Here is a 144,179-nt window from a genome sequence, read left to right as displayed (position 1 = left end):
GATGGTCAATGCCAAACATAAAGAAAAACAATTCCAGGAGGGCATACAATCCATCATATAGTTTTTACATTGTTAGCTTGCTGTTTACTGTTACCAGCAAAAACAGTAAGAGTAAGCTAGCCATAGGTATAGGTCTTACTGTCAAGTCATTGTAAATGTATTCCTTCAATATTTAAAGAGTAGGCAAATACCTACCTACAATACATTTTTCTACAGTTTCATATCAAGGACCCAAACATCCAAACATCCATCCAATTAATCACCACATTTAAGCCTGAAACCCCACTAACTTAATGTTCTGACATTGAGATACAATGAGTAGTGCAATTCCCTGCCTGGTTCAAGAACCTGTCTTCGTGAGACTCAATCTCTCCAAAATGTTGCTTTTATTTCAACTTTCAGAAACTCCTCGCAGTCAGCATTGAATTTAGGTCAGTCGTAGTCCTGTAAATCTCTTTCAGTCTGACCCCAGCTGTGCACTCCTGTCATCTGCACCAGTTAACATACAGTTTAACAGTTTAACATACAGAAATATTTATCAAGCAAAGGTAATGTAGCGGGAGAACAAAAGCTGGGAGAGAGGAGGAGCGAGGGGCAGGAGCAGGGGACAGAAAGAGAGGCCAATCAAGAGGTGTGAAGTCAGGATAGGTGAAGAGAAGTGTGAAATGAAATCTACAATGAATAGGGAGAATTTAGAAGAAAAGTAGTCTGTCGTTAAGAGAAGGGGGAAGGTGTGATCCTAGTTGCAGGATAATTCTTGTTTTTGTAGTCTGATGTATGAGTTCGGAAAACCGTCTTTGAGAACACAGACGGAAAGATTAGAGTGGTCATGGCCGTCAGAGGCGAAATGAGAAACAATGGGCTTGGAGAGATCTTTAATCTTCACAGCCCTAACATGTTCCCTGAAGTGGTCTCCGAGTCACCTTCCTGTTTCTCCAATGTAGATGGCTGGGCATTTACTGTAAGAGATACAGTAAATAAGGTTGCTGGAGGTTCAAGATACTCTCTGGGTGGTCCGGAATTGTCCTGAGGGGCCTTGAATGAGTGTGGTGTTAGATGTATACTTGCAGGTGATACAGTGAGCTCTGTTGCAAGGGAAAGTGCCTGGTGTTGATGGTGGCTGAGGGCGGTCAAGAGAGTTGTGAACAAGAAGGTTACGCAGATTAGGTGGTCGGCGATATGAGATGATGGGGCGGTCAGAAAAGAGGGCCCCAATGGAGGGATCATCCTGTAGGATGGAAAAGTTGTCGTTAATGGGGATAGGAAGTGTGATGGGGTGGTAGGGAAGCACCAAAGGAATGCGGTTGTTACAGTGGGAGTTCCTGATTGAGTTGATGGTCCGAGGGGTGTTTTTGACTCGGGAAAGGGCCCTGTCAATAACACTGCTGGGGTATCCTCTGTTGATGAAAAAGGAGTACATTTTGAGGGCTTTGAGGGAAAACGTTTTTGAGGGAAAAAACGTTGTGTTTTCTTTCTTCTCTTTTCAGCATGGAATAAACCTATTGCTTGTTCCTTAGCAGCCTACGCATGCTGATGCAGCTACCCACCTGAATTATCAGACAGGCACCTGTAAGGCACTGAAATTGCAGCACTACAAGCAGAGTAGTTTCTAATGAAACCACAGTATGCAACATACTGTAAATACGGTATGTGTTCAATATTAAAGGTCCTAGAAGAAAATTCTGAGTTCATCATTAGATTTAAATCCTTCAAGATTTAGAAATTGGCTCCTTTTAGTCAAACAAGAGCCAAACCATTAAAGGGAAGTACCATTTCATATTAACTCCATATGAAAGTATGTATTACTTCACATGGACACACTGTAAAGTGTTACTGATAATTGCTATTTCATATGCTGGGTGTAATCATTCACTCAATGGAAAGCCTGGCACAGAACAAGATCCATGCTGAAGAGGAGCTAATTTTCAAAGATGATAACACTTGTTTCTTTTGTGGGAGTGCATTTGAGACCGACATGCAGAAAACAACAAATATGTCAATTTAAACTTATACTCTACATAAAAGGTTATCTTCAGTTAATTTTAAATTAGATAGCTGGAACAGATAAAAAAGACATTAAAAGAATTGTGCCAAATTATTTTCTAACTAGTTATATTCATGTTTATATGCTTAGATCATACACAAAGAACTTAAAAATAGATTTCTTAACATGTTAAATAGTTAAATAATCATGCTTTTGCTTTTGAAACACATTGACAAAAGCATGTTTTAGAGATGTTAAACATAAAAGTGTTGATTTAAAATCACAATATACAGCCAGTACTTCAGTCATGTTATTGAAAGTGAATGTAAGCACTGTATTCCTGAAAGGCAAGTTTACTGAAACTTGCGGGAACCTTTCTTTTTTAGTCTGTTTAGGCCTGCGTGGTTTCCTGAATTTGTTAATTCTCTTTATTAAAGGGTATGCTGATCTAGTGTGCTATGTGTTGAGTAACCACATCACAAAACATAGATTATGAGCCAATTCAATGGTAATTTGATATAATTTCCACATTTTGTGGACTGCTGACTTGCAATATATTCTGTCTTATATGTGGTCAGTGACTCCATATTCAAGCAGGTCTGAAGGAAAAGATTCATAAGCCATTTGGTTTATGTTACCAATGTGACTAATGAGACTAAACCTGGTTGAAATGTCAAATTCAAGCAAGTCTAGGCATGAGTAATAAACATGATCTTGGAACATCTGCTGTTTTCAAAGTCATAAGATCATATCTGTGAGTATGCAAGCTGCTTGTTTTTATGTTGTGTGAACTGAGTTTCAATGCTATACGACTTGCCTTCCCAAGATGGAACATATTGCATGAAGCTGAGAGTTTTTATTTGTTTCTTTTTGAATTTTTCCATCATCATAGTACAAAAAGAGCATTAATAATGTGTCGGAACATCTTTTCAACAAAAGATCAATGGGTTTTCCATTCTCTTTGACTGTATTTACAGTAACATTGAGATACTGAGAAAAATGTATAAATTATTAGTGAAATACCAAAGTGAAATAACTAACATTTCTACAAAGTGTTTCAAATCAAGCCTTATGTATAATCATACAGTAAGGTTTTATTTTGCACAGATATACTGTATGTTTGTATTTCAGTCACCAAACAAGGCAATTGGCAACAAAGCAAACTGTAATTGGATGGATGGAGGGATTCATGTATTTCCTTTTTTTATGTCATTTTTAAAATATAAATATGGGTAATACAGTAATCAAAACAGCATTTATGATCAAAATTAGTTTCATGGTTAAAATATGTTGCTGTCAAATAAAAATGCTTAAATTAAATGTGGGAAACATTTAAACAACTTAAGCAAGTTACGAAAATGAATTTTTTCACACTTACCGCACAAACTTTTGAATGGGGTTGTTGTGTTGAAAACTTGTTTTAAATGTTGAGAATATTGTAGTGATATTGGGTTCTATCATCTGAATTTTATCATTGCCTAAGAGAAACAAAGTTATTTGTATCTAACAAGTCTTTTTTCTTAAATAAGATTATTACAGATTTGTTTTTCTTAATTATTCAGATGAGTGTTTGAATGTTTCAGTCAATGTTTCAAATAATTTTAAATTATTTGAAACTCATACACCCATTTCTAGAAAAAGGCAATGGTACCAGCTTCAGCAACATAGATGAGTAGTTGATTCCATAATTGCGTACTTTATGACTAGTACAAACTAGTTGTTTTCAAAATACCAAAAAAGAGGATTACAAAGCACCACAGAAGCTGCAAAAGAAATTAATGACTTTGGCAAGATTCCACAAATCCATTGTGAAAAAACCTAGCAAATGACATTTAATGCATGCACTGTAGACTATTGCAGAAAGAAATCAAACTAAAAACAATAAATGGGAATCAATGAGCTCAAAAGAAGTCATGAAACATTCTTACAGTATGTATTTGTTATGAACACACATCCTACAATGGGAAGAAACAATAAAAAGACAAATACAATGTTAGGATATACTGTATAGAGTAGAATTTAATTTACTGTTGTAGTTTTAGTATTTCAGGCTGATCACAAAACTTGTGTGTAAACATTGTGGACAATACATAGACCTAGAATAAAATCTGTTATCCGTGATAAACAACTATCCATTAAAAAAAAAATTGGACTGCTTTTCAACAGTAATAGGGCTGTAATCCTTCTGCCAATTTAATAATAATTAACTTGAATTGAAGCATTCCTCTTGATGTGAGCAGCTCAGACAGGAAAGTACTTCTTATTTTTCCTTTGATGATGAAGTTGGAAAGGTGAGCATCATCCATTAGGGTGCACAGTGCCTATTTTCATGTTCTGTGACGTAGGTCTTTTAACTGCTTTTTTCTTTCTAAGCTTTTAAAAGTTCTTTACTCACCCAGGATTTAGAACAGATTGAATTTAAAAGTTAACTAAGCTGCAGTCCTTGTTACATAAAAATCAAAACTGTGAAGAAAGAGAACGTTTAGCACACAACTAATATTAATTAATCTACTCAATTAAACATGGTAAAACCTTTAACTTATTTTTGTGTCGCACTGACCGCTTTACTTGTGTCAGAAGCTGTAACAATATCCTTGGCTAACTTCAGAAAACAGAGGAATATTGACATAACAGGACCAGGTAAGATTGCATTGCATTTGATAATCATGTTACAAAATGTTTCATCCAATGGGAGACTAGTATTTCATTTAGCAGTTGCATGAAAATCACAACTTTTGTATATAAATATTATCTTAATATTCTATTTTTACCTGTGCATTATTAACAAAAAAAGGTTATTGTTAGAACTTAACAATTTGTTACAGTAATGTTGTCATATTACATTTTAAAAAATCTCAATAAAATTACTTAAGAGTCTTATATTAACTATTAAAATAATGTACCTTGTTTGTTTTTTATTATTGTTTAAAAATAGTAATTCCTCTCACCATATAAAAAATGATTAACACATTTAGATCTTCATGTGATGGCATATATCTTGTAACAGTACAGATAGTATGGTATTATCTAAAATTCCAGTTTTCAATCTATTTACTTACTATGTACAATACTTTGCATTTTTGTACAATGTGTGTGGAATTACTCCTCAGTATTGTATTTTGTAAAACTGACCAGTGTTTTCACAATGAATTGTTAATTGTAATTATAATACTTTTTACCACTGAAAATTAAAATTGTAATGATTTAGATGCTAAAGTGGACTTTTAGCAGTCTATGCAGCTTCAAAGAAGCAGCACTAAAAGGGTAGCAGGCAGGTAATTTTTCATCAGAACAGGTTTGGATTTGGGGTTTAGTAATACAGTATGTGTGTTCTGTTATTTTTAAATATTTGCATTTAAATGTTAAAAAAATAAAATGTATAATTTTACTGTGTACTCCAGTTTGCAGAAATGGAGATTGGTTGGTTATCATCGAAGGTATTCCAGAGTGTGGTAAGTACTCTGTATCTTTGTTAAATACTGTGAACATTAAAAAATTAAATATGTTAGTGAGAGTCAACCATACCACTAGGTACTGTACAATATGTCTTTTGAAGGCATTTTTACAATAGTTGGAACATTTTGGGTCTTGTCTATTACTTTTTAATGATGTCATTAATAAGGAAAGTGTGTCAATCTTAATATTTAAAGATTATTAATACTGGGATAAAGATGTGTACATATAAAACATATATATATATAGTGGAATTCATTTTGCTTCATTTTCCTTTTTACATTACCATGTTTTTTTTTTTAATTCTGTCAAGCAGTTGCATTTATGAGTAAATAGTTCTGGGGATTGGAATTATTGATATCTGACTGTTCAATAGAAATTGACATTTGAAAATTAGAGCTTTTAACAATGTAAAAATAGCAAGGCATAATGTTTTTAATGTTTTCTTCTGAATACTTCAAGATAATTGCTCATAATGTTAAGAATTTAGCAGTGCTCAAATGCAGCTATTAACCAATTAAATGCCCCAAATATCTTGCCAAGATCAGAAATTGTTCAATTTTTTGATGCCATAGTGAGTTTCTGATACCATGTTTCAGGCCATTTACATTCACTGGTTGCAATGTCAACTACTGGTTAGCTTCTAATGCTATGGTCTCATTTTCAGGGTTAGAGATCACGACTTGGTGATTAATATTAAAATATGAATAGAGAACTAGATGACCATGATTAGACTTAATGTATTTAAGGTCTTTTGAGGAAATTTCAGTGTGGAATCCTCTGTGCTTGTGTGGCCAGAATGTTCTAATAACCAGTATGAAAGTGGGAAGTACTTGTCACCAAGACAGTCCACCAGGGTCCCTGTGAGGAGGCAGAGAAAAAAAGTTAAATGAAATAGAGAAAGAAAACATTACCATACTAAAGTGCAAGATTCAGCTCATGACAGTCTGGGGAGAGGGTAATAATAATTAATAATTGCTTGCATTTGTACAGCACTTTTCATCTGAAATGATACCAAAGCTTAAACAATATATACCATCCACAACTGAAGTACAGCACCCACCTGACAGCCATTGTGCCCCAGGAGACCTAATACAAAGCAAATCAATTGAACAAGAGAGAAATGATTTTCCTACAGTAGTTTGATTATTAAAGTGGGAATCTGGAAGACCAAGTTATTAAAGCCCAAGGCAGAAATTAGCCAGGAGACCAGGGTCAACAGCTCTATCTATATGAAGAGAATCATAGGATCTTTAATGATCAAGCAGTCATGGCATTACTTTAATATCTTATCTAAAGGATAACACCTTCTCCATTTGATCCAGTTTGGAATTTTAGTTACAGTATCAGTACCCCCACCTACTAGTCCGATATGTCAGCATCAATGCCGTTGGGCACTTCTCCAAATGTCAGATCAATTGCAGTGAGCAGAGGACCCAATGGAAATCAAGATGGAGAAATAGCCCATTTATGAGCAGCATTCAGTTTTGGCGAGAAGCAGATCTTACAGTTTTGTCTTCACCTATTGGGAAGCCAAAATAGATGCCTACTACATCCCCCGTTCACACAGTATACTATCCCCAGCAAATCTATGGAAGTTCACAATATTGTGAAATGTGTTTGAATGTATTGCATCCAATTCTTGTTGATGGTGACATTTAGGTGGAAATAAACATAATATGGGTAGTGGCATGCATCTGCATCAGACTACCATAGCTGATTGTATTTCTAGAATCACATCTATCAATTACAACTGATGCAAGTGGGGAGCCTAATAAGTTACCTGTTAGTTACAAGTTAAAGTGATGTTAAATCACTTTAGAAGAAAATGATGGAGGAGATCTACCTTGTAACTGATGCTGGAAAGAAGATGGCTAAAAGTCAGGGCTTGGGGAAAAACACCAGAACACAAATTCTTGTTGTCCCACATCCATGATCCATGATACTTGGACATGACTTTTTAGGACAGAAGCAAAGCTGACAATGGGAACCATGAAGTTTTTCAGAGAATTTACTATTTTGCTGGTGAAGAGAGAGGAACTGAAGAAGTCAGGCAGTCAGAGTAGCAGAATATCAGTACAACCTCAAAGGCAGTGTCCGAAGTGTCTAGCACACTTCCAACCTAGGAAACCCAACTTGATGGCAATCCCTGGTCAGGCAAGGCCCATTTAAGGACAGAAGATAGTGACCCTGGGACACAGATCATTCACTTTTCTGGGAAACTAGGCTGTCTGTGTTCCCAACAGGTATGGGGGAATAACATCACCATTCTACTGTACAGTGTGAAAACACTGCACACTGCAACTCTTCATTTCAGATGAAGAGCCTCACACCTGAAGAAGGCTCCACGGCCGAAACGTTGTGTTCTCTTTCTTCTTTTTTTCAGCATGGAATAAACCTATTACTTGTTCCTTTGCAGCCTACGCATGCTGACGCAGATACCCACCTGAACTACATTTCATACTTTATATGTACTGTAAGCATGACTGCATAAAACTTTGAAATATCCTTTTGTCAAATTTGTAATCCTACTTTTCTTTGTTTCTATCAATTAAATCTGAATTAAATTTGGATATACAGTACTTCTTTCAATTTATACTGTAATTTAATCTTAAAGGCTCTTACGATTCAGTTTAGAGATAATTTTCTTCATCCAGTACAGAATTTCAGTCATTTTTCACATGTCAGATTTCAGTGTCCACTACACTCCAGATAAAGTGGGGTTAACTAAACTAGCAGAATAAATTAAAGTTGAACAGACCAGTTTAGACCTAAATTGATATTAAAGCAGAGAATCATGGCTAGTGCCTACAGTACATTCTTTCCGAAACTATCTTTGCATCTTTAATTACCTCACTTGTATTTTTTTCATCCACTTAGTGACCCAACACTATGTTGCTTAGCTGTAGATAGCTGACAAGTTCAGGATTCAGTGGTACAAGTGGTAGATTTCTTGTACATCAGGTTCTATTGAGCACTATATTTAAACTGTTGTCTTAAATATACGACACCTGAGCAGCAGGGCACAAAAATCACCACACCTGCTATACAAAAAGACTGTTCTTCTGATACAGGGAGTTTTAACACTCTTAAAACTTCAGGCAAGTGACTTCGTATTTTTTGTACAGTACCATTCTTATAAAAATCATTGTTTGCTATTCTTCTCAAATCCACATCAATGGAAAGTAGGCAATAGAACATCTATGAACTATGCATTCATATATCTACCAATTCACTATACTCCAAATAGAATTTAAATCCCTATCTCAGTCATACATTTGAATGTGAAATCTACAGTATAAAACCCCCAAAATTAAAATCCCACTATGCAAAGTAATCTCTGCCAGTGGGAATACATTTAACAGTTCCAGTCTTCCACGCCTCCTCCACTTTGGCATTGTACCAACTCCTGTACCAGCTTGAGAGATGTGTACACAATATACTTAACTTTCTCCTGCATGTCATCCCCCTTTTTTACAAGTAAGTCCTCCAAAGCCTTCAGCAGAGTTAGAACTAAGCTTTTGCTGACTACACATTCCAGGAACCCAGAAAGACTGTTACATGATACAGAGCTCAGCACAAAATTGGAAAACCCAAAGGCATTTGATAGACTTTGTGCCACCACTTTTCAATTCACAGTAGGCAAGAAATACTGTAGCCCAGGCTTAAACATTGTGAAATGTGAACTCAAGAGTTCAACCTTCATTTCAAATAAGTATTTGCTAATCCATCCTTTTACAAGCACCGTGTGCCTTACTGTTATGAATAAGGATACATAAATATTAAATACTGACTTACTCATTGTTCATACAAATGCTCTTTTCCAGAAACTATACGATAGAAAATGACTTGAAATAAATGATTAATTTTCATGCTGTATAAATGACAGGAGAATCTCCTGGATTTTATTTTTGTGTTTCTATTTTATATGCTGCTTTTTTTCTAGCTTTTCAGTTTATCTGCAATATTGATAAAAGTCAAACTGGCTTTCTTAAAAAGAAAATTATCTGTAAAATAGCAGATTATGTTTAACACATATCAAACTCTTTAAAGTTAATTGAAAGATACAGCACATACTCCCAATCTTATAACATCTTCCAATCGATTTTTAGTTTATGATACCACAGCTCTTTCAATAGAGCTAAATTAAAATGTTTTAAGCAAATAATTGAGAATGTAACAAGTAGATAAATGGGCCAGTATTCATACAACAATTTGTACAGGAAAGTGATTTTCTAATTCTTCATATGTCAGAAAACATTTCTAGGTGCATCTGTCATGGTGGCCAAATAACTCTAATCCATCCCTGTGGGAGCTCTCTGTGAATGATTATTTCTACCAGTCTGCAAATTCTATGACCTCCATTGCCCATAGCCATATGGGGTATGCATCTGTTACTTAAAAGTGCTGTTTTGTGTTCAAGGCTGCCATCACTTCAAAAAGGAAAATGGGGAAAGGGGTTCCAGTTGGCAGCTAATCAGCATATTGGTAGACTTTTAACTGAAGAAACTTGAGTGAGGGCTGTTGAGTGAGGCAGGATGATATATGACACATTTCATGATAATATTCAAAATGGATCTTATACTGTTTGTCTCAGAATAGTAATGTTTCTTGCAAAATCTAAAATTCCCCTTTTTTACTTGTGTGTTAATGCTGATAAAAGCAAATTCTGATGTGTCCTAATTTATAATCTTTATGATGTTTTTAAAAACTGGATTATTTTAGTAAAAGTCCTAAATAGTTGTGAGAAAATAAAATAATAAAATAAGCATAATGAAAAGAAAAACATCGACAAGAAAATAAATCTGTGATTGCTCATCAATAAATATAGAATAAATTATCAGGCAAATTCTATATAGAGTAGGATTTTTTTATATAGAATCACCAGTTATTTTTGTTATTTCCTTCTAATTTGGAATTGTGTGTGGATGCAGACTTCTTCAACCAGCAAATTGTATACCACTTCTAGGGGAATCTCGATCACAATAGATAGTAACATGACCCAGGATCAAACCATTGGTTTGATTAATGTTACATATAAATCTCACACTTCTTGTGAACTAGCTTGCTTCATTTTTCACATCCTTTCCTCCATTCATGGAGAAAATACGAGTTTAAAATGTTTTAAAAACAGAAGTACTGATGGGCTTGTTGTACTCTTCAGCCAGGTGAGGTACCCTAATGAGGCTTACTTTTTGAATTATGCCTCTTGTCTGCCTTAAATACGCTTCAAACAAATTACTGCAAAAGCTTTCTTTAGACCTTTATAGGAATCATGTCAAAATTTGTGTAGTGATATAGATGTACAGAATTATCAATACTACCTAAAATATGTGTTGGATTTTCTACTGTATATGTAGTACTTATGATCTCAACTAAAAATAAGATGGTTGTATGTCAAGGGAGTATTTTGAGAAATTAAGCCAAATCCCCTGCTACTATTTATTTATGAATATATAAAAATGAGACTTTCCGGAACTGAGAACTATGGAGTTACAGTGTATTTTCAATCATTTTAATGATGAGGGTGGATGATACCCTAATCAGAGAGTCTGCTGGAAGTATTGTGATACGCCATTCTGACGCACATCTCAAACATTGTTACTTTATATACTGTACATTAATGACTACAGGTTTTGTTTAATATTTTAAGAAAATAAAATCTTTTTTTGGTTCAGATTTTGTGTTGCAAATATTGGGGCAGCATAGAGATTTACGGCCTGTATAGTATTTATAGACAGGTACCCAGGCTGGAACCCCGAAGCTGTGAGGCGTTTGTAAGTTCTCCTTGTGTTTGCACTGTTTGTTTGTGGGTACTGTAATTCCATCACATCCCCTAAAGGCATGCACAACTGAATTGATTAGATATATTTATATTGTCTCTACCAAAGTTGATTCCCCGAATCCATTAAGGAAGAAGTCTGAGTGCCCCACTTCTTCACTGTTTTTCTCTCATGTCTTCTACTGCCCTAAATTTAAGAGAGATCCAGCTCGGAATCTAACAAGATTAATGATAGAATTTCATTTATTTACTTATTTCATGTATTAATTCCAAGGAAATGTACATTCTTACCTGTTTGTGTGCTGTGTGTTTTAAATTAAGAGTGAAATATCTCACTCAAAGGCACACTGGGCCTAGAGCTCACAATCTTCTAGTTACAAGTGCAAAGCCCTTTCCTCTGTTTTAAATATACTTAGATACAGTGCTAAATAAATATAATCGTAAATAAACTCAAAAGGTTTATTTATTACATGTTTTCATAATAAACAAATTCATATGCTTATGCTTCATTTTTTACATCAATGTTAAAGTTCTTGTATATTTTAGAAAAGTAGGTACTAGTTACTAGTAGTATTCTATGAATGAACTGTGTATTTCTAATAATGCAAATATATGCAAATGTATGTATTTATGGAGATATTCAACATATAATCAATGCGTTTATTTCTTCAAATTATGACTAAAATAAACAAAAGCTTTAAGACATTTTTTTGTATTGCTACTGCTATAAGCGTACCACAGTCTATAACCAGAGACAATCGCATTTACCAAGCTCTGCAGTTTAAGTATGCCTTAAGCATGCACAGCCTGACAATATGACAGATGAATCTCACATTCTTATGTAGAACAAGATTACAGCTGCCACAGTTTTATCAAAGAAGGAATTTCCCACAATTCTCTTCTCTGAAAATGGAAAGATCAAGCAATGGTTTCAGTGTTACCACTAGGGGCAAGATAGAACCATTCAACAATAAAGTCATGTAGCATACCTAGATAATCTTAAACTCTCAGGAGTCACATTCCATATCACCTCTTGACTCCTCAATTGTTTATCAGAGAATTATGTCAGCAGTACTGGATATAGGTTTTCTAGAGATGTTTGCACCCTACCATTCAACAACAGACTATATGCTTTATTAAGTTCTTTGGTCACATTTCTAACAAGCAGAGATGACATATCTTCATTTTAATCTGCAGTGCTGTCCCTTAATAACCATTTTAGATATTAATCCTGAATGAACCAGACCACAGAGTGAACAAAATTCTATTCCCAGGGTTCAGATGTTTATTATGAGGCACTTGTGTTATAGTGTTATAGTACAATAAAGTTCAAGTTCAAGTTCAAGTGGTATAAATTAGAACAGACCCTATAGGGTTTACATCTAATACTAAAGAGGGTTTACATTTAATACTGGAGAAAAACCCAGTTTAGATTTATTGTTTATTAGATTTGTACAAAATGTACAAATGCAGAATTTGTGAGACACATTTAGTTTAAGTTTTAAGAGCTGTGTGAAGGAGGTAATAAACAATGAAAGCTAATAAGAAACAAGCATCAGTAAATCTGAACATTTTAATAGATACAGTTTAGGAGCCAGAAGGTATCTCTGTCATGCATTTCCACAGTTTGGGAAGAAATTTAAAGGTTGCATTTTAATTATGTCATGTTATTCATGGTAATCTATTATACATTTTATTTCACATGCATGTACAGTGGTATCAGATTAAACATGTTGTTATGACCTGTTGTAAACATTATATGACCATCTTGTCATATAATGCAGACACATGCATTTGACACTTTTGGTTTGCACCACAAATCACACACATACAGTACCCACCAAAAATACTGGATCATGAAAATCAAAATTAATATTTTTGCTTTATAGTAAAACATTTACCCAAAATAAAACATATATCATATATGAATATTCACACATACTGTATTTCAATATTCATACATTTGTCATATTTATCTCATGATTACAAGTACAAAATACCTGACTTAAAGCAAAAATGATTTTTGACTTTTCTGTTTCAACTATGAGAAAATGTTTCTTTCAGTAGGTACTACATTATATCCATAATCCATCGTATCCATAATCCAATGCTGTTAGATTGTGAAACTCTGAAAGTGACCCAGTGAATTTGATGTTTTCACTACTGGCTTTCACTATTCTTGGATATTACTCTGCCTATATATCTGTTCAGCAAACTGGACATTAGAATATCATGGGTAATATTGTCTGCTTTCCTGTCATTATTTATGTCACAAAGAAATGTAATAATAATAATAAACTTTATTTTATATATCACCTTTAAAGGTGGCTTCTCAAAGCGCTTTACAGAATGACCACAACAATAAATAGAAAGAATACACAAGATAAAACACAATTACAATATACAGAGGAGACCATGGATGGTGGTAATAAGAAATGCAGAGGGGTGAAGAATGGAACCAGTTAAGTAAAAGTTCTTCTAAAGAATGGATTTGAAGGAGTTTAGAGAATGTGGCTCTCTGATATCCTGGGGCAGAGAGTTCCAGAGTTTGGGGGCATAACAGGAGAAGGCCCTGTCACCCATTACAATGTAGACGGGCTTCAGTCATTTGACCAATTTGAAAAAGACAATTGGTCAGTTGATGATTGTAAGACAACAGGAAACAGACGCTTTCAGTTGGTTATGTTACAGTGACAACCTGCCCTCTCTGTTTCCCTTTTTTGTAAAATAAATTTCTTTCTGTTAATTTGTCTAGATAAACAGCTGGTTAGTATCCTGTAAAAGTAACAGTAGCTTGAATAAGTAATGTAATTTAATTTACATCTTCCAAGTCTTCTTAAAATCAGTAGCCTTAATTACAAAGCCTAGTTCATTTTATGTTAAAGAATGAGTAGAACTTATATTTACATATCTCTCAATAGCTACCTATCTCCGTAATCACTTTGCCATAAAGTCATACAAATTACTAAAATAGTTGTGCCAGTTATTGAACGTATCCATGGCACTTCTGAACATTCTGCAGATGGGCTTCTTGCACTATTTATTACTTTTAAGTGTCTTGTATGTTCTTGATCCACAGTTCGTCCTTTATGGAACACAAAGTTTGACCACAGCCACTGCAAGAGGGTGGTTGATGGCTGGGTGACGTGTGCATGTAGCCCAGGGTACCAGCTGGCAGCTGTGGAGAATGGAATGGACACATGTGTGAACACAGGTACTAGACCAATTTTCTTAATTTAAAATAATATCCAGTACAAGTTAAACTAGCACTTTGGGGAATGAATGGTACTGTATAATTACATGGTTCTCAGATGGTAATTTTTGCTTGAAATGTGTGTAAACTCCTCGGCAGATGGGTTACATACATTAAGCATTGACAAGACCAAGATCAGATGAAAATTGGCACAGATCAATAGATTTAGCACTCTACGAAGGGCCCCGTTGTGTATAAGATCTATCAAAAGTTGAACCAAATAGAGAATTCATAATTAAATAGTATTGAGAGAAATCCAGCAGTATTTCAGTGAAGCAAATAAAACTGATGACAAATCATCAGGACATAAACTGAAATAAAAAGCATTTTTAAAAACTGCTAAACATTCCTTCTCCATTACCCATTATATACAGAACAGAAGGTTAACAATTATAGTGCTATTGTAATGCAGCTGCACTAACCTGATACATCCTAAAAGCACAAAGGACTATCTACAAGGCACAATCAAGGAAGCAAGCCAGGTTCAGAAGCATCAACGCAGGCCAGGTCTTAACAAGAGAGAATGCATGCAACCCACAGAGAGTGATCCAGAGATATACTGTAGTCAGAACAAAGTGTAGAATGAGAACGTAGAACACAATCAAGGCAGCTCAAGAGAAAGGACCTCTGAAACTAAATAATTAATTCTATGACTGAGTGAAGAGGTACTGTCGAGGGCAGTCTTAAAGTAAATACCCTGCTTATTAAAGGTAAGCAATGGATTAATTGCACACAGGTGGAATTGATCTCTGCCAATGTTGTATTATCACAGAAACCAGCTGATTGACAGCTTGACCAGTTGCAATAGTGTCTCAGTCATGCAATCCGGTGTTCCCACAGGAGTGGATATGACAGCTATAGAATTAAAGTACTGTACCTCATGTTTTAGAATAGGAATTACAATCATATTTAGTTTATTAAATCTGAGAATATCCTGTTAAAAATGAGATTGCTGTATCTATGATAAAGACTTTGAACCACTCTATAATAGAGGAAGTAAAAAATGAGGAAAGTATCACCTAATTACAAGACCCAGTGCATATCCACGCTTTCACTGCAAAATGGCACAGGAAGAGAGAGATGTACTGTAACATCATCTGGAAAAGCAAAAAGGATCATGTTGACTGAGCCTCCTAGCAGGTTCTCTGGACAGTACTGTAAGTCCGGCAAATTTGGTCCTGACGTCAGAGAAACTTTGCATATGGCTGCCATTGGTTGCAAAGAATCCAGAAAGAAACTGAGATGATGACTATCATCTTCTATTACTGTATGTAGAATTGTTGACCTATACAGTGAAAAAGTGTGAAAAGTACCATATAGGGTTTCACTCTTCCTAAGAGCTGCCGGAAATACCATCAGATCTGTTAATCTCAACTAAAGTTGATAAAAAAGAGATGAAACCAAGAATCCAGTATGGAAGCTTTTGCAAATAGTGGGAAGGACTATTACCTCTGAGCCCCACAGGCAACCCTACAAGTTGGATTTATACTTACATTAGCAACATAATTTATTGGAAGAAAAATTGGAAAATGTAGTATATCTAGCTTTTTTTGAGTAACAGAACTGGTTATCTTTATATATTGCTAAGGTACATTGTGTTATATTTTTATTTTCAGTTGTGTGTTTTACTTTCTGCTAAAATTTTTTTTAGATAATTGTGAGTTAAATTTTCCAAAAAGGGAAAGAAACCACTTTGAAAAATGCTATTTAAAACCTGATTTATGTGACTATTTACAGTTAATTTGATTATGGGTCAACAAATTGATTATGGCATGTTTAATATAAATCACCTAAAGACTAAAATTTCAAGATCAAAACATGTTTAAAAAATGCTTTGTGATCCATCCTTACTTGGCTCTTTTGAAAAGTGTGCTACAAAACATCTGAAATTACAAAAAAATACATATATTCTGTTTCTTTCTTTATTATATGTAATAACAGTTTTCCTAATGAAGGGTTATAGTCGCTATGTATTTTTACATTAACGATGGTATTTCACATTGTTATTGGAATGATATTTGCTTTATTTTCTGTTACCTTTTTCTTGGAAAGATGTCATCCATGAAAGTGGTTACTGCAGCCTTAAACCCTGCCCTGAAGGATATGAGTGTAGAGATATTGAACATTACAGATTTGACTGCATAAAGGGAAAGCTTACAGTTCCAAACTGGGTAAGCAGACACCAAAGGTAAAATGTGTACATTAAGCTACAGTGTCTTTAGTATTTGAATGTGCAAACTGGGTTTCTGAGGTACAGAATTACATAGGTTTATATCTCTACAATTACATCTCTTGACAGCAGTTTACCATGTATGGAGATATTGCAGTAATAATAATGATTGACTGTGTTATTCAAAATGATGGGTGTGTAATAATGAGTGAGGAGTGAGGAGGAGTCACCTTTAAACCAAGAGTGTCTTTGGTGAAGTTTAAGGACAGTCTTACTGCTTGGTGGTGCATTTACAAACACTTTGATCAAAAACTTTTTCCATTTCTACAAGACAAATGGAAATATCCTAAAAAAGATATGTTAGACTGCTTCATAAAATTATTTATTCGAGGTAACAAAGGGAAATAAAGGTCATGTATTTATGATTGTAAATAAGAAGCACTTCTGCATCCAAAGAATATTGGATATTGGATATCTTAAGTAAAATAAGCAAGATGGACCCTTGTTGGTATAATTCTGAATATGCTCTTAAATTCTTCCAATTTCTATAATGCTAAATGAGAACTTACTGTACAGTTTTTAGTGCTTTTTATGCCTCTTTTTAGACACTTTATCTTTTCTCAGTTATATTGGAATATTCAAAATTGTTTTGTATACACATTTTAAGTCTGTGTATCATATCATATACAGTAACTTAATATAAATGCTGCTAGCTGTATTTTCTCTGACCACTAAATAGAATGCAACTTCTCCAGATTTGGATATGATTGTCATTAAAGTTAATTTTATATTATGTTTAGATTATTCTGGCTTAATTCAATAGAGAGAAAAGTTGCAAAATCTTATTTCCAAAATGGCATGAATCTCTTGCATAACCAGGAACATGGAAGATTTAATTAGATTAAAACATTACACATTTTATGGATTTGTATAGTCATATAGTGCAGTATCAGGATTTTGCAGTAAAAATATTAAGTGCTCTCATTTAAATTTTACAATGATTCATTGCCATGAGGATGATGAACAATTGCATATGAAATGCCTATGGAACTGTAACATTTATGCTTGTAGGGAAACAAAATGACACTTCATGTTTTTTTAACAGTAACTGTGGTGTCTTATTCTATTGCAAAAATAAATGTGAGTATATTCAAAGAATAATATAATTTTATTATGCACATAACGTTTTATATCAAAGACATACATATCAATTTAACATTTAAAATGTATAATTTAGCAATTAATAAATATTATTTCTTTATATAATGTTTTTATGTATACACTGTTCACTTTGAGAACCTGTGCTAATAGTGCTTTGTAAAACTATATAATGCAACCTAGAATTCTTCTAAATGCCCACAACTGTTGAAAAATCTCATCGGAGAACTATCATGGATAGAGCATAAAAAATAAACTCACATTCATTTTTCCAGTTAACACCTTTATGAGTCTTCTTGAAGACCTTAGTCATACATAAGAACATACAATCGCAAAAGTCCTTGAGATAACTTTCATTGCAGCTAGTAAGAACAAAAGTTAAAGTGCACTTAGCACTAGTCGACATTTTACTTGTAATGGACTAGGTATGAGCACAGATTAAACGTTGCGTAGAGAATGGATATTTTATGAACACATTGAACACATTAAAACTGTTGTGTCTTTTTTTTTAAATTAGCACCAAGGGATTTGTAATATAATAAATAATGTATTGTAGAATATTTTAACACTTAATCTGCATTCTAATGAAACTTTCCTCTGAATTATCTGTACATATATGTGGGCTCCTTTGCATCATTACAACTATACCACATCATAATTATACTTTTTTTCTGCAGTATGCACCAATCAGCAGCATGAACCGCAAATGAAATTGAAATAACCATCAGAATGGATTCCAGAACTCAGCTGACTTCAATCTCCTCATCATTTCTGTGTACTGCTTTAATTATACTGTAGTTCTTTATTATTATAGACCCTACATGGATTTTTAGTTTTTTATCTTCATGGCCTTTTAATTAATTCTCAAGGCATGTCCGTTTTGTTCTGAGCTCACATGTGAGTTGTTTTATATTTAAGCGATTTCATGTTTACTTCTGCTATCACCAGGGTTATAGTTAAATGTATTGTTAATTATATGCTTGCTATCTAGTTTATTGCTATGATCAAAAATATGCTGAAATCCATATAGTACTGTATATACAGTACAGTGCATCTGTAATCTATTCAGTGTATGTACTGTATACACATACAGTATAAAAATATGAAAGTGATTGATTAGAAAAAAGGCAGATGCCAATAAAAACTAAATTTACTATACTACTTACATGTACAGTATGTCTTTAATTTTCAGTATCTACTGTCTTTCTATAAGTGTATTTTTCTGAATTGACTTGTACATTTTGAGTACATAACCAAACAGATCCTATCCTTTCTAAGATGACCCTCACATCCATCTTTATTGAAATGGTAGGAATTTAATATATAGTGATAAACAGTTTATAGTCTTCCTGTACAGAAACAGTGGAGTGGAGAGCAACAGAGGTTAGCATGTGAATGTGTAAGGAATATGTCCTTACAGAATCAGGTGAGTTTTTGTTCAGTCTATTAGAATAACCAAGGCATTAAAAACAATATATCTGAAAAATAAATATTAAGTAATAAGTGTGTTATAGAATAAATATCTTAATATTCATTTTAAACTATTATTATCAAAATGTTTTAGTAGACATATTATTTTTTTTACTAATTGGACACATTCATCATACTGATGAACATATGGTGAAAGACAGGTTATTTATGTATGGATTTGTTTGAAAGTGATGCAATATGTACTGATGGAAAAAAGAAATGCAACACCTCCTCCTCCACACTCTGGCCCTCCCGTCAACGTGGAACAGGCTGAAGAGTGACTCATCCGTGAAGAGGACCTGATGCCACTGCTGACGAGTCCATCACAGCCTCTGTCTGTCTAGGGAGGTGTGAACGCAGGGCCTGTGACAGGTGCTCTAAGGCCAGCAGCATGGAGCCTCACTGTCCTGTCACTGATGCAGGCATTGTGTCTGCCGGCAGTTTCAGCAGCAGTATGGGTGGCAGATCTGAAACGATCTCTTGGATGGACCAGTCTGATGTGTCGGTCCTGCTCTGGTGTGGTTAATGGAGGGCGACTGGATCTTGGACGGTCATCTGTCTTGCCGGTCTGCTGAAACCTTCTCTGCAGTCGGGACACAGTGGAGCAGCTTACTCCATAGTGTCTGGAAACGCTGGCACATAACATGCCTGCCAGCAGCATGCCAATGGCCCTCTCCCTTGCTCCTGGTGACATTCGAAGCATTATGGAATGCAGAGAAAACTGACTAAGTGTGGCCTTTTTCTTGCAGTGACCTAAGCTTTGAATTAAGGCCTTTTTAAAGGTGACCTGATCAGGCATTGTTCCACCTGGTCCTCATTGGGTAAAAGTGCACCTAATGAGCTTCGTGTGATTGGCAAGTTGCAATGCCTCACTGCACAAGCTGTATTGCTGGTCAGAGGGCTTAAAATAAATTGAAAACTTTTTGTTCATAAGTACATACAGTAAGCTATAACTATAGTATTCTCATTCCAGAAAATGTTGCATTTCTTTTTTCCATCAGTATATATATGAGATCAAATGTAATAATCCTAAGAAAGACATATTTTATAACCCTCACTTAAGAACTAAACAGACCCACAATAAGCTCTTTCACAGAAAACATTTTTGACCAATTATGAATATCAAGTTAGTCATTCTACCTCTACTACAAGTGAACCTTGTTACATTCAGATCAAATAATAGTCCAGTAGTGAACTTAGGTAAGTAAACTGGACTGATGAACTCTAGCTGCCTGCTGTGGGTTTCAGTTCTGCTCAAAGCTCTTTGGTATTTATTGTAACCGAGACAAGGCATAAAGTAGTTCAAGTAGGTCGCTGCGTCAGCATGCGCAGGCTGCAAAGGAACAAGTAAAGGTTTATTCCATGCTGAAAAGATAAGAAAGGCATGAAGGCATGAATATTTGCCTTTAAATCATGAGCAGGCATAGATTCTTAAATAATCCAATATCTGGATATTGCGGATGCATATTATTTGATTATAATATATGCACATCTTCTACCAGCCCATGTTTTAGACACCCAGGCTACACATGATAATCACACTGAAGGTCAATAGGTGCAAAGTAAAAAGCACATATGGTTTTGGCTTTTAACGCTTGGTTATATAATTGCTAGGCCATTGACAGGAATGAACTGCATTTCGGTCACAGTGTGAAACATTTTGAATTTCTTTGGAAACTGAATATACTGTTTATATATAACAAATATATAACATGTTAAATCTGTGGATCACTGGATGGATATATTGTTGATAAGCGGTAAATCGTAGTGCAAGTTATCTACCCATCTCTTCATTGTCCATCCTTTATCAGAAAACAGTTTATTCTTGGCAAGGTTCGTGGGAAGCCAGAGTCTATCCAGGAAGAATGAGTCAGAAGTACACCCTGCATGGAAGGTCGTCCATCACAGTACTTTCTGAAAATTGTCTAAATAGGCTAACAGAAATCCAGATATTAAATCATCCTGACTATGTAAACAGTGATGAACTGTGTCATTTAAGAAATTTAGGAGAACTGGGAGAACAATGGGAGATGTGCTTCCAGCATCACAAACCCTTACTCAATTGATTCCGAAACCTGGGTAACATCTTTCAGGGCTCAACAGTCTCTCCCTTAAACCATTAGCTGATTTTTTTATTTGGCAAGCTAACTTGTGACATACAGTACTGTGTGTATGTGATATCCACACATCCTGTTTGTATAACTAAATAATAATAACAATGTAAGTAGCAACATAGATGGCTTATATAGGACATAGCTTAGCTAGCTGAACATTTCTTATTATTCTGCTAGCATTATTATATTACCAGCATTGCAAAACTTTTTTTTTTGTTGAGTCCCACCATAATAAAATACTATTTCTATTTTTTAAATTAAAATAGTAACTTAATTTCCTAGTTGATATTAAGTAACAGTAATATAGTGAAATACAACAGTAAAACCAATATACATACATATTTTATCTAATTTGCCTTGTACAAGGGCCTTAACAGTGTCAATCCAACAGACTGGTTTAGTGTAAAAGGTGAACTAGAGATTAAAGTTAAAGCAAAGACCAAACTTTACATTCAAACATACTACAATTATTAATATATTAAGAATTGTTCAACACACGCGAAGAACAAGATTGCAGCAACTTGCTGAAATAATGTGCTAATTCTTTTTTAAAAGCTTTGTGTAATAGTAAAAGGTTTTTTATAAGTCATAACCATGGTGTTTTATGAGAAAACCTGATATTAATTGGTTAATGCTCTTAAGGAAGACAAGCAATTATACTTGTATACAAGTCAGCCTGTTGCTCCCTAGGTAAGGAAAACCTTTTATTATTATTGGTAATTATGAAACCTGCCAAATTCAGAGAGTGGTAGGGTACATTTTACAATTTAAAATGCAATATGTACTTTGCTGAAGAGTATTACTGTATGTACTGTACATTTCCATCAAGATTGTAGAATGTACTGTATATATACTTAAGCACACAACAAATGATTATTAGAAATAATAGCATGTGTTGAGTTTTTACTGTCTTACATTTCATAAATGTATAGGAACACACATTCAGTACTCAAGTAAATTACATTCAAAATACAAAGCGGTCATATTTCACTGCCAGAAAAAAAATCTAAACATCATGCTTCTTGTACCATTAATTCCCCTGTTCCTATGACATTACAGCACCACACATTTTTCATCAGGGGTAAAGGGCAACTTGTATTAGATATGACTATAGGGAAAAAGAGAACTTAGTCCCACATGTCAGTTGTTCTAAGGAACCTTGAACTGGAGATCAATTTCATTGATTTAATGAGTTCATTGTTTGCTTAACCATATGTGAACTAAAAGCAAGAGTTTAAAAGATTTTTCACTTTAAGATAAAATGTAAAATGTAGTTATTTTTTAAATCTGGAAACTAGTAATGAATAATTTTGTAATTGAAAATAACATTGAAAAAATAAAAAAGATATTAAATCAACACATTTGGAAACATTTTCTGTTGTATATTTCTCTGGACAATGTACTGCAGAAAATCTTTAATACATTTCTGATCCATAAAATAACTTTTATATTTAAATTCCTGTTACTGGGTATATCCTGTGTTTTAAGCCAATGCTTACAGAATTTATTGTTACAGTTGAAAAACATCTAGTAAATAGCATTTTAAGCACAAACATATATTAATCAAGAAAGAACAAGGGTTGAATTATTTCCAGTTGTTAAGGGTCTCCATTTTGTTAAATTGCTTAATTTAGAATGGCCTCAGATTCAATGGCATAAGACTGATTGAAGGGGAAATGTCTCAGCCTGCACCACCACATCAAGAGAAGAAAGTTATCATTACAGACGGACATGACATGATGGGAGAGGCTCCTTCTGGAAAAGTTACTGTTGGTTTCCGTAATCAGAGGTTTGAGGCTACTGATCTTCACATTTTTTAGAATTCCCAGGCCATGAGTGCATCTTATTTTGGCAGAAAATAGTGTTTTTATGGCAGTTGTTATTGCATGCACATGAGATCAGGCAATTTCCACATTCATGTCAACGAGGTGAAACATTCAGATGACGGGGGTGCACAAATCTGATTTTTAGAAAGCAGGATTTTGTCAAGTGTGGCTGCTCCCATAACAGTATAATTTATCCAAATATTGATATACATGATTCATAAACTAAATCAGAAAACTTGGACAATCATCTTAGTTTGTAATGGGATTAAATAAAAAAATATTTTTTTCACTTGAATTGTTTTTAAATTCATGATGATAACAAGCCCACATGTACATATACATCAAATTACCCATTTAATTCGGAAATCTTGCCAATGCACAGTAGTAGAAAGAATTAAACGTAAGGTACCGTAAGTCTTAAATTTGATCATGTTGCATAATTAAGCTAATTAGTAAAATGTTTGTCGGCTGTAATGTTTACGTATCTCTTAGTTATGTTGATAAGTAACCCCCAAGAATGACAATTTAAACAAATCTGCTTTTTTAAAATATTTTTTAAGAAGTATGAAGAGAAGTTTTCATTGAGCTCTAGTTTGTTCATAAGTTTCTCATACATTACTCAGGAGAGGGCAAATTCAATACAGATGATGTAGCAGAGATGTAGCAATCCAATACAGACCCCATAATACGCTAATTTGCTCTGTAAACATATTTAAATAAATTTGGTGTAATAAATCAAAATGTCCATTGAAACATAAACTATACAATGCAGAAGACTTTGTTATTGATATATTATTTCTGTTTTAGTGGAATGGAAACATTACTTCTCCAGATACAAAAATATTGCTTGTTTTAGCATTTTCAATCACAAGTATATAAAATACCAGTACATTTTTTTAGATAGGACAAAATGAGCCACAAAATGGAGAAATTGAAATTGACACTGTCAAAAATATTTTTTTGTCGGCTGGGTAGAAGAACGCTTCTTCGCCTCCTACACTGGCTATGTCCCTGACCTCTACAAACGATATATTGATGACTGCGTCGGTGCCGCCACATGCTCCAACGATCAGCTTGAGTTCTTCCTGCACCATTTCACCAACTTCCACCCGTCCCTCAAATATATGGTTAACAAATCTTCCACCACTCTTCCGTTTCTAGACATCCACTTGTCTATCAACTACCCCCGACTGTCCACCTCAGTTTATTACAAACCCACGGATTCACACAGCTACCTGCTGTACAGCTCATTTCACCCCAACCACACTAAAAACTCTCTTCCTTTTTCACAGTTCCTTAGGTTACGACGACTATGCAGCGACGACATCGACTTCGAGAACCAAGCCCTCGAAATGTACTCATTTTTTATCAACAGAGGATATCCCAGCAGTGTGATTGACAGGGCCCTTGCCCGAGCCAAAAACACCCCCCGGACCATCAACCCGATCAGGAACTCCCGCCGTAACAACCGCATTCCCTTGGTGCTTCCTTACCACCCTAACACACTTCCTATCCCCAGGACCATTAACCAGAACTTTTCCATCCTACAGGATGATCCCTCCATTGGGGCCCTCTTTTCTGATCGCCCTATCATCTCATATCGCCAACCACCTAATCTGCATAACCTCCTTGTTCACAGCTCCCTTGACCGCCCTCAACAACCATCCACACCAGGCACTTTCCCTTGCAACAGAGCTCGCTGTATCACCTGCAAGTACACAGCCACCACCAAACTCATTCAAGGCCTCTCAGGACAATTCTGGATCACCCAGACAGCATCTTGTACCTCCAGCAACCTTATTTACTGTATCTCTTGCAGTAAATGCCCAGCCATCTACATTGGAGAAACAGGAAGGAGACTCGGAGACCGCTTCAGAGAACACGTCAGGGCTGTGAAGATTAAAGATCTCTCCAAGCCCATTGTTTCTCATTTCACCTCTGACGGCCACGACCACACTAATCTCTCCGTCTGTGTTCTCAAAGACGGTTTTCCGAACTCATACATCAGAAAGACCACCGAAACTAAAATTATTCTGCAGTTAGGATCACACATTCTCCCTTCCCTTAACGACAGATTACTGTTCTTTTAAATTTTCTCCATTCATTGGAAGTTTCATTTCACACCTCTCTGCACCCATTCTGACTTCACACCTCTTGATTGGCCTCTCTTTCTGTCCCCTGCTCCCGCCTCTCACTCCTCCTCCCTCCCAACCTTTGTTCTCCCGCTACTTTACCTTTGCCTACTGCCCTGTCTCTCTCACACATGAAGAAGGCTCCACGGCGGAAACGTTGTGTTCTCTTTCTTCTTTTTTTCAGCATGGAATAAACCTATTACTTGTTCCTTAACTGTCAAAAATACGTTTATCTTTTGTTTCCAGGAATATAGCACCAAATGTTTGGCAGCACTTTCCCTATTGTTGTAAAAGAAAAAAATAAAATATTGTAATTATTTACAGTAATGTAATTTATTTACAGTAAATTACAGTAATGTAAATTAATTACAATCTTTTCAGTTTTGAGCTTTCTCATATTTTGAGTTAAACAGTTATGACTGGGTGTCACAATGGTGCAGTGCTTAACATTGCTGCCATGCAGCACTGCAGTCCTGGGTTCAATTCCTGGGCTGTTATGTGTCTAGACTTTTATGTTCTACCTGTGTTAATAAACATTTTCTCCAGGTTCTCTGGTCTCACACTCCAAAGACATACTGGTGGGTTAATTGGCTTCTGAGAAAATTGGCCCCCGGTGTGAGTGTGTGTGTCTGTGGTAGTACTGTACAGTATGTGCCCTGCAATGGACTTACATAATGTCCAGGGTTCATCCTGCCTCCTTCATGTTGCTTGTCCATCTCTGGCTTACTCACATCCCCATATTGGATAAAGCAGATAGATGGATATATTGATAAATGAGTTTGTTGCTCAATTAAATCATTATCTGTACCATATTCTATCAAATACTGTATAAATCTAATCTAAAAGCTTACTGTATTTACTCAATGCCATATATTATACTATACAGTAGTTTCACCAAAAGTGAATGGCTGTAATTACACATGCATTGAATGTATTACCAATGAAGACTACATTGAGCTGTCCCTTGTGAGTAAATTATTATGCAATTAGTTACAGACTTACAGTATCAAATTGACTCTCATAATCCAATTTTGTGAAACTACGTTTCACAAATATGGCATCTTTACAATTCATTTGCTAAATGAGTAGTATTGTTTGGCAAAATAAATATTTAAATTGGAAAACTACAAAATGTGATTTTTTTGGCAGGGTATTCTGCACACATAATGATTTACACTTTCTCCACACAAACCATTCCTTCTTCCATTAATGAGCAAAATCACTTCCACAAATAAACATATTTATAAAGTTTATAATAGGGACAGGATTATGTTCAACAAGTAAACATCATTGTCAAGGAGAAAGTTGAAGTGCAAATTTGTGCAGGGCATGTGGGGTTGTTCTAGTATGTGCTGTAAATGCTGTGATACATCTGGGAAGGAGGAGACTACTTACTGTATAGTGGTTTCTACAGGAATGAGGCACAAGGGTACTAAGAAAACAACAGGAAATAGGCATGTGTGTTTGGCTCACCACTGGGCCTGGAACTTTCATGAAGCAGTAACTCATTTGTGGTACTTGAGGCAAGTAAAGTACTATATGCAGGTAGAAAGAACATTCATTTTAAATATATGATGGGAGGCATAGATCATGGAGAAGCTATATGTTTACTTTAAGTGTTTATCTTGACTTGAAAGTGTCCACAACTAGGAAATATTGTAACCTATGAAAAAGGCAAAGGTAGACAGGTTAAATTAACTGAAAGGATAGGTGCAGGATTATGAGATAAACACACAGTATCTTGCAAAAGTATCAAGACACTGTGGTTTCCACATTTTTTGCTTTAAAGCTTACAGCAATGACACTTTGAAGTAGCAATGAATATTTTTATATGCACAGCCTACTCCAAACATTTATAACAAAGTAAATAATACATTTGCACATAGATAATTGATTAATTTAAATGAAAAATGAAAAACTCATGAAGGCTTAAGCATTCAAACTGTTTTCTGTGGTAACCCTAAATTAATTTAGGTGCACAAAATTACCTTAAATTAAGTATTACACAATTAATTATCATAATAGTGGTTCTCATGACAGATAAAAACACTTGTCTATTTGAGATTCCTTGATCAGGTAATGAATTTCAAACAAAGACTCAACCATGAAGATAATGGAGCTTTCAAAGCAAGTCAGAAATTAAAGTAATTGAAAAGCATACATGTAGATCAGAAGTCTCTGATTATCCCTGGGAGCATGGTCTACTAAGTCATCAAAAAATGGAAGGCCCATCATACCACCCGGACACTGTCTAGATCTTCTACTCAGCAAGCTACTGGAAAGCTTGTTAGGACTGAAGAAAATTTGGACAGAGCACAGTATTGGTAAATACTACAGGGAAAACCTTTTTTCAGTCTGCTACAGACTTAGAAGCTAAAATTCACAAAAGGTGAAAGCTACATTGTAATGGCTTAAGAATAAGAACGTGAATGTCCTTAAGTGGGCCAGTCAAAGTCCTAACATGAATGTGATTAAGAAACTGTAGAAATACTTGATAGACACATACAGTAGCTACTGTTAGAGTGTTGCAGTTCCAGCATCCTGCCACCAGAGGGCACCCCAACCTTTGGTGCCTACTTCATCTGTGCAGCAGAGGCACAGATCAAGCAGATGACAGTAACCAATCCCTGCTTGCAGTGTCACTACCTCACCATGCCTCCCCTCCCCAAACCTGTTTAAACCCTGCTCTTTGTTCAAGCTGTGCTCAGTATTGTTTTCAGCTCTTTGAGCCCTTGATCTAGCCTTTGCTGAATTCTTCCTGGACTCCTTGCCTGACTTTTGGATTTTGGCCAATTTCCTGACCTTAGCTTTTACATTGTGTTGATACTAAATTTGTCTTCCGGCTTTGGACTTTCGCTCGCCTCTTGACGCTGGCCTTGGATTTCCCTAATTTACTGTTATAGGATTTTTGTGACCTTGAAACCCGCGTAGTGTCCATTCCTTGTTTTCTAAACTCTGGATCATTTTAACATAGAGGTGCTATCCCACCCCTGACACCAGAGGTTATAGATCCCCCTGGATGGTGGCCAAGCATGGGGGAAATCTGTCACATTAGCCCCCATTTAAATTGTTTTAAAGTTGTTGTACAGTATTTTAACCACTTTAATGTTCACACGATCGTTTGACTGGACAAAGTTAAACTTTTTGTACCTTATGATTGAATAGCATTGGAATTCATCTTAATCCAGTGAATTCCATCTGGCTAGTTTCGACCCTTTCCTTCTCCTTACCGGTGAGCTGACACAGAAACAACCAAGACTATTACTCCTTGAGAGCTTTCCTGCTCTCATAATCAACTTTAACCATATACAGTGCCTTGTGAAAGTATTCGGCCCCCTTGAACTTTTCAACCTTTTGCCACATTTCAGGCTTCAAACATAAAGATATAAATTTTTTATTTTATGTGAAGAATCACCAAAAAGTGAGACACAATTGTGAAGTGGAACGAAATCTATTGGATTTTTGAAACTTTTTTAACTAATAAAAAAATGAAAAGTGGGGCGTGCAAAATTATTCGGCCCCCTTGCGTTAATACTTTGTAGAGCCACCTTTTGCTGCGATTACAGCTGCAAGTCGCTTGGGGTATGTCTCTATCAGTTTTGCACATAGAGAGACTGAAATTCTTGCCCATTCTTCCTTGCAAAACAGCTCGAGCTCAGTGAGGTTGGATGGAGAGCGTTTGTGAACAGCAGTTTTCAGCTCTTTCCAAAGATTCTCGATTGGATTCAGGTCTGGACTTTGACTTGGCCATTCAAACACCTGGATACGTTTATTTGTGAACCATTCCTTTGTAGATTTTGCTGTATGTTTGGGATCATTGTCTTGTTGGAAGATAAATCTCCGTCCCAGTTTCAGGTCTTTTGCAGACTCCAACAGGTTTTCATCCAGAATGGTCCTGTATTTGGCTGCATCCATCTTCCCCTCAATTTTAACCATCTTCCCTGTCCCTGCTGAAGAAAAGCAGGCCCAAACCATGATGCTGCCACCACCATGTTTGACAGTGGGGATGGTGTGTTGAGGGTGATGAGCTGTGTTGCTTTTACGCCAAACATATCGTTTTGCATTGTGGCCAAAAAGTTCGATTTTGGTTTCATCTGACCAGAGCACCTTCTTCCACATGTTTGGGGTGTCTCCCAGGTGGCTTGTGGCAAACTTTAGACGAGACTTTTTATGGATATCTTTGAGAAATGGCTTTCTTCTTGCCACTCTTCCATAAAGGCCAGATTTGTGCAGTGTAAGACTGATTGTTGTCCTATGGACAGACTCTCCCACCTCAGCTGTAGTTCTCTGCAGTTCATCCAGAGTGATCATGGGCCTCTTGGCTGCATCTCTGATCAGTCTTCTCCTTGTCTGAGCTGAAAGTTTAGAGGGACGGCCAGGTCTTGGTAGGTTTGCAGTGGTCTGATACTCCTTCCATTTCAAGATGATCGCTTGCACAGTGCTCCTTGGGATGTTTGAAGCTTGGGAAATCTTTTTGTATCCAAATCCGGCTTTAAACTTCTCCACAACAGTATTACGGACCTGCCTGGTGTGTTCCTTGGTCTTCATGATGCTCTCTGCGCTTTCAACAGAACCTTGAGACTATCACAGAGCAGGTGCATTTATACAGAGACTTGATTACACACAGGTGGATTCTATTTATCACCATCAGTCATTTAGGACAACATTGGATCATTCAGAGATCCTCGCTGAACTTCTGGAGTGAGTTTGCTGCACTGAAAGTAAAGGGGCCGAATAATTTTGCACGCCCCACTTTTCATTTTTTTATTAGTTAAAAAAGTTTCAAAAATCCAATAGATTTCGTTCCACTTCACAATTGTGTCCCACTTGTTGGTGATTCTTCACATAAAATAAAAAAATTATATCTTTATGTTTGAAGCCTGAAATGTGGCAGATATTGTTGGCAATTTTCACCAGGTGAGGCCTGCCCATCATGAATTCTAGTATCCAACTGCAGATGGAGTTACAGTACATGAACCCAGATTCCTGAGTTTTGGTAACGATTATGTTAAAGGCCAAGGTGAAGTCTATAAACAGCATCCTAACAAGGATTTACAGCATGTGTAAATGTTCTAGGGAAGTATGTAGTGCTAGAGATATGGCATCATCAGCTGACCAATTTGAGCAGTAAGCGAACTGAGCGGGTCAAGGGAGACTGGGATAGTGCAAAGGAATTTTATATAACATTATGCTAGGCTTTCCAGGCACTTCATGACCGCTGAAGTGGGTGCCACTGGGTGATAATCAGTCAAACCAGTTACCTTATTACTTCTTGGGCAGTGGCACGACTGCAGTTTTCTTGAAGCACTCTGGTATAACTGACAGAGACAGAGAGAGGTTAAAAATATCTGTACTGTATATACAAGAGATACTGTAGCTGGCCTTTACATGTTTTAAGGATACGAGGGGAGTGTGGACTGACTGCTTTCTGGGTTTTCACTCTCTTAAAAGCTGAACACACTTCGTGATTAGATCTGTAACACAAAGTCTCCTGGTTACAGAGCCTTGATAATGGGCTTGGTGTTCTCAAAGCAGATGTACAGTATAAGGTGTTCAGCTCATCTCAGAAGGAAATACTGCTGGTATTGCCTTTATAATTCATGACAGGCTGCAAGCCCTGCCACATGTGCCTTAAGTCACCCACAAGCTGTTTTTCTAATTTGTCCTTGTATTGCTGTTTTGCCAGTTTGAAAGCCACGATAGAGACAGCTTCCGGATGCGTTTTTTTGTGTTTACAGATGACGCCATACAGCTGGCCGATTGCCACTTCAACATAGTATGCAGGTGAATGCATATACAGGTCATTATAACAGCCCAAAATTTCCTCGGTAGGTACAAAGGGGTGACATTATATAGTGATTCCAGATTAGATTAGCAAGATCTGTAGAGAATTTATATGTCAGTGCACCTAAAGCTACTAATAATACTAATCATATAATCATTTTAATCATCATTTACAGTTTCAGAGAAGACTGAAGACTGGCTGTGATATTCTTTTCCTCAACTGTTTAGTGACAGCCTTGGCCATATTGCAGGATGTCGATATATTTTTGCTCCTACACAGAGCTGTTATATTCATTAGCTTCAGAACTGAAGACTGGCCATTATATTTTTCCCTCAACTGTTTACACATTGGACTAGCCACTGGAACATTGACACAACCACGACTGTCCTACAGCTACCCACACTGCCTCTGCTACACCCTATGCTGCCTTGAAAAAATCAACTACCCCACCTGTATACTACAACAGAAGTCATATGCTATAAATATCAGCTAATGAATTACTGTTTCACCTTAAATCTTACAGTATGTGTAGGGTGTCACAATATAAATAATATAAAGAAATTGAATATCCTTAGTATTTAACTGGAACTTCATACAAGTATTGAAAAACCTGGAGGATAATGACAACACTGACTCAGAGGATGTCTTAAAAATTACCTTTTAGAAAATAATCAGTGGACCCAAGTTAAAATTAAGTGGATTTGCAAATCAGGGCAGAAAATAAGGCATTTTATCATAAAGTGAAATGGAGGTATCTTGAAAAAGCTGCATGAGATCAAATGATCAATCAGTTATATTTAACCAAATAATTTGGGCCAAATTACTTTTTCCTGTTTGAAACCTTATTATCTTCTTATGCTGTATGATTTCTAATTTAGTACTATTTGCTATTTGGGCAATAATATGAAACTAACTTTGAAGTTGTGTTAAAGATGAAAAAAATAAAAGTCCTCTTGGGGTCACAAAGCTGGTGAAGTACCCCTTATATTTTTACGATAAAATAAGGATATGGAAGGAGATTTTAAAAACTGAGTAGCAGTCAGTTCCAAAGGGAAATGATGTGACACATTATACACTCATGATATATTCTAATTCAGGGAGGCTTGCTTGAAAATAATTGTTAAAATCTGCTTAATATTAGTGGAACCACAACAGGATTTTCTAGACTTATGCAGTAAATTTGTTGGGAATTTCTGCCAGGGTTTACATTAGATCAAAATAATTAATTTAGACAGACATCTGGACCTTACAAATGAGTAAGCCTTCCAGTCTACATTTATAGTATTGAATCATACTGCAACCAGTATCGTTCCATTTACAACAGGATTTTATTGCAAAAACAGTTAATTGTGTGAGACATGCATATAAAGAAACACCTTAACTCCATATTTCATTGTCTATATTGCTCAGTATGTATATCAACTTCTTCAGAACCAACAGTGAACCGAAGAGCATTTAAAACAGATAACAGGAGGCACTTCATTACATAAAGGGTTTGGGGATTCTGGAACAAGTTATCATGTTACTGTATGTTGTTGAAGGCATTATCATTGCTTCTTCCAGGAAAATAGATACATGAGATCCTTGGATTACATTGCTGCTAAAAAGTAAAAGAACTAGATGGGACAAATATTGTTCTCTCATTTCCAGATTGTTAATATTGATCTATTTTGGTTTCTTTGTGTAGTGTGTGGTATGCATATATAATTATCCTAGTCCAACATTAGAAAGGAGGAGTCACTTGATGTCAAAGTGGTTTGGGACTGATGGACTTAACTCACTTTGGCATGGTTCCCGTAGCACAATTATTCACTTAGTCATGGTCAGTTCCTCCAATGAAGACAGCTTTATATTGTACTAGTTGCAAATATAGTTGGACATTTTTAAAACATATATGTATATTTTCTACAGCAGCAGTTAGTACAGTAGAATAAAGCTAGTAAATCCTGAAAAAGTTAAAGTTTAATAGACTAAAGCTACTTGTGCTGCTGAAGTTGGTTGACTAATGAAAGTTATTTTCTAGTATGGGTTTTCCAAACATTATAATATTTTTAGATATTGCTTCAGTTTTAAGAGGACTGTTATTCAATGTGTTCTGATTATTTAATCATTTAAGTTACAGTAAATAAAGGGTTCTCGGTCATATACTGTAAATCTTTAAAAAGTGTGTAAGAACACAAAAAACAAATTCACATACTAAGAGAAAAATACACTTCAAACTAAAAAATAAATGTGATTTTTTTCAGTACCAGTTATAGTAGGTACTTGGTATAATTGAGTGGGATAACCAAATCTTTTCTGATCAGCGAAGATGTAGATTTAATGCAAGGTTTTAAAAAATTAATTAAATGTACTGTTGAACAATGTACCCAGTTCTGAATACTTAAGTGTATACAACACACTACAATACAATAAGTAGCAGTGTATTAGGTTATTTGCTGTAAAGAACAGTTTATTTTATAGATATATGCTAATAAAGAAATTAAGGAAGGCATGTATTATATGTGATATTATGCAATACATGTTAAGCAAAAATGAAATATGTTTAGGTTAACATTAATTAACATAATACATCTGTCAAAATGAATTATGAATTGTTTAATACTTCATGCAGTATGGCTTAATATTATACAGTTTATTTTATTAGCCATTACTAAGAGCATTTGTAGATTTTTCAAGTCAGGTTTTCTATATAATTAAATCTCTGTTGAGTGGAATGAATTAAGAATTTAACTTTGTGTGTGTCCAGATGCTCCCAGTTTTTTCACCGTGCCTCCTGACATCAGAGTATGAATAATATTTCAGCACCCTCCCCTTTTCTATGGTAAAAAATAAGCCAACACAATCCAGATGGCCATTCAGAGTGTTAAATAGAACCGTTTTTGGATCACTTTCTGCTATTCAAACATTTTCTTTACAGCCCAGAAACAATTGATTTCACGGTTCATGCTGTAAGGGTATAGGTTTACCAAGTTTCTTCATGGAATGTTTGCCTCGAGAACATTTAAGATTTTTTTTTTTCCTAAAATATATTTGTACTGTAATGGTGACAGATACCATATTAATATGATTACATTCGATGTTAGAAAGCATATAATTAATTATTTAATTATTACTGTATATGAAAGGAGCCTTGAAGATGTTTAAATTATTGTTAGTTGTAGCTGTAATTCATAGTCATACACTAATGTATTTTATTCATTTTAGTAGAATGACTTAAAACTTATTTTCAATGACTTTGATAGGTCAACATGTAATAAACTGCATTTTGTTACTTTATTGCATTAATACCAAGAGTGGCTTGGTGCTGCTTTGAAGTTGGTGAATTGGCCACAGTGAAACATTTATCATTGCTCATGCAACAGCTTCAATAACCCCAACTTGCCACCTTCATGAACTCTAAACATGTAGTTCTCAAACTGCCTGCAGGGAAATGTAAGTGACCTGATATGGGAATTTCATCGTATAAAATCTACTAGAGTCATTTTCTTTAAACTTTAAAGTTTAGGCATGTTCCACAAGCTTAAACTTTAAAGACTTATTCAATCACACATTTGCACAAGCTAAGGATGGTAGATTCTGCATGTTATGTTTTATTTTTCCTTCTGTTTTTCTTTCTCTTTACTTATATGTTGTATTTTGCTCTTATTTCTGATTATTTCTAATTAATTTACACTGTGTTCCTCAAGAAAAGAATATAATTTTATTAATAGAATATTTTAGAATAACATTTTTAGTAATATTGTAAAACAAAAGTTATTGTATTTTATTATGGTATCACTCAACAAAAACACGTTTTACAATGCTGGTAATGTTTAATGCTAGTAGAATAACAAAAAAAGAATCAACTATTTAAGCTGTGTCCTAAATAAGCCATGAATGTTGCTACTTACATTATTATTATTATTCCTGTTTGAATTATGCTAAGGAGAACTCAATTTCATGCTGTAGGCGCTTAATCCACATTAAACCAGAGCCTTGTCTTAGTGAGTCATGAGTTCCTAAACTTACTATATCTTAATGATTAATCTTTAGAAAAATTCAACTAGCTCTGAAATCACTGAAAAAAACCATAAAACAATAGATGGATTGTAAGCAATCAACAAGTGAATCCAGTTAATTTCAAACTGAGTTCAGAGATTTCCCTTCTCTTAAAAAAAACTGTATTTACATTAAAGATAGAAAACAAAAGCACTTTATTAAGTTTCTCAACAAGACGTTTCAACAGAATAAATCTTTAGTGCATAATCACAGAAAATGTATCTATGACATTATTTCTTTTGTTTTTTTTATGAATACTCATAGTGCGTGGAGGATATCATTATGTCTTATACAGCTTTTTTTAAATGTAATGTACCTATTTGCCTGGCAAACTGAAAATTACTTATCACATATAGTGTATACTGTAAATCGTGTAAGATCTCTTACGAGATTGGAATTGTTTATTTCCTATTTATGTTAAGCAGTGTAGAAGCACATATTATATTTATAAGTTAAGATGTATACAGTATGTAAAATATTTGAGACTTGAATTACGAGTCACTGTTTAACTATGCATAAAAGCTCTCTCCAATTATGTATGTATTACATCTATTAACTGTTGGTTTGTTTTACCTGTTAAGACATTTTAATTGTCCATAAACAGGCTTTATTGAATAATAGACAATTTCTTGTAATATAAATTTAAACAGTCAGTGTAGGAAATATTCTTGTTAAGTATCCACTCTTACTGTGGGGAACAGAACATTGCTAAATGGCTAACATAATCTATGAAAGTAAAAAACAATACAGTTCTAAATGCAACTCAGACATATAACGTACAGTTTATCACTCTGTCTCTTGTATATATCCATCACACATCCAGTATAAAAAACAGAATGTTTGAGATCTTATTTTTATTGTTTTTCTTACAGTTTGAATTAATCTAAATATAGATAACCTTATCTAAACAAAATAATGCACAATATTAAAAGCAAAACAGTGTTGATTTTTAAACAAGAAAAACAATGATAGTTCAAGGTGAATATTTTGTTATTCAAGATAATCCTTTTAACTGTTTTACGATTTTCAACCTTGTTTCTTCTGAAGGTGAGATGGACGCAGCATCTCATGACAGCATTCCCTAAAAAAACCTTATAAAAGTTTGTGAAACGTGCAGCCAGCTGACGTTGATCCACATGTTCAGTTCATACAGTAGTATGCATGATAGCTAACACATTTCGCATTCTTTTTAGAAAGATTTAATGTACATATGATCCTAGATCTATGTTCTTTTGTGATGTAGTCCTTGCCTTTGCCTAAGATATGAATATCAGTTTTGTACCTTTCACTTTTATTACACAGATCAAGTACAAATAACAATAAACAGTAGACAACAGAAAGTTGGCAAGACAGATCAACATTAAATTCCTTTGGCAAAATATACATCACGGTATTTAAGAGGGTTGTAAAAAAGAAAAACAATTTCCTAAAAGAAAGGCATTAATATATCATTTCAAAACAAAATTAATAGGAACAGTTCAGGAACATAGTGAATGAACATAATAGTTTGCTTAAAAGATTTATTCAAATCTGTAAAAGAAAACTGATGAGTTCAGAACAATTATAATACAAGATTAATGCTCTGTTTAAGTACTGTATAATAATGTACCACAAAGCAGGACATTGATGGGTTCTATAAAATACATAGACATATTTGACTGAAAAGGGATGTTTTCCAGAACATTAAGACACTATGTGTTCAGAACTTGAACTTTCTTCAGAAGAAATGTATGCAAGCAGTCTGCGACCGGTGTTGCCAACATAACACCAATGCAGCTGAGCTCTTCATAGAGTTGTTTTCACCAGATTATCCAGTGATTGAAAACTACTGAAAGGCTTTCATTGACACAATATGGCAAACAAGGAGCAACTCCTTCTTTCCAGTTTATGTAGTCTTTTTATTTAAATGGATCTTACACAATGCCCAGGCTCTTCACAGCATCAAGACTCAACCAGAAGTTCAAAATCCAATTATGATGTACACCAGATCACTGGAATTACAACACCCCATTCTGTAGTTATCCATGATGCTGACCTTGAGACATAGCGAATCCTGGCATTCCTTTCTGATCTCTTTAAAGATATTCTTGGGCTTTGAGGCAAGTACACTGGTGCTCTCTTTTATCCATCTGAATCACTTTTGCACATGCAGTCACATTCTTCATGATGTTCCAAGAGTACGTCTGTCATTGATTTTTGCCATCCTCTTCCCCCACTTCTATGTCTTAGTTGGAGAACCTAAAAGAGAACTTCAGCATTTAATCTATGTTTTATTTTTAAATCAATGACTACATTGATTTATTATGATGTAGCACATACATAAAATGAATTCTATAATCTAAAATGAGGAAATAAAAATTTGGTCATGGGAATCCAAAATCTCTGCCCAACATACAACAATCACATTGAAATACAATGATAAGTGACTAATAATTGCTCTAACTGTATTTAATTAGGAGAAAAGTTTCAAATTTAATATTGTACTTACTATTATATTGCTAGAATTTCTGTCAGTTTAATGGTGATTTGCTTTATTTAAATGAGGAAAATAATGTACACCCTATATTTTTTATATTTTCTTATTATGATGTGGTTAAATGTGACTTGCCCAATAAACCATGCATCAGTTTATTTCTAAAAATATATATTTCAATACTTCTGTCACTGTGCTTTAAAATCAAATGCTGATTTAATGATTTTTTTCAGCTCAGTAGATAAGGACTTATGAACTATTTTATTAATTGTTTGCAGCAATCTCCTCAGCATGCTTGCAAATACACCACAACCAATTCTCAATTGCCAGACCTTTTGGTAACAGGATGCAAATATCCCCTGCTTTTTCTGAGTAATCTATGTTTGAAAAGTAGCTGACTAAGATTTGTGCTGACTAAGAAACTTTGAGACATGTTAATTAACATAAACAAGTAACCGTCCATCCATCTACTTTCTGATTGCTTCATCTAGTTCAGGGTCATGGGAGAGCTGAACCCTGTAGCACAAGCATCAAGCACAAGGCAGAATACATCCCGGTCAGAACTACAGCCCATCACAGGGCACACACAGACACAAGACAGACAGGCACACATTCATAGCAGGGCCAGTTTTTACAGAAGCCAATTAGCGTATCAATATTTCTCTGGATTGTGGGAGGAAACCAGAACAGGCAGCAATGTTAACTTCTGGGCCACTGTGCCACCCAGCAAGTAACTACTTCATCTAAATAAATAATAATTCAAGGGGAACAGAAAATTATAATAAATCCTCTTGATTTAGGTTCAGAATTATGCTTGATCAGATCTTGAAAAAAATCAATCAAAGAGTACCTCATGGTATTTCTTGATGACCTTGGTGGGAACACACTGACATTCAAAGCAGTTCTGGGCACAGCAGGCACAGTTCCCACCACATCGCTTGACCAGAAGACAGTTTGGCCAGAAGATGGTGTCAGTTCGCTTCAGTTCCTCACGGAGAGACACAGAAAAGTTGCGTGGGGTGCAGCTGTACAGTCTCACTTCTTCCCTCAATAGGTTAAGATCCACCACTGGAGACAAAGGTCAAAAATATTAAGACAGGAGGCTTTTGTTTCTTTATCTCTTCCTGGCAAAAGTGTTGCATGTATTTATTTCAGATTTTAACATGAACATCATAACATGTCTACTGTAAAGTATCTCACATGATAAGATAAACTAAGCCAAGCCAGGTGTGCAGTAAGGAGATAATAAAGTAATTCATTTAGCTTTGACAGGTGTTTGTTTAAAATGTACAGAATTACACTGGTATGGAAATGGTTTGGGGTTAATTTTAAAAGTTTTGAAACCATAGAATAAAAAGTAAAACCCGCTGTATACATTAACCAAAAGCATCTCATTTTGAGAACTGTTTATATGAAAAACGAAAATATTTATGTCTTTATGAGGCATAGATAGACTATCTTTATCAGCCATTTCTTCTTTGAAATGTTATTGTAGGGCCTCCCCTTAAGTAAAGAACTTTCAAAAGGCTTTGGAGTTTCTTAAAAGTTGTGCCAAATCCCAGTTCTTTTCCATGAAGTTAGACAAGACATACACAGGCCTTTTTCAAGTTTCTTGAACAAAGAGTTCTTATCATCCATCAATTTTCTAACTGCTTTATCCAATAAAGGGTAGCAGAGGGAGCTGGAGCCTAACTTGGCAACCAACAGGTGCAAAGGCAGGATACACCCTGCATGGGATGCCAGTCCATTGCAGGACACACACACAAAAAAACACTCACACACTCACACCATTTTCTCAGAAGTTAATTAACCTTCCAGTATGTCTTTGTACTTAGGGAGGAAACCAGAGCACCTGGAGTACACCCAAATGAAGAAGGGGAGAACATACAAACTCCACGCATACAGTACCCCAGGAACTGAACCCAGTGCCCCAGCAATGCTAACCACGGTGCCACCAAGCCGCCCCCAAGGACCAGTGTTCTGTTCAATGAACCATTACTTACTTAATTGATCAATTGCTTAAACATGCTTTTCTAATTTTTAAATAAGTGATTTAGGGTGACCTATAAGAATAACTGGATCAGGGATGTCCAGGACCAGTGTTGGAGACTTTGATGATAGCCAAATCAGCTGATTTAATATGGACACATCTACAATATTGGACCACATCTCCACATAGTAAGTTTACATTTTGCTTCTTGAATGCTTAGTTTACAGTTTTTGTAGTCATTCTAATCTTGCCACCACTGATCCACTTTTCAATAACAAAATAAAAGTACAACATGATCACTTTATTTATCCCACAGATGTCTCCAATTATTAAAATTGATTTGAATATTTAATAAGCACATAATTTGGAGAGGAATAATGACAATGGATCACTAGTAACAGAATACACAAGCAAAGACAATCCTGGCTAAAGCATACAATATGAACAAATTAATTTTTTAACTGAAACCAATTGATCTATAAAAATATATGAATTTAAAGATACAATTTCTTAAATGAACAGAAAAAAAACATACTATACAAATTGTATCTGTTAATGGAACCTTCAAGATTTATACTGAGAGGAAGCCTTGTACCTCAACCCAGCATCATTTTGACTGCCTTTTAATACACCTTAATCCTATATTTCTAAGTGCCTGGTCTTGAACCAGAAACTTTCTAGGAGTAAGTCCTCCACCTTAAACCCTTGGATTGTTAAACCACATACTTTTAGTTATTTTTAAGAATAAGTTTAAAGGTGCATAATAGAATAGAAAATTAGAATATTGCATTTTCTTATTTTTATTCATAGTATTTTATCATTTTCAAACAATGATGGAGTAGTGATGCTAAAATGTTTGGGGTGTGTTAATGTTTTAAAGTAAAAATGTGCCTAAACTGTATTTCTCACCATCTTTGGAACAGTGGTAGTTCTGTTGTTTTACTTCCTGATCTGAGCTAAACTCTACTGGGGAGGTCTTCCTGTAAACAGGATAATTTATCATCTTCATGGAAAATGACAGGAAAGAACTGATAGGCTCATGAACAGAATAATGGCTGTGTGTAGAGCTCCAAGTTTATGTCATCTTTGCCTGCAATTAAAAGTTTCATACATTGAAGCATTAAATGGAAAATCAAAATCACAGCATTTCTGGGTTTACTAGTGCTGGATATTGTTTTGAAAATGGAAACAGAGAAACAAACTCCCTTATTCCAATTTCAGTTACTAGCAAAGTGACCATCTGCTATAGTAACACACAGTAATACAGATGAAGTAAAAAATAATAATTATTTTATAGAAAATAGTATATATAGAATGTAAATTATACAGATCTTAATTACTAATGTATTTTTATCCTGATCTGGATTTCTTGCTTTGGATTAAAATGCTACCTGAAGTTTTAGAAATTCATCAGACTTTTGGATACGAATATAAACACTGATGTGTTTCTGTAAGATTAATGTGAATTATGTCAATTTGTGCATTTTAATAGTATCTGTAAAGTGGATGGTGTAGAGATTCAAAGAGTCTAACACAGGGCTCCCCAACCCTAATCCAGGAGACCACCAATCTACTGTATCAGCCACCTCTAGGACAGGAGTTGAAGACCTCTGGTCCACACCTTATCGCTGACTCAAAAACACTGAAAAGAAGCATAACTCATGTTAAGTGTTACCAAAACTTGACAGAAAAAAACAATAAATTTAACACCTAAAACCATTTTACTATAATTACAAAATTAATCTTCCTGTCAAGAACCTACAGTATAAGTTCTACAAGAACCCCCTTAGTTTTATTCAACATGCAAGAATTAGCATTGACTTCCTAATGCTTATTTTAAAATCCATGAACATAAGAAGGTTAACCATAGGCCTCTGTGATCCTGTGAGAATTGTTGAATGTTTGTCAAACTATTTAAATTTGTATGGCACAAATTTAATATTCGTGTTTATAGCATTACAAAATGAGCTCTAGAAGCTAAATATATTCAATAATCCCACAATGATATAACAGAGAGCTCCATAATACTGTAACACTATTCTAAACTAAAAAATACTGACTATGAAGGTAAACATTTACAATATACTGTATGCTGTGACCCTTATTACTAGACTGAAAATAATTAGTTTTCATGATTGTAAGATATAGAACATGTACAGTAGATAGATCACAGGCCCAAAATAAATACAGTTAAATTGGGCAGCAAGAGTATTAGGACCGACCATGAAAAAAAATTACATTCAGAGAGGAAACAAAAGTTCCACGTCCAGTGTGTAACACTAAAGCAGCAGCTGTTGTCAATAAACTTTTCATTGTTTCACTGCAGTTCCAAGAGTAATCTTTCAACTGCATTTGGCACATCAAACATATGGGAGTGTTCACTTTAGATTTTCAGATAACGTATTCCTAGCTGATGAAAATAATTATACACCAGGGATAAGCCTTTGCTCAACTACAGTTCATTAAGGCAGGATGATCTGGGAAGAAAAGGACTGAACCTGTTGGCAAGATGGTGTATCTAACTTTCTGGCTGCCTGAAGGATAAGCTATTGATTAGTATAGAAAACTTTAAAAATTAAGGTAAGAGGTCTCTCTTATTGTGAAATGAAACTTTTACAATTACTATGTGCTCTCATGACTATGGTCGTAGTATCCGATAGTGAGGGTAAGCACTGGGCAGCAACATTAATAGGATAATTTGCTTTGCTTCTGATCTGATCTTCTTTGCATGGTTATCTTCTTCTCTGACTCTCTCACGATACATAAGCAAAAGACTGTTCACCCATGCACTTTTAGTGTCAGCAGATAACAGAAAAGTTACAGTACTTTCTTCTAGCTGATGAAGGAAAGACTGCTCAGTCTCAAAACTGGTGTAAACTGGTCTGACATAAGAGAAGAGATTACTTTTCAGCAAGTTCCTAATACAAACAAGCCCCTCACCAATCATCAGTATTCCTAGGGAGTCTTTACAAGAAATTAGATTTAAGTGGCATGTTATCTTAAAGGTCACAGACTTTTTTTACCAAGATCTGTTCAATTTCATATAACATTAACTCTTCGAAGTGTTCGCAGTGCCAACTAATGTGCTGAATAAAATAATGTTTGTTTGGCCACTGCTACTGTAAACTACAGTACAATGAATGGAATGTCTTGTACCTGTGGTCAGATCTTGGACTGAAACCACTGCACCTACTACTGGCACTACACGTGGTGTATACTGTAGCTCAAATGACAAGCAAAACCCTACTGAAACTAGTTCCTTGTAGTGGTGGGTTTAAATGTTCTTGAGGTATCTTGGGAATTATGTTGCCATAGGAATCTCACTGTATACTTTGAGATCTGACACATCAACTTCATTGACTGATGGGCATCATTTAATTGATCCAGGTCATCGCATCAATGTAATGTATACCATTGGACCCCTCAAATTTCATGGTCAGAGGTACAATGCCAAGCACACAATCTGCACGGGCCATAAAAGCATCAACACAGAATGTAGGGATACAACACACTTGAATGACCAGTGTTAATACAGTATGTGGATGTAAACTTAGCATATACACGTATGTTAGTTGGGTGACATGGATGGAGTCTAAGTAGCTGGCAGTCACACCCAAACTACTTAAATAAATAGTAAATAGTACCATGCCACCAACAGTCTCATGACAGTTGCCAATAAGAAAAATGAAAGAAAGCATCGAAAGTTCATTGCAGGGCAAACGGAAAAACAGACATTTACTTCTTAACCTACTTTACCTATTAATTTGCCAATTAATGTAGCAGAAAGTCTTTGGATTGCGTTAGGAAACTAAAGCACCCAGAGGAAATCCAAGTGGACATGGGGGGAACATGTAGAGTAAACGCAACACAGATACCACCCCAGTCCAGAACTGAGGTAGGAATGCTAACCATTGTGTCACCATGCCACCCATTATATATATTTTATTAATATTCATAACAAATATGTTTAACATCATCTTCCGTAATTGGTTTATTATAACAGAGATTCACTGTATTAATTTTTATTTTAAAAACATTCAATATATTGTTTCATCCTCTTTTTTTTTGCTTATTTGGAGTACCCAATTCCAACGTCTCCTTCGGACAAATCTTGTATTTTTTTTATGACTGCCAGATTCATTTCTCTTTGACCCAGCTATCTTAACTTGTTCAAATTCAAATTAGAGAGTGGCGGTCAATGTTCTTTTTTATATGTTCAAGCTGTTTTATACCTAGAATTTATGCAGAAGATAAGCGTCAGTCCTGGAAGAAAGGTGATCAATTAGGAACACCAGGACTTGATGTGACACTGTTCAAAACTAATGGCCAATTTGAAATCCACTGCAAAATACAACACTTTAGCACAGGTTACCACTGGGTACCCTCCAGGAAGGTCTATCATGCATCGTAAAAGGAAGCTGTAAGAAACACTTTACCTCTGGATTTCCTGGGATGGATGAATGACTTGCCAAGTATGTGCCATGTTGGCTTATACAAGTCGTCCAAATCCAGCTGCCATCTTTCAGGATCCAAGTATTTCATAACCTCCTCCACTGTACTTAACCCAGAAACTGCTTCAATTAACATGTCCATAGTCTGCAGAGAGGGTGGCAGCACTGCAGGGGATTCTGGTACAGGTAGGCTCTAAATTTAAAATTTTAAACAAAAAAACATATTTAGAAAACAAAATGACAAAACATCTGGATAAAAGTACACTGTACACCTGTTGGACGGATTGGTGGCACTGTGGTTAAGGATCTGCACCTGTGGCTGGAAGGTTGCTGGTTTAAATCCCACAACTGGCAGAGAAATCGTACATTGTTGGGGCCCTGAGCAAGGCCCTTAACCACAGCTACTATAAGGGTGCCATATAAATATATGGCTGACCCTGCGCTCTGACCCCAAGCTTCTCTCTCCCTGTCTGTGTGTCTCCTGGAGAGCAAGTTGGGGTATGTGTACGGACAAATTCCTAATGCAAGAAATTGTATATGGCCTATAAATTAGCAATTACAGTATATTACCTAACTTGTTATTAATCTAACAATTATGTTCTATATAGTATACAGTATGTACTTATTAAATATTTTTGTTTGTTTACCAAAGACTACTTGACATATTAACCTGCATTAAACTGCCATGTAATTATCTAATTCAGAGAATAGCTCTTATTTTTGCTTTTTAGATCTTGACATTCTATTCAAGATTTTTCATTTACTAGTACTGTATCTCAAAATGGAAAGGACATCGTACAGTATATGTCACACCGTCCAAATTTGGCCTGATGAGTTGTAACTAACATTGCTGTCTGAAAGATGGTAGAAACCTTTTAAAGTAACTATTTTTGCTAAAATAGTGATGATTTTATTAAAAATGACTTTGGTGAAAAAGAACAAATCAAGAAGAGTTCCAAATGTGATAAATAATTGAGATTTTAACTGAAACATCTTTGGTTGTAGTTATCTGAAGCCCGTTTGGAATTTTAATGAGAAATGTCAATCAACAGAAGCTTGGACCATCTTGGACATGTCAGAATATAGCTTTCAGTCACTAGCAGTAAAGTTCAGAATATAGTTTTCAGCTATTAGTAATATATGTAACACAGGCATCATAACACTGACTGTATAAATGCTGTGTCCATTCCTCAACAAGAAAGCCTATGCCTGTGTGGTGGTGAATGATATTGCAGTTGTAATCAATGACTAGCTGTGATCTACTGACAGCACATGAGTGACAAGGTTGGCATGGAAAGACCTTGAAACACCTTGAACAATGTGATACTGGAATGCATGTGGAACACTTGAAAAACAGCTCTGGTTAAAAAAAATCACTGAGTGAGGTCTATGTACTGTTTATACTGTATGTGTTCTCTGAAGACCTGCATAGGTGTCCAATGAGAGGAGGATATACTGTCTCATATTCACACAGCTCCTCCACCCATCTTCCTTCAGACATAAGGTAAGGGACAGAATGCTTCCTAACTATATGTCATATTTCAAGTGGTTGCACATGTTACATAGATTAACCTCTTTATTCAAAACACTGTAAAAGAAAGAATGCCACAGAGACATATACAGTACATACCACTCAAACAAACTATTTATTCATAATGGGCTTTTATTGCCTTTAAAGTGATTTTGGAACTGTGGAAAAATCAGATAAGATATAATTAGACACAGCTGTGGTATGCCAAAGGAGCAAATCCATGTAATCAATTTCCTTCAGCCTAACCTGTTGACATTGTGCACTCAGCATTTTCAATACCTGTTGGCAGTCTTCACATCTTGATCTTTACATTGAAGCTTATACAACTGAACATTCATGATAAAAAGTGCTTTTATAGTTAATATGGGTAGTGATCTCCAAGTATAATTGGTGGATCATGCTGTTAACACATGAAACCAGGATGTCTGTAATAATATTGAATATTCTACATTGAGCTTTACAACATACATTTTAAATCTATTCCTAGTTTTGATGTGAAAGTGAACTGTGTTTAAGACAGTATACAGCTAAGGAAAAGTTATTTTTGTGGAGGCCTAAACAAGTCATTACATCAGAACATATTAAAAAGCAGAAATGGGAAAAGGCCATCTGGCTCATCTAAAGCCTTCTGGCTAAAAGTAGCTAGGTAATCTGGATCTCATCCATGTGTTTCTTGCAAAAAGCTTAAGTATTGACTTCAACACCATGGCTTGGTAGCCTGTTCCTCTTCTTTTCAAAAAGGTTTGTAAATGGCCTATGAATAGCATCTCACTTCCTTCAGTATAATTTGTAGAATAACTTCAGACTGAAGAGACTTGTACTCTACTTATACTTCCTTACATTCTTCAGGTACCAATAACATTTCTGTCTCTGGCTATGCTAAGCATTTTGTAATTTTAGTGTGTCATGCAGTTTTGCTCTCTCCCTCTTGCCTTTGCAATATCCTTTTTACCCAAGCTTGCAATTCAATCTGTTAATTTTCCATTGTTTTTTTTAATTGATTGATTACATCATTTGGACAATTTTCTAGATTTTGATATACTTGCTCTTGCTCCTAAATATGTCCTAGTCTCTTTACAGTGTTTCCATCCATTCTAATATTTTCATATCCACCTTCTACTCTCTAAGCTTTCGTTCAAAAAGCTTTCCTAAAATTATAAACCTTTTGGAAGGTTCCTTTGAAATTTATACCATATTTTGACAGTCCTCAAATGCTTCTCTTGATTTTTGGATGACCACATTGATTTTGAGTATGGTGCAGGGCTGTACCCCCTCTTTCACCTCCCCTGTCTCTTTGGACAAGTGTGTTGTATTCATGTTGTATTCATCACCATCACTCTCCATCAATCATGTTTAGTATGATAGTACTAATTAAGGTAACACAAGTGTTGCTTCACATATTCTTTATTTACTTCAGTTTCTGTCTTAATTGTATGAGCATATAATTTTCCATTAAATGTGATGCAGTTGCATTATTGTGTATTATTGCATAACATCATTTTCCATACAAATTGACTGTTTTACAAAGTAATGATTATGAAACATGGGTTATGACCAGTCTATGACTGAATTCTACTGATGTGGTTTTTTATCATCCAAATTAAAATATCACAAAGTAAACATTGTAGAATGTTCCTCATTATAGATTAAATACAGTTCTAATTGCATCCACTAAATTAACCTACAAACATTCTATTTAAAAAGAAGAAATATTAGAAAGAAAAAACTGCTTGTTTACATACTGTATGTCTCTCAGACATAATGGATCTTTTGCTCATCAGATGAACTTATTTTTTGATGATACTGTGGGAAACTCTAATAATTGTAGGACCTAAGACATACAGTAGGACACTAACATTTTATATAAAGTATATAAAGTATCCAACAACTGTGAGTTCTTTTTCTCTGACTTTTCAAAATTCTAAGAAAGACTGGGTTTTATGGGTTCCCATTACATGCAAGTAAAATAAATTTGGTTATGAATTGGGTATAAACCAGCTAGACAAATCTGACTGTATGACTGTAATCAGAAAAAACAAATTGATCAACAATACATCAGTGTAGGTGGATAAATAGTGAATTTAAGTTATTTTTGTAAGCTTGACAATTGGATATGCAAGCTCCTGTGGCTAAAAGAGTATTCACTCTTCCACCATTTAAGGTCCTTGTTTTTACCTACTGCTCTTTCATCACTTCTCCCCCTCATACAGTACATCCAGTCCCTCATCTATTCCATACCACTTTTCAATTTCTTTATTCATCTTCTGCTTGCTGCTTTGTTTTCCTTTTTTTCACTTTCCTCCTTCATGGGCTGCTAATATTTTTACACTGAATTTCTGTGGTGGAACCAGATACCATGAAAAATCAGGACTGCAACATCTTGGACCACCTTAAGTAAACAATTAGAAATGTAAACCCTTCAGCTCAACACATGGATAAGGCCATAATGTGCGGAAGAAGGCTTCAGCTTTCTGGGCCAATGGAAACCAGGACATCAGTACAGATGAGATGATCACCAGCAGTCTTGACACAAGAATCATCTAAACTAGAAAGGAAGGCAGAAGAAGCCAAAGATAGTTGAAAAGGAAGTTACACAGGGAAAAAAGACCAAATGAGAATCAAAGGGAAAGATAAAGTAAATGATCATCTAAATGCATGCTAATATCTAATTTCTAGGAGTATGAAAACAGATGAGACAGCAGCCAAATCAGAAGAGACAGAGACAGAAGTTAGCAGGCAATTATATTGTTACTGGAATCACAGAAACTAACTAACCAAAAATGGTGGAGAGCAATGTAACATTAGTAAATATACCACATAAACAAAATAAGAGGTAACTTTTTATGAGAGACTTCAACTTTTGTGAGAAAGACCTATAGGAATATCAGCAGCAGAAACTGAAATGGTACAGTAAGCAGGGTTAAACGACAGCTTTCTTAAAAGCTTGTTAAAGCACCTACAAGAGGAAATGCTCGTATACACATGCAGGCATTGAAAATGCACAAGGTGTTAGTTGGTATACAGCAATAACTGCTGCTTTATGGTGAATACCACCACATAATATCATTATATTTTTTCAAATAATCTAATGCAGGACTGGACTACAATATAAAACTGCCACGTGAATCCTTAATGTATTGCAGTTGTGTGTGCCTGTCAATCTTATTTCAATAACTCATACTACAGTACAACATGACCTGTCTTACTGAATTTCTAACAATATCAAATGCCTCTTTTTTCACATTTGTCTGTCGCTTCCCTCCTTCAGCTACCACTTTGTAACTTCTCATTCTACAGGGGATCCCAGCCTCCTCATCCTCAAAGATGGAAAGGGAGAGGAGGGAGATTCAAGGGAGATCCAAACACATACTGTATTTTGCTTGGTTACATAACATCACTAATCTTCAATGTGTATTGTTTATTAATGTCAATTAATGCTGGTGGTATGTCTATAGGGGAATATAAGGGTTATGAATGAGAAATAGGAATTAGTGGAGTACTACAGGGATCTTCTTAATTTATATTAATGATCTAGATTCCGGAATGGTTTGTAAACCACTCACGTTTGCAGATGTTACCAATATTTAGGATGACTAAACACTGTAAATGAAATTCAACAATATTTAGCTACAATCCTCAAATTCTCATTCTACAGATGATATTTAAGACAGACAAGTGTAGGGTATTTATTGAAAACAAGAATTAGGAACGTCAATTATAAATGCATAAAGGGTAACACTGAAATAGAAGAATCAGTTCCTATTAATTTGCCTTAATCTTTACATAGGTTCTAGCATTGATACATTTAGGTGCACATTTAATAGTTTTCAATTAAACTATTTAAGTAAAATAGTTTTTATTGAAAAACGATTTCTGTTGAGAGATCTTTTCATTCTCTTAATGAATATATCATAATTCATTTTGCAAGGCTCTGTTGAAGAATATTTCAAGTACTAAAAATGAATTATTGGCAATACCAGCAAGTTAATTTCTACTTAAATTTATGGACATGTTTGAAAATTGTCTTCAGATTACAGGAAACTATTTCATCTTAACAGCTTAACTTACAAATAATGAAGAAGACTCCATTATCCTTCCTTAGGTCAGCTCATAGGAATTTAAATTTGACTTGCTCCTGAAGTTACTATATGAATCATTGTCATTCACCATATATCTTAACATTAAAAGGGCTTCATTTTAGAAATATTCAAATATAGGACTTATTATATTTAAGTATATACTTATTATATATATATATTAGTATTATACTTATTATACTTAGGTACTGTGATGCTGCATGGGGTGGTTCACACAGGGACACAGGTTCTCAGGCAGGTCTCTGTCACAGACACACTCCAACACTCACTCACTGAAGCCCAAAGTGAGTTTAATACAGTGCAAGTAATTATCTGCTTCATTACAGGAAATGGACCACAGCTCAATAGCAAATAATTAGCTCTTAATAAGTTATCAAATCATTATTAATAGACACAGGAGGGATTGACAATATATAAAACACTCCTAAAATGAGCTTTTATCTGTGTTCAACACACATTTTTAAGAGCTGAAGCCAATTGTAATATACTGTATCATACCAAACATATCTTAAATAGAAAAACAAAATAAATTATGCTATGTTTAAGAAAAAACACATGAGGGGACCAAGTTTGGCAAACAGAACCTCAGAAAGTTCCTGTTTGAAGTAGAAAATTATTTTTAGAGCAAGTAAATTAAAAGATTGAAGGCAGTAACCCAAACTGAAGCAGAGCCGTGCCCATCCATATAAAAGTGTGATAGAACTGAAACAAGTATTTATTCTTTAGATTAATAGGTTTTACTTCAGTTACAGTATGTGTCAATTTATAAAAAAACAGTAATTATAACTGTACAGTACCTAATTAATTATAACTATATCTATAACTATACAGTACCTTGCAAAAGTATTCAGACCCTTTCTATGGTGACCCATTTTGTGAAATTACAAAATTATGATTACACATTTGTTTAAACCTCATATGTTATTAAAAACCTAACAGTCCGAAGACGTCTAAGGGTAAGTACAGTAAATATCAGTAAACAGAGAAAATGAAATAGAAAAATAGAAATAGAAATTAAACATGTTGATTGTAGAAGCATACAGACCTATAAACTCTATCTTTAAACAAAGCACCTCTGGAGGCAATTACAGGTGCAGGTTTTATGGGTAAGATTCTGCTAACTTTGTACTCTGACTTGGTGAAGTGTTTGTCTATTCTTTTTGGAACTTTTTGGAACTTTTTCTTAACCTCTCTCAAGTTGTTTGGGGATCTCTTATGGACAGCAGTTTTCAATTCTTGACACCAACAGGGCAACTCATGGATATTTGCTTCTTATTCTTAGGTGTGGCCTTGTGTTTGGATTGTTTTACTGCTAAAAGGTGAATTTTGATGCTGTCTGAGTGATGCACTATGTTGGTTCTGCATCAGAGCTTTGTAAGCTTTTATACCTTTGTTACCACTCCCATGTAGTTAAGTCACTACATTTAAATGTAAAATGTTAGCTTTTCAGTTCAGCAATTTTTGGTAAATCTGTTCTTTCCCTGTGTTTCAAATCAACATATTTGATATTAATGTTTTCATATATGTTACATTGATATAACCTTTAACTTGACCTGGTCTCATAGGGAGAATTAGAAAATTGTGTATAGTATCCTCCAAAGGTCTTAAACAAAAGTCACACAAGAATATATTATATTGTATTCCACTGCTTTGACTAAAAAGTGTTTCAAATTGGCTGCAGGCTGTGTCAATCTTCTATTGGGAAAATGGCTTAGAATGCAGTCATGGGCATGTAAGCAAGTATGCTTGCCAGGAACAACTGACAATAGGAACTGTGTAGGCATGAATCTGGAAAAAAAGCTAAATGAAGAGCCAGACAGAAGAGATTTCTGTGGATCTTCTCTGGTCTTTCACAGAGAAAAAAAGAAGTACAGTACAAAGAAGTAAAGTATACCTAAATCTTAAAAGTACAAAAAAAAACAATTGTAATTTCATCCATTTAAATAATTGAAATATAATTACAATAATAAATAAAGAGCCCACCTAATAGCAAATAATTCAAATTGAAGTTAACTGGTAGGGAAATTTCTAAGCAAAGGTATTCGTGATAAACTATGGAATACACAATATATATCAGATGTATGTGGTTGGTTTTAGAATGATATAAATCAATTTTTAACTTCTATGAACATACGTTTGGGAGACAATTAATGCTAATTGAATTTTCTACATGTCATTAATAGCAATGCTAGCTTTGGAAATAACAAATTTCACTAAAGAAATTTCACATTTAAAAAAACAGTGCTCAGTATTCTTGCCTTTACTTTGAGCTCTAGTTCTAGCCTTCTGTGCATTCTTCCCTGATCCCTGCCTTTGTCTCCTTCTCCTTTTTTCTACCCTTATCATTGTTCCTGATTTTTTCTGCTTGTAGCTTCCTCGATTGGTTTCCTTCATTTAAGTGTTCTCAGCCCCTGATCTTTTGTTTTCCTGGACTTCTAACCTGGTTTTTGGATTTTGGCCTGTTTCTTGACTCTGTTTATTGAACTGTGTTCCTGGACCTGGATTCTTGACTTGTCCTTCTGGTTTGGACTCGCATTTAGACCCTGGCCTTGGATTTCCCTTATTCACTGTTTGGGATCTTTGTGACCTTGGAACCCACATAGGGTCCATTCCCTGTTTACGAGCTGTGGACCAGCCTTACAGAATACTGAGCCGCCTACATGGACTCTGAAATTCATGCAGTGCTGGCTCAGCATTTGCTCTCCCTGACTCGGCTCCAGACTATGATCCAGCAACTCTCTAATCATTTATCACAATTAGCAGTAACCTTTACACCTCCAGTTCCTTAGCCTCCCATGCCTCCTCTTGCTGCACACTGGTCACCACCTCTAATTACCCTGGAGAGGTTTGATGGCACCCCGTCCAAATGTTGTGGCTTTTTGGCAGAGTGTTCACTGGTTTTTAAACTGCACCCTGCGGATTATCCTACACCACAAGAGAAGATAGCTTTCATTATCACCCTGTCATCTGGACACGCCCTTGAGTGGGTCACTGCCCTTCTGGAGAGAAATGCCCCTGAAGCCTCAAACTTTGAACTTATTCACGAACGTCTCCAGACAGTTTTTAATCATCTTGTCCTGGTCAAGATGCAGCTCTTCATCTCAGAACTCAGAACTCAGAACTGCTATTGGGTTTCGCACTCTGGTGGCGGAGGCTACAAGGAATGATGAAGCACTTATTGCTATCTTTCGTCAAGGGCTTTTTCAGAGGAAATAAAGGACCATCTCATAGTTGTCACGCCCTCTGCAGCCAGAGGGCGCTCCTTCTCTGTCCTTTCCCTAGTTTCCGGTCTGCTGTCCTTCCTGTCCCTCTCTTTCCCTTGGGCTATATATTTCCGGGTCTTGCACTCTGTCCGCACTCAGCATTGATGTTCGGATGTCCTGAGACCCGCCTAGCACCAGGGCGCCCCACGTCCGCTCCCTGAGGGCATAGGTTTCTATACGGCATTCCTGAACTCTTTGCACTATGAGCCCGGGCCTTTTTCCCCATCTCGCCGCTACGCATCTGGGTCTTTTTCCGCTCTCCTGCTCCCCACGGTTAGTCCCTTTGAACGTTCGTGACAATAGTACATCCTTTGAAGGGCAAATTGATGAGGTTATCAATCTTGTATTTGATGTTGACAATAGAATCAGAGAATGACACAAAGAACGTACCCAGAGTTCTCCCCCCAACCTATCTCTTCTGGGTAGACCCAGCAAATCCTCTCCTTTACCCCCTGAGGAACCCATGCAACTTGGGCACACGTGGCTATCTGCCGGGAAAAAGACAACAAAGAGAGGACTGCTGCCTCTGCTGTGGTACCCAAGGACACTTTTGTGATCATTTCCCAGTGAAACATCAAAGACACCCATGCTCACCAGCAAGAGAGTAGTCACTAGTGAATGGTACCCCTTTCTACAGTAAATCTACTAAGGGTCTCTTTGTTCCAGCCACTATATCTTGGGGTAATATTAAACTTCCTCATCTTGCCTTCGTTGACTCAGGTGCTGCAGGAAATTTCATTGACTCCACTCTAGCATGTTCCTGGAATATTCCCTTTAACCTGTGAATCCTCCTCTCCATGTCCAAGCTCTAGACAGATCCCTTATAGCCACAGGCTTTATTAACTAGCATACTATTCTCCTCACCCTTCAGGTTGGAGCTATCCACACAGAGAACGTTTACTTCTACTGGATACACCATCTCATCCCCTTTTACTTTGTTTTCCATGGCTGTGTCAAGATGACCCACATATTTCCTGGGCACAAGGAGAGCTACTCGCTTGAGGATCTCAATGTCAATCTACTTGTGGTCACCTCCCATTAAAATGTGTCCAAACTTCTACCACAAACTGTTCACCCTCAGATTCCACCACAACATTCCTATTTAGCAGGAGCATTCAATGAACTGCCTCCACGTAAGACTTTGGCTCATATGACTGTGCATCAACCTCCTCCCCGGAACTCTACCAACCAAGGGTCGGGTCTATCCACTCTCTTGTCCAGAGTCTGAAGCCATGTAACAATACATTCAACAATTTCTCAAAGCTGGAACTATTCATCCACCTACTTCTCCTGCATGTGCTGGCTTCTTTTTCATTGAAAAGAAGGACAGAGGTCTTTGTCTTTGTATAGATTATCGAGGGTTAAACAAAATCACCATCAAGAATCGCTATCCTCCTAGCAGCCTTGGAATCTATGCATGGAGAAACTATATTCACCAAAGCGGACCTCTGAGGTACTTATAATTTGATCCGAATTCGTGAAGAATGAAAGAAGGCTTTCATGAATACTGACAGCACTATAAATACCTCATGATGCCCTTTGGTCTCATCAATGCAAATGGTTTTTCAGGCTTTTGTCAGTGACATTTTTAGGGACATGATTCAGAGATCTGTGCTGGTATACCTTGATGACATTTTCATTTACTCCTCTTCTCTGCAGGAACATATCTCTCACATCTGAAAAGTTCTTGAACATCTCATAGAGCACCATCTCTATGTTAAATTAGAAAAATGTGTTTTTCATGTCTCAAGTGCACTACCTCGGTTACATTCTTTTCAGAGGGACCATTCCACTACACTCCATTCCATACTCACACTCTTCTTGACATCTTCGACAACAGTGGTTTGTGCAGGAGTCAAGATCTGTCTCCACTCAACCTTTGTCTGAACGGGACCATAGCGCACTGCTTTACTTTCCTACAGAATGGCAAATCTATCTCTATATGACTTTCCTCTCTCAACTGAAGCGAGTGACTTCAGATAAAGATAAAGCACTAGAAAAGATGGTCATTTTGATTGGAGATGCAGTCTAGAATAATCATCTTTCTCTATAAATATAGTACACAATTACACAAACCAGAGATCACAAGTGTAAACTTGAAGTGAGGGTGCATTTACATCCGAGAACAGAAGACACTTCTTTATACAAAGGGATGTGATAGTATGCAACATAAAATATGCTAACTACTGTATGTTGTTTGAGCAATGTTATGGCTTCTTTTAACAATAACTGGGTGAGATTATCATTTCAATAATCTACTAGTAACAAAATAACCATACAGACCAATTAACAATTACCCTAATTCTGAGTAGTTAAGAGCTGTGAAACTGCTGAGCAATTTGTAATACACTCTTTCCCTTTTAATTTTTCTGTGCTTGTTTTACTCCACTTCAGACAACAAGCAAAACCCTCCTGTGGTACTGATGACCTGAGCTGGAAACTAGCAACAGCTATACTGCACAGCATGTCATTAGTCTAAAAGCTCCGGTAATCAGAACGCCTACGTAGAAGTACCAGCAGCAACCCTGTAATACAGAGATATAAGAGACAGTCTGTAACTTATCCCACTCTGTCATATACCCTTAGTTATCCAGTGAGAAGAAACGTTATGCTAACTCTGAGGAAATAAAAGCAGTTTTCTTGTTTTGGTCCCTGGCATTCTGCCAATTCATTTTAGAAAAAGAAACAGTAAATACAACTTTGGGATGTTGAATGTTTTTTTTAATATTCCTGACAACTTGAAAAACATGTTTTCAACTGAGGGAGACTTCTGAGGGCGGTACATTTGCATAGTGATTAGTGCTGCTGCCTCAGAGCTCTTGGGTCCCAGGTTCGATGTTAGCCATGCAGCCTTCTGGAGTGAGTTTTTTAGAAAAATGGCATTATTTATTTCAGATCATTCTAATCAATCTAAAATATTATTGAAAATAATGCACTGATATAGTAATGTGGTATATATTTCTTAGAAATCAAGACATTTCCAAACAGAAAATAGCCTTGTCTTGTGCCCTAAATCAACAGAATAGGTATCAGATTTCCTTACCAGTCACAAGCAACTTTATGATAATGTATGGACAGAATACACCCAATGAGCAATGCCGGGAAACACATTTATACAGTATATAACTCTGCCTCACAAAATTACAAGACAATCTTGTGACCTCTAAATACTTTATTTCTCCCTCCCAGATTTAATATACTTAATTTTAAGGAACGAGTAATAGGTTTATTCCATCCATTCCATCCAGCAGCCATATCACCCTGCAACTCACAACTGGCAACCCACTGAAGCTAAGCAGGTGTGAGCCTGGGCAGTACCTGGATGGGAGACCTCCTGGGAAAAACTAAGGTTGCTGCTGGAAGAGGTGTTAGTGGGGCCAGCAGGGGGCGCTCACCCTGTGGTCCATGTGGGTCCTAATGCCACAGTATAGTGATGGGGACACTGTACTGTAAACAGGCGCTGTCCTTCGGATTAAACGTAACAAACTGAGGTCCTGACTCTCTGTTGTCATTAATAATCTCAGGGTGTTTCTCAAAAAGAGTAGGGGTGTAACCCCAGTGTCCTAGCCAAATTTCCAACTGGCCCTTGCCAATCATGGCCTCCAAATAATCCCCATCTATGAATTGGCTTCATTACTCTGCACCCCACTGTGTGCACTGGCGCACTATGGCTGCTGTCGCATCATCCAGGTGGATGCTGCACATTGGTGGTGGTGGAGGGGAGTTCCCATTACAGGTAATGGAAATTCCCATTACCTGTAAAGTGCTTTGAGTGGAGTGTCCAGAAAAGCACTATATAAGTGTAAGCAATTATTATTATTATCCTGAAAACAAAATGTTTCGGCTGTGGAAGCTTCGGGTGTGAGCCCGATCATACCGATCATCTCTGTCTGCGTTCTCACAGAGGGTTTTGGAACTCCTATTGTGGAAAGACATCTGAAACCAAAATTATCCTGAAACTAGAATCACACCTTCCCCTTTCTCTCAATGACAAACTTGTTTCCTTCTAATCCTCTCTATTCGTTTGCATATTTTGACTTCACACCTCTCTTCTTCACACCACCCAAGTGTCAATACTGCTTCTCTCCTGTTCCTGCCTCCTCTCCACTTCCGGCTTTTGTTCTCCCATGCCTTTTCAACTGCTGGTTTTCTTCTCTTCCTTACATCCGAAGAAGGCTTCACGGCCGAAACATTGTATCTCTTTTCTTTTCAGCACGGAACAAACCGTTACTTGTTCCATGGGTTGAAAATGTTCAAACAACAGTAAAGGCAAAATCTAGGAAGCTGATTAATTCATAAGTCAGAGCACTACAACAACAAGATTTCTGAGGCAATATATAAATTCATAATTGCACCATAATTGATGCAGACCAAGGCTGTGGACACACCCATAAATAACACCTGTAAATAAAAAATAATGTTTTAAGTTACTTACAGTATTTGTTTATTTAGTGACACAAGAATCTAACTAAAGCTCTATACTATAGTACTTGTTTGACAGGTTCCCATTATTTTAGTAATAACACAAGTCCAGAGCTTTGACCTTGATGTGCAAAACAGAAATCTCTCATGCTTTAAAATGACTCTTTTACAATGATAAGACTCCCATTTACAATATTCTCCCAACAAAAATCAAACTACATCAGGCTAACCAAACACTAAATGGACTGCAGACAGCGATATTCCTTATAAACTCTAATCAATATTTGACTGAGAAAGTGAATATTTCCAACCTTTTAACATTTTATGCTTTATATCCTTATTTTATTTATGACAGCTTCCCATTTTCTAAGTTTTCTGACGAGACTTAATATACATTAACACACCCAGCATTCCTTAGAAAAAAGACTGCAAATCACAGCTTGTCTTTTCTTGCGGGCAGAAGCCAAATAACAGGACTTAAAATTATACAATGCAAACTATTTCAGACAATTTCATTTCACAGTGCCTAAACAGAACATTCTTAACAACATTCATCTGAGAAATTGTCATACATTAAACATCTGTTCCATCATACAGATGACCATTACAGTAGAAAGCAACTGCAACTAGAAACATGCCTATTGAATAAAATTCAATATGGTTTAATCTCAAAGCATTCCATTGAAGTAAGTTGATCTGATACACTTCACTGCTTAAACATACAAATGTGTAGTTCCAAAAGCTCTTATCAGAACACCAGAGAATATATAAGCCAATTATGAAAACAAGAACTCAAATGAAACATGCATAGCATAATTTATTGAAGAGAAAAGCTGTGAAATTGAGTGCAAAGCAATTTTTATGATTGTTTTTTGTCTCTAAATACATCATTTTCAGAGGAATTTTAAGAACTGTCTATATAAACTTGCTGAATTATAAATGAATTAAATAAAGATATCTAGTTACATAAATCAGGGTAAATAATCATTGTGCAACATAGTAATTTTTTTGCCACCTTACAAAATCTTGCTGAATATGCATTCTTTTTACTTAAGAAAGCATGGGCTTCTATTCTGTTCCAAACAATAAAGAGCTAAGTGTTTATTCTTTAGAAATAAAACTTGACTATAAACTTACTAAAATTACATGTAATCAGCATCTTTCTGCTCTTGTTCAAAATTGTTACCATTAATAATAACATTTAAATTTAATTATATCTTTCAAGATAGTAGCAACCAATCTTGTCTGGATAATAAATCACATACATGTTTTATTTTACACATTTTATTGTATTTTATTGTATTATATTTGTATTTTATGTTTCTTTGTAATTTACTTATTCCTGAACAGGAGTGGCCTACATAACACAAATTATCCACTTAATTAATATCTATCATTTATGGAGCTATCAGATTAAAAAATGCTTGCAATTTAGTTGTATATTAACAATAGCTTAAACACAACAAAATAGTAAACGGTTTTATACTAAGAGCATGAATGCTGTGCATTAAATATACAGATATATTGCCCCATTAAAGAATTCATAAAGCTATTCAAAACCTGGTCTAGGTTATCAGAAGGTCATTTTATACCACTCTGATTTAAGGCATTACGGACTACTCATTGAGGAAAAACCTAGCTACAGTAGGTTTGGATACCAGAGGATGATCATCATTAGTATGTATGACAACATCTTTTTCCTGGCATCATCTTAATATTTAATGGAAGTTGTACACAGAAAAGCATACCTTTGTGCTGTGTTTTATGGGCCTCCACATGCTCAGGTTCCATTCTTGGAATAAGACCAAAAGATGGAAACTGAAAGGAAGGATGGACTCTGTATGACAGAGCAGCAAAACACACTTCATTCCATCTTTCTTTGTGATGTTGCATGTGGTGGGGTCCTGAGAAACAGATGCATAAAGGCAGTGATTCAGTGTTTTAATATACTATGGAGAGGAAATAAATATGAGAACAAATAGCATCACTGAGCTCTTCACTAAACTGAATATCTCCAGTTTCTAGCTGCTATCTGTTCTGCATCTAAGGTTACCAACTTCAAAACAAAATACATAGTCGCTGTCCACATTGCAATCTAAAATGTTTCCTTAAATTTTGCTCTCTCCTCTAAGGAAGCAGATTTTTGTAGATTGCTCAGAAGCCTCCACTTGGTGATTTTATACCATCACCTTATCACTTGCCTTCATCAAACTTGTCAGGTGATGACATTCTGCAGGTCAGCAACAGTCACTTGAAGGTCATCTCTCCATTCAAGTGGGCGGAACAAACTGGGAGCTTGTCATCCTCCAGTGAGGTCCCTGTCATTCACCCATTTCTCCAGTGCAATGAACTAGGGCACAATTTCTTCCTCTTTCCCAGTTGCAAAGTGCAATGGCCTCTCTCTGGGGCTATGTGTCATGAGATCAAGGCCCCACAATCAAAGATGCTCTTCCACCCGGGTCAATTTAATAAGGCACAATTAATTAACCAATCTCCAGCTTCCACTCTTTACCACACCTCCCCAGGATCATAACACTCAAACACTTAACTCTACTTAAACACTCTACACTAGGTTTCCAGTGCTCAGTATTGGGTTTCCCAGGAAGAGCATTGTTCCTACGTCCTCTGTAAACTACCTTTTTTCACTATCGTTCCCCGACTTGGATATTGACTCAACAACAACTCCTGATCACAGATTTCGGCTTTGGTTGTTTCTCCTGTTTCCTGCCTATGCATTACCGCTATTTATGTCCTTTCCTTCTAAGCCTGAAAACTACCACATAGGGTCTATGGTCAAACATCACCAATATCCACAGTGTCAGAGGAGTAGCTGGGGATTAAAATACAGCTAATCCCCAGCTACTCCTCTGACGCTGTGGATATTGGTGATGTTTGACCATCCCTCACTGACTCAAAGGATGTTCCCCTACTGACCAGTCAGGCGGCACTCCCCGCAGATATGATTATCCTTTTCTTCTGGCTTGTGTCAGGTCAGTAGTGACAGCTTGTTCCCTTCCTCAGGCAAGGGCTACGGCAGCAGCAGCATGTCTTTCTCATCATCATATCCCTCTATGAACATGAGGCCTTGGCAACAGCAACATCTAGTCATTATCTTCATTCTCTTCAGCCTCTGAGATCTTTTTGTGTTCTGGCGGTCCTTTTGGATGATCCTCATACCCCCACCACACTCACAAACACGTACTCACAATCAATGCTGGATCACAATCAATCCTGTGAACTTCAGTCTTCACAACCTTCAGGTTCTTAGAGGTCCTACAATTCAGCTTTTGGATCACCTCTAACCTTTATGGCCTTCGAGAGACCAGTGTATCTTCTTTAAAAGGCCTCCTTCTGGAATTTTGCATTTTTTCACAGAAATTCCATAACATTTTGCTGCATTCCTTGGGATGTTGTCTGCTGCCAGAGTGGTGCCCTAGGGTCGCTTATCATAGTTTTCCTAATTTTCTGGCTTTTGCCACATTTTTTATTGATGTTCCAAAAAAAAAATCTTACTTTTACTGTTGGCTATCATAGTGTGTTGTTCTGAAGAAACAACCTACAGCCCATATTCTTTACAATCACATCAAAACTGAATGAAATAATTTGTTTTGTTGCAAAGCAAACAGTTTTTAGTCAAGTCATATCCATTGAAAACACTGGGAAGATTATGATAGCTAATTTTGTAAACTACTGGCAGTATGTAGAATGAAACAAGCAGAGGTTAATTCCATGCTGGAAATTAAAAAAGAACAAAAAAGTAACATTTCAGCTCTGGTGCCTTCTTCAGGTATGGGAAGAAGAAATATGAGATTTAGTGTGGTAGGAAAGACAAAAGAAAGAGAATGTGAGAACAAGCATGGGGAAGTAAAATGAGGGTTAAAGACACGGAAATCTGATAGGCAAATGTGAAATGCAGCAATCTGTAAATGAACAGAGAAATTCTCTCTCCTCCACAAGCCAGAAGAAATCTCTGTAGCTAGAATGTTATTTTTGTCTTTCTTTTTTACTTTTCAGCATGAAAATAACCTCTACATGCTTACATGCTAATGCAGCTTAACAGCATCTGCAGTTACAGCTCTCGGAGTTATCCCACCTTAATAAGATTTTTTTTTCTGTATCTTTGTAAACAAATTAAAATAAAAGCACATTTGCCATTTTGACAATTTACAGAGCATATTAAATATAGAAAAGGAACAAGTAATAGGTTTATTCCATGCTGAAAAGAGAAGAAAGAAAACACAACATTTCTGCCATGAAGCCTTCTTCAGGCCTTCCTCACACCAGAAGGCTCAAAGGGTGAAACGTTGTGTTTTCTTTCTTCTCTTTTCAGCATGGAATAAACCATGCTCCTTTGCAGCCTACGCAAGCTGATGCAGCTACCCACCTTAAATACAGTAGTTCACTTAAGTATAAAATCTAATTTGATTTGTTATTAACATTTTGGAGACATTTCATACTGTTTGAGGATACAGTAGATCTACCATCAATAGTCTGATTTTGCATTCAGAAAAAAAGTACAATCTCCCTCAATGCAGCTGATTTTTTTGTTGTTGTGTTTCAGATCACATGAGGGAAATGAGAGTCCTGCATAACATAAAGCTGTTCAGATGTTTTCTTAGTTGTCGGTGATCTTTTTGTATTCTTCCTCTTGAGGAAATCTAAGAAAGCACTGTATTAAAAAAAACATATCTTACATAAATATTCTTCTAGGTTGTGGGCATAATAACTACTAACAATCTGAAGTGGGACTTTGTATTGCTCCATCTTAATCTGAACCGCTCTATCAGAATGATAATCTCTCTGAAAAAATAATTGGAAGGAAATTGGTTTCCCTTACTATGGAAGCTGCAATGAACTAGAAGTAAAAGTGTCAATTTTACCATGGTCATCCTCTGACTCAGAGGTCCCCACAATATGCTGCCAGAAACTACAATTTTTTATTTCAATATTTTCACAACCTGAATTGAAATTACTTGACTACTTTTTTCCCTAAGTTTCCCCCTCGGCACTTAAACCACTGTGGAGTAATAATGTCTGAACACAATGGTTCTAAGTATGGGGGGAAATCAAGGCCAGCTTTGAGAGGTTTCTAAGAACAGGCTCCTGAAGACTGAAGTTTTAAAGACAATTTAATTTCAGTGTTTTCAAGTCAATCTTTCTTCTGTGAGCAGTGTTTTAACAACCTTTTGCTTGGCCTTACAGTTTCCAAAATCTCTTCCTAAAAAACACAGCTGGCATTATTTTTTCCTTTCATGGAAGTGGGAAAAGGGAATTATTGAAGTTTAAATATAAACTAACTGCTGCCCTATGGCTGAAGGTTCCAGTAGTTTTGGTTTACCACAGGGAAACAGAGGGCTGCTGTTTGCATGAGCCTCTAGAATGAAGGAATGCACGCACACACACATACACACGCAAAAACAGGCATAGCTTTAGAAATTTGGTTTCTCTCTTTTGTGCATACCAGCAGTGACCATAGGCAAGCTGCCCAAAAAAGAGTGACTTGCTGGTTTACTTCTTCTAATTATATTCACCCACATACATAAAGAAAAGTAACCTCAACACTTGTGTATACTTCACCTACAGTGACTCTGTCTACCAACCTTACAAGTTACAAATCAATAATTAAACCAATAATTCAGCTGAACTAAAGTCTCTTTAGTTAACTGAAAAGAAGACTCTAAAATTGCAATTATATTGTCATGTCATGAGGAAGCTTTTCAACAGGTACTGTAATAGTAATTTAAAAGCAAATAAAATGAATAAATATGACAGATCTATTGCTAAATTAACAGAAAATATATTTTATTCAGCAAGCAATTACATAATAATAGGCTAAAAATTATGTGTATTTTAACCTCATTTGTACCACATTTCTGGAGCAATAAAGGATAGGTAGGAGAAAAATTTAAATGCAGTATGTGGTGCCTGAATTAAAATTGTGCACGTTACGAATGCTATGTGGTTTGCAAATCTTAAAAAAATGTATACTGATGTCAGAAATGTGCCAAGAAGCTTTAAAAATGTCCCTACTGCAGTTAATGTTAATTGTTTTGTTTTAGCTCTGCAAATTTGCTCATCTATTGTTGCTTATTTTTAGATTTGTGTGAGTGAAAATGCTGTTCTAAGACAACTGATTAATTTGGTTATTTTTAGTTGTTTTCCCAAAGATCATAGTGACATACAGTCTAAGAATTAAGCTTAGTTTAGAAAGAAGCTGAGACGTAAATTATTCAGTGGGATTAGTGCACACATGTTACAGTATAAATTCTGCTGTTTACCAAAGCTAGTTAATTAATTTTTACAAAAAAATAATGTAAATGATGACCTTGCAGCACAATACAGAGATATATTAAACAAACATTAAAGAAAATATTATCTGCTAAAACTACTGAAACTATTGTTTGTACAAAATAGCCCTAGAAAAGTTACAACTGAGAGGAGGCCATTTATCTCATTTGGCTGATGGTTGTAACTTCATTTGATTAGAGGAACTCACACAGATGATTCTTGAAAGAAGCTGGCAAGTTTGGGTAACTTAGTCTAGACTCTCATAATCCTATGTGTTAAAAAGTGCCTCATGTAGATTGCATTTCAATGTTTTTATTAACTTTTAAATATATACTGTATATCAGATTGAAACTACAGAATATCAGAAAATTAAAGAAAAAACAACTACCCTGAACATTGCTCTTCACTAAATATAATCTTGCCATAATCCTGTAAATAGATTTTTCCTGATGGTCTATTTCAGAAAAAACAAAGGTTGCCTCAGTAAAGACAGCTGGTAACTCAAACAGTTATCTTTTTGCCAACTGGCTGGAATGTTGCACAGTTTCAGGAAAAAACACTGATTAAGAGCCAAGGTAAATGAAAAGAATAAAACCATCTAAACATCACTAATCAGTCAGGCTGTTTAAAATTAAATCAAACCCCCTTGTTGATGCATTTATTTTCCAATAATGCTTTAGTTTTTAATGAAAAAAAATCCCTATTCACAACAGACATCACATTTTAGTCATGATGGAAAACAAATAAAAAGCAGCAACAAACAAATATATTTCAATGGAATCTATTTAATTGGTATTGGCAGGACAATATAGCTTTCACAGCTGTGAATGTATAGTGTTAGTACATTATTTTGATGTACACACTTTAGACTAGCATGGAAATGCACCTTCTTAAGAATCTTGGAATCTAAAAAAACTGGTTAAATCACAGCCCTGCCATACAAAATTGGTCATTTGTTTAGTCATTTCTCAATACAGTTGAGGCTACCAATAGACTAAAATAAATCCATAGATCTAAGTGCCGAAAATATAAACAACTGAGTTTAGAATCATCTTAATAAAATAACCTCAATGTCCACTCACATCTGAAACACCACTGTGCTTTAATGCAGGTAGGGTTTCTAAACATTCCATTTACTCGTGCAGGAAATAGATTCTAACCACCAGATATTGTGGTTTTCAGTACCTTAAATGTGTGGAATGATAAACCTACAATAATAAATATAATGTGGATCAAAGATTACTGAAATACAAAATCAGAGCAAAATTACACAATAATCAGTGTCTCTTAAACTTTCATATTGCTTTACTTCAGCTCCCTGATGTCCTAGCCTGCATTTTAACAAGATGTGTCTAAAAAATCTTGGTAATCATCATCATCATAATAATGTGTGAACAGACAAAAATAAATGTAGTTTTCTTATGGTAAATGTGGAGATGGGAAACTTTTCTAACATGACCAAATGCTCATACATGTCTAAAATTAAACATAATTTAATGCACATGAATATTGCTTAATGAAAGCCTAAAGGGAAAAAAAAACTAAAACCCAGTGGCCTTCATAGACTGGAGCATTTCACCTCTTGTTTGAAGGCAAAAAAATAAAAGCACACGTACAGGCCAATAACAGGCACTTTAGGGCTAAAAATCCCTATTTTCAAAGTGTACACACTACACTTTACTTTGTACAATGAAGGTAAGTGATGGCACCTCAATAATTTATTTAATGAGAACTGAGGTGAATGTGCTTACATACATTAAAGTAAAAACTAATGAATTGGGATTTTAATAAATTAATTTAATACATGATACATGATGTGGCCAAGCTATACTTTTAAAGTGCACTCCTGTATAGCAAAGACTTGAGCAAAAGGGAGAAAAGAAACAACACAATTTTCTGTAGATTTTTGGTTATACTATATAAAGTATAACATTAATCCTACACCATCATTCAGTCAAAGCTTACTTTGGGTTGTTTCCCAAATTGAATATGTTGTAAAAATCTATATTAGCTCCAAAGCAGATTTACGTACAATTTTTCTCACGTATTTTAGCCCACAGTGTTTGTTTTTGTTAAGTCCTTTACATAATGTTCTAGGAAATCCAACTGTTTTTAAAGAGACGTATTATAAATTCCTGTGTGTAATAAAAAGCATAAACTATAGTCTTCTTCCGCTACAAAATGTAGGCAAATTTAAAAAAGAAGATGTGTTCAGTCATGCATGACCTCTGTATAAGCTCCACCAGAGAAAAAAGGCTTTTAAGTTAAGCATTAAATATCAAAGGCAAGAACATCCATTAAACCTTTTTCAGTGATATAATAAGAAAAGCTTCTCTCAATTATTTAGTAGGATACAGATTAGAAGAAAATGATGGGAAATTTGTTAGACTAATCATTGGTTATATAGTCCATTTGAGAAAGCTAACATTAATTAAACAAATGTAAAGCATTATTCTAACTTGCTGGAAAAAAGGAACATGAAGTAAAAGGGCGGTAGGTGGAGACGAGATGGAGATCCTTTTCTAGATCTTATTCCCCAGACGGAACCTGACCAAATGGTGGAAAACAATTGGTCGGGTAACATTTAAAACCAGGAAACTGAACTAGTAAAGCTACAAAGATAGTAGATACTCTGTTATTTTCAGAGGGAAAAGAGGTCTAATGAAGTGGGCGACCAATCAACTAGGCTAGGGACATGAAGCATGGTTTGTGTAGAGTCTTGGAGACTTGTTTTGAAGCCGGTAAACATCTTACTTATACAACTGTCTAATTAGAAACTCAAAGAAGAGCCTTGTTTTTTTTTCTCGTGGTGTGTGTTATTATTTTAGGGAGTGAAGGGGAGGAGAAAGCAAAGAAGTCCATTCCCTGAGATATTTTGGATTGGGGACATGAACAAACTTCCCTAGAGCTACAGGAATAGCAGGAGCAGAAGAATCAAAATGAGCTGCTGTTCTGCCATATACAGTAGTACTGCTAGAGGGGGTTGGTTAAAGATACCCTCAGATCATTACCCTCTGGACTTACAGCCAGAGAGAAAGTAAGCAGAATGCTGAGTTGAAGAAACTGCTTCAAGAGTGCATCAAATATATTTGTGTGTTGAGTGATAAAAGAAAGACTCAGAAAGACTGAAGAGCTAAGGATGTCCCAGGGCAACAGCAGCTGCCTCAAGACAGAACTGAAAATTGGCAAGCAAGAGACAACTTCCCTTGCCAAGCTTCGGTTCAAAACAGAAGCAAAAGTGAAGGACATGAGGGCAAAGGTGGACACTTTTCAGTCCCAGCTCAGTCGGGACATCAATAGACAGCCAAAGGAAAAAATTCTTCCTACAAAGGTTGTGCTGGTGGACAGTTAGACGGAGGAAAAGGGAAGAGAACCAAGTTTTAAAACTTGAGAATCATAATCTCCAACTGAAAGAAGAAATTAAAACATTAAAATGCATGATCTAAGTGAAATAAATTGAAGCACTGTCATCCACTAAAGAAACATGTGCAGAGAAATCTGCTGATAATGTGAAGGAAGTTCCAGTGAAGCGGCTAAGATGGTGGCAGATAGAAAGATGGAAGACTCTTCAAATATTTTCCCTGAGATGCTCATACTGTTAGGCTGTCATTTTAGAAAGAAGCAACAGACCTGCCAGATCATACAATTTAGAAGAAGAACAGACATAGTTTCATTTGACTGTAGAAAACCTGTATCAGATTGACTGTATCAGACAGACTGCCTTACTTCTGACAGTGAAAGAAAAGGGGTTTGAGAGAGTTTGACTATCCTCAGATAGAGGAAGAAGAGGTTAAATAGGAAAATGGGGTTCTGCTATATACTGTAGCTACAATACATAGCTCTCATTTTCTCCCTCTCCCTCTTTCACTCACAAATCTTTATTTTTACATACAAATTCTCTCATAATGCCCCAAAATGTCACATAAGTTCATTCTGCTTGCTTGTATATACAGTATGTATGTTACAAATGAGTTTAAAATGGCAATATATAAACTTGTAATAACCAGGCAAAGTATGTGGAAATAATTTGTACAATTGTTATGTTCTGATACATGGGATAGGCGAGGCCTTTAAAGGCACCGATATTTTCCTTTGTTAATGAATAAAATGGAAACATGTAGTATGTACTGTAGGGTTTGATTTTGAAAATGGAGATATCTGTTCTGAAAAGTAGGTATAATACAGTAGCTATTATACTTTTCAGTACCTTGAGCTGTACCCAGAAGTTGCCAGAGTGTGCTGGGCTTCATGCAAAGTTGTATCTCTTTGAAAACATTGAGCTTTTCCTGAAACTGCTGCTGTAATGACCATTAAATAGCCACTCCCTAGCCCAGTATTATAAATAGATAACATTTTGCATAACCCTGCTACTTACAGAACTCAAGCACTGATATTTTCAATTAAATCTCCAAAAAAACAACAAGGTTTTTCCACTGAATTTTTTTTTCCTGTAGTTATTATTTTTTCTATTTATACTGCTTGGCACAAATTGAATGAACATGCATTTTTATTCAGTTGCTACAATACTGAAGTTTGTAAGACAGCCAACACAAAGTGGACAGCTTCCCACCTCATGCAAAACCCTTTTTATAGAAAGATAATTTACAGAGAAAAAGTAAAAAGTTCAAAGTGGAAAAGAAATTAGAAACATCCCCTTTATATTATGTTCATATTTCTTTAAATATCCTGCATAATAATTACAGTGATATTACAAAGTAGTAAAAACTAGCACAGGACTAATGTGACAGGAGTTGGACTTTATAACACTATACTATACAATAAATAAATTCTAAATGATAATATAAATAGTTAAATATAAATAGTTTAAGCAGGTAGCTGCGTCAGCATGCGTAGGCTGCAAAGGAACAGGTAGATTTTTTCTATGCTGAAAAGAAAAGAAAGAAAACACAACGTTTCGGCTCTGGACACACATCTTTACATAACACATAACATATCTTCCACCACTCTTCCGATTCTAGACATATAATTATCTATTAACCATCAATGACTCTCTACCTAGGTCTAGAACACAAACCCACAGAATCACACAGCTATCTCCTGTACAGCTCTTTTCACCCCGCTCACACCAAAAACACTCTCCCCTTTTCACAGTTCCTCAGGCTATGTTGACTCTGCAGTGATGATATGGATTTCCAGAACTAAGCATTCAAAATGCATTTTTTTTCATCAACAGAGGATACCCCACCCAGGTTATCGACAGGGCCCTTACCCAGGCCACAAACAGCCCTCAGATCATCAACTCGATCGGGAACTCCCGGTCTTACAACCACATTCCTTTGGTGCTTCCCTACCACCCTAACACACTTTCTATCCCCAGGACCATCATCAACAACTACTCCATTTTACAGGACGATCTCTCCTTCTGTACCCTTTTCTCCTACCACCCAATCATCTCTTATCGCCAACCACCCAATCTATGTAAACTTCTTGTTCACAGCTCCCTCGACTGCACTTGGCAATCATCCCCCCTAGGCACCTTCCCCTGCAACAGAACTCGCTGCATCACCAGCAAATACTTATCTAACAACACGCTGTTTCAGGGCCCCTCAGGTCAATTCCAGATCACCCAGATGACATCCTGTATCTCCAGCAACCTCATTCACTCTATCTCTTCCAAATATTTCCAGCTGTCTACGATGGGGAAACCGGAAGGAGACTAGGAGACCGCTTCAGACAACATGTTAGGGCTGTGAAGATGAAAGATTTCTCCAAGCCCATACTTTCTCATTTCACCTCAGATGGCCATGATCAAACTGATCAATCTGTCTCTGTTCTTAAGAAGGGTTTCTCAACTACCACAGCAGAAAGACAACAGAAACTAAATTCATCCTGAAACTAGGTTCACACCTTCCCCCTTAGCTCAATGACAGGTTTATTTTTGTGTAACCTTCTCTATTCTCATGCAGGTTTTGACTTCATACCTTTCTCCACCCCTCTCCACTTTGCACTTCCTGAGTGGCCTCTCTGCCTCTCCCCTCTCCTTTCTCCTCCACCTTTCCAGCTTTTGTTCTCCTGTGCTGTTTAATCCTTGCCGTCTACCCTTTCTTTCTCACACCTGAAGAAGGCTCCACAGCCGAAACGTTGTGTTTCCTTTCTTTTCTTTTCAGCATAGAATAAACCTGTTACCTGTTAAATATAAATGCCTAATGGAATTATTGTACTGTAGACATACCTGTCCACTGATTTTTGCCTATTTTGGGCATTGTTACCATAAATTTAACGCTCTATTGATTATACAGACAGTATACAGTATATGATTTGGGCTCTCCCTAGTGGCTCAGTTGGAGAGGGTATTTAATTGAACTATTTGATCATGGGCTCAAGCCTGGATCAAGTCACTTTCTGACTGTGATCAGGATTTCCCAAGCAGCAGTGCTATTCACTGAGATATGCTGAGGGAAAGGTAAGGACTCTCTTGGCTCTCATTGACACAATGACCTCTGCTGGATCCTTGGCCTTTACTGGTTTATGGTGCTGTCAGTGTGAAATATGTTAAAGATGAGAGGCTCAAAGTTGCTTGGATCAGAAGAGTCCTACAGTTCTACAATTCCTCATTCTCTCCTTTGTAAGGTAGGAGATTATAGCTGTGATCTGACAGGATGTGTACAATAGAAATGATTGGCATTTTTTTAATAAAAATTCAGGTTGCCCAGTGGCGCAGTGTTTAGCATTGTTGCCTCACAGCTCTGGGGCCCTGGGTCCAAATGTGGACCTGGGGTGCTGTCCCTAAAGTTTGTATGTTCTCGCCTTTTTCTTCAGGGTTTTCACCAGGTGCTCTGATTTCCTCCCAGAGTCCAAAAACATACACATACAGTAGATTAACTGGCTTCTTGGAAAATTGGCCCTGGTGTGAATGCACGTGTGTTTCTGATTGTGTCCTGTGATATACTGGCATCCTGTCCAGGGTGTACTCTGTCTGGCTCCCCTGTGACCCTGAATTTGAAGAAGTGCTCAGAAAATGGGCAGAGAGAAAAAAGAATATATATATGATCTAAATTTCCAGTTTAGAATAACACCAAACAAGACAGGTTACATGGGCAGTGATAAAGTTTTCATTTATTTTAAAGAGAACATTACTGAAGAGAACATTACTTACACATTTTATGTTGCACTAGTTTAGCTAATTTCTTTTCACTGGCCCAAAAATTAGGAGGTATGACAACTGATGTAAAAAGAAAACAATACCATTCAATGGTCCATCTATCCATTTGTAGTCCACTTAAAACATGACCAATTGACTATAATAATTTGCATAACATTTCTTTGTTTTATTTATTTTAAAGAATAAAGCTATTCAGTCCACCCGGACCCTTCTGTTCCCACTAAAGACAGTTAACTCAATAATGTGGTGAAGTTTTCCCTGACAGTCAATGAAGCCTAACTAACTAGATGCTTCAATTTAGTTATTTATTATAACTGAATATCTACAGCGATGTTTCTACTTTGTGTCTTCACAGCACATCACAATTCTTAAATAAATAAAAAAGTTTTAAAAACTATGATACACACAGCAGTTGCGGCTCTTTTGAGTTTGATCATTCTCACATACAGTAGATAAAATCTATCTTTAATCAGAAAATTCTCTTTAGTCTACCTGTCTGGGTGGCTGTCTAGACATGTCTTTCGTATATCCTTAAACCTCAGTATGGGTAAAAATGTTTAAACTGCTTTACATGTGGTATGTATAAACAGTTTAAACATCAGTAACCTAAGCCCATTACAGCACATTTTTGTCACAAATGTGACTCAGTGAAAACTTTAACCAGAAAAGACATACTTAAACACTATGGCTATACTATTTCTGTTATGTTTTTTTATGACATAATTAAGTAGGGTTACAATATATACCATCAATGTCAAGTATGGAAAAATTGAGTTTATATTATACATAGTTTAACATGTATATCAGTTTTCAAAATATCTTTTGAATCCCCTGCTGTCGACAAAGACTGGCAAGTTAAAAAGAGAAAAAGGCAATCTCACAGTCTCAGAATCCTTTAAATGTGTTTCTGTTCAAATACTAATTTTCATCCTTTTGAATCTAACCTTTCTTGTCTTTCATACCCTTTTTTAGAGCAGAAGCATTTACATGCTGAATCACTGATTCCATGTCAACAAAATAAACAAAATGAAAAGGGCGTAAAGTTTAACTTATAAGTTGAATAAAAATAGGAAGGGAAATATGAGTTATTACTTGAAAGGTCTTATGTTGTAGTGTGACCATTGTTCATTTGCAAGAGCATTAACCTTTTAAATAAGGTGACACAGCTCTGACTGGTAGCAATACCGTTAGGAATATTCTAATCACATGACAAATAATGTGCTGATGAAATGACAATTTAAAGGGCTGGCCACTGGGGGTATTTTATACATTTACAAATATTTTTTTTTCTATTACACCCACCTACAGTAAGTTGGATATACCAATTGTTTTAAGACTCAGGTCTTTAGCTATGACTTTGAATTCCACTAAGGTGAGATGTGTGAATGAGATGATCACCTGCAAAGGCATTATCTGAGACACTACAAGCTCCACAGTGCCTGACAAGAAAGTTTATTAAAGGAACAGAATGTCTCTCATTGATGCCACTGAAAGCCTGCAAACACAAATAAATATGGGTTTCTGTTTGCTGAAAATATGAGTAAGCTGTGGTTGCCTAGTCTGAAACATATTTTGAAGGCAATTTCCTAAAATCTGACCTTTGCTCCAAGCAAGTACTATCACTAGCTGAGCTCCTTGGGAGCTACAGTATGAAGTGCTGTTTCTACGCACTTTTATTAGAAATGTGCTCCCAATTCTCAATAACAGCATTTGAATTAATGTCTATTGCACTCAACAGCAGCATGTACATGTACTTAGAAATTCAAGCAATTTCACATCAGATTGTAACCTTCTGTGTCGCAATTCAGGACATTGTAATACTCCATTCCACAAATGATAATTAGCTGGCTTCCAACTGGCTAAAAGATGTGGCATCTGCCCTTAAACATGCTTGCTGACCTTCATTAAACTTTTCTTTAAATTCCTGGAATGTTTGGTAACTGTTTAACAAAAAAATGTTAAATGTACCACTCTGTATGAAAATAATTGTTTTTAGGTCAAACACACAGCTTTTGAAACACCACTCAAAATATAAGCTTCATTACGTGTTCAGAGCTTAGCTATTAAGAGTTCCACCGAAAACAACAGGATTAATTTGCAATGAACTGAAAGCAGCATACTAACTGGAGACGATCCAGTGGTTAGTACGCAGCTCTAGTTCTCTGTGCAAGGTTAATACCAATTGCAGCAAACTTGGCCACTAAAATTAGTTCTCGAATGTCATCCTAAAAATGTTCTCAAGTGCAACAAGCCCAAAGTAAATGGTGCTGTCCCCTAGAGATTACTAAAGAATGCCACTAAGACAGTACAACTCTTGCTATTGAATAAAAAATTTTGTATCATACTAAGAGGAACATTAGATTGTGTTCCAAATGTAGTAGTAGCGTTTTATTGAACTTATATAGTTAATACCTAATGTTTTTATGCATCTGACACAGAGAGAGATATTTTATTTTAATAATCAACTAAAATTACATTCCAACCACAATACAATACACTAACATCAAATGTTCTAATCTTGAAGGAATGGGTCATCACTATTACACCTACAGTACTAATAAACACAGAGCCTGTAATTTGCGATACAGCTCTGAGATATACAGTAGTGTTGAGATAAATAATCTTTGGAGGGAAAAGAAAAGAAATTTAGAAAAAACATAAGGAAGTGGTACATGACTCTTAATAAGTGTGTTCAGTCACAACTGGCTGTCACTTGAGTTATTTGTTCTGATATTTATTGTGAGGGGTTTCCACACTGGTGGATCTTAGAGGGCAGTGGGATGTGGAGGAACAGGGGTACAGTGGGTATAATGTGTTATTTTATGTAGTTAAAAAGAAAAGTCCCATGGATGAGGGTCTAAAACTGACCCAACTACTGACCTAGGTCAAAATCCACAGATATTAATTAGAAAATACTCTTGAATGTAGTGAAACAAATGTAGCACATTAAAGTGCATGAGGTTTACTACTATGATGATATAGTGCTAGGATGAAATCTACAAATCTATACGAGCAATAGAGATATTCATAGATTAAATGCTATTATACAAATATGGAAAATAATCAAGTGTTACGAGAATAGATTGAGGTAATTTTTCAGGGGACACTTACAACAGCTGACTTGCTGTCAGAGGCCATTAGAGGGGCCTTAAAGCTATGATTTGTAAACAGGTGATAGTTAATAAGCTAATTGGTGGTGGCTAATTCAACATTGTCACATGGGGGTCAATTAGTGGAATGTTTAGTGTTTAAAGTGCCACACGGAATCAGTTGGTGGTTATGTGTGTGATAGGAGTCTGGGGAGTTTCATGAAGAGTTGGTTTGTTGTAAAGACATGAAAGATATCTTAAATAAACCCTCATGTTCAGTATAATATTATAGTAGTGATTTCTTGCTTATTTAGATTCCTGGAACATGGGTGGAGTCTGTCACAGTGATAAAGATTATACAGCACATTTAAAAGACAATTATTTGGTCATTTGTTTATTATGAGTCGTCCATGTGATACAACTAAGGAAAGGACTAGAATCATGCAGACAAATCTAAAGCTGAGTGCTGCACAGATAAAATCAGATTTACAGTAGCTACAATGTGCTGATCAAGGGTCAACATTGACAGTTCCTGAAAAAAGTACTTGAAACCTCTGTAAATTAGTCTGTGCTCCTGAAATAGTTAAACTACTTATTTGGGTTCTTTTTTGTCAGAGAGTGTACTTGTTCTTTCAGAAGTGTAAGAATTGGAACTGGTTTGTCATTTGAAGGTGCCTGTATCTCCTACATAATTCTAGTATCAGTGAATCAAAGAACTTTGTCAAATTACTATAAAAAATGACACTTATGTTTGCTGCCTGTCTCTGTGTGTGGTCTTTTTTCTTTTCTAAGGAAAGAAAAGTCCAACTTTGCTGTATTATAGTTGTTCCAAAATGCTCAGTCTGCCTGGCTAACCTTTAGCAGAATCTCTTTAATCCTTTTTCTTTCAGGTTAAAATAATTAATCACGGAATTTCTTTTATCCAGGGTCAGCAGGTTAAAATACATTTTGTAGTGTTTATGTAATCTTGTCAATAGAACTTCATAGTTTTCATGAATGCCAGTATTTTCCCTGTTATTCCAGGAGTATTTTAACAGGAGTACTAGGAAAAAATCTAATTCATATAATTTAACACATCTACTAACATTAGACCTTACACTTAGTTCAGCAACATGATTCAAAACAAATGGCTACCTAAATACTCCAACGGGAGAATACTAAAAATATAAAATTCAAACTATCTTCATGTATAAAAGGTGTTTACTGATTTTGCGGTCTTTCAGTACTTTCATATTTGTGGGTAATTAAATTTTAATCACACATAGAATACTTGCTAGGTCAACTAGCCCATGCATAGCAATATGTTAAGCAGTGACTGAGATACTTTGTCATACTTCATGAATTTAATCAAACAGCAACATAAAAACAACAAATATCCAAAATTAAAATTAAATTAAAAATAAAAACTACACTGAAGTGATCAAAGATAATGGATTGGAATACATTTATTTTTTATTGCTTTATGACTTGTAAGCAGCCAAGCTACCCATAATTTAGTTAGAGATTAATGAAGTCCTGATTTGTGTTTTCTGATTCTGCATTACGCCCTATAAATATATTTTGTGCTGCCTCCATGTGTCTTTTGCGACACCACAATGTTTTTTAAAGTGACAACAACACTGTGCCATCTCATATGCTTTTACAATACATAAAAAATTGGACTGAGATAGAAAGTCTAGCAATTAAAAATGATATTTAAGAAACACTGATTTCTGAAACTGGCATATTGTTAATAAAACTCTAAATAAATATATTCTAAATGAAACTAGAAAATAAAAATGGTTTCACATAAAAAAAATAATAATGAAGTGTATTTTCAATATCCTGCAGAGTTTTTAAGATTCTTGCCCGAAAAGTTACAGTACAACCTCAAGCAAAGTGGCTCAGGGCCTAGATAAGCATTACAGGAACCAGAAAAGACTTATGCGACTGGATGAATTTCTCTTAGGCAGTAACAAACGGAATAATAAATTGTGGAATTACTATTCTGAACATCAATTTAGTGTGTAATGAGTGTTTAGAGATATCATTTTCCTTTTAATTTACTGATAAGACTGAGAAAAGGTGCTTACCCTGGGAAGAAGGGAGTACTGAATGCAGAATCCTGGCTCTGAAGGAAAGTATTCATCAGATTTAAAGCGTATCCTAATCTGGTTCCCTTTGGATACCTGCTTTCCTGGGGCAGATTGGGATCCACACCACCGACCCAGAATATTGCCTTCTGAAGGCTCTTCAATTTCTACAAAGTCATACCTAAAATGGACAAAGAAAGAGGTTTGTTTTTGAAAAATATTTTTGATTCTTCTGATTACTTTATTATACATGTGTTGAATAAAACATGACTAACATCATGATATTATTTGTGATTTAAGTAAGATGCTAACTGATTAAACTTGCAACATTCTCCTTAACTACTATACATACATTTTTTTATTATTTTACACACGTAATTGTACATCTATTGCTTTAAAAGTGATCATAGTTCAAACAAAAAAAGAGGACTCTATTCAGTTTTAAAATCAATCCCTTAGATGTATCTTTCATTCCACGCTAGATATTTACTTAATTGTTAAATGGGACAAAATTAATCACCAGGAAATCAAAACGTTACACCGCATAGTGAATAAAGGCCCATATTTTAAATCAACTTTAAAAACCTTGAAAAATCGTACGTTTTGTCCAAATGCTCAAACATTTACATTAAAAGAGACTATAAGCAATAACATAAAGCTAATTCTGCGATTTTTCATTTCAGTAGATCTGCAAAATTCTAATAATAATGAAGTTAGCCAATGAATGACAACATTGGTCGAAGATTAGCACTATTACAATGCCCCTCACTTACGAGGAATGAACCAGGGGGCTGCTGAAGTTGAGGGAGGGGTAAACAAAGATGCATGCAGACTTCTGGGCAGCCAGTGAGTATTGTACTGTAAGTATATAGTGAGTATGCACTGTAGCTAAGTGGAAATGTGGCATGATTTCACCTCCAATTATGTTAACTCCATATTTTTCACATCTGACTTAATTTATAAGATGATCATATACAGTATGACACATATAGATATTTTGAACAAATTAACTAAAGGTTGGAATAACATACATAGTATTTGTACAGTATTTGGTTTTTTAGATATTTATTCTCTATTCTGCTACAGCTGTCTTCACCAGTATTGCCACCGTGTTATTTTTTACAACAGGTAAGGTCAACAACATCTTCTGGAGACCTTTCTTTCCCAGAGAAAGGTACAAAAGATGCATCTATCTAAGCATTTGAGGCACCGTCCTCTGCTCTGGAATCTGGAGCCCCTAACCACTACTCCACACTGCTGTCTGTTGATGTTTACAGAGCATCTGAAAGTAAAACCTCAAAAAGCAGCCATAACAATATACTGTACATGTACAATTGGAAGCAATTCTCATGTCATCTGTTCCTATTTGAATCAAAAGTTGATTTCAGTGGAAATCTGGGCATGCTTCTGCTCACAATAACTTGTATTTAATTTAGCAGAAATGTAATTACACACATAAACTTAACAGTGCTGCAAGAGAAGACAATAACACAAACCTCTGTGTGTATACTGTAGTATCTACAAAACCATCCTGTAATCCATCCAAGTACCCTCTGGGCAATGTGACATTGTTAAATGGCTTATAGCTATTGTTTCCATGGCCTTATTTTCCTCCAGGGAACTTCTGGGTTTATTTCCAGGTTTTATTAAATATGAAAGAAAAGCTCAGCATAATAAATGAAACCTACAGTATAACCTCAGAAGGGAATTTAATATTAAGTACTACTGTCCCTGTTTATTGATAAAGACGGTGTCTTCTACTAATAAGCTTAGTACTACTATTATGGTTTATTATCAACAGTAATTAATAGTACTATGATCATTTATTATTATTATTATTATTATTATTATTATTATTATTATTATTATTATTATTATTATTATTATTATTATTATTATTATTGTTGTTGAACAAGTAAAGGTTTATTCCATGCTAAAAAGAGAAGAAAGGAAACACAACATTTCGGCTGGAGAGCCTTCTTTGGGTAAAGCCTTCAAGAAGAATAAGCATGGTGACGTATCTACCTACTTGAACTACTACTACTTCATAATAATAATAATAATAATAATAATAATAATAATAATAATAATAATAATGCTATTATTATTATTATTGGAGGGCACTAAGTTTATTCCTTGTAGTTGGGTCATGGCTATTGTGCATTTCATCCCATCATGGAGTCTTCATGACTTAATTTGAATTTCACAAATTTTTATTTAATTGGTCTGTATCGTCATTTTTTCCAAATTGCCAATAAAACCTGGCCTGTGGGCTGTGGCCCTCCGGGACCAGGACTCACTGTCTTAGATCATGGAATGTTCCTAATTCCTGTGATTAAAATTGTACATTGACAAACACAGGGGAGTTTTAAATCAGTCATTAAACATGTGAGGTCTTGCACGTGCAGAGAAGTCCATACATTTCCTGGAAGGAGCAATAAATGAAAATTGAAGTACATTAGCCTATTGATTGAATGTATAAAAAATTCCAGCATTTTCACCAAAGTTTAAAACTATTTTAAAAGTGTTTTTATTTTCTAGCTATTTTCTTGTTACATTATTCATGTACTGTATACTTACAAAAATATTATAACATCAGGATGATGACTACTCCTTTAAGAAACAGCTGGATAAAACTTCAGTTTCATCTACTAATAAACTACCCTTTGGGTCAGAGGACCCTCCCTCATTTGCAGACATTTATTTTGTTAACTTTTTTTGTGTTTTCATTGACAAAAATCAATTCTACTTTTAACATGAACAAAAATAATCACATTTCTGTGTAATTTCTAGTCCTAAACTACTGTACCATACTGTACTATATATACTGCTGTGTCCAAACATTGACGATTTGAATTTGCACCAAAAATGCATAAGTTCAGTAGCATTAACATTAAATTCATCAACAACTGGTAAAAAAAGCCATTAATATTGAATATTTGTGGACCATAAGAGTGTGTACTTTTAGTGCCATTTAAATGTGTGTATTAATGGTTGTGTGCAATATTAAGACAAATTCCTAGTGCATTCTTTGTCACTTGGCAAATAAATTTGTATATGTATTAACTAACATAATTAATTTTAGCTTCATTATACATTTTTCTCTTTGAATACTTCTTAATGTGCTCTTTAATATTACTAATAGTACCTTTAACCAATGAGCTGAAGGTACTATTACCTTAATTAATTTGTGCATTTTGTTACATACACAACCTACTCCACATATTCAAAACCAAAAATAAAGAAGTCAAATTATTATTTTTAAAGAAAATTAAAGTGAAAGTCAAGATGGTATACAGTACATATTCAAACTCTTTGCTGTAGAAAACCTAAATTAATTTAGTTGCAGAAAATGGTCCTAATGAGCCGCTATTAAGTGAGCTGCCTATGGATTTAAGCGTCTTTTCTCTGTGTGCATTTACAGTGGTTTTTATGACAGAAAGAAATCCCTGTGGGACCTTGGTCAGGTAGTGAGTTTAAGGAGCATTCAAGGCAAGTCAGTGGTAAAATAATTGAAAAGAACAGATCATGAGAAGGGTACAAAATATCAAAGTCTATGAATATTCTTGTGAGCACTGTCTGCACAATCATCAAGGAATGAAAGGTGCCTCATACCACCAAGACATTGGCTAGGTAAGGCTGTCTCCCCAAACTGAGTAGCCAGATAAGTGGGAAACCAGTTTGATCGTGAACCCATAGACACTTTTGAAAAAGCTATGGAGTTCAATGGCTTTGTGGTCACTCCACAAAGCTGGTCTGCTATCTCAAATCCCACCTGTCAAAACCTGAACTTTTTGGTTTACAGTAATCGCAAACATATAATGTCATAAAACAACACTGAGTATAACTACAGATGCTTCTCAACAGCAGGGACTGTAAAGCTTGGTTAGACTTAATGAAAAAATGGATGGAGCAAAATACAGACAAACTGAATGAAATAAAACTGAATGAGATGCAAATTCACTTTTCTGTAGTATAATAATTCAAGCATAAGAACAAAGCTACACTGGAGAGACTTATTAGCGTAAGAAAGTGCATATCCTAGAGTGGCCTAGCCAAAGTCCTGACTTGAATTCTATTAAGAACCTGTGAAAAGACATGAAACCTGCTCTTTTTAAGACATCCACACACAACAGGATGGCAAAATCCAAGCTAATGTGCAGTATTGGTAGAGACCTACCCTAATAGACCTGTGGTTTTAATTGCTATCAAACATGTTTCTACCAAGGTTTATGCAATCAACACATTTAAGTTGTTTTTGTAGCTTTTTATGTTTTTGCTAACATTTACTGTGACATATATTAAACTTAGAAGTCTTCACTTTGAGCATTAGGTTTTGAAAAATAAAGTGAAGTCTAAAAAATGCATATGCACCACTTTGCAATTTCACAAAGTGGGACACAGTAGGGAGTGTCTAATATCTTAAGGTGTTGAGTCTCCTGAAACCTGTAGTAGTTGATATAACTGAGATATTTTGATTTAAAATTTCACATTTCATGCAATTATTTGATATTATGATTTAATTATTATAGTTAATGTATACAACAAAGGTGGAGATAGCAGGTAAACTGCAACAGAAAAACCTAATACATCTGTTAGGCATTTTAGAGTTTAGATAAAATGTAACTTTGCAAGAAATGTGTTTTCTTAATCCATTATATGAGTAGGGCTGTCACATGTATTATAAATGGATCCAATATTTTTGACGTAAGTGACATTGTACACAAATGGGTATTTGCTCAAGGAACAGTTGTATTTCAAGCTGCCTTATCCAGGCAGGGTGGTTTTTCTTCTAAAATTTTCTTGTTTACTTACAGCAGATGGCAGCATTATATATGTGTACACAAACTGATGTCTCATCACAACAACTTTTAGACAAAGTATAGCACAATGTTGTTTATTTTTGAGACACACAACAAATAAGAACACAATTTATTTTTAATAAAACTCTCACATAATTTCATTTTTTGGTCAATCAATTATAGTTCATTACTCTTTTTCATTGGCAGGTAATATTAATTTATACACAATTCAAAAGGTTTTGCAATTTAGGTAGTGAGACAAGAAAGTTTTATGTTGTAAATGGTTAATTCCCAGTCTGGCTATGACAGGGTGGAGTTCAGTGTGGAAAAAAATGCTGGCAGTGATTTCTGTGAGACTGTGATTTTTTTTTTCTGCGAGGCACTGTGACTGCTGATGTAAAACATCTATAAGGTAAAGATTTGAGCTGCCTTGTTGCCTTGTTTTTTGAGGTTTAGTTCAATATTTATGGTTAGGTCTGTTCATTGTGTTAAGTTAAGAGAGATTGTGGCACAGCTGTGTCTTGCTCCACACATCTTGAATATCTTGTTGAATAACTGTTCTGGTTTTTGGACCCTAACAAAATACGTAAGAGTCATTGTAAGCAAACTTTTCTAACATAAGGGAAATTGCAACAGGAAAACGTGATTAATGTTTTCTGAAGAAATGCTTACTGAATTAGCAGATCACAGAAAAAGTATATGCACAAACACTTTAAAAACCATTGTCAACTATCTGAACACAAATGGGAGAAAACTATTAATGACGTGCTTAAATTTGTCTGAATAATCTGTTTCATGCTCTCACTGCAGAGAAGTTAATCCTGCATTCAAGACTTGGTCACCTCAGGGTATAGTCTACAATCTAGTTCTAATTAAGCCACATTAGTTAGTATGGTTTGTCAGAAGTGTGGAGATGATACCAATCTATATTTTGTCTTTGTTATAATCCACAACCCCATATTTGGGACACAGAAAATGCAATTACTCACATTCTGTTTATGTATAAACCACCTGTGTTTGTACTGCTGCTCCCTTCATATTAACTGATACCTTGTGTTTTTAAGCAAGAATGTCATAATTAGGAAATCTACACTGGTGATCCCATAACGTAACAAAGGTTTTAAACAAGAGGCGGCCATTCAGCCATTTGGTTTTCTTTCATCACAGCTTGCTTACTTTCTAGTAGCTAATTGAGCCAAGGATCTTATCCATGCATTTCTTGAAAGAAGCCGGGGTATATGCATTGCCAACATGGCTGGGTAGCTTGTTCCAGATTCAAACAACCCTTTTGGAAAAAAAAGTGCCTCCTGTTCTCAATTTTAAATCCACTTCCTTGTCATTTCCACTTGTGTCGTTTAATTTATGTTTCATTTGCTCTTTCTGAAGATATCTGTTGGTTAGACTCAGTTCACGTCTGAAGACTTTGAATATTTGAATCAAATTCAGTAAGATCCCCTTGGACTCTTCCCTGCTAAAGAAATAAAAGATTCGGTTCTTTTAGTGTGTTAACATAAGATACTTCATTAAGTTCTGGAATTAATGTGCTAGCTTTTGACCTGACTCATTTCAGATGATGTCCTACAGTACTATCCAGTGTAAAAGAACTATTTTGTTTGTAAATATACACATTAACAGGAAAAGGGAAAGAGGATTGCAGTGTGGATACATTGGACTAATTAGACTACTTCTGAATCCTCAAAATTGGTTACGTAGTATAGAAAGACACTTAGGTTCCTGGTGTATACAGTATGTGCACAGATTGTTATGAAAAGTCAATGAATAGGAAGCAAGCAAAATCATTATTGGTAGTTTGTATGCCATTGTATGTGTTTTGTTATCACCAGATACTACATTTTATGAATGCACTACATTTTATAATACTCTGAATTGTAAGTAGTGTTTAGGAAATAGATGGATTTATTTATAAGCATTTGAACAACAAAATGGATTTATTTATGTTTTTCTAGCTAACTTCCTCTGTATTGTGTTCCACTATCTGTTTCATTATGTAGAAGTCTTATAGCCTCATTAAACAGGAATATTGTTTATGTTGTAAATTGTGTTCAGAACAAGATTAAATAAATTTTATTTAGAAAAAGAAAAACAATGGGTGTTAACCTGAGTAACAGTTAACACCCATGTAGTATAACTGTAGTATAACACCCAAGTAATATTTATAAGACAAAAATACCTGTGTAAAGACTTTATTTCCTTGTTCTTTTATTATCTCTTTTTCCCTAAATTACAGGATGTGTTGTTCAGAACAGTCATGAGAGTTATAGGCAGATATTAGGTATTTGTCACGCCCTCTGCAGCCAGGGGGCGCTCCTTCTCTGTCCTGTCCCTAGTTTCCGGTCTGCTGTCCTTCCTGTCCCTCTCTTTCCCTTGGGCTATATATTTCCGGGTCTGGCACTCTGTCCTCGCTCAGCATTGAGGTTCGGATGTCCTGAGACCCGCCTAGCACCAGGGCGCCCCACGTCCGCTCCCTGAGGGCATAGGTTTCTATACGGCATTCCTGAACTCTTTGCACTATGAGCCCGGGACTTTTTCCCGTCTCGCCGCTACGCATATGGGTCTTTTTTCCGCTCTCCTGCTCCCCACGGTTAGTCCCTTTGGACGTCCGTGACAGAATGCTGAGCCACCTACTGACCCCGCGAGCGGCGCTTTTTTTTTGTCTTGCCGCAGTTTTTTTTTCTCTGGGCTGTTTTTTTTTTTTCAGTTCCTCTATTCTAAACACTGGATATCACTCCGATCTTCCGTGCCTGTGAGCGGGTCCTGCACCTGGCTTTCCTCGGGTAGATCACTCCGATATCAGTGATTGAATGTTGAGCTGGCTTGCCTATTCTTATTACTGGATATCACTCCGAGCTTCTGTGTCTGGAGCGGGTTCTCGTGCCTGGCTCTTCCTGGTCTGGCTCTCTCCGATATCAGTGATAGAATGGTAAGCTTTCTGCTGTTCCTCCATGCCTTTCGCTGGATATCACTCCGGGCATCTGTGTCTGTGAGCGGGCTTCGGTCTGGCTTTCCTCAGGTTGTCCACTCCGATATCGGCGTTAGTATGCGAACGTGCCCATTTGCCGTTCCTCCATTCTTTTCGCTGGATATCACTCCGGGCATCTGTGTCTGTGAGCGGACTTCGGTCTGGCTTTCCTCAGGTTGTCCACTCCGATATCAGCGTTAGAATGTGAACGCGCCATTTGCCCAGTCTGCGGTATTTTTCCCCGGGGTTTTTGTGTTTTTTTTTCCTTGTTTTTTGCCTTTTGTTTTGATTTTTTTCTTCCTGGTTTCCCCTCCTTTTTGTTCCCCCCTGCTCCCTGTGTCTCGGAACTTTGGTTCCTACCTGTTTTTGGTTCCTATATGTTTTTTGTGGTTTGTCTCCCTGGCCTTTCCCAGGTTTTTGTCTGTTGTGTTTGTGCTTGTGTACTTTTTTTTGTTTTTAGTCTCCGGAGCTCTACTCTACCCCCCCTTCCTCCACCCAATAAAGGTTTATACCCCGGAGGAAGGGGTAGCTCTCAGCCGTGGATTCCCGGAGGTTTCCTTTCAGTTAAATGAGGTTTTTCCTCCCCCCAGTGCTGTGCAGCTTATTTATTTGTATGGGCGTCGGGAGCCGCCCATGAAGGGGGGGGTACTGTCACGCCCTCTGCAGCCAGGGGGCGCTCCTTCTCTGTCCTGTCCCTAGTTTCCGGTCTGCTGTCCTTCCTGTCCCTCTCTTTCCCTTGGGCTATATATTTCCGGGTCTGGCACTCTGTCCTCGCTCAGCATTGAGGTTCGGATGTCCTGAGACCCGCCTAGCACCAGGGCGCCCCACGTCCGCTCCCTGAGGGCATAGGTTTCTATACGGCATTCCTGAACTCTTTGCACTATGAGCCCGGGACTTTTTCCCGTCTCGCCGCTACGCATATGGGTCTTTTTTCCGCTCTCCTGCTCCCCACGGTTAGTCCCTTTGGACGTCCGTGACAGTATTAAGCTGTAGAACTAGTGATTAGGTAGAACACAAACTGAAAAGGTGAGATTTTTGCTGGCTTATTCTATACTTGACCTGAATGACTTGAATGACTAAACAGGTGTTTTCACCTGGCACAGAATGAGGCATGGAGTTCTTCTCTTCCTAGGCTTTGCTACGGATAGCTGCTGCCTCACTCCAATCCCTCTCTGTCTGAATAAAAAACAAACATCACTTGGTGGACTTTATATCCCCTTGGAAACTGAAACCTATCCAGATTCTGTTTACACACAAGCCAGGTGTTCCTGCAGTAGCAGGAAATGGAGCCAACTCAATATACAGAACTACTGCAATTTGAAAAACACTGAATACAGCCAGTTGCACACTTTGGTGTAGAGGGATAGCAATTGATATCTTAATTTTAAGTTTGACAACTGCAAATGTAGTACATCTACAATACTTACTTTTTTAAGAATACTACAGTAATAGCACTAAGATTCATTCCCTATGACTTAATGCCAACTCTTCACTCCCAGAGTACTGATTCAGCAGAATCCAATGATTGATTTGAAAGTTTACATTTTAAGGAATGCTGCTGTGATACACACTACAGTACTTGCAATTTCAGCAGACTGGTTCACATGCCAAAACAAATATAGTAAACTTGGATGAGCTCAGATAATGGACCTATTTACAAGTCAAGCAGTGTGGCTATTTAAGCCCTTTGAGCATATTTTCATGACACTTTACTTTAATTAAAAAGCTTCTAACATTTATTTAGAAACCTTCTTAATTGTACTCTATTCTATAGAATATGTGAATGCACCACTCTCTTCAGTTAAAAATAAAATTAGTCCTTGAATTTCTTATACCTTATTATTACAAAGCATAGTTAGAGTTTTTATTTATAATTATATATCCAGAATATTTCCATTTGAGAATAGAAATGGTTATAAAACCTCTTTACCTGAAAAGCCAGTTCATGTTCAGGGTTAATTTAGCTGGGAGTTTCATGATGCCATTAAAGTGCCTATCACAGATCTGTCTCCTGAGCATTCTCAGTAAAGTATAATCTTTCCAAAAACACAATTATATTCCCTAATTGTAAATTAAATGGGATAAATGTTAGTGTTGTTATAACTGCCAGACTGCATTTTGATCAACGTACAGTAGCTTTTTTGTTAAGAGGTGTTATTTAGGCAAAATAAGCTATTTAGTAAATCATCGCTTTTATTGAAACTACAGTTTTTGTTCTCTCATTTTTTTCAATCTTTTTAAAATGCAGAGATTACATTCAAAGTGATGTGCACTTAAGCTTGGATTTACTTTAGAACTCATCATGCATTATTTACTGTATGTCTGTGATTCACTTTCATGAATCACAAATATCAGAATAATCACTATTAACTTGTGCAGTCTGCAATACAGAAAAACAATGACATGCCCTCAGCCAGTTTGTAATGTTCTGTTTAATGAGACTGTCACTAGTTAAAAGTATTATTATTAAACAGAGACTGTGGTAATTGGGGAACATAATAAGTCATATCAGGAAAACTGCTGATAAAAGAGCTTGATGGTATTAATGTCAGTCTTTTGTATATCATGAATGCAAAAGATTATGTTTGCAGAGAAATACACATGTTTTTCTGTATGGTCAAAGTCAGCTCTAAAGAAAATCCTGGTTTTAATCATAAATAATTTTGCATGTGAACAATTCTTAAATTAATGCAATCAGTATGGTAATTCCATTCATACATTCGCATTAAAATGGTAAGATAATTCTTCCACTACTGAGAATTCTTCATCACTCTTCAAATCATCAAAAAAAATTCTCTGCAAGCATTGCCAGTTTTCTGTGTTTTTGGTGATTCTGTGAAGTGCCTTGAAAGAATGCGTTGTTATTGTTCAGTTGAACAGAGTCATGAAAATCAAGTACAGGAGATAATGTGTGCATCTGACCATTAAACACATACAGTGTGACCTCGTGTTATGGGGCAGGACAGCTTCACTAAAAACAGATATTAGCCATTAGATTTTTGTGATGAGGTGGTTGCACATCCTACATACTGTATCTTGATAAATACCCTTTTACATTCTTTAAAGCTTTCTATATGTTAACCTCTAACAAATGATGTCCAGCAAGATAGTGTCCCTGCACTTACAATACCCTCCAGATTTATTCATACCCCTGATGAAATGGGGAACGACTTATGGATTACTACAAATTCAAAATCGGGGAGGCACAGCGGCATAGTGGTTAGCATTGCCGCTCTGTCTTTGTTAATCAAAGAATATCACAAAAGATCTACCTACTTGCATATGCCATCTTCTGGGTCCTCGAGCCCAAATCTTTCATCAAATGTTAGCTGTATCTGCATGTTTTCATCTGCTGCAACTAGTCTCCAGACTAGCACTTTATTCCGAGGATAGGTATGGGGAAATTCCGGACTGTGCACAACTCCATCTCCTGTAACTGTAATGACTTTCTCATGCTGAGAATTTTGTACTCCTTTAAAAAAATAAAAAAGGAACATTTAGTTACCACTCAACAAGGACATACTAGTGACAATTTCAGCAGATAAATCAGATCCTAATAAAAGCAAGAGAGATGAGATATGCAGAGCATATTTGGCGTAGCCTGTCTGAGGGAATCGCCAGTCTTGCCAGATGTGGCGAGGCTGCCCAGATCCTTCCCCGTATTGCAAGGATTGAGCCAGGGAGGTGCTTCATGGGTGTAAATGGGGTTTTGGGAAGGGTACAAGAGAGACGTGCTAAAGGAAGTCCCAGGCTAATGCATGCAAGTGGAAGTGTGCAAGATTAGGATACAGATTTCCTTCTGAATTTCACATCATAGCCAACAATTTCATTTGTCTGAAAACACTGAATTACACCACAATCTTCTGAGTTCAACACAGAGTTCACTGAAGCACATTTTCTTAAAAAAACTTCAGATCCTCATGAATGCGACAGAGAGGTGAAACATGTAGAGCATTTTGCATGACTCACTTACAATAGGTGAGGGAATGGCAGTCATGCAGATAGGCTGCTCACACACCCACTCACTATTGTGAGGACTGAGCTAAGGAGTCTATTGCAACGTTGTACAGTAGATGGGGAGGTGGGGAGGGAATGCAAATGCGATTTGCAAAATGTAAGACCAAGGTGCAAGAATTATATATAGTACATACAATAGGTGAAAGGAAGTGAGCAAAATAAGGACCTAATGTTCCTGCTAAACCTTTGTTACAAACTCCAGAAAATACAGCTAACAATATAATTTTAAAATAAAGTAGTTCACTTTAGGGAAAAAAATGAAAAAGAAAACATGTCTAAGCCTTTGCATTAGGGATTAGCCACCAAACATGGGTAACCCTCAGAATATGTAAAGACCTCTTCCAGCTAAAAAGGAGGGCTGCCTTTTGGACCATGTTTTCCATACTGCACCTGTTCTCTACTTGCTTGTTTCAGTTTGATTGAGGTTGTTTTTCCATCGTGGTTCAACCATGCATTCATGGTTTTTTCTTTCTCTACATAATTTGTAATTCATCTGATCTTTCCCTTCTACTTTGGTATGCTAGAACGCAGAAAGGATTGAAGGAAGAAGGGATAAAAAGCATAGGAGAGGAAAAGATATAGAGTCCTTTGTTCTACTATGCTTATTTCCCTGCTCCCTTCCTCTATTTCCATCATACCTGAAGAAGGCTTATACAGGAAAAAGGTTGTTTTTGTTTTTCAGCATGGAATTAACCTTTACTTGTTCCATTTTGTAGCAAATGCACACTGACACAGCTCCCCAAGAAGAAAAAGGTAAGAGCATTATTGGATTGTTTCCAATACTAACATACACTGCACAGTCTTTGATATATGTAATACATTTACATTTAAAAATTAAGTTATACACAGTATTAGAAAATATGTTTTGCAATTGAAAGCATATTGATTTTTAATAAAGAGAGCTTCAGGCCCTCATGTGCTAATGTTATACCTGAATATGAAAGCATTTTGAAGCAAAGCCTTTTCTTTGTCATGTTCCACTGTATTATTATGCAAAGTGGCTAGCTGGAACAGAAAAACTCATACATATTTGATCTTACAACATTTTATAGAGTTATAATTATACTTCTACAGCGGCTTCTGTTGTTACAACAGCTATAGTATTTATTAAGAGTACTGCTGCTAGTGCTCTGAAAATGGTACTGTTTCCTATACACTTGGTGCTTGACAATAATTCACTGTTGTTGCATTAGATAACAGTTTAGCCATTTTTAAAAAACTTTTTTCAACAACCTTTTATGATATATGAGGACATTATTAATGATGTAAACTGACTATATCATTGGTGGTACATCATTGCTTTCCCCTTAAAATAAGTTAATGCAAAATATTTGCTGCATATACTGTATTAGTTTCAGAAAAAACCCTGTCACACATGTTTACAAGATCTTCACACTAAAGTCATAGACAGGTTTTAAAGCACACATGTAAATCAAATCAAAACAGGATCTTAAGGAACGGAAAATCTTGAGGAAATATTTTACAACTGCCAGTCCTTCTTGAGGTGAAGACAGAAAAAGATTAATTCATATTCTTGGCACATAATAATAACAGGTTAACACAGGTTAACCATTAAGTTTAATGGTCAAAATATGTGGTATACTGCATGAACATCAATGAAACTGTCAGACATATAAAAGAAAATGAATAGACATAATCGTGTAATAAAAAGCAAGTTAGATGGTGGAATCAAACAATATGAAATTGGAGCTTCTGAATTACCATACAAAACAAATATCTTAGAGATACTGATATATTGTAACTATTACAGTTTCAGAAACTTTGAATTCTAATCATGTTTTCTTGTTATGAGTTATTGCAATGGTTTTTGCAGGTGGTTCAAGTTAATGTTTAATAGAAGTAAAATTATGAGAGATATAGAATAATTAACTCATTATCTATACATTTAAGTACAATATATGCTATACTGTTCAGTAAACGTTTCTATGTTAAAAAAGAAAAAAAAATGAAACACTGATATAGATTCAAACTATAAATTATACGCACAAGAAAACTTGAAAAGTGACTGAATACCTTGAACTGCATAAAACAGAATCATCTGTTCATCAGAATCAGATGAAACCAGGTGAGTTTAAGACATCAATTTCTGTCCAAGTCTTCTGTTTTTGGAAATCTGAGGGTATAGTAAATCCCTCTTTTAATGTGAATAATCTTCGGACACTTCTATGGATTGAATTTTGATGTATGTAGCAAGAGCTCTGGATATTAAAGTCATTTTAGCCTGATACAAGAGTTTTTATTGCTAAGCATTATTGATGAAAATCATCCCAATCTAATTTATATATATTTATATAAAAATAGGTAAAACTACAGCATATTGGTATCTTAGATTCCTTACTGTTTGGTGTGTTTTGTGCCACAAATTGAGATATATTAATGCTTTTGTTTTAGTTTCTACTTATTGGTTAATATTAATTTTGGTATTGGTGGCATATTATGTCTAACACTCTATATACAGTGTGACTTAACAGATGTCTGGGGACAGGTCAAATTGTAATCTTGCACTTTCACTCTCCTACAAGTAAATACTCACTGGCTCCCACCACTCAGCACATATCTTTTCTATCTCCCCTCACTCCAAGCAACTGAACTCTTGCAGCAGCTTCCTGCTTTGCTGACCCGGCCAGCACTACATAATTAAGTGAGTTAACGCAAAACTGTCAAGAACACAACTCCTTTACTATATCTGTTGGCTCGTTTCATCATTATTACAATTTGACTGAACTACTGGAATAATATGCCTAAGTGTATACCATATACTGTACTACAAATGAGGTAAGATTAAAAAAGCACTTCCCTGTACAAGACTATTCTTATACAGTAAGAATACTGTATGTTATACAGTATACAGTATAACACGTTAATGAACATTTGTGCAGTAATAACTGTTAGTTATGTCATTAAACCACACAGCCTGAGTAGGGACCTTTAATGTCCTTGGGTTATATAAAAAGCCATGCTTTTATAGTTTTAGTCAAGAATCTTTGGATGTTTTTTCATGATGGAGCCTGTAATTCCATAGAGCATTTTATAGCATTGTATTTGATCAGTTCTCCTCACTGTTTTGTTTTCTACTGTACTTTCTGGTAAAATTGGAATGTTTAAAAAACCACATACACACAGTTTTCTTTACCACAGAAGCAGCTGCAGTCATCACAACAGTATGTTTTTAATTACCTCTGAATTATACTAATGAAATAACATTGCTTATAAAAAACATAATGATTAATGTACATTTAAATTTAAGACATATAACAGTCTAATCCATGTGGTATGAAGAATACACATGGTTGTTAATACAGTGCAGGCCTCTGCTTACACTCTAGTTCAATTATGAATGAAAATGCTGGAATACATTCTTAACTCTGGCATCCAGAAAAAAACTGTGCTAAGTACTTAATTTAAATCATGTTCACCCAAAATTAAAGTTTCAATATTTTAGTCATTTTATGAGGAACACAAATTAACAGAATGCTAAGGCCTCGATTAGTTAGGCAAATTTTCAGACAAAAGCCTATCAATTTATTATGTTCCAAAAAATCCTAATGCTTTTCAGGTTTATAGCGAAACTTGCGGTGGAAGCACACAGATCTCCATCTACAAAATTATTGATAAAAAGGAAAGGAAGGTCTGCAATATGGTTTTGGTTAGCAATTTGATGTTGAACTAATTTTATTTGCATTAACATATTTTTGGATTGATAAAAAACTGGAAGACACCCCAGTCTGTATTTTTGGAGGATGGAATAAATACGCTTATCAATTTCAGGTACGGTGCTAGATAAGGACTGACACATGAGGTCAGAAAAACAACCCAAAGGATTGTTTTTTTTCTATCCTTCCCAGATAGTTTCCAACATATATTTGAGGTGCTAGGGTATTTCCTGCTGTTAGGATGTTTTTGTGTGATGTGCAGACTCAAAGAATGACACCACTTTCCTGGCAAATCAATGTTAATGTTAAAAACAGAATTTGGTCATCAGGGTTAATTACATTAAACATGACTTTTCCTTGACCTCATTTTCTAGTTTTTCATCAGAGATTAAGAGTGAACTGGGTTACAGTAAAAGTACAGTACTGCTATTGTATTTTCTTACAGATTAGTGAGAGTACCCCTCAAACCACGTAACTAATTTCAATCGCTAACTTTTTACATACAAAGATGTACTGTAAGTGTGTCTTATTTTACTGCATATTGTGTCAGGAATTTAATTCAATGGCAAATCCAGCATAAAATTATCATTTTCTCCATGAGGACACAAACAATCCATAAAAAACATGAACATGATTGTATAATTTTATACAGTATGTGAAATTGGGAATAATCACATTAACAGAACAATGTTAAGTACCACCAAGTAGCAAAATATGTTTACTGTTTAATCAAAGTTTTAGTTTCTTTAGTTTCTGTATGTTTCTTTAGTTTCTGTATGTGCAAAAAATCACATCCCTAGAATAAAAATAAGTAAATTAATATTTATTTAAATCTTGTTTTATATACTGTAGACATCTATCCCTTCAATTGAATATTGAAGTAACACAAATATTACTCTACTGTTCTAATTCTAAATAATATGAAACTCCAGTTCAGTTATGCTTAAATGGAAAAAAAAATGTTTTTTTTTCACGTTATCTATTATAATCAGGAAATCAATGCATTTAAACAACACCTAATGACAAACTGTCATACAGTATATATGAAAATAGAACAAAAACTATTAATCCTGATTATAAGTTCTATTGGCTTTGAGTTGAACACAATTGTTTTAAAATAAAATAAAATAAATAAATGTCCCAGCATTTGCTTTATTATAATATAAAAGTAATGTATAAGTATTTATTTTTTAAAAATGCACCTCTATTACCTTTGGAAGTTATTTACCAGCAATTGCATACACTGCTTTTCTTTTAAAAGACCACACCCCATTCTTTATTTTGAGCAAAGAAGTCAAAGTAAAAGCTTTAAAAGTAAAAGCATCGGTCTAAGATTGTCTAAGATAGCAAGGTGTTAGATGGCTGCAAAATGGGTCTGCAAACTTTAGTCACGATTTTTCGGACACTATACACTATACTACAGACACTATAGTATGCTGATAAACCAGTCATTGAATGCAATTTATCGAAGCAGAATATGCACCGTTCATTCACATGGGAAATCTGTGCAAACGATTTGCATTTGCTTTTATTTTCAATCCTGCTCTCACTTGACTCATATGAAAATGTCATATTATTTATTTTTTGAACATAAGCACAGAATTATTTTTTTTCTGAGAATAAAAAACTAGAGAACACTTTTTTCTGAAAACTTGTTTTAGAAAATATGAACAACATGTTGTTGACATGAAACAAGCAACCTAATAGTTTTTCACCTTGGCTTAATCAAAGTTATCAAAATGTTCATGTTTTTCATATATATGCAATAAGCAATGTATTCAGTTTTCCTAAGTCAGGTAATTTAATTTCCTATTGCACACTCACATTTAACCCCTAGAACAATGAAAAAATATTTCAGTCTACTAAAAACTGTGTACTTGTCTAAGAGATTTTGTCAATTAATTTAGTATGTACAACAAAACATAAAATGTAATGCATTTAACATATCTTTAATTAAAAATCTTGTTACTTTTGTTCAAGATTTAAGAAAGCTGGCTTTTCCAGCCACTAAAAATCACACACACACACATCTGTTAAATATTAAAGCTTTTGTAGTGGTTACTACAGGTGCAGTAAATTCCAAGCCTGGTTTCAGATATTTATTACTTTTGGGTTTACAGTAGGTCAGAGAAGATGGTGAATGGTGCATGTGAATTTTTCTTAGCTTTGAAAATAATACGGCTTTATGAGAATATCGTTTCTTAACTGAATCTGTCACACAGATGGTTGTGAAGATTTGGGACACTTTGTTCCCTACAATAAATTCTTTATCAGGTTATTTATAATATAACATCAGAGTAACATCATGCAATATTGTATTTTTAAAACACAAGTCTGAAATTTTGAAAACATAAAAAATACAAGATAGTCACATGTGCTTCCTTCTTTCACTGTTTTCCTTATTCTATTTAATAATTTCTTTCATCCTTCTGCTGTGCGACATAAGCTGCGTACTTGTATGTGTTGAACACAAATCAAGCCAAACCGCTTTCCACATGTCTGCAATGTTGTCATGTGAAGCTGATGATTATGTTTGCATTTGCAGTTGTTCCCTTCCATTTTCTTATTTTAGTTGTATGGCCAACTAGCAGTAAATAAGAGGGAAAAACTCAAAAGTACTCAATCACGGAGAAACCCATCAAACTGAGAAACCCAATATTGTATATTTTGTTCTTATTTTGGATTTATGATTTAAATGTCATTACTTTGTTTACATTTTCAGTACTATTTAGTAATGTTACCATGCCATAAAAATGTTCCCCACAATCCTGAAATGTATCCTTTAACATAATCTATCTTTTCTGTGCCTAACCTCTAGCTGGTGATGCCACTTGTTTGCAATGTCATCACCAGCTTGAGCCAGAACCTATCCTGGCAAGTAATGGGCACAAGGCAGGATACACCTGGATGGGATGCCAGTCCATCACAGGGCACACACAGACACATATACACATAAATACTATACCAGGGTCAGTTAACCTACCAGTATGTCTTTGGACTGTGGGAAGAAACCAGAGCAACAGGCAGAAACACAAATGACATTGGGAGAACATACAAACTACACACAGACAGCACCCAAGGTCCAGAATTGAACCCAGGGCCCTGCCGCTTTGAGGCAGTGATGCTATTTGTAGAACTTACTGTAATATGTGATATGTAAAACATGTTGTAACATTGCGGGAAGTAGTGACAGTATTCTTAATTTCGTGCTTTCATGATTTAATATAGGGATGCAGGAATATGATTTCATTTGTGACCATCCCAATATGTTGTTTTTATCACCAATAAAACATTGGATACAGTGTTGATGACTTTTTCCCTGATTTCAATCAGTGCTAAAGCACCTTTACAAAAGAACCTACAGTGCCTTGCGAAAGTATTCGGCCCCCTTGAACTTTTCAACCTTTTGCCACATTTCAGGCTTCAAACATAAAGATATAAATTTTTTATTTTATGTGAAGAATCACCAACAAGTGGGACACAATTGTGAAGTGGAACGAAATCTATTGGATTTTTGAAACTTTTTTAACTAATAAAAAAATGAAAAGTGGGGCGTGCAAAATGATTCGGCCCCTTTACTTTCAGTGCAGCAAACTCACTCCAGAAGTTCAGCGAGGATCTCTGAATGATCCAATGTTGTCCTAAATGACTGATGGTGATAAATAGAATCCACCTGTGTGTAATCAAGTCTCTGTATAAATGCACCTGCTCTGTGATAGTCTCAAGGTTCTGTTGAAAGCGCAGAGAGCATCATGAAGACCAAGGAACACACCAGGCAGGTCCGTAATACTGTTGTGGAGAAGTTTAAAGCCGGATTTGGATACAAAAAGATTTCCCAAGCTTCAAACATCCCAAGGAGCACTGTGCAAGCGATCATCTTGAAATGGAAGGAGTATCAGACCACTGCAAATCTACCAAGACCTGGCCGTCCCTCTAAACTTTCAGCTCAGACAAGGAGAAGACTGATCAGAGATGCAGCCAAGAGGCCCATGATCACTCTGGATGAACTGCAGAGAACTACAGCTTAGGTGGGAGAGTCTGTCCATAGGACAACAATCAGTCTTACACTGCACAAATCCGGCCTTTATGGAAGAGTGGCAAGAAGAAAGCCATTTCTCAAAGATATCCATAAAAAGTCTCGTCTAAAGTTTGCCACAAGCCACCTGGGAGACACCCCAAACATGTGGAAGAAGGTGCTCTGGTCAGATGAAACCAAAATCGAACTTTTTGGCCACAATGCAAAACGATATGTTTGGCGTAAAAGCAACACAGCTCATCACCCTCAACACACCATCCCCACTGTCAAACATGGTGGTGGCAGCATCATGGTTTGGGCCTGCTTTTCTTCAGCAGGGACAGGGAAGATGGTTAAAATTGAGGGGAAGATGGATGCAGCCAAATACAGGACCATTCTGGATGAAAACCTGTTGGAGTCTGCAAAAGACCTGAAACTGGGACGGAGATTTATCTTCCAACAAGACAATGATCCCAAACATACAGCAAAATCTACAAAGGAATGGTTCACAAATAAACGTATCCAGGTGTTTGAATGGCCAAGTCAAAGTCCAGACCTGAATCCAATCGAGAATCTGTGGAAAGAGCTGAAAACTGCTGTTCACAAACGCTCTCCATCCAACCTCACTGAGCTCGAGCTGTTTTGCAAGGAAGAATGGGCAAGAATTTCAGTCTCTCGATGTGCAAAACTGATAGAGACATACCCCAAGCGACTTGCAGCTGTAATCGCAGCAAAAGGTGGCTCTACAAAGTATTAACGCAAGGGGGCCGAATAATTTTGCACGCCCCACTTTTCATTTTTTTATTAGTTAAAAAAGTTTCAAAAATCCAATAGATTTCGTTCCACTTCACAATTGTGTCCCACTTGTTGGTGATTCTTCACATAAAATAAAAAATTTATATCTTTATGTTTGAAGCCTGAAATGTGGCAAAAGGTTGAAAAGTTCAAGGGGGCTGAATACTTTCGCAAGGCACTGTATACTTAGGATTTTTGCACTGATAAAACTTTACATAAATGAATGATTTCTGCTCTTGCTATTATTGTGATGATATTCTGTCATGCTTTTTGGCATGTTTTGAATTCCCATAATCTCTTGCTAGTTTTATTTGTACTTGAGAAAGTTTTCTAAGGCAAGAAGGGGGATTCTGGCCCTTCCAGGAAGCTCCAACTAGAAATTCTAACTCTGCCGTATACTTGTGCTTTCAGGATGGTGTCAGTCTTCCTCACCTCTAAGGGGCACTGCTTGTCATGTCATCATCATCATCATGAAAATCATTACTTTTTTCTGTAGTTCAGACAAACTCTAGCTGAAGGAAGAATAAAAAATATAATTTGAAATAGTATGTTTAACTTTTTTGAGGAAGAGGATGCATTACTAGGCTGTTGGAACCCACAAAAGAACAAAGCAAGAGACTCCATAATGCTGACACAGAATTCCTAAGTTAAAAAGACTAAAATTAGAAAAAAGACAAGGCTATATTTAGTTTATGGATTGCATAAAGGGGATATTAAATGTCGAATGGAAGTTTGAGCTGCATTTTCTAATCAAAAAGTGACAGAGGAGAGTTAGAATGTGATGTTTAAAGACTATGGTTTTAAGCAGGGGTAACTAAGCAGTTAAAATAATAATTGGAGATCACATAACTTCTGCATTGCTTAGGAACTTTGAATCCACACACAGTTCCCACAAAAGCAGCAAACTGATCATAAATTTCAGATGAGAGAAAAAGTTAATTGAAGTTAAATACTAATAAAGTACCAGTTTTATATTTAATTGTTATTTTATTAGAAAAATTAATTGTGAAATACAAGCTGTAAACTCCAAATGTATTGAACCTTAAAGCAGTTATCCTCCTCCAGGAATTAGCATTTTCTCTGGTGATGTAACCTTAGATGCACAGACATGGACAAAATTGTGGGACATTGACTAATTGCATTTTAATTAGATTTGGAGACAATGCATAACAGATCTGGGTTAACAATGAGAGATGCTGAAATGTGAGATGGGCAGACTTCAAAGTGCTAATGGTTCCAGTAAGAAAAAAAAGCTTACATAAATATCTTTGTTCCTATAGGTATTACAAGAAAGGGTGTTATAAAAAATATGTTTTCATATACTACCATAAGTCTAATTCTGCAGTTAAGCAATAGCTTTTTAAAAATTGAAGGGTAAATCCAGTAAGCATCTCCTTTATTAAACAAGGTATTGCTACTATCTCTCTTCCAAAGAAGTTTCAATCCCATAACATTTTAATGTAAAAATATCATTATGTTGAGCCTTGAAATTGTGAGTGGATACTCTCTGTTGTTATAAATGACAATTTATCCCTTAAAACACTTTATTTCATTATTTTAACTAGTAACAAGTAGAGGTTACTGAACAGATAATAGAAACAACACCACCTTTTGGCTTTTGAGCCATTTTCAGGTTTTTCTTTCTACTTTTCAGTGTGGAATTGATACTTACTGGTTCTTTACAGCACTCACTGTCACAATAATAAATCCCTCCTCTTAAGGACACTCCAGCCCTTCCTGGTTTTATACTCATCTCCCGCACCTGCCTCCAGTTCCAGCCCCCTGTGCTATATAAGCCAGACGTTCCTGCCTATTGGGGCTCAGCTTTGGAAGATGGACGGAAGCCCAGAAGCCCGCCTACCCGCCTACCCGCGAGTCCAGGAGCGACTCGACGGTATAGACTTCATCACGGCGTGACCTACTGAGTAAGGGATTAGGGAGCATCTGGTCCCGTTACCCTCTTTATTCCCCCGACCCTCCGCCAGATCCCACTCCAGTTTTTAACTCTGTTTGTCTGTTAGGATAGACTACCTGGTCTTGGACATTTGCTTCACTCATGGATTTGCCTCGGACTCCCTTGGACTGTTTGCCTCAGCCACACCTCCCCCAAACACCAGCATACCGTGGACACGCCCCCCTGTTTTCCTTCCAGCCCCTTGCATGCCTTTTTCCCCGTGTTTTCTTCACTCCCCCCGGATTGTGTTGTCTGCATAGGGCCCTGAAAACACTTCATGACACTCACACTGATTCAGCTTCACTCAATTCTTTAAACTACAGTAATCCCTTGTTATACATGTTTAATTTATTCCTCAAAAACTGCTTGTAAGGTGGGTGAAATCTGGTAAAACTAAATTTAAATCCCCATTACTGCCAGTGTTATAATCTCCTTTTGATTCCAAAACTCTAAAATGTTTCCTCAAACACCTAAACTTCACCTTGGTGAAGTCTGAAAACAGTAACTTTCTGGGTTAATTATTTGAGTACTGTAACATACTTTACTGTAACATAAGTTAATTGTTGATATATAAAAAATACATAGGAAACCAATAACACTCTTGTACAGTAGTTACATTGTTAAAGTGATTACCAAATTAATTTGCATAAAGTACTGTTCTGTACTATATGCACTAAACATGTACAGTATAAGCATTTATTATAAAAAAAGTTCAAATAAAATTAAAAAACTTGCTTGTTAAATGGAAGGTATTACCATGTTTCTTATAAACAAAAACATGCATAACGGTGGCTCATACAGTGAGGGATTAGTGCTCTTTATCATTTAAATAATATACTTTATAATTTAAATCAGCATTCAAATGCATCAATGGGAAATATAGCAATATATATATATCTTGTCTTGTTTAGATGACAAATAAAGTAATTAAGAAATTAATTAATTCTAAAAGTATTGACAGCATTTACCAAACCTAACTCTCTTGTCCATTATGTTTTAAACTCTTATTTTAGAAGTTGCATGATTTGTTATATAGTTATTAAAGTTCTTCAATCCATCCTTTTTCTATATTGCTTTATTCAGTATAGGATTTGAGAGCCTAACCTGACAGGCAATGGGTGCAACGCAGCATACTCCCTTGGTGGGACTATTTAAATTATTTTTTCTGTATACAGTATATGCTTAAATGTATCAATTATTTTAAATATCTGACTACCAACTAAAGCAATATTTACATAAAATGTATTAATTGACATTTACATTTCTGCAAAGCCCATAATAATTTAAATCTACAGTATGTACAGTAAACGTCTTGTTCTGTAGTGTCACGCTTGGGCTGACTCAATGGAATGGTGATTGACTTCTAGGAATCCAAGGAAGTCCTCTGAATCAGGGAGAGTGGCCTCTTCGTGTAACTGTACTGGCAGGGCTCTGTGGCTCCAGGCTGGGAATATACTGGAGAGACAGCAAAAGAAGCCCTGGTGATGGGCAACATGTATATATAACACTTTTATCTGGCAGCCGTGTGTGTTAATTTGGTTCACAGTATCAAGCTTTTCAAATCTATATACACAATGTTGGTGTCAACCTCTAATTACCACATGCCCTTCAATGTGCACATGTAGACACCTGTGTTAATATACAGTAATATAAAATTGGTGTATATTTGATACAGAAAAACTCTTTTTTTAGAACTATAAACTGATAACCAGAAAAATATGAACAGCAATAAACCTATGAATACCACTGGATTAGAATGGCAATTTAAAATGGTTTTTGTCTTATTATTTTTAGAATAAGAAACGGCTGGAGGTTTATTGGTCAAACTAAATTTAAAGGTTTACCATTATTTTTCTTGAAAATACAATAATATTAAGGAATTCATGTAATTATAATTTATAACTAACCTACAGTAATTGTTAGACTTTAACTCTGTATCATCATATACTGTACGCTGTCTTTTGACACATTGAGCTTGAAGATTTTCACAGTAGATTTGTATTTGCATGCACAGCACCAGTGGTTACATCCACTTGACTTCCACCTTGGATTTCTTGCCTTAACTTAGATATGACATCATCTTTGGAATCTTGGTATCCATAACACTGCTCAAGAAACAACAAATATGTACCATACACTGAAAATGACAGAGATTTTCAATAGGCTTCTCACAAAGTTATTTAGTTTAATGTAAAATATTCAAGAAATTACAAGAAAAAGTAATAAAAAAATAATTTCCAGTTTATATTAGATTTAAAATAATCTGTTTGGAAAGTACAGTATCAGTGTAATGGCAATGTTAAAACTCAATACACACAGATAAAAGAATATACAACATTACAACAAAAATAATTCAGAAAACCATCAATAATATATGTAGGTGTTTAATTCATCAAGGGATAGTTATGTACGGTATAAACCAAGTTTACTGTAATATAATACATCTTCGATTTTTGGTTTAGCAGGATAAAAAAAAATTAAAAGTTACTTCCATATCTTCATCTCTCTAACCTTGCCACCTAGCTGGCTTCAATTTCTGATTAAATAATTTGTTTGAAAATACAAAATTTAACAGAAAACACAATATGCTTCAATAGTATTTTAATGGAAACCTTCCTCATCAAAATAACCTCATTAATAATCACCATTGCACACATTCAAGATATCCTGTCATACAAATAGAGCAATGCATCACTGCTATTTTTGTTCATACAGCCTGAATACTGTGCAAGACTACATCCATGCTGATGGTACTCCTTTGTTTTCTCCAATGAAGCTCATCTTTCAACAAGATGTTAAAGGTCAAGGTAAGTTTATTTCAAAATTAGTTTTTTTTTGTTGTGATTTATTTTGAAGTTGGCTGTGCATTTAGAACCAGTCATAGTGGTGAAGAAATAATTTTATCTACAGATCATTTTCCTAGCAGTAACATGAAATGTGAAATAATAATATTTCCTCACAAACATACAGTACTATCCAGTTTTACTACTGTACTTCTCCTATTAGTGTACTGGCAAATGAACACATCTTCATGCTGCCATTTCAGTATTTTAATGCAGGTGCCAACAATATTTCAACAATCCCTCTGTTTTCCATCTTAGATTCTATTTTTATTTCAAACTGGCTATTTTTCAAATCTGCAAATTACACCCTGCCCTTAATAATACATACTGTACTAATACATGTTGCTCTTTTGATAAGTGTCTATAGTTTATTTCCCATTGTAGGACAATCGGACAGTTTCCTCCGTTGAGCTCATGCTCAATTATCAACAATCACTTATACCAGATTCCCAGAAATATCATTTTACTCTCCTCATTTAGAAAGAGAGATTTAATGTTTAATAGTGAATTGAAAATGTACCTTTTTGGTATTTGTTAAATGTGGTATCCCCTCAATAAAGTAAGTAGTAGTTTGTTACTCCCATACTCTCCATTGTAAAAAAGATATGAATATTCATTTTGCCCCTAGTCTAGTCTCTTGAAAGTCAGTACGACTCACAGGCATAAAGCTCCTTATTAAAGTGCCCATCTCAATACAATCCCAAAACCTCTCCACCACACAACAATCACATATTTTTGAAGTGGGCTGATACACACAAATATCACAAAAAGAAAACTCAAGGTTTATTATAGAAAATCACCATATATGCAGAAACAAACATACAGTATATATATAAATTACTGTATATGCAACAGTGTATATATTACTTTTACATAATGTGCAATTTTACTTCATATATTGTGTAAGAAATGTCTTCCAAAAATGTGTAACAAAACATTCAACTGGCAGCTTTTCAGCTATTGATGGACATGTCACAGATTTTCAGAAATTACCAAGTAATTTTCTTCACAGCTGTGGGGTCTTACATTGGAGGGAGTTCTGTGGCCTTTGTAGTCACATCTGTCAGACACTGGCAGCTGGAACTAGGGAGCAAATTACAGTGTTATCCAGCCTCGCCAAACTGGCAGACAGCTTACATTGCAAGATCCAGATACTGTTATTAAGACTGATTAAAAATCCAGGTCTTTAAAATTCAGGGATAAAATTTCATTGATGACAGACATTCTAAATACTGGACTTTGTTGTGGTCTGACTTTCAGATCCTGAAACGATTGCTTCTGCAGAGCCTGAATGGATGAAACTTATAATTTAGAAAATATAGATAGATCCCTAAAATATTTGCCTTCCATCTGTAAACAGATACCTTACTCCAGCTCATGATGTCAGAAGAGTATGGATAAGTAAAGCTTTCATGTCTAGATGTAAAAGAAATACAGGAGGAAATACATGTCTGTATTACCTTTAGTTGAAACCGCAAAGGTCTCTTTTGCAACTACAAGTTCTCATCTGTATCTCAGGTTGCTACTGTAATCATTACATTCACAGTAGCAATGAATTCCTAGTGCACTACAGTCAAATAAACTTCTTACACCACAGTCAATTATTTCATCTTTCAATTTTTCAAAAGAAAATAGTGATTTCTCACCCAAAATATCTCAGCTTGATCCTTGGTGCGTAGTGCCTTGCAAAAGTATTCAATCCCTTCCAAAGATGTCCAGTTTTGTTGAGTTATAAATTATGTTAACAGATTTTTTTAAGTGAATATAGTTAATTACAGCTTAAGTGTTCAAACTGAGCACTTTTTAAGTTAGCAAAAAGTGCAAAGAAAAGTCAAACTAAAATATGCTAATTGCATAAGTATTCACCCCTTTTGCTATGGTAAACCCAAATTAATTTTGATGTACAAAATAACCTTAATGAGCCACACCATTAGCTGAGTGCTTTCTATATGTGTACAATGATAGTGGCTCATTAGATTTCAGACTAAATACACCTGTATTTATAAAGGCCCCTCAGACATGTAGCAAAGTTCAAAGAAAGATAAAAAAGCAATGTAGAGCAAGGAGCTCCCAAAACACAGTGATAGATTTAGAGAAGGGCACAGAACATGAGAAAGGTATACGATTTCCCCTAATTCAGTGATGTAAATCATTAAGAAATGGAAAGCACAACATACCACCTAGACATTGCCCAGATTAAGTCCTTTCATACTGAGCAGGAAAACTGGTCAGGGATACCATTAAGAAGCCATTGATAGCCCTGAAAGGGCTACAGAGTTTAGTGGTGACATGCAAGAAAATGCATAATACCACACCAGCAACAGAAAAACAGACAAAACAAAACCATTCCTTCCTCTTATCTTTACTTCCATGGCTCATTGAACACTTGAGAGCTGTAATTCATCAGCGGTTTGCTACATTCAGATTTAACATTGTCTGCAAACTATATCAATTGTTGAAACAGACATAGGTGTTTAAATAAGTGTTTCTCAACTGATTTCTAAAACTCACAAGGCCTGAGTGAAATTAAAATCAGGAATGCAATATCAAGAATATTCAATTAAATGTTAATATTGGACCTTATTAAATGTTTTTATATTGAATACCAAGTTTTTAAACTATAATAACTCCCCACCACCACCAATTTATAGTGGTGTAGTCTGTGTTATGCAGTACTGTCAATGGAGAAATACTAAGGGTATTACAGAGATCTATGAATTGAGTTGTGAGTCTTTGGTTCAAATGAAATCATTGAGATAAAACACTGAGATAAAACTGTTTTCCCTCTAGCCTGGCAGCTGTGCAGCAGTCCTGTGGGAATGAGCTCAGATTGTTTCTTTTGAACTGTCAGCACATATGCAGCTGAGGAGCAGCAAGAGGCAGCCTGTGGAAAGGGGTGAACACTCCTGGAGTAAGGGGTGAAAACAGGGGAGGGAAAAAAATCTGTTAATATAAACAGCTTCTGGGTGCTGCAAATCACAGGGTTCAAGTTTACACAGTCTTTATCCATTGGAAAAGCTAAATGTATGCAGAAAAGGTGGAATTCCATATAATAGATACAACTGTGAAAATATTTACAAAGATGTTCACTCTGAATTTTAATCTCCAGTGTTGTCTTTTTTAAATGATTGTACACAGATTGTTTCTTTCACCAAAAAGTAGTATATAAAGGAACAAAAAGAAGAAAAAAAATATTTTAAAATGACTTTTTTCTTACAAACACCTGAAATCTGTGGCCCTGGATTTAGACTCATGGTTTTTCAGCTGGCCTAGTACAGACAGCCTTCAGTTTACAAGGACATAATAATCATAAAAGTCACACTGTGACCAAGATAACAGCCAAATTCTAAGCAGATACCATGGGAAGAACCAACTGTACGTGTTAGAATTTCTTACTTGTTCTGCAAATCTTTCTGTTTTTTCTGTTTTACTTGGAGATCAGGGTCCCAAGAAATTGCATTTGCCGTTGGTGTGTTGGTGTGCTCCATATCCCTTCAGTAAATTTTTAACTGCACACTTATGTATATTGTTTGCATAGCTATAGATGAACTTACATAAGGTTAATCTTTTTTTGTATTTGAAATGTCTATCCTTATTATTAAGGATGATTCATTCCCTGTAGGGCAAGGGCTAATCTAGAATCTACAGTACACTAAGGAAGACAGAACTAATCATAACAAATTATTACAGTACACTGCTTATTATAATTTATCAGAGACAACAACTAGTCTCTCATTTCGCATCAGTATTCTTAATAATGTACAGTTTGTTCTTTCAAGCAATGTTAAATAAAATAAAACCTTAGTGGCAGCCATTCATGCTTTGATATAGCCATAAATAAACTAGATGATTATGATTTGACATCCAGGTTTACAATTTCTCAAAGGCAATGTGTACTATCACTATCAATATTCAAATTATGTTTAGTCTGTTGTCTGTCAAACTTAAGCCTGCTTGTATGTGATGCTCCTGTTGGAATGTTGGTTTTCATTGCTAGGAGAAGGACATAGAGCTTATGTACCTAATTTCAATGCAATCCCTAAAACGAAACCAACAAAGAACCTGTACAGTTCTCAGGCTCTGAACAGATTCCTGTTTCCTTTAATTTTAACACATAAGATTAAAATCTGCGGCACGTTTTGGCAAAACAGTGAAAGGTAAAAAAATGAAATTACCTTTGACGTCTCTTAACCTTGTATACAGGCTGATCTCAGCAACAAAACTGAAAAGTTGTTGAACGTTGTTGAAGTTGTTGAAATTGATATCTTGGAAGGGCAGCTGATGACTCAGTAACTTATACTTACATAGGACAGATGAACAGTTATAAATGAGATTGCAATTGACCATCTAACTGATTTAGTTGCTGTAAATTTATTGATTCAATAAATCATTCAGCTGTTTCTTCAAAGAAGCCAGGGCATCAGCTTCAAAAACATGACTGGGTAGGTTTTTTCCTCCCAGCCTTTTACAACCCTTTGTGTAAAATGTGTCTCTGTTTTAGTTTTAAATGTACTCGTGATCACATTTGTTAAGCATGTGATATGTATTCTACTGACACTCCCTGAAATGATAGCATTGATTTCTCAATACATTGTGAGCCTTACTGATACACTTGAAGCAAAATAACGATCCTTATTTTTGTAAATATTTATTTTCAATATTTTGTGTTTAATGTATTTTTCACAGTGTACTTTCAATAGTTTAAACTATGTTCCATTTGTAGACTGTCTGACTTAAGCAAGGTTATATATGATGTTCCTTTTAGAATACTGAGTTTCATTCTTAAAATGGGGATGTAAATCTACCGTGCCTCAGTACAAAATGAATTAAATGTTCAATACAGAACTAGAGGGAGCTGAAGCCTAGCCATAGAGACAAGGTAGGATACACCCTGGCTAGACCCAAGTCCACTGAAGGGCAAATACAGTATACAGTATCCACAGGACAATTTAGAGACAATAATTAACACACATAACATGTGTTAGGGCTATGAATGGAAACCAAAGCACCCGGTAAAAATCCATGTCTTCACAGTAGACCATGCAAACTCCACACAGACATCAGTAGGCCAGAATAACTCAGGACTGAAAAGCTACAGTACGAGGTTGTAATGCTAAATGCCATGATGCTACCCTACTTTTGTATGGCTGAATTAAAAAAAATTAACACTTAAAATAATTCTCCAGTATGTTTAATTAAAATTTACAGCTACATGTGTCTGCAAGCCACATAGAGCAGCTCTATTTGTTTTCTTTTTTTCTCAAAACAGATTTTTCAAGAATGTTAAAAAACAACAAGGATGGGTATGATGATAAGTGTGCTCTGCGGTCATCTTGCTCCTCAAACAAACTACACAAGTTCACTTAGAGGTCATGGGTCAACTTTGTATTCATTCTTTCACTTTTCATCCTTATTCAAAGTAAGAGCAGTAGTAGTTGTAGCAGTACAGTACTGGTAAAAAATGCTTTCGACAGAAAATGTTTATTGAACTTTAACATATTTCCAAGCAACCTCTGCATGATTTAGAGACTTCAAATAATTTAACATTCTGTATTTGTGATTACTGGGAATAAATTACAAAGAAGCCATTTTCACAAGCACCATTACTGTTGAAGCCGCTTCAAAAGTGACACAAAATGCCTTAAGAAATGGTGCTAACCATGATTCTAAGCATTGCTAACCATGATACTACAGTATGCTTGTACACAAACATTACATTATTCTTTAATTACCAATGGATACAACTGTACACACAAATAACGTAGACTATTACCTGTCCTAATAAATTACATTAGCCCTAGCAATGACAACGTTTGTACTGCTGCTGGACAAAAACTGTTCCTGCTTTTATAGACCTACAGCATCTGCCAAATGGAAGAAGCTGAAACCAGTGTTGGGTTCGGTGACCTTGATCAGCAGGAAGAGACCCAGATTCAGTGTAGATGTAGCAGGCAGTGATTACTCTGTGCTGGAACTCAGCTCCAGTACTGTACCTTTAAATTTGAGACTGCTCATATTCCAGGACCTATTAGCACAGCTCTAATACCTCCTTGCGACATAAAAAATTTAACACCCATGTATACAATTTAAAAATAATCTTAAACAGTCGATATTTTATCTCATTGACACCTCGATTACATTTCCACAGGAAAAACTAATTATTTGTTCAGAGAGCAAAATGAGAAAAGGAGAATGACAAGCAGACATTACCTTCCATGAGGAACAAACCCAATAAACACATTGCACATCTCTTTGAATAACACACCTGCTCCAACGTTTTAAACCACAAATGCAATTGAATCATGCTTTCATGGCATTCATGAAAAAAAATGAGAAATATATCCATAACATTAGTATTTTTAACATAACGTCATATTTGTGTCAATATAGTTACCCATGGGCACAGATTCTGAATCATTATGTACTAGACAACAGTTCCATCTGAGACACTATCATATGTTTTGGTATGGCATACTGTTTGTTATATTAATTGTTTTTATTAAGTCTCATTGTTAGCATGTTATCAGCAGATGTGGCTTACAAATTCATTGAAGTTAAGTGTTAAGCATATGTCACTGTTAAGCACTCTAGTATCTCTGTTTTCCCTTATAATTTTACTCATTCAGATTGAGTTCCAGCTATTCATGAGTTATAAATTAAGCAAATGACAGCTAATGATCTTAGATCAAGTGGATAGCTGCATCAGCATGCATAGGCTGCAAAGGAACAAGCAAAGGTCTATTCCCTGCTGAAAAGAGAAGAAAAGAAACCCAGCGTTTCAGCTGTGGAGCCTCCTTCGGGTGTTCCTACACTTGTTCCTTTACTTGTTCCTATGATCTCAGATGCTGTGGCAACTTTAATAAATTTCCTTGTGTCAGAATTTAAAACCATGCTGAAGCAGAAATGGTTAGAGCACTGAATAATGTTTCAGAAGAAATTATCACCAAATGTTTTTAGCTGTCTAAGGAAAAACAATTGCTTTTGTGCTTTTGTGCTTTCTTCACAATGGCACCGATATTGCTAACTGATGATTGTTGGATGTAATTGTACAGATCAACTTGAGATAGTCAAAAATTGGCACAAAGGTTCCAAATAAACCTTCTTTTTTTGCTCTAATTTGTTTTATTTTCCCCACTTGTAGTTAAACATTGGTCCACCAGTTCTTCAGCCTCTAAACGAGATGCATCTCAGTTCCTCAAAAGTGGCATTATCCATTGTTAGCTATCAACTAACATGTTTTTATAGTTATGGATGGAAACACAGGTAATAGTAAACAAAAAGCACAAAAGTAAATTACACATGCTTGAGTGGTATCGATGTTCAGTGAAATTGTTTTTTTGTTGTTAATCTGTTGTTAAATTTCACCACATGGAATGTAAAAGAATCCAAAGTTATATAGAACGGTCAAAGCTGAGAACTTTAAAGTTGAGAAGGTTAATTTCTAAAGTAGTTTCTACAGGATGATCACTTTAAAACTAAAATCTACAAAAAGATTTCCATCATAGGCATTAGTGCATTCTAGATGTTTTGGAATGAAAAATAGTTCCTAAGACACATCATCGTCAGCTACTGTAGCCTACTTACATAATAGCCAAGTGGTCACTATCAAAATGCATTTGTCAATTTCAGACCAGTAATCATTTTGACGAAATAGTATCCAAAGGAAATGTTACTATGAATGCTACTGATGTTCCCTACAGCAATCCCTGATCTTTAGACGATGTGATTTATATATTCAAGAAGCTTTTAAAAATGCTCCCAATATCCCGAACAAACAACATGATAAAAAAGTCTTAGAAGACTAAGATTTAAGTACTAAAAAAGAGCTTATTGATATAAAAAATAATTGTATACTAATAATCTAGAACATGATATTTTTATGGCAACAGGTTTAGTTGTTAGTTATTGTTTGTGCTAAAAATACCTCCTGATTCAGATTATTTACCCTACATGACAGATTTAAGTCTAGAAGGATTCATTTTATTAGTAGGGATGACATAAAAGTCTAGGTCAATTGACTGCATTTTCCTTCAGATTGAAGAATGTCAGTTGGTTTGCCCCAGTGAGTCACAACCACACCATGGTTTCTTCCTGATTATTTTACTGTCAGCGGACAGTACTGTCAGCGGACAAAAAAAACTTAATTATAAGGAATACACTGCTTCTACAGAACATTCCTAGAAAACGAGTCCAACTTTTAAATGAGTTCCGTAAAATTTAAGGTTGTATTTCATTGTAGAAAACAGTCCAAATATTATTTCATTTTAAATTAGACCCAATGGGATTTATACAACTTCTTATACAGGAAATGTGACCCAGCAGCAGTCTTTCACAATACTCCATCAATATTGAATGTAATTTTTAAAATAAATGTTTTACTCAATATTTAGAACTTTCTTATGAACATTGTAAGTGTCCACTGCTTTAAATTCAGAAATTATATTTCCAGTCAACATGAAAAGACTTTGTCTATACAGTATAAAGCAAAAACCATTAACTGACATTATTATATGTGAATTATATTAATTGTATTATGCATCACATTAATACCATTCATTGAAAGAAAAGGGGAAATAGTACCTAAAATGAAATCGAATGCGTATGTGAAATATTATAACAAATTAAAACAAAACAAAAAATGTTAACATCAATAGAATCTCATTAACCAGCAGGGGTCTGAGATAGTGTTAATGCTGAAATGTATAAGTGTTAATGAAAAACAGCAATGCAAATGTTTTAAAAGAAAATGATGTAGTGGGAGATTATACCTCACCAAGAGTAGGCAATCCCATTGGGGCTACAATTATGAATGGGATATCACTCCAGGTATCTTATGCAGCTTTTTCCTTAAAGCATTCCACAAAGCTGCACTGCAACATAATTTTCTTTCATAGTGCCAGTGGCAAGGTTTGCTCTCAAGAGAGAGGTATTGCTGTCAGTTCTTGTCTGCAAGCCAGTAATTCTGCAGCAAAAAGTGCATTTATACTCTTTTGTTGATTTTACTTTGGATCCGTACTAGGCATGATAAGCTTAGGGAAAATGCAAAAAACTAAAAAAGTCTACAAAATTAAGGAAGATCCAAAACACACTCATTTCTTCTTAAGCCAGTTTTCTATGCATGAGCAGAGGGACAAAGATTATGGCAGTGAGATATTATCTGGCAAATGAGATGTCTGATGTTGCTTTGTGTATTATGTTTCACTTCACTTTTTGACCTCTCATGCCAAGTAGCAGGAGATTTTGTTGAAAATGTTAGTTGAGCTACTTCTTATTAAAGACAACTCTGCCTACTGCTGCAGCCCTTAGGCTATCTTAAGAGAGATACACATATCAACTGAAAATGTCAAAGTTATATTCTTTACCCAGTATATGCCAAATAATATACTGTACTGTATGTAATATGTCTAAGGTGCTAAACAGCAGACTGACTATGATCTTGCTTCTAATACAGGCACTCAACAAGTTACAGGGTATAATTGTTGTGCAGAGATCTGAGAAAACCTTGGCTAACTTTGTACCCCTGGCACTTTGCCAGTTGAATACTGCTGTCCGCAAGTTTCCAGTCACAGTGATCTTTTGATGTAGTCCAGATTCAAACTAGGAGGCTGTGCAGTACTGGGTCCACCCTGTTCTCCGAGGGAAGGTTTTCACTGACCGAGGCCTTTACCAGCTCTCACCTTGAGAGCCCCCTTTTCTGATAATGTTATGATTTCAGATCTGGATGGCAAAATTATGGACCTATTCCTTAATTAAAGACTTTCCATTAATGAGTAATAATTTAATAAATACAACTGCTCAGAGCATCTGAAAAAAACCCCATTTTATAGGGCGGACATCTCTTTAAATTTAAAATATATGTGTTGCTTTCACAGGGTAGAAAGCTAGTAGTACCCCTATAATGTGTAAAGATTCTTTCAACATATACACATTCAGAAAATTAAGCCATTCCAAGAGTAAATCAGGAAAGCTACAACAAGCGAAGATGAAGACAAGCAAGTTTCATGCTGTCATCAGATTTTCATTTTCTGCGTGTGTCCTGGAGAACATTAAATTACAAAAAAAGAATTAACTCATTATGTAAAAACACATCACAAAACAGTCAGCACTGGATCAAACTAATATATAACAAATTGTTGTAATAAAAAGTAAGTGTAAATAACACTCACTCATTTAGAATATTTGGCTGTGAAGTACAGCTTCACTTTTTCTTTCAATATTTTTACCAGTTTCTGAATGTCTAAAGGAAGAAAAATGCTATTTCAAATTATTTTAAAATTCTTAACATTATGTGTGATATGTTTTCATATACAATAGACCCCTGTTTTAAGTACATACAGCACTCCTGGGTTTCCTCTTGTATGTCAAATTAACAAGACTCAAGGTTTCCATAGGAACTAATAGATGAAATGGGGAGATGTGTTCCTTGGACATCAAAGATACCCAGATAAAGCTTGTCATACAATACTTCATTAAGGTTACAAAAACATATGGAAAAGACTAATTCCTTTAACCCTTTGAGTGGTGCAGATGGAATTCGAAGTTGAATGTTCAGTTGCCTCTTTGGAGCAATGACGGTCTTGCACATTTTAAAAATGTTAAACTTAATTGCTAAAATTGCAAAGTAGCTTGATTATCCACATTAAAAAATATAGATTTAAATAATCCTTTTCATCAGTCTTTCACCCCATAGCAAGCTTTTTTTTCTATTATGTCAAGGGTACTTGAGAGAAAGCTCAATCTTAATTATGTAAAAAGGTCTTAACCATGTCTGCATACCAGCAAAAATGCCTGTCAGAAAAAGAAAGTGTGTAAAGGGGTACAGGAAATTATTTTAGAAACTTCTTGATATGGGTTTATTGGATGAATGCATACAACCTATCCAAAACATCTGCCACTTCTAGCAGCTACCATCTAAACCTCACCAAGCAGATGCTGAGCTCATAACTCAGACAGAAGGAAAACATGTGTCTGTACATTTGGATTATTTTTATATCTGTTATCATTTGTTTTTTTTTTCTCCTTACCTTACAACTGTTTTATGTGTCTGACATTCCTGTTTACAACACCTTGCTCAAGGATGTGTCAAATATGGTGTAAGAGGGAGATGAGGTCAACAGTAACGGTCAAGTAACTGTAAAACTGACACACAAAGCATCCATACGTTTTTCTTTACACTGCAAAGAAAAGACTTCAAAACCAAACAAAACACTAAGTAGACTTTTAGTCTACTTTAACTCCTGGCACAACAGCCAAACTGATTAGCAGCTTCAAACAAAGTCTCTCTGACTCTTCCAAAAATTACTGTACATCAAAAAGTGACAAAACAATTTCAGTCAGGTTCTTCTTTCTCCCTCTGGGGCAGCTTACATAACAAAAGGATTTGCCCTCAGTCTCCAGAAGGCAGATGTTGACTGATCCAGAAAGGCTCTGCTTCCAGGTTTTTTAAGTGTCATCCGACCAATTGTTTTCCCACAACTGGACAGGTGACCAAGGGCAGCAACTCATTTCCCACTGCTTCTTGTCCAAACCTACTGCACTCTCACAAATCTAATGTCATTAATGCCCTCATAGACAATAACTGCTGGGTATTTGACTGCCCTAACTAGAAGACTGTCAAATATAAAGGATAATACCTTAGAATCAGGGAAATAAGCAAACTGTTGCCATCTCAGATAGCATCTGCAAATCTGGGTTGTGGTATCCCAGACAATGGCATGTTCAATAATCACCAAATTTTTTTTTGTATTCTTAGTTGTGACCAGAGATTAAGTTTTCTTGTCAGTGATGGAGCTACTCTGTCCTTGATCTCTCACATCTTATTCCAGGTCCTGGAGTTCAGAAAATGTGTTTGGTGATGTAATGCTGGATGGTATTGTTTGAATGAGCCTGTGAAATTCATTAAATTTCAACACCTGCAACCAGCTTTTCACAGTTCATTTCTCCAAGCTATTTCTTCTACAATCCAGGATGAACATCTCCCTGAAGTTGGTTTTAATCAATCAATCATCAATCTCTGGAGCCCTTTGAGTGCCTTTTGTACATAATCCAGTTTTCTGGATCCTTTTATTTTAAAGGATCTGGATTTTGTAGACGTTACCAGAGATGTACTATAGCTGTTACGGTTCTTCCAGAATGCTCCACATGCCACATAAGCTACAGATTTTTTATTTAAACTTATTTTTTGAAGTATTAAATATGTAGTTTACCTCCTGCAAAGAACTACATGTTAGAGATGTACAGTAAAGCTGAGAAACAGCTGTGTTGTTTCTCTACAAATTAAATGCTGTCAGCCTTCACACCTACAATTAACACCTTTCCAGTTCTTCCTGAAACACGGACTTGGTAGTCTAATGCTCCTCAATCATTCAAAAGAAAACATAATTTACTTTCGATTAACAGGAAACTGCTGGCTACAGTAACAGCTATCTGACAACCAAATTCTTACCCACGTAGAAAATAGACTTCACCTTGCTCTGTGCTCCCTCTAGGTTCTCCCTCCAAGTATCGTGAAATACCTTTCCGTGTCTTTCTCTGTTTCAGAGAACATCACAAACTGACTGAAGCACTACTCATTTTCTAATTTGCTCTGCTTTATAAAAAAATGATGTTAACAGGAAAAATATTACTTTTTATGTCTTTCCATGCCTCTTTCCCTGTTATCCTGGAAATAAATATGTTCATTCATTTGTCCATATAAGTATTAATTTATTTAGCTAATGCTTTTATTGAAAACAACAAACATTTTAACCTGATTATATACAGTAGTAGAGGATTTACAGTAAGTAGAGCAATTTCAGTAAAGTACTTGATCGAGGGCACAAATGCAGTGTCATAATTGGGATCTGAATCTTTGTTTCTGTTCCAACTGTACTGCACCTACTGTATTCACAATGCTTTGTGTAAAGAAATTGGTATTGGTTGTAATTTCCAAGAAAAAAATAAGTTATTTTCCTTCACTACAGATAACATGGTTTATGGGCATCATTGATATAATTGTTAAATGAAATGAAAAATCCTTTACTTCCAAGAAATCAGTTCACATAAAAATACAAAATGTACATACTTTACATCAATCTTCAATCCATTTTTCATCAACGTGGACCCTAATCTTCATGGAGGTTGGACCTACATGTACCATAAAGTGGCAGCAATATCTATTGACTGGGGGTGTGTGGCAGGCCAGTTGAAGAAAGGGCTGTAATTGTTGTAATTACACTGCATATAAATATCTTGTAAATAGCCATACTAGAGGGAATTGTTTAATTACTAGTAAATTGGTCAAGGGTTTAAGAATGCACATTCTCACAATGGTGTAATTACATGATGGTATTTGGTAGTGTATATATTACGGAAGTGTTTGGTAAAAAAGGAAATGCACAGTATGAGTGGGGATGGGTGTTTTTGAGCGCTGTCTTTGTGTTTGTTGTTTGATGCCTTAAAAATAAATAAAATAAAGACTTTTGGATTGTACTGTTTTGTGTGTGCAGAGCCTGGGACTTGGGATGAACTGTCTCTCACCAGGAAATGGAGTGTCATGAGCCAGTTGATTAAATTAAGAATGTAATGTTTCCAGAAAAAACGTGTACAAGTAAGACTGTACTAATTCTCCCTGAAAGGCTCAGTGTAGCAGGCATCCTTGGCTTCCTTTTTCACACTGGCAACCTCAGCACATCTTTCATGACTGGGGTCATTTTTGTCAAAGAATGCTAGGTAACTATTAGACATTTTCAATGCACCACCCATGCATTTAATCATGAGAACTTGGAGGAGGGCCTTTAATTTTCTTTCACATGCTTTTCATCCTTCTGATACTCCTTATCCAGCTGACCTGTTCCTTCCTACAGTATGTTAAACAAACAACCCTGTAATGTGTTCTACCTTGACGTACTCAAAACCCATAAAATTAACCTTCTTGACAATCTCATGCCTTTGATCACTGATTAATTCACCTGCAACAAAACCTTACAAATCATTCACAGCAACAGGCAAAATGCATTTTAGTCACCATTAAGGCATTGATCCATAACACCATTCCAGGTTTCTCTGAACATGTGAGTAGCCATCATGATGTTAAATGTCTTACAAAATTCTTTAATATTTCTCTTTCCATTCGATTCTGCCATATTCATAAAGCTTGAATAATGCCCTGATCCATGGGACAAATGAGGAATGCTTTGTATGGCAGCACAAATAGTACCATAATGTTCGCATTGATATCAAGATTGAGGCATCACACACTGGGTGGAACTGGAGTATTATCAAGAAGTAGTGAAATTCTAAATACCAAATGCCTAAAAAAAATTCAAATTGATCTGAAAAATAATCTTTAAACAATGCTCCAGTAAACCAGCCTTTTGGTTGGCTCTTCAAAAAAGTAGAAGGTGACAATTTGTAAAACCTTTAGTTTCTGGTGAAATAAACCATCACATTTGATGTCACCAATTGCATTTACTCTAAGCAACAGTATGCATTGATCTTTCATGGCCTTGAACCATGAGAGTATTTCTCTCCAAGACTGAGATACGTTTTCACATCAGTTTATCAATCCATCTTAAACTTATTAGTGACTAGTAGTCTAGGCAATGGGGTTATGGTACTCCACTGTGCTTCTTTGTGGCTTTCCTCTTTACTTATTCATTTTTGTTTTTTTTTGCTGTTGACAGAGGTTGCTTCCAATAAATCTTGTCAGGGATTTGCAAAGCATGTAAAGTCTTTGAAATGCTGTCTAAAATAGCAGAGTAATCCTAAAAGCTTCTTTTTTCACCCACCATCTCTTTAAAATTGGTTTATTTTTCAAAGCCTGTACCATCGCTGGATCAAAACACAGATTTAAATAAGTCTGACTTGCTTAGCTGCACCTTAATTCCATACCATCTCAGCCACTATAATTACATCTTAACATCTTCCACAAGGCTCTCACATTTTTCTAAATACAAAGGTGTCATCTACACATAGCACGCAGACCTCACCCCTCATTCAGGAACTATAATGTTGTTGAAATACTGTTGGTGTCTTCATTAGTCTCTTTGTGCAATCCTGAGAGTGTTACACAAACTGTCATGGGCCTGATTCCTTCTGACATGAAGCCTTAATGGCAGACTTTCCCTTGGTTCAACAATGAATACCAAGCATTTCCATATCCTGCACTCAAGGATGAGTCGGTAGGTTAGGAATGTTTTTTTTTTCTGTTTGAATCTCTATAATCTATACACAGCTCCAGGCAACATTTTTTTTTCTCAAAGGCAGACATACTGTATTGGAGGGTAATAGGGGGATAACAGAGACATTTAGGGTTAGAAGAGGAGAACAAAATTCTTAGCTATCAAAATTACTCTTTTAATTAACTTAATATAAATAGCTGCACCACAAATGATCCAGAACAAATGCCATCACAAATACCTATGCATTGTGAAACATTTAACCACAATTTATATTAATGTGTAGTTTGTAACAAAGTCCATTGATGTTTTTCTTAAATGATTAGTACTGTAAGTTAGAACTATCTTTGTAGATCACAATGAATGTAACAAATTATCTTTGTAGAACAGATTACACATTAAAAAAAATCAAATTTAAACAAAATCACCAGTAAATAATAATATAGTAATTTAATAAGAATCAAACACCTAATTATGTATTAATCTATTTTTTCTCTTTTTATATGATGTCATGTTATTAATACTTTGTTGCCATTTTGTTCAAAAATTCCATAAAACATATCCAATATTTTTCAAAATATAAATATCAAATACCAAATTGAAACATCAAATATGTTTATATCATGGTATTTAATTCACAAGCATTAATATTGTATTTGAAATAACAGAGAAATGCCTATTAAAATAAAATGTCAAAATAGTTTAATGATGGAATCTTACTTTTTTCTCAGCTGTTTAATAGAATGTCTTCACACATAATTCTTATCTAACTTGTGAACTTCTATTACAGCAAAGACATTTTTAGGTTTTTAATGCTATGATCTGTAGTCAATTTCATGTTCCTTTTCTTTGTAAACTCAGTGATTTGATTTTAATGGGGGAAATGCTACTACTTCATTATATAATTTTTGGAATATTTATATAGATATTAAACAAAAACCTGAACTGAAGAGATTCTATTTGTATTGTAATTGACCCTTTGTACAGTATGTAGAGCTTCTTATTTTCTTCAATATGAATAAGTATTTCATTAGTATACAATCTGAGGTCCCAAATAGCACAACAATTAATTCACTAGAATACCTCAGTTGACTAGATATAAACATATGGAAATCAAACATTTGCTGAATTTCTATATGGAAAGTAAAAATATTTTTTACAAGCTGACAATTGTAATTAAAACTGCATTGCAAAGCCTTATATTATCTGTGAACAAATGTTTTCACAGTTTCAAACAACAGTTAAATAAAGGGCTCCAAACATACAAAACACAAATAGAATAACATTAGTACAGTACATTTTGCAGAGAAGATGTTTTCATGATCAAGGGAATTACAGTACTTCCACTAAGGTTTTGGAGCCAAGATCAATGCTTTTGGAGTGGAGATAAAAAATGACAACATAAAGTAAAAAAAATGAAAACATACACAAAGACGACAGCAATATTAAGTTTTCCTTAAAGGAGAACTGCAGTCACAATTTCTCAGGCAATTAGTCAAATCTTGGTAACAAAATAAATTCACTGACATTCTAAAAATATAATACAAATTTCAAATTCAGCACAAAACTTTTAACTTTGTGAAAGTACTGTAAGTCACCATGTTGTCAGAAACCCCTGGTCTCTCACCACCACAAATAGCGATGTGATGCAGCCCTTCCTGCTTGCTGGCCAATGTAATGACTAATGTTATGCAATGTGAATAAGTCCAGGTTGTGCAACAGACGTTTCACCGCAGAAATGTTCAAACGTGATTTGCATGCAGATTTAAAAAGTAAGCAGTATTTGTCCACAAAACTGTTATAAATAAAACAAGAGGGATATTTATCTCTTTTACTACCACATCTTAACGATTTAAATCCAGTTATACAGGAATATACAGTATGAAGCTGTAGCTTGACAGTGAGAGGGGAGCAGGAGCAAACTTGTGGACTGAAGCAGCATAGCACAACTACAGTTTGCTTAGGGAGAAATGCACAGTGACAGCTTGAATGCTTTTAATATTTACATGTTGAGACAGTTTTTTGTAGATTTTTAAAGAGATGGCATATGGGATTACGAAGGAATATAGCCAAGAATAGATGGTATCAAAACGATATGTCCTTTGGTTCTAAAATCTTGAAAGATCAGAGGAAGGAAATTAAAGAAGAAAGATAGTCTGTGTTAGTAATAACATTGATCAAATCTATACAGCATATTTTCTGCAGGAGTGTTACAACATTTTTTGTTTGTTATCGTGCAAGGACTTAAAAATATGTACATACTGTACAGGCTAACAACTGCAATCAGAGAATCAGAGTCTTCCTACATTATATGGAGTGGATGAGCAGAGTGGATATTATAATAAGGGTAGTGGACTGGAAGAAGGCACAGAGTAAAGAACAGGCATTATAGTCTTATAGTGAGAGGTGGATTTATTGAGAAAGTGGCTATCTTGGTTCAAAACTCAGACCCTGTGATGTGGCCTTGAGCCAAGATGGCTACCTGGTAAATTGGGAAAACATGCGAATGAGGCACAGCTGGTCTGAATGAGGGAGGGACACTCAGATGCAATGGGTTTCCACATAAGGAAAAAGAGCTGTTAGAGTAGGCTCTAACAATAGGAATTTAACAATAGGAAACCCATTCATAATATCACAAATTAAATCATTTTCTAGGCCTCAATAAAACAAAGTTAATGTTCAGGAAAAAAGAACATAATTTGTGGTAGAGTATCTAGAAAGCACTAAACACTAAAGAACTATCATACAAGTGCTAAAATTAAAACTCATAGTTTGCAGTCTTCCATAGGATACATTTCTCCTGCTAAGGTGGTCTTAGGTGATACTGAGGTGGGAGGGGCAACTAACAATAGGATTACAATGGCAAGACTTCAAGAAAACAATGTCAAGGTCCTGCATTAGTCACCATTTTTCCTGACCTGAACCTAATAAAACAGCTGTGAGACCAACTTTCCCAGGAGGTCTCACATCCAGGTACTGACCAGCCACACACCTGCTTAGCTTCAGTGGGTTGCCATTTGTGAGTTGAAGGTCTTTAGCAAATTTCCACAAACTCAAAATGTGTGCCTTATACATGAGGGGGAAAACTTTAAAGTCCGTTCTTAATTTTATAGGGAGTGCAATTTACAATTATGCACTTTTCATTAGTAAACGAGTCAGAATTCTGGCTATTTAGAACCTTAGAAAGTATTCCAAAGGAAGGAGTTATGGTAGTCTTATATTGAAGTGAATATTTCAGCATCAGTGAGGGCCTTAATCTAGAAATGTTATATAAGAGGAAGGATAATGACATAAGATTTCAGTGATGCATTTCTTTTATGGATCTGTCCATAACTGCAAAACCAAATTTTTTTTTGAAAAAATTCAATTCATTTTCATGATACATGTAAAGCTATTCAGAACATCACTAAAGAATACTATGCTGGCATATGCACATAAAGTAATTCAGCTGCAATATGTATTCATCATAAGGCTAATGTTACAACCCTTCATGGGATGAAACGGTTATGGATAATGGCAGGATAGATGGATTAATGCTCAGGATACATATTAATTTCTTTTAGTCCTGCCTCAGAATATAATAGAGATTAGGTCCTACTGGGAGGCTTTTTTACCTCTGTATCAACAGCCCAGAATCACCAGCCTGGGATAGTTTTGCCATCTTTTCCTCAACTCAAACCTGGACTTTTTCTCAGCTAGCTTTGGTCAGACTTGCAGTGTGTGTGTAGAGAAGATTTTAAAAGCAAATCCAAACAATTTCTAAGATGTTAGGTATTTGAGAAATACTGGAGAAAATACATTTCCAACAAACCTCTTCAGATACTCCAAATATTCATAATGTCAATGTTTCAGTCTAAAAGAAAATTTCATTATGACAAAGAATACAATAAACCTCTGTGTCTGAGTTAATTTATTTTGTGACAGACTACTAATTGATGCAAAATAAAATATGGCTGTAAAAACAATTTTTACATCCATATCTAAGAGACATCTAAGAGACACACACTGAACAATTAAATATCAAGTCTTATATATTAGTTTAATGTTCATTACAAAACTATAATGACTAACCTGTAAAACACAACACTTTGTATCTATTTCCATGTTATACCCACAAAATAAGTTTACACACCCACCTTCCAGTCAGGATTTGGACAAAAAATTTCAACTTTAAGGATTATTCTAAAGAAAAAAACATTGCAACCAAACTGTGTTTTTATCTACTCTCTTTTCTTTTTCAAATAAATGTTTCTATTGTACTCAATAAATCTTGTGGAACTCAACTCAGCACTACAGCCCCTCTGCAAGCACAGATGGCATGCCTTTACATGTATGGATCCTGAGAAATGTACACTGCAATTGTCTGCTCCGTTATGTTAATGCAGACTATTGGCACAAACAATACAGTCCACCTTCAGTTGGAGGACTAGCACTGCTCTCGGTGATCATCTTGCAAGTTGATAGAGACTTGGACACTACCAAAGGGTTGTTGCATAACACCCCTGTACACAACACAGCGTTGCTTGAAAAAGAACTTGCCTAAGCCCAGTGGCACTTCCCAATCTTAGCTAGCTAAAATTTCAAACAACTCTAGTGGTTTCTGGGCAACCTACAATTGTATTTCAAGAGCAATTCTGTTTTTGCAACTAAGGAGATTTATATAATTTTTTAACTGAAAAATGAAAAAACAATTTTTCAGGAAAATATATGTTTTTACTATATAAAACTATGTCACAGTAGTTTTCTAGTATGCATGTGAAAAAGAACAAAAATCACAATTTTTCCACATATTCACCATTAGTCTTTATTGTTATTTTAGGCTGGAATTCTTGAGACACACAGTTTGCTTGATAACTTCAAATTAAAATGTCTAACACAAATAGATTTTAGTTTTAAAATATGTATTTTATTTAATAGTTTATCAATATTTTCAACATAGAAATAGAAATGGTCTATATCAGGAAACAACTTGCACTTTCAATGTAAAGCTCTGTGTATGTACAATTTTGAAATGTACACTGCATATGTGCAATGTAAAGTATGTGGTCCATCAGGTGCTGCTGACATACCTCCATTATAAGGCCATTTACTCCTGAAGAATTTAAAGCAACTGGCACTTATCTTAAAATAACAACCATGTGCTAGTCTTTCAGCTATACTCACTATATCATCAATTATTAGTAAGCAGATCTCAAAGATCATGTTTTTAAGATTAGAAAGTGGACAAGAAATCCCAAGCCTTGTCAAATATTTTTTTTTAATTCCTCTTCAGACAATCAGAATAATGTATAGACCAACTGTTTCTTCTTATATTTATCATTTCTTATGCCTAGGAGCACCTTTCTGTTCTTGTCTATATATAACATGTCACCGTAATTGCAAAAGTTGGAGAAAATAACAACTTAAGTACAGCTTCATTTTGCCTTCAGACTGACATATAAGGCCAACATTCCAGAAAAGGGCAGTAAACATATGGTTTTATATTATGTTACCTGCAGTTACATGCTGAAAACCTCTAATTTCCTACACAGTAAAGTACTGGCAGCAATACACAGCAAGCAGTCTCATGATTGCTTGCTTTTTTAAAGGTTATATCATTGTTTACTCTGGGGCCTCTGATCACTTTGTCTGTCAAGTAAAGGTAATATGCAAACAGTGCACATGCATGAATAAAATAATGAGCAGAAATAGGAAGCTTTTAAGAGATTTCATTGTCAAAAAGTGATGAAATCCAGCAAGGAATGTAGGTGTGCACTCTGCAAAAGCTTGTAGAGACAGAAAGAAAGCTCAACTCATCAAAGCTGTCTGATGTCAGAACTATACAGATAAAAGAAATTAACCAATCCCCAAAACAGCAACATGTATATATCTATACTTCTTTGTGCCCTTGAGACTATATGGATCATGGCCCAGTTCATTTAAAAAAAAATCAGACAGAATTGCCAATAATCCATCAGTTCAAGTCCTGGACGTTAGGGCTTAAATGGAGATCAGAAACCTTGCACTTACTAATGTGTTTGAGTCTCTAGTATTGCAAGTTTGAGTGTCTAGCAAATTACTCAAAGGCATTTATCTTATTACAGAAACCAACTATTCTCTCTGAAACCTACTTCTATTTAGATGACAGAGTGAAATGTCTCTTTTGTTAAGGTGTCTACTGTATATACCTAGACACTTTATATTAACTGAAGAATATAATTGTTCTGAATGCTAATTTTAATCTTTCAGGTTTTGCATATAGCACAGAGAAAAAGCCCGTGAACTCCTAATATACACTAATTATGGGCATTCCAACTTCTTGCCCTGATATTATTGTTGATCACGGCAACTGGTCTTTTCTGAAATAAAAATTAAATCTATCGAGTCAGATTTTTTCAAAATGAAAGGCTGCATGAAGTAGAAAAAAATGAAGAACCAGTGTTTATAAGAAATGATTAATGAACCACTGCTTTACTAAGTACAAATAAGGGGGTAATTAAAATAAGAAGGTGATTAAATAATTGGACAGCAAGGAAGCAAGGGGTACTGTTTGGCAGATGTCTCCTGTATGATGGTCAGGAATTTAATGAATCTGGTCTTTATCATACAGGGTAGTGGAAACAAGTCATACCACAATCAAAAGGATTTCAGAAAATAAGTCGTTTTAAGCACATATTTCAGGAAAGGGTAACAGAACCAGTTCTAAAATGTTGTACCTCAACTGGAACTACTCAAGACCACAGTGATCTACCCAGGACTGGACATCCTGCCAAGATCTTCCAAAGAGTAACCCAGAAAATCATCCGTGAAGACACAACAAACCTCAGAGTACCATCTAAATGTCACGGAGGTCCTGATGAGGCAGCAGCCCCAGTGGGGCAATTTACGAAGCAAGCGGTGCAACATACAACACATAACAAATCAAACACCATTACTAAGAAAAAAATATACTTCAAACCCAGCACATGAACAAGAGACATTTAGTCAAGCTTTCAGATGAATACTTAGGAAACAAGACATTCAAACTACCAATTTCTGTTTTCACTGTCATTCACTAATACTTTGTTTTCTATTAGTGAAGGGTTCTTTTCTATCCATCCATTTGGAGGTGGACTGTTTGGTGGCCCAGGTACAGAATCCAGCTCCTTTTACCGGTCATAAAACCAGCAGCCGATCCTCCACAAAGCCCTTCGCGGAGAAATCTCAACTGAAGGAAACCAATTGAACATTCCAAATGCTGTTGGACATTACCATACAGGATTGTGCTTGTCCCACCATGTAATAGAATATAGATGACTCTCATACAGTATGTGTTTATTTTAATTTAACCTGGTACCGGACAGAGGAGGATAGGCTCCCCCTTTCGAGCCTTGGTTCCTCTCAAGGTTTCTTCCTACTTTAGTCTAAAGGAGTTTTACCTTGCCACTGTCGCCTTAGGCTTACTCACTAAAGGTCCAGGCCTGGAAATCTGTAAAACTGCTTTGTGACAATGTCCATTGTAAGAAGTGCTATACAAATATGACTGAATTGAATTGAAGGTAAGAGTGTGTAGTATTTAAGAAGATATTACATGCACATTTGTAGAGGGGGCTCTATCCAATTGAGATCATAGTGTTAAAACTTCTTTACATTCATTGCAAGCCTGAAGGCCTCTAGAACAAAGATAAAATGTCCCTTTGTCTGACAATGTGGACAGCAGAAACCTTTTCCTGAAGGCAGAAGTTCAAAAGACTGATTAAGGATATGAGATGGGTCTTCAATGTTGGGATAAGACCTTCTTCAGGATCTGCTGGGCATACAACTGTGCCAGGAGTCTTAAAGGCTCACCACTGACTTTAGAGCTGAGGTTTACAACATTCTGAAGATGTTTTTTTGTCTTTTTGACTGAGTGAGGTGAACCAGCAGATAAAAGAAAATGTTAAAATACTTTTGATAAAATGTAATACAATTTGATTTGATAAAATTTTAAAAACCTTTCAAATGTTGATGAATTCTTTTTTGAACTCCAAAGGCACTCTCTTTTCTCAGACCATATACAGTAAGTGCTGCTGGGATTTCTTCACAATGACATCGGTGTTCTCAGTGAACTTAAGTTTATCATCAAACACAGTGCCAAGATGTTTGTAACTGTGAACTATACCAACAGTCTCACTGGGGATTGTTGTGGGAATGCTATTGCTTTTTTTATTTTTGACACATTCATCTCAAGGTAAGAAGTGTCACACCAGTTAACAAATGTGAAGATAGGTTCATTTGTTCGTCTAGGCTCTGAGAGAAGAGAGACTAATACACTGTCATCAGCAAACTTGATGATATAGTGATTTCCACAGAGAGAGATTAATCAGCATTGTAAGATGAAAGGAGTGGAGAAATAACGCTTTGTGGTATACCAGTATTAAGTAAATTTTATGTTCTTTTGGTCATTTGAAATGTGTGATTAGTTTTACAATCAAAATATGTTTCTGCATTGTATTAAAGGCTGATGGAAATTCAGCAAAAAGCAGTCTAACTGAAGAATTTTACACTCTAAGTGTTTGTGAAGAACATAGAGTTAAAAAATTTAGCATCGTCAACTCCCCTTCCAGGATGGCAAACTCGAGAGTGTCAAGATCTAACTCTATTGCAGCCACAATATGTGACTTGATTATTTTTTTATTAGTCTTCATAACTAATGGAGCCAAAGCTATTGGCCTCAAGTCACTGAGAGCTTTAGGTCTATTCTTCTTAGGAACAATTACAACTGTAGGGTGCTAACAAATAGCCAGAATTGTCACAACCACCAGCCAGCGGAGATCAACTCACAAAAGTATACTAACCAGTACCAGCAGCGGATTAATAATAACAAGCGCCGCCACACGTATTAATTCATCAGCACACGCTCTACCGTGCGGCAAGCAGCACTATTTAAACCATCCTAACCCGCTTCCTGCTGCTCTGAATCTCGCTTAATGGTTACTGAACTCCCTTTTACCTCTCAACCTTGGACCTCACCTTCTGTTTTGAATTGTTTGCTTCTCTCTGTACTTCCTGGATTTTGATCTACCTTTTGCTTATTGACTACAATCTCACGTAACGTTCCGGATTGTTCGCCTGTCTCAATATCTACTTGCTCCTGTGTCTGCACAGGATCTGTATACCTTTTCATTGAGGATTCCTGACATCTCTTCAACAACACTAAAAGGGGAGGAGGCCTCAGATCACATCAACTCATGGGTAGTATGCATGCATCAAACCTTTCCTGGAATAGAATGAGTGTGATTTCATTTCAGATTTGTGACCAAGCAAAAGCCCAGCACAGTGAGCTACTACAGTAATGGTGAGAGCAGGTAGGAGAGATTAGGTTGAGGTGTTTATAGAAAGAATAGGTTACACAGCCAAGTGAGGTTTATGCTGGATGGATAAACACTGATTTAAAAAAAAAAAAATTTTTCTATACTGTATAAGCTTTATATATTAATGCTGCCTTCCAACAAAAGAACCTTATCCTGAACATGAAGCATGGGGATGTTTTACTGCCTTAGGACCTGGAAAGCCTGAATCAAGTTAAATCCAGTGTTACAAAAGCAAATTTGAGGACAATGTCTGGCCATTCATTTATCAGCCGAAGTAGAGCCAATTATAGGTCATATAACAAGACATTTATAAACATATAAACAGCTCTATAACAGAATGGCAGAAGAAGAACTTTTGCATTTTGGATTGGAAGTCAAAATCCAGACCTAAATCCCATTAAAAAGTTATGGCAGGACATGAAGCAAACTGCTTAGAACTCATTTGATAATATAAAAAAGATTATTCAAGTCACAGAAAGTCTGGATTTTTTTTTACTTTTTTAACTTTACACATTGTGGGTACATTTTAAATGGCAACCTGGTACAAAGTTAAAATGCGGGCAAAGAAAGCCGCAGATGCTCCAGAGAACACTACCTAATCTATTAAGCATTCTGGAGGTAATGTCATGCATGGCCTCTGGAACTGTGCAACTGTGTTACAATACTTGACCACTTGTTTTTGTTGACACTTGTTGACAATACTTGTTCAAATGTGATGAAATGTAGGCATGGAATTGGAATTGTAAAAGGCATTTTACTTATCAATCATCTTAATCTCACGATCACAAATAAAAAAAATCACAAATCTTATCCTCCCATGAAGCCAACGTACAGTGAAATACACTACATCTGCAATAAACACAGATCATGTTACTACAAGAAAGATCTAAAGACATTGAAGATTTGAGGTGTGGCCTTCAAGCAGGCAATAAATTCTACACATCTTTCTGAGTCTTATCTATTATCTTAAGTACCTTTAGAGTAGAAAACGTACACATAAAAATTTTCATCAGAACTGTAAGAAAACTCACTTTCAGTGCATTAGTTTGTAATACATGAAAACAGCTTTTACCTAATGCTATACCAACTAAAGGAATCTGCAGGAAGAGGCAGATGCTCATGATAGTCCATGAAATATTCTGACTTGCTGCGCACTCTACAAAGAAAAAAATCAATAGATATACAGTATGATGCATAAAGCTAAATAATCAGAAAATGCAGACTGAAGGGTATAATCTTTTAAGATAAGGGTTCAACGAGAGGTGCTGTGCTTTTAGTACCGATGAAACATCTGTACTAAAAGGATTAAAGTAAAGATTCTTAAAACAAATACGTCTAATGTATCTCAGGTTATTTATTCCTATGTTCTCAAACAGAGGAGGAAAGATAACTTGTAGACTTTCACAGCTAGTTTTTGTTACAATTCCAACCTCAGGCAATTACTAGTTCACTAGAAATGAGGTAACAGTGCCAATATGAAAGAAGTTATATACCATCAAAGACAAACATATTTTCCCACTATATACAATGAAAAATAATTAATAGATAGTACATTAACAGTCATAATTAGTTTCATTAGTCTATAGTTTTTTAAAAACCCTTTATGGACAATTCCTGGTAATTTGGGGGTTTACAGGTTTACAGTTTTTTTTACACTGTATGATTTAGCTAAGATCCAGATTGTATCTGTTCATCTGTAACTCTTTTTGTAAGAACAAAATTAAAAAACGCAACATTAGAAGCTCACATGGAACCCCCCATAAAAACGTCAAAGAAGACAGAGGAGGCAAAGAAGACAATGAAGCATATTCCAGCTTCAAAGGGCATGTCTTGTGATGACAGATCAAAAGAGCCAAAGGTAAAATGGTACAATGATCAATCAAGCACCATGCAAGCTCAAGTTAAATACAAATGTAAGATTTAAAAAAATAAACTGTTAGAGATATTTCTCTGTATCTGTTTGTCGACTATACATAATGGTAGAGATTATATTGTGAAATGTATGTTGCAATATGGATCCCTTCCAGGCTAGAACTCTGAAGTCTAGCACCTCACATAAGGCAGAAGTAGAGGGAACAGTTACAGAGTCAGATTTATAATATTGGAAACACCCCAAAGAATCTTCAAAGCGTAAATGTAATAGATGTATGAATAGACATGCCTGAACATTAATGTTGGGCAAAGAATATCAGACTAGTGTATAGCAAGTTTGGTCTGTAGCAAAAACATTCAGGAAGAAATTGCTAGTACAAAGTAGAAAAGTTAATCATTTTTATATATAAAACATTTTTTAAAAGACAGAAAGCTGGGTTACTGATTCAAAAACCATAACACTACCAATTCTGCGCTTTTGGACACTGATCGAGATACTTACAGTAAATACAGGGACAAGTGCTGTAGATCAGATTTTGGTTTTGATAACATACACATTTTAATAACCTGGTTTACCTTTCATATATGTTATAGCATGCAAACCACCATTTAACAACTAGGGAGATACACTATTCCTAATATGGGTTTTAGGTTTAAGGTTCTCATTTCATTAGTTTATAACAACAGAAATTAAGGTTATATCCAGTACTGTATATAGTACAGGTCATACTGTATATACAATTTGGGCTTGTCCCTGCATCCTTTAATAGCTGCTTTGATGTTACATGAGAATGCACTCGTCTTTAGCCCTACCTCCCTATTGAAACAGGAAAAACACTAATTTAAAGGGGTAAAATATTTATTTATATTTATTTTCAAATATTGTTTATAATACTGATATAGGTCTAACACCTTTATCCAGCCTTGAGTAAGAGGTACAATATGGGTAACTGAATGTTCAATATAAGGCTACCTGAGAATGGGACAAAGGTTCTTAGTACAGTATGCAGTCACTGCACTGTTATTACAGGCTATATTCTATCTTGACTGGAGACACTGTCATGTCTGTAGAAATCCACAATGTGGTGCAAACATGCAGAGGATTGCTGCATGTTTGTCCTGCACATATTTTAGTAGAGTTATAAAAAGGCAAAAGTGATGCAGCATTCTGGAGCACTGTGAGCTACAGTATGTGTGTTAATACGGTTTATGGAAGACCATCTAATAGTACTGCCAATATAATAATAATAATTTATAATTGCTTACACTTATATAGTGCTTTTCTGGACACTCCACTCAAAGCGCTTTACAGGTAATGGGGACTCCCCTCCACCACCACCAATGTGCAGCATCCACCTGGATGATGCAACGGCAGCCATAGTGCGCCAGAACGCTCACCACACATCAGCTATCAGTGGGGAGGAGAGCAGAGTAATGAAGCCAATTCATAGATGGGGATTATTGAGAGGCCATGATTGGCAAGGGCCAATAGGAAATGTGGCCAGGACACCGGGGTTTACAGTATAGTGTGCCCATCACTATACTGGGGCATTAGGACCCACATGGACCACAGGGTGAGCACCCCCTGCTGGCCCCACTAGCACCTCTTCCAGCAGCAACCTTAGTTTTTCCCAGGAGGTCTCCCATCCAGGTACTGACCAGGCTCACACCTGCTTAACTTCAGGGGGTTGCCAGTTGTGATTTGCAGGGTGATATGGCTGCTGGCTAATATACTATACAGTACACAACATTCTTAGGTACTGTATATAGCATACCTCTTGCTCAGTGTAACACATATTTATTTTCCTTTTATGACAACCTGCGATAAAAACAATGTTAAAATGTATCAAGTTAAATACAGTACAGAAAGAAAATCCTAACACTATGCAATTATAATTGTTAATTACTTTGCAACAGTAATTTATGAGGGCAGACAAATCATAAATGAAAATGAAAAGGTAATGGCTGATGTATTAAATGACTAACAATTCACTTTACCAAAAACAAATAGGCAACATGCCTCAGGCTGTAAAGTTCTATATTAAGTAATATTAGTGTTTAAGAGGCAGATGTGTTACAGATTCCAGAAGCATTTAAGATAAACAAAACTCCAGGACAAGTATTCTACAATCTGTATTTACAAGAGATGTTATTCATAGACCATTAATTCTTCCAGCAGGTTCTCAAAGCAGTGGCAATACCCATCGACTGGAAAATCCCTAGTATCCACAAATATATAAAGGATGACAAATAAGACCAATAAGTCTTACTTCAATTACATGCAAGGTTATTTTAATGATAATTAGAACTAAACTAGAAGATCATCTGCATGGCAATCATTTTCTAGGGGAGAATCAACATTGACTTTTAAAGGTACAGTAGGTCTTGCTTAAAAAACCTACTGAAGTTCTTTAAACAAACAACAGTAATAAATTGATACAAATAGAGCATACAGTATAACATAGCATAATTAGATTTTCAGAAAGCTTTTGATAAAGTCCCTCATAAAATATTAATTCTTCAGTTGTAGTAATTCAAGATAAGGAAAACAGTGCAGATAAATAGTAAATGCTCAATCTGGGGTGATGTACAGTAACTGGGGGAGTCCCACAAGGATTTGTATTAGTATCACTGTTGTTCCAGAATATTGCATTTATGTAATAAATACATGTATTATAAATTCAAAATGGGAAACACTGATAGTGAAAAGACTACTTTTTGAAAATATGTATTTGCTGATACGTAATTCTCAAGGTAGGAAAGCAATAAATAGACAAGATGTTAAGATATTATATACAGGTAGTAGATTCATATAAATAGGAGAAAATGGGGAATGATCTGCAATCCTTTGTCATCTTCCCAGTGAGAGGAGGACATTTGGTCAGTGACTATCTAAAGCCAAGGAAACAACTTCTGTCAGCATTGGCATCTGCTTTCTGGGCAAAGAGTGGATTTTCAATGATGTGCCTCATCCAAGAGGAAAACAAGGAAGTGACTGACTGGCGTGTGGACACTAGAAATTGGAGAAAAGTTTTGTTTAATTTTGGAGCAGGTAAGCATCTGCCTGTCCAGCAATTTTTATCTTATGGCTATACCTGTTTCTGTTGCATGACTCCTAAAAAGATCAGAGTGTACACAGTCTCCCATTGTGGTGTCAGATATAATATCTAAATATTATAAATATAATTATAAGTATAGAAATTAAATTACAGGATGTTAGAATAAAATTTAGCAATACACTAATAAGACTTAATTTGGAATACTGTGGTCATTTGCTTTATCTGGGTGTTGCAAAAACACTGCTCTGGAATTCCCAAGCTTAAAGGAATGTCCAGGACTGACAAAAAGAATCATTTTAGTCTTGAGCTGAGAATACTATGTGGGGACCTGCTTGAAGCTTGCCAAATCCCTAAAGGCACTAGCAAAGTCAATCCAAATCTACTTCTTCAGACTTAGTAACAAAAAAAACGACGAAACACAAACCAGAGGACTTAAATGGAAACTACATGAACATAAAACCAAGACCAGAAGGCACTTTTTACACACAGAGTCGTGCAAGTATGGAACAAACTGACCACCCATGTTGAAGAAGCTGATATCTTGGCTTTTTTCAAGAAATGGCTGTGTCTCCTTGTGTGGACACTTTGGGTGATCAGTTGCCTTTTTCTTAAGGACAATGAGTAAGTGTGTCATGTGCCAATCACACAACTAGACAACTCCACTTCCAGTCTCCACAGCTGTGAATTTAACATTCGCAGGTTTGTTTATTCGTGATTCAGCCCAGCCAACGGTGTCTCGGATGTAAGAATAGCAAAGCTGGGATGAAACTGAAATGAAGGTTGTTAATCACAACTTTCAAATTAGCAGACTAGGATGGTGAAAGGAATCCAGCTAGTGAGACTCTCCCTGCCACCTGCCCAGGTAGCCACTACTCAACGTCCTTATCCCAGCATGGTCTTGTTTCAATATTGTAACAAACATATCCTGTTCTATATCCGATTAGTAGTGAATGACAGGCTGGAGACGACTTTACTCTCTCTGAGAGTTGTATTGCCCATTTCATTACAGTGGGGTGTGCTAATCACAGAGGCAGAAAAGTGCAGGAATCTGCGGAACACAGAGAAGGGATTCATGTCATTTGTTTTAACCGATTACTATAAATTAGTTATTACTGTTGTTTATTTCAGTTGATCAATATTATTTAAAATAACCTATAAACAATGCATTAATACTTTAATTATCATATAATGCAGGGTTACTTGTCTTTTAACCATACATACAAAATACTGTAGTACTGTATACATGCGACGGACATGGTTATATACTGTATGAATTTGGTTATCTGGAGTGGTTTTCTGCACTGAAATCTTGCAAATGTTGAGACCCTAGTGTACAGTATTAATAAATTAATAAAATAAAAATAAATAATAACCATGTAATTAAGTGTATAATTTATTCAATGTCAGAATTTGTTTTATGTAACTGCAGATATAAGTAGTAATCACATCCAACATTACTTTTTTACAGCTTTGTTCATTACTTTGAATTTTCAAATGCACTTTTATGATTCAGTTTTCTGACTGGCATGTGGTCTAATACCGTACATGACATTTTTATGCATACTTTCACTCAGAATAAATAGTTCAATAATACTACCATCTATTTCAAAACATCACACATTTTAATAATCCTGTTTGATGACAATCCTAATCCCATTTAAAGTTGGATAGTTTATAAATCAAAGAACCCCAATTTGTCTTTCGGTTCAGAACACATCCAGAATTAACATAACAGTTCATTTAAAAAATGTTTATATATTTTAGGTAATTCCACTGTTAAAAACAGGTTTTGTTACATAAAAGCCTTGTAGTTAGGTTATATTTATCTTATGGTTTTACACAGTGAGTTACTGTATACATATGCTTGGGGTTATATTTTGAAAAAACAAGCAGAACATTTGAATTTGTTTTTCAGACAGATAGTTCTTCATCTTTGGTCATATTTATAACATAAACATAACCATGCTACATACATTAATTAAAACTACATAAATTAAAGTCTCTAAGATAATAAAAAGACACATGAGTTTATTTTAACAATTATTTTAGGTTTGTGCTTTCTGTGACTTAATCAGAATGCAAATATTATCTAGAATACTCTGCAATACCTGCAATAAGTAAAGGCAGTTAATTTTCTTATCATTTGCACTGTTCATTTGCTGCTCACTAGGGGATAAAAACAATGTTCAGCAAACTGGTGACAATCGTCCTATTAAAAGACTCTGACGTATTACGTTAGCATAACACTAAACAGTATTTATGTTTCTCAAGGTAAAACCCACCACAGATGTGGACCACCATGTCAACTAATTAAAACATATCCATTTGCTAGAAACAGTCATCTGGTTTCTGTGATATCATTTATGTTAAATTCACTAAGCCTAATATTTGGAAAAAACAAAAGCTAGATCATTAGTCTTACACAACTGCCAATGTGACATTGCTGGTGGTCTGCATTTTATACAGATGGGCACAATATCAACGTAAGGGCAATGTCAATCAGGGCAGTGAAATGCACCCCCTCCTACCACCTCTGAAAAAAAAGCTTTATGTAACAAATACTAGCCCACCAACAAACTAGAATTCTAGAAGACATAATTAAGAGGAAGAACACTTCAGAAAGTATGTACTTTCATTTTTGATTTGCTAAGAAGACACAAATATTTAATGTTCTTTCTGACAAGTTTATTTTTGTCTGCTGTGGCTGAAATGTTTAAATTTAATTCTGCCATGAGATAGTATCAGCTAATTGCCTGTTTATGCCAAGGACCTTCCTATTCCAGTAATATTAAACTACACACAGAGACACATTTTAGCTATTTGTGTCTGACTAGTTTGACAATGTTGCCTACGTTTGTTTTCGGTAACTCATCATTTGTTTCTTTTGCACACACACCGATTTATAACATAATTTCCCATACAATTCATGTACATACAGTATAGATAATCCTCCAGACTAAAATGTACTGTACATGTACTGTACCTTGAGTGCACATACATTAAGGCTCACTCAGAAAATTGGTATACCATTCCCTGTTTTTAAAAAGGATATACAGTTTCCCTTGTCATTATGGTATTCTTATTGAATGAAATAATTATAAACCAATGGGTAATAACAATAGTTTCTTGAATAAAAATCTGTTAAAAATAAGGGAGGTGGCATCATACTGTACAGTATATAGGGGAGTATGGTGGCACATTAGTTAGCATTGCTGCATTGCAGAGCTGGGGTCCTGGGTTTAATTGTATGTTCATCTTAGTTTCTTCTCACAGTCCATAGAAATACTGGTAGGTTAGCTGGATTCTGGAAAATCGTGTGCATGTCTGTTTCTGTCTGTTGTTTGCCAGGACAGGCTCCAGCTCCAGTGACACTGAATTGAATAAAATGGTTAGAAATTGCATTGATGGATCACAAATGAAAAAAAAAAACGATGAGTGAAATTCCTTTTCCTTCCATTTCTGTTGTTAATACATTTTTCATTGTTAGTTCTGGACTGCTGTAAGATTATTGTTGGTTCTGATAAAATCACATATTACTGGCATAATGAAAGCTGACTGATTCAGGCCTGATTGCTAGTCTAAAAAAGATACAAAAATCCATTTAAATATATAGAAAATACCTTCACTTTCAAAGTTTCATTTTAATCAAACATCCATCCATTTCCTAACTGCTTCGTCCAATTCAGTGTCACAGGGGAGCCAGAACCCATCTCAGTAAACAATGGGTACAAGACAAGACAAGACAATGGGTACACTCTAGACAGGATGCCAGTCCTTCACAGGGCAGGCACAAAGACACACACACCTAGGGCCACTTTTCCTAGAAGTCAATTAACTTACAGGTATGTTTTTGGAGTGTGCGAAGAAACACAAGAACCCAGAGAAAACCCACATGAACACAGGTAGAACATCCAAACTCCACACAGAACCCAGCATTGAACCCAGGGTCCAAACACTGCAAGGCAGCTATGCTAATCCCTTGTTTTGAAATGTAGGTCCTTTGGAAAACAGAAGGTTGCCTCTAGTTAAAGCCTTGATTCATTCAAGCATGGATGAAAGAGTTTGATCATTTTTGACAATTTCATATCATTTTTCAGTAACTATGTATTAAAGCTTACAAACATGAAACAGGTTAGTCTATAACCGAGTTTTGAAAATTCGAAGTTGTAGTTACAACAGACCAAGCCACCATCTCAGTTTATGCAGGAACACAATTGTAAAATTGAATACTACCATCCCAAGGATTATACTTACCATGCTTGGGGTTGATTTGCTAAAAAGATCAATTTGTGAATACTGTAAAAAAGAAAAACATGTTTTTAAGATGCCATTTTAAGGTTACTATCTAGAAGATCAAACTCTCCTTTACAGCACTAAATTAGGAAGGACTCAGTTTCTGAGTTTAAACATTTGCAACACAGAAGATGTCCAATGCTATTCTCATCAAGACAAAATCATTTAATGTACAGTATTAAGGAACTGACACTCCAGCAGCATTGTGAAAGACCATATTCTATCAATGGTGACCTCTTTAAAAGAAAGCAGTGTATCGTGTATCTGCCTCAGAGTAATCGGCTACAATGTACACTTTGTAAGCCTTCCTCTTTGAAACAACATCAGAAGTCTCACTACACTCATAAAAATGTTCCAAAAACAATAACATTTCATTTCAAAAGAGGGAAAATTTTAATTTTCTTGTTTAAATCACATAAATAGTATTACATAAGTAGGTTAACCTATACACTTTATGGTTTGGGTGTTTGCTTTATTTTACTGCCTCACTCAGTAAGCACAGAGTGGGCACTTGATTATAAAAAGATTTGTTGTTGAAGTGCATATCCTGTTTAACAGTATCACAGGCAATAAACCCAGCTAAGTGTAAAAGTTAAATAGAAAAAATGTTATACACTTAAGCAGGTCAAAAAACATTTTCTGTCAAAATTATGGGGCTACCTCAAAGTCAATATTTTACTAAGAAGGGAAATAAATCTTAAACTACAGGTTTAAGCAAAAGGTTGGGCCTAACTTCCTTTGAAAAGACATTGTAAAAGTGAATATGTTATAGCGGTGTTTACCCTAATTACCCAATGTAGAGTGAAACATTAATTACCTATTCATTCAGATGGCTGAAGACAGAAACAGATGACAACTTACACAAAAAATTTGAAAATGGTGACATGTCAGCAGGTGATAGGCGAGGCAATCTGTTTATGAATCTTTCAACCAGGAAACCTAAAGAAGAGTAGAGGACTATATGGTGAGTGAGTAACCATGGCACCAAGGAAGGACGCAGACTGTGATGATCTCATACCCCAAATTATGAAGTGTGCATATCGGAAGAAGGGTCAATGTTTTGCATTGTAAAATCAACTGATTCAGAATGCAAAACACTGATTCATCTGTACAATTAAAGACAGACTGACCATTCAAAAGCCAAAAATCAGCCTCCTGCTAATTTCTAATTCCAAGTCGTTATATACTGCACATACAAATTAAAGTGAAGCTGGCGTGATGAGGAAAGTTGTAGCTTAAAACTTGTCTGTGATAAGGAAATAATACCTTCCAAGAGTAAACATAATATGAAAAGAAAACCAGGGGAATTTTATTTTGTCTGTAGTACAACATGGATCTAATAATGTTAGTTTAGGATTGTTTTGCAGGTGCTCAGAGAGGAAATCTAATAAAACAACCAGCAAGCTTGTAAATGAAATTCAGAATTCATGCAATGTCCACAGAAAGATTTTGTTACTTGATTTGATAATAACCTTCAAAACAAAGCCAGAAAAAATGTAGATGAAATATTTCTGAATGACAAATGACAGTTTTTGAAAGTAATGGGCCTCCCATGTCACCAGACCATAACCGCACAGAAACACTATGTGCAGAGCTTGACAGGAGAGTTGGTTAGGGGTAGGTGACAAACCACCATTCTTGCTGACCTGGGAGATGAACCGAAAAAAATGAACAGTACGAGAGGTAATGTACTATTTTAGCTTGTGAGTTTGTGTTTCTAAAAGGAGACTATTTTTTATGAGAACAGTATTCCATAAAATTACATCAAAAACATTATTGCACAGGCATCTGCCATCCAGTGCAGAGCATTTTAGTTGTTGTTTTCCTTTGCCCCCCACACAAAGGTCTGACAAAGGTAGCATAGTAGTTCTACCCTCAGAGATAACAGAATGGGGTTTGCTGTTACAGGCAGTATTTTTTACATGGAAAAGTCAATTGAATCAATCTCTCCTTATACCTTACAATGTACAATGTATTGTATATTATATTACACTGAAAATGTTTGAGCTAGTACAATGAAATCCACTTTTAGGTTCTGGATAGTTATTAATTTTACAGTATGTGTTAGTGTCTCAGATTCTAAGAAATTCAGAGAAAAAGGTTATGATCAGGTCAGCCTGGAACCATTCTAAACATAATTCTCAACATGTATAAGATGATGCAAGTTAAGATTTAGAAAAAAGTAGTTTTCTAAAAGGATTTCCATTTTGTACTCAATAGCCAAAATATTAGGAACCCCAGTCAAATATACAGTTAAAGTCCTTCACCTTTCATTTCCAGAACAATGCCAAGATCTCAGTCCTACTGGGAATTCCTGGAGCCGGTAAAACATGTTGTTCATTCCCCACATACCATTACTTTCTTCACAATCTCAACTATAGGCAATCCAGCTGGAATTGTGGAATGGGATGAACTGTGGCTGCAAATAATTCAAACCCCTGTGTAATAAATGCCCTGACCTTTCTAGTTGCTCCTGTAACAGAGGTCGTACACATTATTTAGTGAGGGTTAAAAGAATATTTTCACTAAAAGGCATTATTCTTTATTTCTCACTCTTTATATGTAAATGAAACATGGATTTGCTGCAATGATTGATTACAACTAAAATAGGTTTTAGATGTTTAAAATACAGAATTTTATGAGGGATGTTTAACATAATGAATTCCCAAAACAGCAAGAAAAGTATTCAGCATGGTTTACAGCATACAGCATAAATGTGGCTGAAACAAGATGTGAGTAAACCACAAACCCAAAAGACAGCAATCCCATAATCTAACTTTAGGATACGACTATTTGTTCTGAGTTAATTCTTGAAGGAGTTTTCACATGTTTGCTTCATTTCAAATGCACTGAAAGTAAACATGTAAATTGTGAAGAGATAAGCTGTTTCTAATACAGTGTCTGCAGCTGGTTCTTTAAATGTGGTCACAGCTATGCAGAACACTCCTGCAGTGGGTGGGCTTTCACAGACAGTGATAGGAGGAGATGGTGGTGTCATGTTTGAGTAATGGTTTTCAACTGCTGAACCGGTCCACTGGTTTCTAATCCTCTCTGTTACAAAGAAGAGCCATAGTTTATTTTGGGGCACTGTTTCATTTACCTCCATGTGTGTCGCTGCATGTATTGGCTCAAGCAATATGTTATTAGATGCACTAAATGGAACAACTGCACTTTTATGATTTATAATTTATATACTCTGCCTTCGTAAACAGAATTTAATGGTATGTGCCAGATGTTTTTAACAAGTGTAATGTAATATTTTGTTTATCACAAAAAGCAGAACATTTACACTTACTGTGGTAGGGAGTGAAGAAAATCTGTGGTAATCAGCTAATGGAAAGATATTACATAAATAGAAAATCATCTTATCTAACCACTGCAAAAGAAAAATAATAAACTTCACAGTAGTTGACCACAGTCTGGTTATCTTTCTTTGCTTTTAATCATGGCAACAATAATATGCATACTGTACATTTACAATGTATACATGATATACAGTATGTATACTATATAACGTTGAGGAACAAGTAAAGGTTTATTCCATACTGAAAAGAGAGGAAAAGAAACACAATGTTTCAGCTATGGAGCCTTCTTCGGGTGTAACACTCTTTTCATCATTGAATAAACCTTTGCTTGTTCCTTTGCAACCTACGCACGCTGACGCAGCTCCCTACTTGAACTACTATATATTGTATATATGTGATACTTGAACCTGACTCTTTTTCCTTTTTTGGTTAATTTTCTATCTTAAGATATCAATCTTAGAAATAAACTCTAAAATAAAGCTTTGGTTTTATGAAGATCTGGTCTTCATTCTATTTCTAGTTTCATTCTTACCTGCTCTCTTATAGTGTATATGAATATACTATATAAAGTAATGTAATTACTCTCTTAAGAGCTGCACAGTGAGAAACATGGGATTTAGAATAAGAGACTGATACAAAGCATATATATGGTATTGGAATTGAAACTTACAAAGTTTACTTACTTACAAATACTTCCTTTTCCGTCCCCCTTTTCTTATTATTTTTATTATTGTTATATATATATACTGTACAGCAGCCCCACCAAAATATGTACTGTACATAGAAAGCCACTTTGTATAAGTCTGCTATATGACTAAAAAACAACATATTTGCAAAGATAAAAATCATTTAAAGATAATGTTAATCACTAGCCCAACACACCAGCTTAAAGTGTTTTTCCCAATAGCATACCAATAATAATAATGATGAAATGTTACTACCCTTGCGTCATGAGTTGATTATTAAAAAAGACATGTATCCAAGGAAGAAGAACATATTTTCAAAGCAATGGCATTGTATCACAAACTATATAGAGGGATATCAGGTGAGAAGCATGAGATTAACACTTTGCATATAAACAGCAATAATAGCCCCTTAACACTTCAATTGTTATAGCCTTAGTGATTTGTCTAAAAGTTCAGATTTATTTCTGCGTTAACATTATACTTAACTGACAAAACAGTTTCCCAAAGTTACATTCCACAGCTAAGAAGATTCCACATCTTCTTGTGGGTAGACTTTAATCAAGCCAAATCATGTGGTTACAACAAATGGCGTTTAGGGGCATGTAGATTTAGTTTTCCTCTTGGATTGAGAAATTATACTACTAATTAAGGGACCGTATACTGTTTAGAAGTTATTAGTTAAAAAGCTTCTGGTTTTTGTAAAGAAGCTTCTTTATACAGTATAAGGTAATTTGTATAGGTCACCAACTGTGCATGTACTGCATTGATAAAGCCATCACGTGACACTTTCTGCATAAATGAATGGAAGCTCTGAGGCCAGAAATTCTGTTTCTACTATGCATGCAGGCCCAGCTCTTAGTTTTCACAGATCAATAGCAGCTTGCCTTTTGGCATCTAATATCAGCCAACCAAAAAAAGAGCACTGCGTGTTCATGTCAAAGGTTACACTCTGGCTGGTTTTCATTCAATGAGTTGCTGGTTTTCAGCTTCTTTTGATCGCTTTCCCCACCCAGCTTTTCCCAAGCCACACTGATTATACATTGATCCTGGGGCAGGGCTTTGATCAGTAGCCCTCACAGTCTGCAGGTGCTACATGTCATCGCATTAACAAACAGCATGGAGTGACAGCATTCATTCCTCCAGCATAACAAGGTCGTCTGCTTAAATAAGCATCTTATTTGTGAACTGCTTATGAAAGGCCACAACAAATTTGTCATGCCACTGATGTTAAAAAAGGAAGTACATAAATGTCTTATGGTGAACAGTTCAAACATGACCAAAAACATGTTTTAAAATATAAATGCTTGTAACAAGGTTATGCATTATAATTTATATTTGGATTTAAAATGTCACACTTTCTTTTTGTTTATTCAGACTGATTTAAGCAATAGTCACAACAACTGTTGAGATAAGATATTCCTATATTAACAAAAACAAAATCAAATGGATACTTCTACAGTGCTCAAATTAACCTTGAACTAGTTAAGAAAACATCGATTTCATATATCAAGGTAAAGGTTTTAATAGAATGAGTACTGGAATTCCAAAGATGCTGTAAAATCCAGATAAACATTTCACATAAAGTTATTATCAATAAGCATTACCATAAAAATAATATAGGACACCGTGTTTATTTAAAATCTGAACCAAGTGTAATATGCAAAAAATTATCTTTGGAAACAGGTGGATAAATATAACAGTACATACTGCAGTGGAGTGTTTTCCTGGAATTAAACAGAAATCAAGAAAATATTTTGTGCTGTCTCTGTTTTGAAAGTAAACCTTTGATTAAGTTCATACTGTACTTGAAAATGAAAACTTATTTCTGTGTTACCTTCAACAATCCATTATACGTGTATGGAGTTACTGAGACATGACCTGATAAATTAATAGAAATTCATTAAATTCATAAGAGATTGGTTGTGCTCACATATGCCTGGGGTGTAGAGGATGAAAGGGATCCATTAACTCTCTTTTAAAATCAAAGTTAAATTAAAGGCAGTAAATTAAATTGAGCCACATGGAGGGCATCAACAGAAGCGTTTTTATGCGAAGTAAATTAAAGCAGAATTAAAATGTGCATGAGTTATTACACTGTGACCAGTCAATGTGAAAAAGAGGTTTAATAGACTACTATTTAATTATATACAACAGTTAAAAGAATTACAAGGGAGAAATTACGGATGAAATATTAACTCAACATTTGTTGTTAGATCATAAATTCACCATAATCTCGATTTTTAATGCAAGATTAAAAAGTAAATGCAATCCAGAAACAAGCTGATTTGGAGAAATAAACTGTTTAAAATAGGAAGGGTTCAAAGGATAAGCAAATTACACACCCTGAAGCTGTCTTCCATGCATGAAAGAAACCTTTCACATCTTTAGGAAAACTTGCTCCTAAAGGAGACGGGATTTGAGGGTTTTGTAAACACTTGAGGTACGCTTGAAAGGTAAATGTAATGTTCGTTTCCTATGCAGGATTATGCTGTACGTACTGAACAAAAGGTATTCTTTCACTTACAATACATTAACGTTTAAGAGAAACTGCTGCCTCTGGTGCTATTTTCAAGCGATAGGATGATTGTTTGAAGGTTTTTGAGAACTACTTAACTTTTTCAGAACCGAGATTAGATTTTGGTACTGTAAGTGTTTTTACACTCTCAAAGCAATAAAGATCAACAAAATCTTACCGTTTTGATCTTTCATACTGGTATGCTGAAACTTGTTGCTGAGGCTGGATTCAGCTTCCGATCCATGTTGTTGGATTGACGATATAAGGAGGAATAAGAATGACAGGATCATTTGGATTTGTTGTAAACAGAACGTATAATGTACTTCAGGTCTGTCGCTTCGCTGTTAATTTCAACATGCACAAATTTCGGATGGAAGAAAGCACCGATCCTGGTTTGGCAACATTGGTAGTAGATAATCGCAGGGTAGTATCCACATAATCCCAACCAAAAGGCTCTGCGTCTACATTAAAAAGTGATAAAAGTATCCCTGACTCGCGCTAGCACCCAGAGACCAAAGACAATACTCCTGGAATGATGGGTGTTCAAGTCAGGCGCGCATACGAAGCCGGGCGAGATGTTAGTGCAGAGCACCTGTCAACTTTATAAAAACTTGGCACGATTTAGAGAAACTTCAAGATCACTTTCCGACTGATACTGTACAAACTGTTTCACTGCTTTTACAACAGACGAGGTCTATCACTCCCATACAAATAAAGCTTGTAAACGGCACTTTTGATTTTAAAGAAGACTCACGTCTCCTTAGACAGTGATTGTTTGCTATCCGAATGTTTTTTTAGAGTTGTTATAGTCCGAGGCTCAAAAGTGCTTTCTCAAGTCGTGCATTCCAGGCACAGATGGATGTCGCGCCGTAGGTAAAGATTTAACTGTCAGTAGACTAGTGAAATTCCAAATGATCCCGTAAAGAAAAAGGATTCCCAGTGCTGTGTGAAGTCTGATCCCATATACAGCAGATGGAATTGAGTTGTAGTGCTGAGACTGCAGGGTCTGAATCTTGGGTGAACACAGACTGCCAACTGGCGACACAACAGGTGCTATACATAAAGTAAAACTTTCCCAACACAGGAAACTCCCCCAGGGAAGTACTTAACCTTTCATTTGCTGTCCTGAATTCTTTTTATTCTGCTTTACAGGGCTTGACACGGGCTTTTTGGATTTTTCGTATGTGTAAAGCTAATCAAAAAACCTATCGACTCCTAAAGCTGAGAAATTATTCTATCATTAACACTTTGAATAACGAAGAATACATTTTTTAGGGATTAATAGTTGAATAATTGGAAGGTCTGAATCAAAAGATCGAAATGGTTAAATGGTTAGTTAAAGTTAAATTCCACTTCAACCCATATTTACTTAAATATTTAATACTGGAAGTTTTTTTTTGTTGTTGAAAATTTGTGAACCCTGTGATTTCCCAAAATGAAACTTTTTCTTGCAGAGACAGGGATTATTTAACCTTACTTCCTCTATCTCCACATATCTTTGGAAAAGACCAAATTTGTGTAGCATATTTATGGAGAACAGGTAATAATTTACATTAGTCAGACAGACCTCAACCTATTATTTTTATTAGGATATATGTTTAAATGTTACTGTTACATTATGCCTGTCTGAGAAAATGTACCTCCTATGTATCATCCACTCCTAACATTCTGCTTTGCATACTTGGCACCCAAAGATACATCCCTAAAATGAGGCATAACTACTACTTAATGAGTGCATGCAGCTGGTCTTAATAGATTTCAGGATCCCACTTAAAGCTAACATCTGTCATTTATAAATGATCGATGCCAAACCCAGTGGATCCATTTAACCCACCTGTTTCATGAAATATTGAAGCCTAACTATTTATATATAGGATTATGTTGCATGTTCGACTTTATTCAAATGCAACTATTCCCTTATTAAAAGTAATATTTTCAAGACTTAATTCTTAAGAATATTTTTGACAAAATATATGAAGGAAATATTTGTTGTTTCCCAGTGATCATATACTAAACCACTATTTTAACAGTAGATTATACTCCGTTATGTGCCACTGACATTTTTTTTTCATGCATTGGCCCATGTTCATCATCATCATCATCATCATCCAGGCCTGCAACTACTGTTTTTTTCCATATGTTGCCACTTTATGGTAAATTACTATAACTATAACTTCTTTATCCAGTTCTAATGTTTTCCCTATTGGTGGATTATCCAAAGATGTGTAAAATAGGAGGGAAAACACAGAGCAAACACTGGGGTGATAGGATTATCTCTGAGCAGATTCTGATACCAATGGTCTAAAAATGTATTTCAATTTCAAAAAAAATAAAATAGATCAAATATCCATGAATTAAGATGATAATTCACAAGATATTAGAAAGCACAATATTTTGTGAATGATATTTATACTAACACCTCACATTGGAATAATTACAAGAAAATAACTAATAATTAAACTTAATAATAAGGGACACTAATAATTCAATGTTGTATAATACACATAGTTTAGCCTTAGAAATCAGCAATCATATGTCAACCTTTCTGTGTCTGTTCCAGGTTTGCACTTTTATGTATAAAAAAGTATCACATTCCTCCCCAGAGTCTGCTGCAAATGTCAGCACTTCAGCATCCAGCAATCTCTTCTCCCCTTTCAATGGTCTTGTCTCCATAACTCAGCATTTTCATTTTCTCTGCTGGTTTACAGATCCAGCTGGCTTCCAATATTAGAAAATGAAATTCCACAAATAAAAAAAGACAAATATATTGCTCCAAGGGACATTGTGGACTACCAAGACAGTTAGATCGATGGGGATTTTAAATTCTGGCATTCTCAGAAATGTGAGTTGTGGCTAAAAAGAAAACAATAGGGTGTATTGGGTACAAAGCATACATTTTGGCATGATTGTAAATTAATCTAAAGTGTATAATT

General features: G+C 35.5%; 1 protein-coding gene across 3 annotated transcripts; it reads right to left on the bottom strand.

Annotated features, from left to right (window-relative positions):
- Nucleotides 1-35,306: 35,306 nt before the first annotated feature.
- On the bottom strand, nt 35,307-142,274 carry pdgfc (platelet derived growth factor c). 3 transcript variants are annotated; one of them, XM_069187955.1, is made up of 8 exons: nt 141,425-141,505; nt 102,041-102,130; nt 87,026-87,221; nt 75,968-76,148; nt 59,144-59,299; nt 44,068-44,275; nt 38,492-38,709; nt 35,307-37,406 (listed from the first exon to the last, which is right to left on the bottom strand). In XM_069187955.1, exons 3-8 carry the CDS (start codon nt 87,088-87,090, stop codon nt 37,290-37,292), a joined length of 945 nt encoding a protein of 314 aa, XP_069044056.1. In that variant the 5' UTR covers nt 87,091-87,221; nt 102,041-102,130; nt 141,425-141,505; the 3' UTR covers nt 35,307-37,289. The 3 variants fall into 3 exon arrangements, with proteins under 3 accessions (XP_069044056.1, XP_015200204.2, XP_006629542.2); XM_015344718.2 differs by lacking the exon at nt 102,041-102,130 and having other exon boundaries at nt 141,425-142,274; XM_006629479.3 differs by lacking the exons at nt 59,144-59,299; nt 102,041-102,130 and having other exon boundaries at nt 141,425-142,274.
- Nucleotides 142,275-144,179: the final 1,905 nt, after the last annotated feature.

The sequence above is a fragment of the Lepisosteus oculatus genome, chromosome 1 (genome assembly GCF_040954835.1).
Source record: "Lepisosteus oculatus isolate fLepOcu1 chromosome 1, fLepOcu1.hap2, whole genome shotgun sequence".
In the NCBI taxonomy this organism is placed as follows: domain Eukaryota; kingdom Metazoa; phylum Chordata; class Actinopteri; order Semionotiformes; family Lepisosteidae; genus Lepisosteus; species Lepisosteus oculatus.
Note: the sequence above shows the minus strand (reverse complement) of the source record. Positions and strands in the feature narration are given on the sequence as shown.

Bases quoted from the DNA above. Each gene is read 5' to 3' on its own strand.
- pdgfc (XM_015344718.2), bottom strand. From the start codon at position 141,536: ATGATCCTGTCATTCTTATTCCTCCTTATATCGTCAATCCAACAACAT. The intron at 87,222-141,424 runs GTAAGATTTTGT...ATTTTTTTAAAG, and splicing joins CAGTATGAAAGATCAAAACG to GAGTACAAAATTCTCAGCAT. The intron at 59,300-75,967 runs GTAAGCACCTTT...TCTGTTTCTCAG, and splicing joins AGTACTCCCTTCTTCCCAGG to GACCCCACCACATGCAACAT.